General features: G+C 36.1%; 5 protein-coding genes, 1 long non-coding RNA gene and 1 pseudogene across 6 annotated transcripts; 4 read left to right on the top strand and 3 right to left on the bottom strand.

Moving 5' to 3' along the window:
- Window positions 1–83102: 83102 nt before the first annotated feature.
- LOC110706101 lies at window positions 83103–84969 on the top strand. Its single transcript, XR_002508235.1, has 3 exons — window positions 83103–83598; window positions 83682–84538; window positions 84671–84969. It is a non-coding gene; the product is annotated as an uncharacterized LOC110706101 (long non-coding RNA).
- Window positions 84970–87507: 2538 nt separating this feature from the next.
- Window positions 87508–88497, bottom strand: LOC110706160. The gene is made up of 3 exons (XM_021884065.1): window positions 88272–88497; window positions 87776–88192; window positions 87508–87691 (listed from the first exon to the last, which is right to left on the bottom strand). Exons 1-3 carry the CDS (start codon window positions 88284–88286, stop codon window positions 87551–87553), a joined length of 573 nt encoding a protein of 190 aa, XP_021739757.1. The 5' UTR covers window positions 88287–88497; the 3' UTR covers window positions 87508–87550.
- Window positions 88498–90390: 1893 nt separating this feature from the next.
- Window positions 90391–102078, top strand: LOC110706150 (ferredoxin-thioredoxin reductase catalytic chain, chloroplastic-like). The gene is made up of 6 exons (XM_021884057.1): window positions 90391–90595; window positions 92678–92790; window positions 93825–93874; window positions 93967–94038; window positions 101472–101532; window positions 101644–102078. The coding sequence occupies exons 1-6, from the start codon at window positions 90490–90492 to the stop codon at window positions 101686–101688; spliced, it is 447 nt and encodes a 148-aa protein (XP_021739749.1). The 5' UTR covers window positions 90391–90489; the 3' UTR covers window positions 101689–102078.
- A 1011-nt stretch (window positions 102079–103089) lies between these two features.
- Window positions 103090–104498, bottom strand: LOC110706142 (annotated as a pseudogene).
- Window positions 104499–109519: 5021 nt separating this feature from the next.
- Window positions 109520–113138, bottom strand: LOC110706133 (U-box domain-containing protein 40-like). Its single transcript, XM_021884043.1, has 2 exons — window positions 112051–113138; window positions 109520–110690 (listed from the first exon to the last, which is right to left on the bottom strand). Exons 1-2 carry the CDS (start codon window positions 112828–112830, stop codon window positions 109911–109913), a joined length of 1560 nt encoding a protein of 519 aa, XP_021739735.1. The 5' UTR covers window positions 112831–113138; the 3' UTR covers window positions 109520–109910.
- A 1449-nt stretch (window positions 113139–114587) lies between these two features.
- On the top strand, window positions 114588–115406 carry LOC110706452. The gene has a single exon (XM_021884375.1). It carries the CDS (start codon window positions 114588–114590, stop codon window positions 115404–115406), a length of 819 nt encoding a protein of 272 aa, XP_021740067.1.
- Window positions 115407–119200: 3794 nt separating this feature from the next.
- Window positions 119201–120160, top strand: LOC110706445. The gene has a single exon (XM_021884371.1). It carries the CDS (start codon window positions 119201–119203, stop codon window positions 120158–120160), a length of 960 nt encoding a protein of 319 aa, XP_021740063.1.
- Window positions 120161–144179: the final 24019 nt, after the last annotated feature.

Genomic DNA, 144179 nt, shown 5'->3' with positions numbered 1-144179 from the left:
CATACTTCTTGCCTTTCTTTGCTAAGACATCCATCTTGCGGTGGCTTGATCCTCATGTTAGACAATAACCTAGTCACTTCTTCCACGAGTCCATCATAGTTTCCCTCAATAACCTTGACAATAACCTCGCTCTTTTTTACCCTCAAATTGACCACATCTTCTAGAGCCTTGAGAAGTACATCCGAAAGGTAGTTGGAGAATTTCTTCTTCCACTGTTCCGGAATGGAGTTTTCCATGAGTTGAGAGACTCTCTTGCAATCATAACTCCACTCCTCATGAGTCATATTACTCATAATCCCTTTTGAGTAGTAACTCGGGATGGGAGTATCCAAGATATGCTCTAGGTAGCAATTACGGAGGTTTAAACGGAGTTCATCTTCCCATTCCTTGAAGTTTACCAAATTCAAGCTAAATTATAACTTCTCGGGAAGTTCTGGGAACATAAGATTGTTGTCGATAATTGAAGACATGATTCTACATTTGAAAGAATTTTGAAATGAAAAACCATTCATAATATTTAAATAAGATTGAATTCATGCATTTTAAACAAACTTATTTAAAACGTCGTATTCATACATTTAAAGTTGTCCCCATTTTGAGTGAGAATAAGTCGATTCTAAGATCTGAAGAAACAAAAAGTGGTTAAGCATGCTTTGGCTTGTCCTAACACCCAATCTCCTAAGGTAAGCAACACTTTGCTAATGGCTCCAAGCCACTCTTGGTTGAATAAATCGTCGCATCTAATGCTCTCTCAACAATTTATTCACTTTTCCACGACATGTTAGGACTCCATCACTTATATCATTGAGTACAACCAAAACCAACTTGCATACCCGGTATTCCTTACGCTCCTAGGAGAAGTAGTGATGCCTCGCTTTGGCGTAGCCCACCACTACCCTCGTTCGGTTGGTCAATGTTGTTTTGGAATGGCAAGTTTTACTCAATATTTAGGGACCTAGGGTTTCTATGTTGGTTGATTTAAATGAACTTAATTAATCATCACAACATTCGAAATCCTAAACATGCATCTAACATATAATTCATATAAATAAACATATATATTTATCGAAAAACATAACTATAGATGCATTCGGCAACTAGCATGACCCCTTGAGATCTTAAAATCTTCAAAAGGTCTTCATTTGCAACTTCATGGCTTCATGTTCCAAGACTTGACCATAATTAAATGCAACTACTAGTATCTACGATTAGGACTAATCTAAATATTAAGGTACAAAAAATACTCAACGGTACGCAGACCGTATTTAAATTTACAAAAAATACATCACGGATCGCAGTCAGTATTTTCTATCCTAATCGGGCCCCACTAGTTGCCATTTCATAAAACCTATGAGAGAATATACATTCCATTCATCCATTCACTATTTGTGAATGGCCCATGCATTTTAAAACGATAAACAGGTAACAACGCATAAACGTGCGAGAACTAGTAACTAATCTAGGTGGTTAATCCAATTAACACGCCTAATTAAAACTAGTCAAAGTTGTTTAAACTGGTTATGTAAATCAGCGCAATTAAAATTTGAAGCTCCCACTAAATTCCGCATCCAACTTAATTAATCCAATTAATTAAGCCGGTAAAACTCAAAATTTGTCAAAATAAATTTTGCCAATACCGCTCAAAATCGAGGCCTAGCCTCCAAAATTTATTAAAGTAATTAAAACCAAATTAAAATAATTAAAACGACAATTTAAACAAAAAATTACGTAGTCCAAAATGTCTGAGTGTCTAGCACTAAGACATGGAGTGCTCACATTCCGCACAACCATTTGATGCTCAATGAACGTGGAAGTGGGCCCGATGTCACTAAGCGTTACACCGCCCACATATGCAAACTTTCACACATCAATAACGTGGTCGTTGATGGCCATGTTGTACGAACTCATTGCACTACATTGCTTCGCAAGCAACGTCTACGCATATTCCCCTTTTACATGACGCATGCACCAAGCCCAAGCACACCATGCTCGTGCCCCCACATCCACGCCATAGCAGGCCCATGCACCACGCAACACAGCACGCACACACGCACGCATAAGGCAGCGTGCTGCCGCTGTGATGCTGCTGTTGAGCTGCTGCTTGCGGCCGTGCGCACCAGCCATGGCTTAGCTGTACGCACACACATGGAAGCCCCTTGGCAACCACATGCGGGCTGCTATGGAGCCCGGCTAGCCAAGGGTGCTTATGCCTTGATTTGCGTGTCATAGCCTCGGGACTTTGATCCCTAATGTTCCGTGACATTTTAATTAATTCTAAATTAAATTTAGAACTAATTTATTGAGCAAAATGAAAAATTTAAACAAGTCTAACTTAAAATAAAATTTTCAAAAGCATGTAACCAAAATAATTCCCAAGAACCATTCTTTAATTAATCTTGAGTTTTTGACAAAATAAGAGGGAGTTGGAAAAAAAGTGAACATAAGTTCAATAAAGATTCCAACTTTAATACTTGTGAGTCCTTGAAAAATTATATCTTCCTGTGAAGAAAACAATTTTCTATCATAAAGTTTCAAACTTTATGATTCCAATCAACCAAAAAATGATTAAATTAACAAAGTTTTACAAAAAAATTATGGAATTTAGTAACTTAAAGTTTCAATCACTTAACACAATCAAAGATTGAATCTTTAGTACTTAGAAGCCTTAAAGAACAACAATTTCACACTTAATGCAATTAGTTTGCAATTATGTGAAAAATAAAACTAAGCTTTCAAGCACAAATTACTACCAAGTAATCATGCCTAAAGAGGTTTAAAATTGCATATAAAATATGTATTGAACCAATTACATAACCACCATAAATATGCAATTAATTTTCAAGGTTAGAAAGACTTAAAATTTTTCGTAAAAATGAAAAAACCCTCAAAAAAGTGCATTTTTGGTCGTTTTTTTGGCTAAAATCCGTTTCCTAGAAGGATAAACCATTTCCATAACACATTTTACACCAAAAATTCACAATTTTTGGGTCAAAATCTGGTTCCGGGGCTGATGATAGCTTTAATACGAGGTTAAAATAAATAAAACGAGCTACTAATCTAATTAGCACTTTAAAACATAATAAATTAAGCCATAAAAATACCTTGAAAAAATATTATGATTTTAAAAATAAACGAGCGAGGCTCTGATATCGTTGTTGGGGTTTGGTGAGTCCAACTCACCGAAGAAACAAACCCAAAACCAAGACCACACTCGCAAAAAATAAAACCATAAACATAAATAAATTAATCACAAGATTAAGATAAGATAATTACCTTTGGAGTGTGCTTCGCCCAAACAGAACGGGCTCTTACTTCGAAAGCAAGCCTCGAAAATACGACGGCCTCCAACGATAGTCCACCCACAACCCGACCACCGAAAATGGTCCAATGCCTTGGAGTTACCAAAGCCCGACCAAAAACCCGAGTGATTAATGAGTTCAAAGGTTTTCACAATGGTGATTTCTTTTTTAACTCTCACTCAAGTGATTTCTCCAATACCCCAACTTGGGTATTTATAGGGAAAATAAGAGAGTGAAAAGCTCTCCCATCAATGTGGGAGAATTTGATTTTTCCATTTTATTTTAAAGCTAAAATAAAATTAATAATCAAACTATTAATAAATCAACAAGTGGAAAGCTCATGTGAGAGGTTAGGTGAGGACCATTTGGAGGAAGGGGGGACCAAACTTGCTCCCCACTTCCTCTCCAAAAACCGGCCAACACACCCCTTCAAGCTCCTCTCAATACAAACAACATGGCACCCATACTTGGGCACCAAAGCACCCAAGGTGGGCTGCCTTGCCACAGCTGCCAGTAGGCCCAGCAACGCTAGCATGCACCCAATGGCCTAGCCATGCTGCTGCTAGCTGCTGTGGCTGGTGCGCATTGCGTGCTAGCTGTTGTGGCTTGTTACGGCATGGCTGCTAGCCATTGGGCACACAAGGCAGCCTCTTAGCAGCGCTAGGACGCACTAGGCTATGCTTAGTATTGTGATGCTAGCCACCATGCCCCTAGCACTCAGTTTTCTCGGGGCATTCCGATGCTAAGGGTATTTTGGTCTTTGTTGATTTATTATTTTCATGTCTCGTCTTTTATTATTTTCCGACTCGACTTTCGACGTTCGTTTTCGTCGCTCTAAGCTTGAATTCCCGACGTCTAAATATTAATTACTCGATTGACTTATTAATTACTTCATAATTAATTAGTCGCTTCGGTTCGTTAGTTGCTTGGGTGTGACCTGAAGGGTTCAGTCAAGATTAAGCTGTAATATTAATTATGCATTAATATTACTGATCGGAAGCGGCCTCCACCTAGGCATTCCTATCACTTGACCTTATTGAATATATTAGCTTTCTGATAATTCTGAACCCACTAACGGAATAGTACACTTGTTCAAAGGACACCATTGCTTTCACTTCTCTTTCTACAATTTAGAGTTTCTCTCTCTAAATTCTTATTCTATTCTAATTTTCGAATAAAATTCCTCTCTCTAAAAATATAATAAAAATCTATATATAGTAAAACTAACTAAGAGAAGTAAGTAAGATCGTCCCCAAATAAAACTGTACAGGCGCGGCCAACTATAAGGGAGAGTGCGGCCGTGCAAATCTAGGTACGGAATAGAGACCTAGACAGGCGCGCTCGCGCCCAAGAGAGGCGTGCTCGCGCCCAAGAGAGGTGAGCCCGCGCGCCCACGCCATAGTCGTGTGCTCCCGCACCTGGGAACAGGGCAACCTTCTTCCCTATCATGCCAATTCCCCTCGTGCATTCCACTTAATGATCTTAATAAACACTTGACCTTGCAGTTTCTAAAATCCATGTTTGTGGGTTCAACACTAGAAATCATGCCCCCAAGGCTTGAATGCACATCTCAAGGACTTTAGGAACTTGCACTTCTCCATGCTTGAGCTTCAAATAGAGAACATTACACATCCTAATCAATGCCAAAATTGGGAAGAGGCCTCAGGAAACTTGGATAATGACCTTATCCTTAAAAATAAAGGAAAACTAGCAAATAAAAGATAAAATAACAAAATAAACCAAGAAATTCATAAATAAAGATATCCAACTAAGAAAATTAAAACTAAAAGAAATAAAGAGTAAAATTAGGGAAAAGCTAAGTAAAAGAGCTATAGAATAACATGAAATTAACCCTAAAAAGAACCAAATGAGTTTCATAAATGACACTCATCAGAAGGCTGCATTGCTTTGGACAATTATTGATTTTTCAACTTATGGCATGCTTTCAGGATGGACCACGGCTGATAGGTTAGCTTGCCCATATTGTATGGAAAACACTAAGTCTTTCACTCTCAATAATGGTGGAAAACAAAGTTGGTTCGGTTGTTATCGTCAGTTTTTACCCCATGATCATACTTTTCGAAAAAATAAGAGTGCTTTTTATAAAGATAGAGTTGAGGATTCCTCCCCACCACCACGAATGAGTGGTGAGGAAATTTGGAATCGAGTATCTTTTTTTCCAAAAACGGTTGAGTGAATGAGTGGTGATAGCAATGAGCTAGAAGGATATGGAGAGTTCCATCATTGGACAAAACAAAGTATCTTTTGGGAGCTTCCATATTGGAGCAAACTCTTGATACGCCATAATCTTGATGTCATGCATATTGAAAAAAATGTATTTGATAATGTGTTTCACACTATAATGGATGTCAAGGGGAAAACTAAAGACAATGTCAAAGCAAGAAGAAACTTGGGAGAGTATTGTAAACGACGAAAATTGGAGGCGCAAGATGTTGTTAATAGTAAAGGGGAAAAACGAACTTTAAAACCAAACGCTCCTTTTACGTTACCTAAAGAGAAAAGAAAACTTGTTTGTGAATGGGTGAAGAAATTAAAGTTTCTTAATTGATATGCTTCGAATTTAGGTAGATGCGTTAATTTAAAGGAGTGTAAGCTATTCGGTATGAAAATTCATGATTGTCATGTTTTTATGCAACAGTTGTTGCCTATTGTATTTAAAGACTTGTTACCCCTTAATGTGTGGATTGTCATTACTGAATTGAGCCAAATTTTTAGAGATCTTTGCTCAACCACCTTGAAAGTTACAGACATGGTGCGCTTGGAAGAAAATATTTCTGAAAATATTTGCAAATTAGAGAGAATATTTCCACCAGGTTTTTTTAATAGTATCGAGCATCTTCCTATTCATTTACCTTACGAGGAAAAAATTAGTGGGCCGGTGCAATATAGGTGGAAGTACCCTTTTGAGAGGTAATTATATTACATTTAATTCCTCTTTAACTTTTAATAAAACTTTTTTTTATTAGATAGAAAAACATATTTTTTATAGGTTTTTATACCATTTAAAAAGGAAAGTGGGCAATAATGCTCGGGTGGAAGGCTCAAGTTGTAACGCATACTTACTCGAGGAGGTGACAAATTTTTGCTCCCTTTATTTTGGAGAAGATGTTGACACTAAGGTGAAGGATTTAGGATTGGGCACACGTGTTGAAAGTGAATTAAACCCTATGTAATACCTCGTATTTTCATACGTATTTTATTTTAAAATATGTATTTTATAAAGTATTTGAATAATTTTAGTATCTTAATTATGGTATTTTAACTAATATTTTTATAAAAGGAAAGTTTATTTAATTTCTTTATTTATAAATGTTGGGGTTATATTTTAAGAAAGTTTAATTTTAACAAGTTTTATTAGGGAAGGAATTAGGAAAAACTAAAAGAAGGAAGTTTAGGAACAAGGGATTGGTAGAGAAGGAGTATAAATATCCCACTTATGAGGCAAATCAACTTTGCCCAAATTGGAGAAAAACCCAAGATAAACTTCTCTCTCTTCTCCTTATTTTCTTTCTTTTTCTTTTCCCCTTCCCCTTTCTTTTTTTCCGGCTACTTTGTTTTCTGCCCCCTCCACCGCTGTCAGCCACCGACAACGTGTGGTCGCCACTGGCAACAGGTGGCTCACGTGCCTCCTCTTCCCCTTTTTTGAGTGTGTAAAAAAAAAAAAAACAAAACAACTTAACTTTATTGTTCTAATTTAATCTATGTTCAAATCTAATTGTAAATTATAGATTTTGGGATTTGATTTTGATGTTTGATTATAATAATTATGTTGATTAATTTTCAGATTTGATTTTTAATTAAAAAGCCCCAATTTTTGAAACCCTAGGTTCATGATTTATGAGTTATTGAAGGATTATGATGTATATTAGTTTAGATCTTTGTTTCAAGTGTTTTAAGGCTTAATTACAGCAAGTTTTAATTAAAATAAAGTGCTGGAATTTTATGTAGAACACTTAATATTATGTTTCTTGTAGGAATTTTAATTACCCATTAATTGGGACTTAATTATAGTGTTTTAAAAATAATTTCAGCTTTCTTTAATTAAATTATGAGGGGTTTTAAAAGAGTATATATTGCTGGAAATTTGTTTATAGTGGATTTTAATACTCTATTATGATTTTAATGTGTAGGAGACTTCGAAGTAAGCAATTTCTATTAGTTGTGGCGATTTTAAGATCGTACTCAAGGTACGTTCGCGTACTTAGCATATTTTGATGATGTAGAATCATGCTAGGCTTGATTTCAATCAATTACAAGTAGTATCATGCTAAGGTTTATGTATGGAATTGTGAAGTATTGGTGTTGGTGATTGAATTGTGAAGCATGAATTATTTGTGATGGTTTATGGATTTGAAAATTAGATTTTGGCATGATTATATGGACTATACTTTTAATTATGGCATGTTAGAGTGCATGTTTAATTAAACTACATGTTTAATTTGGCTTGGAATATTGTAAAGGAATTTTATTATGGTTCATATAATTTTTATTGATGCTTTAGCATGACGAAGGAGCTATATAAGTGTCTATGTAAATGAGGAATAAATTGTATGTTGGTGCCTTTGTGCACTTAAGGTGTTTTTAACACCGAGGGATAGGATTTTTGGCGCTTTATGCATTTAAGGTGTCTTTGACATTGAGGTAGAATTAAAAGGGGCTCAACATTAAATAATATGTGGTCACTAATTATTCAAGAATTAAATTGGTATGTTTGGTTGATTGAATAATTATTGTTGATTGATTTATTATGCTTTGAGAGTCATCACCAAGTCCAATAACATGTAAATAACGTAAAGTGAAAGAGATTACGCACCAAAAATCTTGGAACGTATATGAGTATGAACAATGGGGGGAATTATGCGGTTTTATATTTAACCATAACTTCTAATGGAGTATAGGACGGTGTACATTTCTTTTTATTTTTTATTATTATACGCAGGAATTTCGCCACCTTTGAGTGGTTTTGTCGCTGGCATGGTTAGCTCCCATGTCAGTTAACCTCAATTTATGTGGGGGAGGTATAGTTGGAAACCTATTCGATGCGTAATCAACGCTAAATGAATTATTTAGTGTCTAGTTAATGTGTCTTGTTGATTGTTGTGTGTGCTTGTAAACAGGTGCAATGAGGTAAGTGTGTGTTGATAGGTGAAAGCCTGTTAGTGTGTTTGATTACGCTTATGTACTCAGCTTTGCTGATTGTGAGTGTTTTTATGTTTGGCCATGTCTTTATCTTGGCCCTATGATGACCCATTTTTAATGGAGAGTAGTAGGGACAAGTAGAGATAAACTTTTTTGGTATTGAAGCATATTCATGATGGGGCATGAGAGAAGAGTGAATCATGCTAGCTTCCATCAGTTTACGATGTGTTTTATGGTTCATATATTAATGACATATTTTATGTGGACTAAGGTATAAAATATGTAAAGGTTTGGTTTTAGAACGGTTTAGAATAAGGGGCTTTAATGGTTCCAAGTTGTAGTTTGATTTTATTTGACTTCATTTGTTTTGGTTTAAACTTTACTTTCATTTGGTTGACTATTGAGTTGACTTGTTTTAACGATTTTTAATTTAAAGTCTTCCGCTGTGTATCTTTGATAATTGCCTTAGCCGTTTTCACGGTGGCGGTAATGTCGTAGATATTCCTAAATTCGTATTTTAAAGAGTAGAATGGGTATTAAAAGGAAAGGAATTTCTAGGGTGTTACACCCTAATACTGAACTACCTGAGATGTTTTCTTCAACTTTTGGATATAGTTCATCAGAAGGTCAACTTTGTTACATTGAAGAAAAAGATTATAAAGTTGCTCACCGATATATTCTGAGTAATTGTTAAATTTTACAGCAATATGATAGGTAACTTTCAATAAAAGTACACTAATTTATTTTTCTTAACACCTCTATATGTTTAGATACTAATATAATTAACAGTTTGTTTGAAGAACAAATGATAAAAGAACATAATTGCCGAAGTTCATATGAAGTTTGGATCAAATATGAAGACATATATACTGATTGGTTATAAACTAGTGTTTTTGGCATGTAAGTCAATGACCCAAATGACATTTTGAACCTTTAATTAATATAGGTATTGGAAAAGGGCATCAACAATGACATTGTTCGCTCGTTAGCATCTGGACTACTAACAAGAGTTCAAAAATTTAATCACTATCACATTAATGGCTATTATTTGCATACTCTTTCTCATGGAAAAGCAAAGTCAATTATGAATTATGGTGTGTGTGTGAAAAGTGTCCAAGGAAGTAATTATTATGGAATTCTTCAAGAAATAATAGAGTTGACTTATGTTGGAGCAAAAAACGTTATAGAACTGTGTTGTTTAAGTGTGAATGGTTTGATGTTGGACATGGTACTAGGATACATGATAAGTATAACCTTGTTGAGGTGAATCACTCAAAAAGATATCCAAAGTATGACCCGTTAGTACTGGTATATCAAGCCGAACAAGTATATTATGCCCCTTGTCCTAGTATTAGCAATGAAAGAAATCAGTGGTGGTTTGTTTTCAACATTAAGGCAAGAGGAGTTATTGATGCGCCCGTTGAGCCTAATGCATTCCAAGTTGTTTCCATTGAAAATCCTCCCTTGTTATATGAGTTCGAAGTTGATGATGAAGAAGCTCAAGAGTTATCCTCTAATAATTATGAGGAAGTGGAAGAGGGAGAGGATGAAGAGGAGGATAAAGAGGATGAGGAAGAATTAGAGGAAGATGATGATGAAGATAATAGTTTGTTTTAGATAACGATATTTTACTTTTTACTTTGATTTATTAAAAAATTATTATTCCTTTATTTAAATACTTGTTATTGTAATTTTAACTATTAAATTTTTTTATATGAATTATATCTTATAGTTTGTTGCTTTTTTAGTTATAAACTTTTGACTGTTATAATCTTGTTATTACCCTGTCTTTCTCTCATTCTATAGTGTGCAGTGAAAATGGTTCTAACCCGAGGTGGCTATAATGGGAGGGGTCCTGTCATTAGGCGTCAACCTTATGTTTCATCACAACTTTCTTCTCAGCAAAAAACATCAAATGATGAAATGAATGATAATGCCATAGAAGCAAATTATCATTCTCATATGGAAGAACTACATGGGGATCATGTGGAGATGGGATATGATGATGATGAAGGCCATAATGAAAATGGAGAGGAAGTAGAGTTTTTCAATGAAACTGGTAACCCGGATGCTACTCAAATTTTACACAAAACAGAAGGACTGTGGTGCGTAATTTTACTAGTCTATATTAATTTATATATTTTGGTACTTAAATATTTATCTGCAATTTCTAAGTGTTAATGAAACAGGTTCCATTCCCGTGAAGTTGTTGATGAAGTTGTAGAAACTTCATATAAGACTTATTTTATGGGACCGTGGAACAACTGGGCCAAGGTTCCCAAAGAAGCAAAGGCAATATGGTGGAAAGCCTTTAAGGTGATTTTCATTATAATAAATGATATTATGTAATACTTTTACAAAATATCTTTTTTTATTAATAAATAAAATAATATTCACTAACAAATGGTGCTTTATTGTTCAATCAAAGGATAAATTCTCTTGGGATCCTTCAATGGCAAAGTTGGTAAAGAAAGGATGGCAGCAAAAATGTTCTAGAAGACTCTCGAGAGTAGTGTGTAAGATGGTCACAATAAAAGGTTATCGTGCAAAATGGTGTCACCCAAGCATTAGGAAGCGACTTGCGACTATTAGAGCAACTGATACCTTCAAAAAGAGGTCTTCTTAATGTTTCTTAAATCGAAAGAGGCATGGGAAAGATATGCCTATCCATTGCCAAGGATCTAAATCAACTGAGCAAATTCAGATTGAAATGGTTTGTCCTCGACTACATCTAAACTGTGATTTTTCTAGCTATTGTTTGTCTTTCACTATTGCTGGCATTTTTATGTTATTATTGTTGTATTATTGGTGCTATTTTGGTGTTATATTAGTGCTACATTGTTGCTATATTGTTGTTGTATTATTAGTGATGTATTGGTGTTGTTTTGCAGCTATGTCACTACTGTTTTGCTGCTGAATTGTTGTTGTTTTGTTGCCACAGTTGTTGTTTTGCTGCTGCGTTTTACTGTTTTGCTACTGCAATGCTGCAGTCAACGCTACTGCAATGTTGTTGGTGCAGAGTTGATTTCAAAAGGGGAAAGGTTTATGTTGTTGTTAATGTTGTTGTTGTTGTAGTGCCGCTATTGATGTTGCTGTAGTGCGGCTATTGCTGTTCCTACAGTGCGGCTATTGTTACTACTGTTGTAGTGCTGCGGATGCTGCTGCTGCTTGTGTTACAGGGTTGCACTGCTACAGCTGCAGTTGTAATGCTGCAGTGCGACTGCATTGTGGCTGCAACACTTTTTTTTTTTAATTATGGTTGTTGCAATGTTGTCTTTACTCATTGTTGTATTGTTGATGAAATGCTGGTATGCTTTTTTATAAGTGTTTTTGGGAAATATTTTTTTTAGGGAAGTGGTTTTTGTAACATATTTGACATTATTTTTTAGGGAACTTCCAGTCTTGGTTCTAGACCTATTAGAGCTAACAATCTCCTTGATCGTTAAGGGGTGTAACCTTCACCCTGTGAACGGTTTACAAGTTCCTAAAACTTGTTGGCGGCTCTTTTGTTCTAGCTTCCTTCCCTTTGGACGACACCATGCTTAAGTGTATGATCACAGTGGGGTTCAAGTTTGGGGTAATGCTTGAAATATTCCCAACAGGGGTCCTAATTGAAAGCATTAAAATTTTCTTTATATCTCTAAAACAATTACTCCTAATTAAAACTAAAATAAATCGCCGAATCAACACTTCTAAAAAACTCGCGCCCGATGGGGCCTGCCTTTTCTCTTATAAGTGCTTCTCTCGCGCCCGGTCGGGCGCGAACTCCTCTTCCCTGCCCGACCGGGCGTGCCTTTGGGCGGGAGCATACGTGATCGGGCCCGGGCACTTGGGCATATTTTGGACATCGATTGGGCTCCGATTCTTCGGCCCAATCCGGGGTCTTGAATACTCGGGCCAAATGCCTCGGAATCTCAAATGCTAAGCCCTTAATCACCCGTTTGATGACTCTAACTGGCCCTGAACTATAAAAACTGGTTGTAGTCACTCCAAATATCCCGGAAAAATGCTCCAAAAGTGCAAATCCTTATAAAAGTCAACCAAAACTACAAAAACACTAGAAAACATCATTTAGTAATAAAAGTGGCTCTTAAGAGCCAAAAACACTATTAATTATGACTAAGGGAGAAGGGTAAAACACTATATAAAATAGACATATCAAACTCCCCCAAGCCAAACCTTTGCTTGTCCCAAAGCAAAGATCTCATCAATGAATAAATAAATACACGCCTCACCCCAAAAAGTAAAAATCAAGTATAAACAATTCAAGGCAAATCTAATAAACATGTTTCAACATCAACCAATCTCATCCATCCAACTACTCTTCCTCCCTAACAATTGTCAAATAGAGCAAACTATAAGAGCATATAAAATTTAAGACTAGTGCTCAGACACTCGACTCTCATTTATGTGGCGAGTAAAAGATGTACTCGATCGCTCTCCATCCTAACCCCTTTATGTGAACAATGCCCTTCCAAACTCACACTCTCGTGTGTTTAAAAAGACAAGCACTCAACCTACTAGTCGACTTGAAATATGTCAAATCATAACTTGCATTGATAAACAACACTTTCACATTCATACAACTCTATACACAAGGTAGGAAGGTCTTAAAAGCTTGTAATGTAAGGCTAGGGTAAAGGGTAGGAAATATTTGGGAATTAGTGAGAGCAAAGCCATGCTTAAGGGAGAAAAACCTAATAAAACCAAGGTCAAAAATAAATGATGACCACTCATCTCCAACATACTCAACTCCAACAAAAGTTCACCAAATACAACTCCAAACATAAACAACAATCCCAACACTTACAAATTTCACTCATAAAAATATAATAATATAGAACTAGAGTGAATAAACAACGTTAACTCTTCAAACTTGATTTTTCTCATTGAAACTCAATTTTTTTTTCTTCTTTCTTTCTTTTGATCAACCTTCACTTAGAACACTTGAACATTAAACTTTTCTTTTTTTCTATTGAACTTCACTTATTTTTTTCCAATTTTTTTTTTTTTTTTGAACTTCCCTTTTTTTTTATTCATAACATCATACATTATTTTTTCAAGAAAATTCAACTTTCAAACTCATCAAAAATAAACTATGATCAAGAACATAATAACTTCTCAAAACCCACCCAAATTATGCAAATAATAAGCACACTACAAACTCCCTCACCTCACTCACTAATAGCTCCCCCAAGCCAAGCTTGGGACTAGTAACCAATGGGGAAAAATAGGCTTGTAATGTAGCTAATAAACAACAAAAAGTCAAGGCAACAACATGAGTAACAAGAAGGAAACAAATGTATCTAAATCATCTGAAGGCTACCTAGAAGAATGAACGCCTTCGTCCTCCTCAATATGCATAATAGTGAGTCATACAAACATTACTCATAGTTGCAAACCAATACTCAAATCTATTGACATACCAGGAACTATCACACAATTCCTAACCAAATCAACTAGTCAAGTACTATATTCACAAGCAGTTGGGCAAAATTGACGCATGTAAGGACATCTAAACAATCAAACTTCAAATTATGATCAATAAATCCACAATTATTATCATCATACACCAAGAACCAAAACAATATTTTCCAAGTATGGGGCACAGGGAAGCATGATTTACAATTCATTGGAACGTATTTTTTGATATTTTTGATTTTTTTCAATTTTTTTGTATTTTTCATATAAGAAAGAAATAAATCTATACTAGAAAGCAATAAATATAATCTAAGAAAACACACCAAAAACAAAAGAAAAAGGAAAAATAAAGATACCAAATCCAAAATCTCCCCCAAGCTAGAATCAAACAATATCCTCATTGGCTCGAAAACTTTCCCAGCTAGCTAATCCTCATCCATGGAGCCGAATCCTCCACCGCTACCACCTGCACCTGAAGAGCTACCACCAAAATAATTAGGCTGAAACCCCCCCCCCCAGCCGGTCCCCCAAAAGGTATGTCCTGGTCGTACCCGTGGAAAGATGAATAGTTAGTATAAATACCACGGGCAGTGGGATCTCTATCGTATCCCTGTGGTGGGGGATGAAACCAATCAGGGTAAATAGCATCGTCGGTAATATTTCCCCGACGAGCATAATCATCATACATAGGATACAGGGCTCTACCCTGGTTCCTCTCAAGGTACCCTAAACGCTGGTCAAGGGAGCCTACTATCTTCCTAAGGTTGCTGTGTGAATACTCTATGAGCCTTATGGCCTGACCTATACTCTGAAGATCCCAAACTGTCTTAGAGTCGCTGTGGGGAGGAGATGATGCTGCATGAGACATGCGAGGTGGTGAAAGTGATTGCGGGTTAAAGTAGGTCGTTGGGACTACTAACCCTAACCAAATTAGAAATTTATAATACCTAAACTTACACTAAACTAGTTAGTTGTAAGTAAAGGGTCGAACCCAAAAGGACTAAGTGTATCAATTTGTGCTAACTAGACTAGTAGGAAAGCTTGTGAGATAGAGAGAGGTTCAACTAAACACAACTAAGAACAAGTAACTAAAACTAGGGAAAGTGGAATCCAATTACATCAATACTTTCAATAACATCATACAATTAGATGAAAATGACCTTGATTAGGAACAATCAACACATTTAACTCACTCTCGCACAATTAAGCATGTTAATTATCCTACTAAACTAATTCACTCTCGTGCAATTAGCCTAGCAAAGGTATGGAAGAAATTAGGGCTCTCAACTAACTCACTCTCGCACAATCGATTGAAAGCACAATTAAGAACATAGAATCAATTATCTAGAAAGATTCTAATCCATAAAAGCATCATCCATACACACTAATCAAGAAACAATTCCATACTAATGACATTCAATCATTCAATTTATTAACATAACCTTCATCCATTTCCCTAGAACAAAATCTAAGCTAACATAATGAAGAAAGACATGGAAAACAAGGTAAAATAAGAATAAAAACAAGATTAAACAAATAAACTAATTAATCTACTCAAATCAATAAAAAAAAAAGCAAAAACTAAGAATTAAGCAAGAAATAAAGATGAGAGAAAGTTAGAAAATGCTCAATGAATAGATGAGAAGAAGTTCCACAAAAAATGCTTCTTCAACCTCTCAAAAACTCCATGGAAATCCAAGTTTTCTCTCTCTACACTACTCCTAAACTAACCCTAAAAGAGAGAAAGTAAAGGCTAAACTAATCTAAAACAATCTAAAATAAAATGTTGATTGATAGTTATTGAAAATAACCCAAAGAGGGTATTTATAATACAAGTTAAAATAATATAAAAGAAATAAAAAAAGAAATAAAACTAAACTAAAACAATAAAAATACTCAACTAAAAACAAAAACAAAAAAAAAACTAAAAATAAAATAAAATAAAAGGAAAAGGAAAAGGAAAAATGAAAAGGAAAAGGCAAAACCCCCAAAACCCCACTATACCGTCCAAACCCACGAAAAATACAAGCAGACTTCCAAAACTCCCCTTTCGAAAATGGCTGCTTCCAAACTTTCATCACCAGCAATCATAATCACCACTGTAAATCAACATCATCATCATCTATCGTGGCCGTCCAATTTTCATTAAAAATCACGTGAAAAGCTCGTGAATGACCCACAATTGCGCGCCCGCACAGAAGACGCGCACAAGTCGCGCAAAGCTACTGCCTCGACTATGATTTTGGATTCCAATTGCGCGCTTTCAAAACAGGGCTGCGCGGCCGCGGTGGTATGGGTTGGGCGAATTTGGAGGTTCGATTGAAGCGGCTTCTCTGATTGGTGGGTGGTGTTTGCGTGGGTTTGGTTGGAGGTGAGGTAGTGAATTGGTTGCTGATTGTTTTTGTTGCGAGTGGAAACAGGGGAGAATTGATGGTGGAGGTTCGCAGGTGGTTGCGGTTTTGTGTGGTGGTTGATTGGAGTTGTTTTGGTGGTGTATTAATGGCGGTTTTGGCGGTGGCTGTGGAGGCTGTTGGGGTCTGCGTGAGGAATCAAGGGAAGGTGATTGGAGGTGGTGGTTGATTGGTGGCTGAAGGAGGTGGTTCTTGATTGGAGTGGAGTGCTGGTGCGGTTGTGGTGGGCTGATAGGTGGTGTTGGTTGCTGGCGGTTTTGGTGTTGTTGGGCTGATTTGAGTTGCGTGGTGGAGCAGGGGCTGCTGTTGTTGCGGTTCGTGGGCTGGTAACGGGGTTGAATTGGGTGTGGATTGGTGGTGGTTGATTGGTGGTGTTTTGGTGGTGGTTGGTGTTGTTGTGGTGGGTTGCTGGGGCTGGTTTGGTATGGTGGCAGCAGCAAGGAGGTGATGAACATTGTGCATTTGCCTCGAACCTCAGACCCCGAACACGATTTGAACTTGAAACCCGGAACACCTACAACCAAAAACACGAGGGTATTACCACGAAATAAAATAAAATAAGATAAATAAAATAAAATAAGATAAGACAAATAAAGTAAAATAAAAAGCTAAAACTAAATAAATAATAAAATAAAATGAAATAAAATAAAATAAAATAAAACAAACTAGAAACTAAAAGAAAATAAATTAAATAAAATGAGAGAAGCGGGAAATTATTAACTAAAACTACAAAAATAAACTAAAAACTAATAAAAACTACTAAAATACTCAAAATAAAGATAAAAGGCGAGAATAAGCGAATAATAAAATTAAAGGATAAATAGGGTTAAATTATTGGAAAATAAGCCGGAAAACGACTCAATAAACACCCTAAAAGTGACATAAAAGTCACTTATCAAACTCCCCCAAGCTAAACTTTTGCTCGTCCTCGAGCAAATTAACATGAAACACGAGAGAAGGAGAATGAATTATTCATGCAAAACTAAGACACTATAGGAGACAAGAATGTACACTAACTCACTTTCGTAGGAATCACGGTCAATTTTAGCAACTAAAGACAAACCCTTTTAACCCCTAGATTGCCCTAAAGGACGAGTGTGCTCTCGTGAGGGTGTCCTAAGAGTTTAACCCACAACTCTAAATAAAAATCAAGGCAAGGCAATAAAAAGAAAATAAAAAGAAACATAAAAAGAGAAAGAAAACACAAATTCATATTTGGACGAGAGATAGGAACAAGCACCAATGAATGCAAATCTTTCTAAGTAGACAAATGTATGTACGTTCCAAGATGTCAATGGTTGAATGAAACATAACATATGCTAAGCATAGAGAACTAATGAGGACTCAATCCACTCTAGCCCCAATTAATCGGGCCACGTTCTCTCCACTAGCTTCAAATCAACCCTTAAGATAGCTTCTCATGATTCCACGAAGGAATCGGAAAAAGATAAAGAAATGAAAAACTTTGAGAAGGTAATCCCGACATCTCAACTATGCAGACTCTCTCCATAGGTTTGAAGTCTATCTCCCTCCACCGTTCTTTGACCTACCCCTAAATGAAGTCTAAGGGTCTTTTATTGGGTTTTAACGTAAGGCTAAGGGTTTAGGCGGGGTAAAAATTTGAAAATTTTGGTGATATTTCCTAAGTGAAGCAAAAGAGTGGCCTACTCTCAAAAACAAACTGAAGAAGTCACAAAATATCAAACAAATATACCAATAATGCCATCTCCCCCAAGCTTATTCAACACTAACACAATATATACCAAAAACGAAGTAACCCTCACCCCCCCCCCCCCCCAAGCTTGAACGAAGCATTGTCCTCAATGCTTAAACTAGGGAAGAAAACGAAGCTAAACTAAAACATTTTTGTGTTTTTGGCTTTCTTTTCTTTTTTTCTTTTTTTTGGAAAATGCTCTTATTTGATGTCCTTGCCTTTTTTTTATTATGGACGGCTTTTTCTTGAAACTTCATTTGATTTTCTTAAATTGAATCTTTTTTCTCAAACTTTTTTGCATTTTCTTTTCAAGCTCAATTTTCAATACCGTACTTAAACCAATTTACAAAATGTCTTGTTCAATTTCAACACTCACAAAACTCAAACCTCACATGCCAATGCTTCACTAACTAAAAGGGTTGGTAAACATAGGCCATTGGGTTTGTAACGCGGTTTAAACAAGAGCGGGAAACATTAGGCTCCAATTGGTTAATAAGTAGGTCGATGCAAAATAGAAAACCAAATTTCTAACAAAACAAAAAGAAAATAAAGAAAAATGAGAAAAGGTGCCCTTTTCCTCCCCTAGAGTGGCTCGGTCACGATCTTGGGAGCTAGAGGTCAAAACAAGGATTAAGACATGCATAGTCAAGGATCCTAAATAGCCGCTCAACAAGGTGATGAAGGCTAGAACAAATGAAGCTCACAAGGGATTATAACCAAACAAATACCAACCAAGGGTTTCAAATCCACTATAGAGAGCAACTCCATCTTACCACATTCCCGTGAACTAAAACTTCATGGACCCCTAAAAGTTCTTAATCGACTACCTTAGCATAATCCTAGAGTCAACCAATGACACTCTCAAACCGTGCACACATTTACCACTTAGGAAGAAAAACATTCAAGGATTCAAGTCCCAAAAAAAAATGTCCAAAATAAGAAAAAAAAAAACACATTTTGCCAAAATTACCTTGAAAGTAAACAAAAATCTTTTTGGACTTTTCAAAATAAAATAAAAGTCATGGAAATGCATATACTCAAGTGCATGGCATAAATGAATCAACATCCCACCAAACATGATAGAATACCCTCCCCCAAGCTTGAATGAGACAATATACTCAAACATAAACCAAATAATCCATGGGAGGGGAAAAGAAAGAAATCAATCCAACAAACCAACATACGTCCAACGAGTTACCAACCATTAGAGAAAGAGCTAAGAAATATAAATACCCGCAAATGACCCAATTTAACCTTTCAAAGCCGATTTCCTCTTGAATTGAATCTCGATTTCCATATGCTAGCAAAAATAGGAGTCAAACTTCCTTGTTTCTTGATCCAAACCAATGCATAAGAGTATATCAAGTCATGTACCTAGTACAAGGCACACAAACATTTCCATGAGAGAAAATCTAATCTAAAAAGAAAAGAAAATGAAAGCAATAAAAACCTCGGGTCACTTCCCGAGCAAGGCTTGTTTAACGTCCAAGCGAGACCGCTCTAGTAAATAATATTGCAACGAACGCAAGAGCTTATCAAATGCACTACTACACATTTCATAGGATAACAAGTAGGCAAATGAAGGAAGGAGGACGTGCAACAAGATTATTGCACGTAAGTGAGGAGGAAGATGCCAAAAGAAAGAAGAAAAATCAAAAGAAAAATCAAGAAAATAAGAAGAGAAAGAAGAAGAAAGATAAGGAAAAGAATAAAAAGGCAAAATCTCCTCAAAATCTTTTTGGGTGGCATAATCACCTATTTCCTCAAAAATAGGAGGATGAAAAGGGAGAGTCTCATCAAACAAGAGAAGGTCCTCAATAGGCTCTTTGACAAAAGAAGGGAGGAACATGAGATAGTAGGAGATGTGGTCAAATTTCCTTGAGAAAGGGACATGAGGAAGGGGAGGAGAAACAATGGTCTCTCAAAGCCTCACATCATCAACGAGGGCATGAAAATCAATCATAGAATCCTCAAAAGAACACTCATGACTCAAATCTCCCTCAAACAAAAACTTTCCAATAGAAATAACCTCATCTTCCTCTCTATCACAACGATGAACAACAACTCCCTCAAGATCCTCAAAGCCTAGAGTCTCTAAACCATGCATGAAAGGATAAAGGTTTCACTCAAACTCATCCCTTTTCCATGAAGCATTGCCAATGAAATCTCTCAAAAGGCTATAGTGATTTGTTACACCGTCAATGAACATACTAGCCATAACCTCAAATGAGTCCAAAGACTCATGGATAGAAGGGTCACAAACATGCAAGGTAGACTCATCAAGATAGGGAAGGGGGTTGGAATCCTCAAAATCGACATTTTCTTCATTCACAACTCTTCCACCATCACTCAAGGGACTCTCAATCTCTCTTGATTTCTCAAACTCACCATCATCATCCTCATGAACTCCATCATTCAAACATGAAGATGGCTCACTCACATCCTCACCAAGGGAAGCTCTCAAAGGGGGTGAATAAGGGGAAGGATGGCATTCAAGCTCAAATGGGGAATGAAAAGGATCAAAATCCTCAAAAATCCTCTCATCACAAGAAAATCTCCCCTCACCGTCACACCCTTGTCCTACATCATCCTCAACAACACTCTCACACTCCAAGTGAGGTGCCTTACGTCCATCTAAATCAAACATAGCACTCATCACTTGGGCAAGCCTCACTTCTCTCAATTTTTGTTCCTCTTGAAGCTCTTGGAGTTGTTGGGTGAGATATTGCATTTGAGAGAGAATTTGGGCATCAATGTTATTGGGTTGAGGTTCATGATCAAAGTCAAATTGCACATCATCAAAATTAGCACAAACCTCATCAAAATGAGCATAAGGGGGAAAGGTGTCAATTTGCATACTTGGATCATCACAAGGCACATAAGAAGTATCAAGAGAATTCATGTAAAAATTAGAAGAATCTTGGCATTGAGAATCAAAATAAGAAACATGAGATTCTCTATCTAAAGAATCCTTAGCAAGCCATGTGAAGAAATCCCACGCATCATGCATAAACAAATGACAAAATCTACCATTATTCATGTCCTCAACCATTCCCCTAGTATACTCATTCATGCCCCAATAAGCTATACCACAAGCATCACTAAGAGAACACCCATGGTAACTAAGGAAACCATCTAGTCTTTCAAAGTAAGCATAGAAGGGTTCACCATCAAATTAAGGAAAAGATAAGCATGCCATTTTTATACAAAGAACCAAGAAAAGCAAACAAAATCAAATAATATACAAGAACCTAGCTAATCTAATCAACACAAACTAATGCACGCCTTAGTCCCTGGCAATAGCGCCAAAATTTGATCGCGGGTTGAAGTAGGTCGTTGGGACTACTAACCCTAACCAAATTAGAAATTTATAATACCTAAACTTACACTAAACTAGTTAGTGACAAGTAAAGGGTTGAACCCAAAAGGACTAAGTGTATCAATTTGTGCTAACTAGATTAGTAGGAAAGCTTGTGAGATAGAGAGGTTCAACTAAACACAACTAAGAACAAATAACTAAAACTAGGGAAAGTGGAATCCAATTACATCAATACTTTCAATAACATCATACAATTAGATGAAAATGACCTTGATTAGGAACAATCAACACATTTAACTCACTCTCGAACAATTAAGCATGTTAATTATCCTACTAAACTAATTCACTCTCGTGCAATTAGCCTAGCAAAGGTATGGAAGAAATTAGGGCTCTCAACTAACTCACTCTCGCACAATCGATTGAAAGCACAATTAAGAACATAGAATCAATTATCTAGAAAGATTCTAATCCATAAAAGCATCATCCATACACACTAATCAAGAAACAATTCCATACTAATGACATTCAATCATTCAATTTATTAACATAACCTTCATCCATTTCCCTAGAACAAAATCTAAGCTAACATAATGAAGAAAGACATGGAAAACAAGGTAAAATAAGAATAAAAACAAGATTAAACATAAAAACTAATTAATCTACTCAAATCAATAAACAAAAAGCAAAAACTAAGAATTAAGCAAGAAATAAAGATGAGAGAAAGTTAGAAAATGCTCATTGAATAGATGAGAAGAAGTTCCACAAAGTTGCTTCTTCAAACTCTCAAAAACTCCATGGAAATCCAAGCTTTCTCTCTCTACACTACTCCTAAACTAACCCTAAGAGAGAGAAAGTAAAGGCTAAACTAATATAAAACAATCTAAAATAAAATGTTGATTGATAGTTATTGAAAATAACCCAAAGAGGGTATTTATAATACAAGTTAAAATAATATAAAAGAAATAAAGAATAAAACAAAACTAAAACAATTAAAACACTAAACTAAAAACAAAAAAAAAACAAAACTAAAAATAAAATAAAATAAAAGGAAAACGAAAAGGAAAATGAAAAGGAAAAATGAAAAGGAAAAGGAAAAGGAAAAACCCCCAAAACCCCACTAAACCGTCCAAACCCACGAAAAATACAATCAGACTTCCAAAACTCCCCTTTCGAAAATGGCTGCTTCCAAACTTTCATCACCAGCAATCATAATCACCACCGTAAATCAACATCATCATCATCTATCGTGGTCGTCCAATTTTCATTAAAAATAACGTGAAAAGCTCGTGATTGACCCACAATTGCGCGCCCGCACAGAAGACGCGCACAAGTCGCGCAAAGCTACTGCCTCGACTATGATTTTGGATTCCAATTGTGCGCTTTCTGACAGGGCTGCGTGGCCGCGGGGGTCTGGGTTGGGCAAATTTGGAGGTTCGATTGAAGCGGCTTCTCTGATTGGTGGGTGGTGGTTGCGTGGGTTTGGTTGGAGGTGAGGTGGTGAATTGGTTGCTGATTGTTTTTGTTGCAAGTGGAAACAGGGGAGAATTGATGGTGGAGGTTCGCAGGTGGTTGCGGTTTTGTGTGGTGGTTGATTGGAGTTGTTTTGGTGGTGTATTAATGGCGGTTTTGGCGGTGGCTGTGGAGGCTGTTGGGGTCTGCGTGAGGAAACAGGGGAAGGTGATTGGAGGTGGTGGTTGATTGGTGGCCGACGGAGGTGGTTCTTGATTGGAGTGGAGTGCTGGTGCGGTTGTGGTGGGCTGATAGGTGGTGTTGGTTGCTGGCGGTTTTGGTGTTGTTAGACTGATTGGAGTTGATAGGTGGTGTTGGTGGGCTGATTGGAGTTGCGTGGTGGAGCAGGGGTTGCTGTTGTTGCGGTTCGTGGCCTGGTAACGGGGTTGAATTGGGTGTGGATTGGTGGTGGTTGATTGGTGGTGGCTGGTGCTGTTGTGGTGGGTTGCTGGGGCTGGTTTGGTATGGTGGCAGCAGCAAGGAGGTGATGAGCATTGTGCATTTGCCTCGAACCTCAGACCCCGAACATGATTTGAACTTGAAACCCGGAACACCTACAACCAAAAACACGAGGGTATTACCACGAAATAAAATAAAATAAGATAAATAAAATAAAATAAGATAAGACAAATAAAGTAAAATAAAAAGCTATAACTAAATAAATAATAAAATAAAATGAAATAAAATAAAATAAAATAAAACAAACTAGAAACTAAAAGAAAATAAATTAAATAAAATGAGAGAAGCGGGAAATTATTAACTAAAACTACAAAAATAAACTAAAAACTACTAAAATACTCAAAATAAAGATAAAAGGCGAGAATAAGCGAATAATAGAAATAAAGGATAAATAGGGTTAAATTATTGGAAAATAAGCCGGAAAACGACTCAATAAACACCCTAAAAGTGACATAAAAGTCACTTATCAGAAAGCACTACCTCGGGCTTAGGCTGGGGTGGTGGAACTAGTGGTGCTTGCCCCCTAGCGTGGGCAACTAATAGGTCATACGTGTAAGACTCTTGCCCAGGGGGAAAAGCGGTCAACTCGGGATTAGGCAGGGGAAAGATAGGTAATGGTTGCTCCGACCCTGTCCTAATGCACCAATGGGGGACTCTCTGGCTATCCAAACGTACCTAACCCAAGTCCTCTAGGTACCTAGCAATCATGTAGGTGTATGGTCCACAATTAGTGAGACCGTGAGGTCCACTCTCAACAAACCCGGTCTTCTTAACTGCTATTCTGGTGATGAGGCCTCCTAGACGAATCGGGGTGGTAACATGGTCACTAGCCGAGGCATGTGTACTGAGGTGAAAGATAATGTATCTAGCAATGTTTAGCTTACCGTACCCAAACATATAGTGTCCAATAACAGCTAATTCATTTGTTTGGGCATTGTGCGGCTCATTCCTACCCAAAAAACAAACACCTGCAAATCTTTGCCAGATTTTAGGTACAGGGTGATGGATGGGTCTGGCACTACCATGTTGGGCGTTAAGCGCCAGTAAACCAATCAAAACATGATAAATATCTTCCATATTATAATTCTCATGCCATTGGTTGGGTAATTCAGAATTTAAATAAAAAATCTTACAAAAATCAACAAAGGTTGAAACAATATTTCTATTATTTAACCTAAACATTAATTTCGGACCATTTTTGCTATTTGCAACAGACAAAGAAGACAGGAATTCATATGTTAATTCAAAATAAGTAGGGTAGTGGCCGTAGTGCATATCAACAAATTTTCTCATCCCTATATCGTTCAAAAAACGTTTCATATAATCAAATAAACCATATGATTCAAGAGTAGGGCGATGTAACCACCGTGAAGGGATTACCTCACGCTCATAGATTCGTTCAAGCCGTTCTCTTTGCTCCGGAGTAGCAATTCTGATGGTTGGCCATTGCAAAAGTTACAATTCCGGATCGTATTGTTGACTTGAGCTAGAACTCCTCCCTAGAAATGTCCTCGACCTCTTTGAGGCCATATTTCAAAAATGGGTAAGATTTTTTTCTTATTAGAATTTGGGGATTTTGTTATGGGAATGTAGAGTATGAAGAGAGGGTTACAAATATGTAAAAATTATTGAATTTGGATAAGAAATGGAGAAGAGATCTTAGAGAGAAGTTAGAGAGTTTAAGAATTTAGAGAGAGAAAAAATGGTGGGAAGAGAAAGAAATGAGAAAAGAAAGAAGGAAGAAGAAGAAAAACCGAGCAGAGGTGTTGTCGTGCCCGGTTGGGCGATTTGATTCTCAAATTTGGGGTCCTCTCGTGCCCAGTCGGGCGCCATTTGCCTGGTCAGGCAAAAATTCGCTCGATTTTCCTTTGACTCTCGCGCCCGGTTGGGCGGGCTTTGCCCGATCGGGCGATCAAATGCTCCGTATTTCGTCGATTCTCGCGCCTGGTCAGGCGCCCTTCGCCCGGTCGGGAGAAATTCTTGAATTTGAACCCATAGTCTCGCGCCCGATCGGGCGGTGCTTTGCCCGGTCGGGCTCGAGACAACTTTAGTACGGGGGTATTTTTTTCTCTTTTCTTTAAATTTTAACCAACTCTTTTCCTTAAAACCTATACAAAAACTCAATAAACTTATTAAACTCCCTCCTCTCTTTCCTCTCACAAGAAAAAGAAATAAAAACTAGTCTTAAAAGCAAGAAAATACGGGTTGCCTCCCGCAAAGTGCTTGTTTATCTAGGTCCCGCACGACCCTCTTACCAAGTATAAAAACTAGCACCCTCGGCCTACTGCTTGGTCGGGTGGTTTCTCACCCGGTCGAGCGGTGTTTAGAACGCGACGCGGCTTCCTGACATACCCTTTGGGACGCCAATTCACCTTATTCGGTGTATCCTCCTTGAATTGAACTGGGGGTTCTTTAATAATACACACTAGAGACCCCTTTTTGACCGATGGTTGCTTCAAATTATCACTAGATTGAGCAATTTCAACTCGATCCGGCGGAATACTTACTGTAAGCTCAATTGCTACAACTTGCTTATTTATTTCCACCTTCTCATCTTCAAAGCCAAGACCGACAGTGTAGAGGGCTCTTTCTATTGCATCAACTTCCTTTTGCCATTTGTCTATTTCATCTATAGAAGATGCAACACAAAATACCGCCTCTAAGGGATCTTTTACAAGAGCTTGGGGCTTGTAAGAACAATTATGAACCACATTAACACTAAAACACTTCACCTCTGTCATGGGGCTTTTAGGGGTATTATTCAGATTGAAAGTAATTTTATCGTCCCCTACTAATAGCGTCAATTTGCCACATTTCACATCTATAATTGCTCCTGCAGTATTAAGGAATGGTCTACCCAAAATAATTGGGGTTTGCATATCCTCGGCCATATCAAGAACAACAAAATCAACAGGTATATATAATTTACCTACTCTAATAGGAACATCCTCTAAAACACCTAAGGGGTATTTAAAAGAACGATCGATCATTTGTAGAGTAATATTAGTAGCTTTTAATTTATCCATATTTAGCTTGGAACACACAGACAATGGCATAACACTAACGCTAGCACCCAAATCACATAATGCATTATCAATCATTAGATTGCCAATATGACAAGGGATAGAAAAACTACCGGATCTTTCAGTTTAGGTGGAGATTTATTTTGAAGTACGGCACTACATTCTGCAGTAAAAGCGACTGTATCTACCTCACTAATAGACCTCTTTCTAGTCAATATTTCTTTCATGAATTTTGCATATGCAAGAATTTGTGTAATTAATTCGGTGAAGGGAACTATTACCTGCAAATCTTTAACCATCTCCTGAAACTTACCAAACTACTTATTTAAATTTGTTTTAAGTGACGATTGGGGAAGGGAAGTTTGATAACTGGCTTTGGAGCATTACTGCTCTTATCTGGAGCTGCTACCTTCCCTAGAGTCGTACCCTGCAATGTATAATCAGAAATATTAGTACTACTCTTTAGCCCTACAGGGTTATTAGCTACATTGTCAGGTTTAATGGAATCGAGATTAGCATTATTCATTAAAACAGGTTCATCATCTCTGGGCATAGGAGGCCCTTCATAGTGTGAACCACTCCTTAGAGTAATTGCAAAAACTTGATCTGTAGTCCTGGTTAGCTGTGCTAGCAGGGCTCCCTGTTGACGGGCTTGTAGAGTAGCAAAAATCTGCGCAATTTGATTATCTACAATTTTATTATGTGCTATGATCGAATCAATTTGGGCATCTCTACTCTCCATGTGCTTCTGCATACTAGCCAGCATCGCTCTAATTTCTGCCAAAGCAGGGTCAGAAGATGAGGAGGGTTGTTGTGTTTAGTTCTTCTGGCCAGCATTGGGGTGGTAATATTTCTACTGTATTTGTTGTGGCGCTTGTGATTGTTGTGGAGGTGGCAGATTTTGAACATTGATGCTTCGGTAGGAAAGATATGGATGATTCCGGAACCTAGGATTCTAGGTGTTGGAGTATGGGTAATTCTGCCTATAAGCTTGAAAGGCATTGACTTGCTCCACGAAACTCCTGCAATCTTGCTCCCAATGACCTACAATTCCAAAATTTTCACAGAAAGCCTCATTAGCATTATTATTATTTGCAGAAACATTAGCTATATTTGCAGTACTAAGATTATCTAATTTTTGGCAAATAGAGGTTAATTGAGCTTGTAAAAAGGATACAGAGCCGACACTATGTTTCCCTTTGTTAGCAAAGCCTCTAGGATTCCCATATTGGGAATTATGTATTGCCATATCTTCAATAACTTGACCTGTATCATCAACATTAAGGTTCATAAACCTCCCATTAGCTGCAGAATCCAATATTATTCTAGATGAATTTCCAATCCCATTGTAAAAGGCTTGGATTAACTGCCATTGTGCCAGATTATGGTCGGGGCATTCTCTTTGTAGATCCTTGAACCTCTCCCAAGCCTCATATAGAGTTTCATCGGCCTCTTGGGAAAAGTACTGAATAGCACTCCTTAGTACAGCTGTTCTCTCTGCAGGATAATATTTATTATAAAAATTTAAAACAAGAGTCTCTCAGTTAGTTATACCAAGTACAGTTCTATTTAATCCATTATACCATAATTTAGCTTTTCCACATAAAGAGAAAGGAAAGAGAATCTCCCAGATTTGGTCATGTGTGACCCCAGCTTGCCTGATGGTATTACAATACTGACAGTAGTCTGCAATATAATGATTTGGGTCTTCACCCTTAGCTCCACTACATTTCTTCCTTTCTATCATCGTGATAAATTGGGGTTTAATCTTGAATTGTACCCCATCAAGAGCCGGAGTGGGAGTAAGGTGTGGAAAATCTGTAAGCTTTGGTTTCGAATAATCACTGAGCTTCTTAGGTACCTCCATCTCTGATTCTGGATCTGAAGATACCTCTGAATTGCTAGAATCAGTTGAAGGGTCTTCGCGATTATTGTTATCACCAGATCCGCCAGGATTTTCCTGTAAAGATTCTTTTGTTTATGGAAAGACCGTTCGATCTCAGGATCGAATGGGATATAACCTGCTCTGGAACACCTGGGCATAAACAAAGATCTAAAAAGCAAATATGAGACTTGCCTCAAAGAACTACCGTTCTCTAAGATAAAAAGAAATAACCTAGACTACAGAAAACAAACAGAAATAAAAATAAAACCGTCTCCCCGGCAACGGCGCCAAAATTTTAACAGGCTAAAGTCGTAATGACCTAATAAAAAATAATACCTAAATCCACTAACTATGTAGATAGGGAAGTAGGGTCGAATCCATAGAGAAACAAGTCTTTCTATTCCTAATTAATTAATATAATCTAGACTATTAAGTAACCAAAAGCGTTGTTGTTAAAAGGAACTAAACTAAGGAGATTAAGAGTAAGGAAAAATCAATAATAAAAGGCCTAGGGTCACAGGTTCACCAATAATTAATATTCCGGGATAAAGCATAACAATCAATAATTAACATTGCACATATAACATGATTAACAGGCTCTCGCAATTTATTAATCAACATAGATGTAACAGGCTCTAGCAATTTACTAGATCAAAGTTCCTATTGAAAATAGCCTTTAATTAAAATTAACATATGGTCGATTCATCAATTCAATATTGCTATACTTTTACAAGAAAATCACATCTGCTTGATTCATAATCTTGTTATAAAGCGTGAAAACAACTCAATAAGAAATTATCATGCAATATCAATAATCAACAATAACAAATTATCCCTTCATATTAATTATGGATTCTCCAAAACCCTAGAATTAAACTACTCACACATAATTAAATGTAAACTTAACAAAGTAATTAAAGAAGACATGGTTAAATTAATAAAGTAAATAACTGTGACTAAAGTAGAAGAAATTGTTACCAAAATAATCAGAATTAAGGAGTTGAATTAAGAACAAAGTTGTAGAGGGAGAGAAACTAATCTAAAGTTAAGTAGAGAGAGAAAGTCTAAGAGAAGAGGGGTCCTAATCGAAAGAATTAAAATCGTCTTTATATCTCAAAAACAATTACTCCTAATTAAAACTAAAATAAATCGCCGAATCAACACATCTAAAAAACTCGCGCCAGATCGGGCGAAGGGCCGCCCGATCGTTCCTGCCTTTTCTCTTATAAGTGTTTCTCTCGCGCCCGGCCGGGCGCGAACTCCTCTTCCCCGCCCAGCCGGGCGCGCCTTCGGGCAAGAGCATACTAAGCCGGGCCCGGGCACTTGGGCATGTTTTGGACTTCGATTGGGCTCCGATTCTTTGGCCCAATCCGGATTTCCTCTTCGGGTCTTGAATACTCGATCCAAATGCCTTAGAATCTCAAATGCTAAGCCCTTAATCACCAGTTCGATGACTCTAACTGGCCCTGGGCTATAAAAATTAGTCGTGCTCCTCCAATGCTCGTAGTCACTCCATAATATCTCGGGAAAATGCTTCAAAAGTGCAAATCCCTATAAAAGTCAACCAAAACTACGAAAACACTAGAAAACACCAATTAGTAATAAAAGTGGCTCTAAAAAGCCAAAAACATAACTAACTATGACCAAGGGACGGGAGTAAAACACTATATAAAATAGACATATCAACTACACAGCAAAATGAAACAACATAAAAGCTTAATGAAACTACGGCTGCTATGAAGACTATTCAAGCTCAAGTTCAAATCCTAACACAAAATGCAATTCTTCTTTGAGTTACACTACTAAAAATGAAGGTTTTTACAACCGTCTCAAACGGTCACAAAAAATAGGGAAAACGGTCGCTAACAGTATTTGCGACCGTCAATGGTCGCAACAACCGGTCATAATTTTCATGGTCGCAAAACTTAAAAATTACGACCTGTTAACAGTCGCAGATTTTTTAGCGACCGTTTTCCTAATTTTCAATGACCGATTGAAAAACGGTCGCAATTTTTATTTATTACGATTGTTTTCTGGACGGTCGCAAAAAAAAATCAGATTGCGACTGTCTTGGCGGTCGCAAAAATTATTAAAAAAAATAAAAATAAAAAAAACTGAATGTACTACCCTGCCAGCCAGCCCATCCCACTGCTATACACCCCACCAGAAACTTTTACCACCACCGGCATCTCACCCTTAACAACCTTAACCCCCCACCACCACCCTAAACTAACCAACAAAATCTGATAACAAAAATCAAAAACAAAACAACAAAAAACAAACAAAACCCACATTGAACAAAGATCAAAAACAAAAACAAAAAGGCACAAAATTATACAATATATCAACCGAATATTAAACCAATTAAAAAAAACATCAATAGAAAATAAAAAGAAACCAGAAAAAAAATTAACAAAAAATCAAATGTAGTAAAAAAAATATAACAAAAAATAACAGATACAAGAAAAAAGAAATTAACAAAAAAAAAAAAAGGATTAGAAAATTAACAAAAAATCAAACCCAGAACAAAATTAACAAAAAATTTAAAAAAATTAAACAGAAAAAAACGACAATCAAATCTAAATTGAACGAATGTCAAACATAAAAAATCATGCTTGAACAAGAAAATTCGAACAAAAACCCAAACAGAATTCGACAAAAAAAAAATCAAATCAAATTTGAACAAGTAACTTATAAACAAGAAAACGTACCTCAAACCCCGATTTGACTTCAAAATTCACCTCGAATTTGGTTTAATAAGGCCAAATTCGACCATGAAAACTCTAGATCTAGAGTTTTCATAGTCGAATTCTACCTTAAAACCATTAACTTGTGATACCACCGCCTACGAATCAAACCAAGCAAGAGAAACGCCTGAGGAAGAAGTCGACTTGCCAATAGAGGAAAGAGAAGGAGAAGAGGTGAAAATTTGGAGCGTGAGAAGAGGAGAGAGAAAGGAAAGAGAAGAGAGGAGAATAAGAGAAGCATGAGAAGAGAGAGAAAGAGAGGAGAAGAGGAGAGGAGATAAGCGACTGTCCAATATTTTAGGGTTAGGATGCACACTTATATACGTTTATTTTTTAAATAAAAATAATAACACATTTGCGACCGTTTTACCAGTCGCAATTAGTTGCAAATTGCGACCGTTTCTGAAACGATCGCAATTAATTTAATTTTAAATTATTTTTCATATGAATTTTATTTAAAAAATTGCTTAATTACTTTTGCGACCGTTTTATAGCAAAAAAGCGGTCGCAAATCTGCGACCGTCTGATAACTGGTCGCAGATTTTTATATTTTGCGACCGTTTTTATGGCAGTCGTAAATAATCGGTCACAATTTGACCGAATTTTAGTAGTGTTAGATGGTCATAATCTAAAGATTACATTATTAATTATTTGTGAAATCATCTCAATAATTTTATAGAATCATCAACAAATTAATGCTTTGATATGTTAGCAATCACTTTTAATTAATTTGTTGAAATCATCTCAATAATTTGATGTCATTACTGGCAACTATTATTTATACTTTGAAGCTAATGTTAGCAATCATTTTTAATAAATTTGTTGTTATTTGGCGTGTAATTCGTCGTCATTGTTAGCAACCAACAATATAAATCAGTTACCAATATTAGCAACAACTCTTTAAAAAAATTGTTCCCAGAGTTGGCAACGCATGCACAAGACATAGCAACTATTATGGCAACCATATATAAATAGATGCGATATACCAACAATTTGTTTTAGAATACGGCAGCCAAAATCACTTGGCAACAAGCCTTTTAGTAACCAGTAATTTTTGTTTCTAATTTGTTGCCAAGTCAAGTTAGCAACGAATTTTAGGTGTGTAGCAACAAATTTTGATTGTTGCTAAAATGTTCTTTTTTTGTAGTGTCACTTTGTAGTACTGTTTGAACGAGCAAGGAATTGTCCTCGATATAAGTTGGCTCATTCTTCTCATACCCAAAGAGAATTCCCATGACATTAATTAATCACTAGCGTGTGGCGCTACAGTCCAGATCTCTGCGCCATTATTGGAACATCGATCTAGGACTGTTTTCAGTATTTTACTCTAAAGGGACAAGCCTAAAAGTTGTACTAAGTCAAGTTCAATCAATTTATTTAGAATTTAATCATTTATTAATTAATTTATTAAATTAGCAAAGTCCTTTAGTCATTAATTAATTTATTTAACTCATTCACAAGTCAAACAGACGGTTAGGAAAAAACACAAATAAAATATGCAAAACAAATAATGCACAAGTAGTCATACAGTCAAACTATGATGCAATGAGTTTGCAACCTAACCATGGTTCTAGTTCTCTAAAGTTCAGGATATGGGTTACTCAAAAAGGGTCCATGGTTATGTCATCAGATGATGTCATTATCGTCAGACGACAAGTACTATCGCCAGGAGACAACGCCATCGTTCGGCGCTGACGCTGTTTTCTCAGCGCTAATTCCTACATGCCTCGGCAGCTTTCTATTCTAAAATTTTTCAGTTTTTTTCGTAGCATTATTTCTACTTTAGTTGTGAGAGATATTTCCGTAGTTTCCTACGTGTAAAAATCCTATGTTTTTTACGCATTACGGATGGTCTTTCCAATACGAACCTTTTTATGCTTATGTGAATAATGTTAATCAAAATTACGCACATGAAATACTTCGAGTCTCATCCACTCATTCTAAATTATTATCAAAATAAATTTTAGGAATTAAAATAGAAATCCTCCCCAGTGGAGTCGCCAAAAAATTGTAGGGAATATTTCAAGAATCCCACATTTGAGCCCCACTGTGATCATACACTTAAGCATGGTGACGTCCAAACGGAAGGAAGCTAGAGTAAAAGAGTCGCCAACAGGTTTTAGGAACTTGTAAACCGTTCAAAGGATGAAGGTTACACCCCTTAACGATCCAGGAGATCGTTAACTCCAATAGGCCTGGAACCATGACTGGAAGTTTGGGGATGAAGGTATAAATCTAACCTAAAAGAGATTGAACCTTCCCTAATAATAGGCCTCTACTTTATTCTTCTCGTATTCATGTGCGCTTTCTGACATACATGCAATCATTAGATTAACCCTAAACCTGTTTAATATATGTTGGTTGAATATTAATGCACAAACAAATCTATTATTGGCGATCACTTGAATAATAATCATATTTGCCTAAACAAGATTATTATTTATCTTATTAAGCATGATTACAAATACAAATTCCCTTTAAACATGCATAAAAGGCATGATCAAGCAATAACAATAATAGTATAATGTCAAGAAACAATATATACTAATAATCATAATAATCATAATCATAATAATAATCATGATCAACATCATATTAAAGCTTAATAATAGCAAGATCCTAGGAATGATACTAACAAGATTAATAACAAACCCTAGCATGTCACTAAACATTAAAGATCAATTAGCCCTAACATGACACTAACATGATATAAGGAAAGGAATAGGAAGAACCATAAACATGATACTAGAAAGCAATAAAAGCATCTTAACATGATAATAGAAATCAACAAAATACTCTAAGCATGATTTCTATATCAAAAGATCAATTAAGGGATTAAATTACTTACTTTGATGCCTCGTACCTCTTTCTAATAACAAAATACACACGTTAGTAACTTCAAGGAAAATATCAAATCAAAACAATTAAATTAAATAATTGAAATAGGGATTTGGGACCAAACCCTCAGAAATATAAAATCTTTCACGTGTAGGGCGAAGGCAATTTCGAACTTGGCTAGGTGTGTCTAGAACTAATATATGAGGAATTTTGAGAGAAGGAAGGTTTAGAAAAAGAATAGAGAGAGAGAAAGCTTCTAGCTTTTAGAGAGAATAGAGAGAGATGATAGTTGTGAATGATTAAAAACGGGGAGATACGACCCCTATTTATAGAAAAAATAGCACGGGATCAAAGAAAGTCATATTCGAAATAAAATACCTCTTGTTTCCAACGATAGGAGTCAGCGCCAGACGACTAGGGCAGCGCTAGGCGACAACTATCAGCGCCAGGCGACAGCCTTGTCGTCTCGCGCTGAAACAAAAGTACAACGCGCTTTGTACGCAGAATCATCTTCTTAAAACGGTTAAGTAGGTAATTTCGCGTTAAGCGGATTTAAAATCATATTTGTGACAAATAACATATTTTATTCAAAATAAAACATCTTTTAAAATATAATTATCAATTCTAATCTTATTAGAATTAAAAAGAACCTTCTAGATATTCCTAGAAAACTAAAATCAATCCTAATTACTTTAGGAATAATAATTAATAGGCTCTCCTCTAGATCATTGGGCCACATATAAAATCATTAGGCCAAATTTAATTTAATTCATAACATCCTCATTATTCTTCGGAATTTGGCTTATAATATATCGTTGGAAAACACTTTTCGAGTCCAATCCAAATACACTATTATTGGACCTTTATCATGGACCAAACCAAATTTGAATGGCTATTTTCATAAAATAGAGTAAGAAAAGAAATATTTTTTAAAACAAAAAGAGATATATTTTAATAAAAACATCCTCATCACTAGACTTTTCACACTTTCACTTCGTTCGATAATCAAATGACGTAAAAGGTATTAATCACTAGGTTTTGGTTTTGGGGGGACACATTTGGGTGTCTACAGGTCCCATGTCATGCAGGGTAACTTTCAATAACTATTCTTTAATTACATTATTTTTAATTATAAAAAATTAAATCTGGTTAAGTTTTAATTTGTAAAATTTTTTACGAAAGCTTATATTAGAAAAAATAGATATTCTAACATGCGTATGTAAATATATTTTATATATTACACCAACAATTTTATATCGTTTACTTCTTGTTAACCACATAATAATCTTAACAATATGCATTAAACCCGTAAATATATTCCTTTTTTGCACACTATTATTCATTCTCTCTTATATATGTTGCATTTTTTTTCCTCAAACTGACTTCAAATATATTTTTTCATATCTTTCTTGGCAAGCTTTTGATATTAAATACCAAAAAAAAAACATAAAAAAAAAAAATCTTTGTTTATTAATGGTGAAGTAGTATGTAACTCTACATGTTTCATAAATTATCTTCAGAAGTTTATGGTGTCAATATATATTTGGAAGGATATATTAAATCTTTTCTATTTTTTTTAATCTTTTATTTATGTTTAAGATTTTTTTTATTGTAAATATTAAAAAAAAAACAAAAACAAAATCAAAACTAAGAGAAACACCAAAAAATAACATGTGTCATTGCTCGTTTGTATTTTAGTATATAGCTATTGATTGATGATTGATATTTTTCTTGGCAAGCTTTTGATATTAAATACCAAAAAAAATTTAAAAAAATCTTTATTTTATTAATGGCAAAGTAGTATGCTACATATATGTCATAAATTATTTTAAAAAGTTCATGGTATCAATATATATTTGGAAGGATATATTAAATCTTTTCAAATTTTTTTTTATGAAAAATCTTTTGTAATCTTTTTTTATGTTTATGTTTAAAAAAATTTTTATAGTAGATATTAAAAATAAATAAATAAACTAGGGACACACCAAAAAATAAGCACTAATTCTTATATGTGGCTGGCCACACCATGTGGTCAGACATCATATAAGCCCAACTCGCTAGCCCAGTCCGTTTCATATAACGGACTCCGTTACACCAAATGGGTCCGTTATTCTAAATTTAAAAAAAGCGCCTTTATTTTTTTCATTTTATTACATCAAAACGTTCTTCTTTCCCAAATTTTTCTCATTTTCTCTGTTTCAGTTTCTCTCTACTCAAACTATTCTTCTTCCATTTTTTCTCTCCTCAAATTCTTCTCCTCTAATTCTCTCTATTCTTCAAATTTCTCTGTTAATTTCTTCATTTTTCACATTCTCGTTTTATTTCGCTTGTTCGCTACTTAAAATGGTGGTGTTGAAGATAAAATGTGGTTCTCAAAATGAAAGATCGACTTCTACTTCTTCGTTGCTGCTTCAGGTAGTAACTAATCCTTAGATTTTGAATTTTTAACGTTTTTAATCACTTTAGACCTACATTATGTTGTTTCTTTGGTTTTTTGAACTTGAATTATGATTATTGTTTGTTGAAACCCTAGATTTTCATTTTATGTTCTTATATTGACGAGCTTTGTTCTCGATTATAAATATTGTTCATGTTGATGTTTTATTTGTCTTATTTTTCTTTTGTTTTTAATTTATTATATTATTTTTCATTTTCATGTGTTATTGCTTTTCATTTTTATTTCTCTACTCTTATTTTGATTAATTTTATTCTCGATATGTTGATGTTTAATTTTGTCTTATTTTGATGATATTTTATGAATTTTGTGTTATTTTGCTTTTCTTATGAATTGATTTCATTTACATGTCTAATTACGCTCATTTTTATGTTTGAATTTAGAGTTCTTATACGATTAGTTAAATCTGAGTTACTTGATTCATTATGTAGGAGTTACTTTATTGATAATGTACGAGTCAATTGTTTTATATTGTAGGATTTACTATACTAGATTCTTTATGTAGGATTTACTTAATTAATTCAGTAGGTGTTACTTGATTCATTATGTAGGTGTTACTTGATTCATTATGTAGGAGTTACTTGCTTTATATTGTAGGAGTTACTTGCTTTATATTGTAGGAAAAACTTATTTTGTATTGTAGGAGTTACTTGTTTTATATTGTTAGGTTTACTTAATAAATTAAGTAGGAGTTACTTGATTTATTATGTAGGAGTTACTTTATTGATAATGTACGAGTCGTTGTTTACTATACTAGATTCATTATGTAGGATTTACTTAATTAATTAAGTAGGTGTTACATGATTCATTATGTAGGTGTTACTTGATTCATTATGTAGGAGTTACTTGCTTTATATTGTAGGAGTTACTTGTTTTGTATTGTAGGAGTTACTTAATAAATTAACTAGGAGTTACTTGATTCATTATGTAGGAGTTACTTGTTTTATATTATAGGAGTTCATTATTTATGCTTTATACTCTACTAGACTAACTGCATAATGTATAGAGTGTTTTTCATAGTAGCTATATGAAGGAAATGTGTCCTCGACTCTCGTGCAATTACTAATATAATATGGATCGTATTATGGAGATAATAAGTTCGTTTAGTTGGGTCGTCTTTACGTCTTGCTCGAGACCAATATTGATCATTGGGTTAAACCAATGCCAACTAAATGGATCCTATGAGGTCACACGTTACAGTGTTAGGTCGAACATGAATACCGAGTCCAAAAGTTGGGCTTAGTGAATGAATGTCCATAAGGAGTAAGATAGAATTAAGTCTTGCCCTAATTAGATAATATGATTATATATAATAAAGGGCTTGGGGAAAAATAGAACTAACGTTCATCTCTCAAAAAGAAACAACGTAATATTTTTCCCTTCCTCTCTCTCTACAACCGGTTAGAAACTCTCCATAGAAGAGGAGATTAATCTCTCCCGTCCAACTAGCATTGGTGGAGGTTTGATCTACACTTGTGGACCAATATTAGAGGAGCAACAATTGGGGCTCTAATCTCCGCGAGAAGGTAGAAGAAAGCTTAGGAATTCACGCATCAAAGGTTAATTCTAAACTATTATGTGATCCTTTACTTGTATATGCATCAGATCCTGTTTAGGTGCATATGAATGAGATTCATGAAATTCCGCTGAGAGTACCTAAAACCCTTCAGTGGTATCAGTTAGCCCCTTGCATATAATTTATTGGCCACAATAATATGGTTATTTTGATGTATTTTATGTTAACTTTAATTTGATTAAGGGGAGGAATTGAATTATGGATCGAATATCCCAATTAAAATATGATTTTGACTGATTGGCTTGATTAAATGAAGATTTAATTGCTCAATTTTTTATTATTAACCCTAGCCAAATTTTTTTAGCCCTAAATGAATTAATTAATTTTCTGATTGCTGTTGTGTTATGAACCCTAATTTCGAAAATTAATGTGTTAATTTCATATTATTCAATTTAATTTCTCATACTTAAAAGGTTTTTAATGTGATTAATTAATTCATGTAAAAGAGTTTTATATGAATTAGAAATCAAATTTTATCAAATGCCCTATATTATTTATAATGGAGATTTTAGATTAATTTTTTGAAATTATGCATAAAGGAGTTTATGTTTAATTAAATTAGATCACCAAATTAATTTTGCAAGAGTTGTGGAATTAATTTAACTCATAAAAAAAATGAAATTAAAAAGTGAGTGGGAGCAGCCACGGCTGGGTGGCAGAATCGCCCGTCGGTGGTCCACCGTGGCTGCTCCGGTGGTCGTCAGGGGCGCAGTGGATGCAGGGCGGCGTTTTCAAGGGAGGGCAGTGGCGGGAGTGGCTGAAACAGGCAACTGTTGCACATTTCCAGCCACTGCACTAGCTGCAAGATGTGCTGGGCTGGTGCCCCAGCCAGCGCTGCTGTGGCTGGGCAACTGCCTGGCTGCGGCGGCGGAGCTGTGGCTGGGCAGCCTGCACAGTCACGGCAGTCCCCTATTTTCAGTTAAAAAAAAATTGATAAAAATAAAGTATTTTTAATTAATTTTAAATTATGAATTTAAATTTAATTAAGGATAATTGTTTAAAAATCTGTTTTTAAGGAGATAAATGAGCAATTCTAATTATGGTTATTTGACTTGGTTTATGTGATTATCCATAATTTGATTTTTTAATCAAATTAAAATTAGATGGTTAACTAATGATTAGGATGGAATTTTAAATTGGTTAAAATAATCCTAGAATATAAATGTGATTTATTTTCTTAGATTATATATTTATTTGATTTCATCTCATTCCTAATTTAAATATATGATATTTTCATTATGGTAAGGAATAATATGGAGATATTATCTAATCGTGTCCTAAAATATGTGATATTTTGAAATATACGTTGTCTTAATTAAGAATATCTGATACTTTAATTTAGGCAAAGTATGCTATGTGATTTATTATGTGGCAATTGTATGTTATATATGATATATTATTATTGCTATAAATGACTAGTATGGCCCAAAGTTTAAATTAGAAAATACGATCTGCGTATCGTTGTGTATTTTTGTAATTTAAATACGATCTGCGTATCGTTAAGTATTTTTGTAATTTATTTTAATTATGAATTAGTTTAATTATTTAAATACTTAATTAATCCAAAGAAGAGCCCAAGATGAGAAGGCCCATGATGAAAATGGATGGAGATCCATGAAGAGTTCAAGGAGGTGCCTAATCAAGCTTAGTTCTTAGGATTAGGGGCCATACTAGCTCATATTTAATTTTATTCATTTTATTATTATTCTTAAAATGTTTATAATGTTATTGAATGTTGTTATCAAATGCGCTAGAGTTCACTAATTTATAACAACATAATAAACTTAAGTCCCACAAATATTGGGGCCCGCTTTTCCAAATATAAAGTACTTATTAAACCCTTGATTAATAGTAATGGGTCATGCCTCCGCAGGGTATTATTATTAATCTTGGGAGGTAAGGTGAAATTGCGAATTTTACACACTTAATTTGGTCACCCTCAACAAAATCATCAAAAGCATTTTGGATTTTGAAGCAAGGGGATAGTTGAACATGTGATGTCATCTATCCAACCAAGAATTACAAGAAGTTGTAATTAGTAAAGGAGTTTACTTACCTTGAAAATGTAACCTTAAGGAAGGGCCTCCGTCCGCTTAATGCTACATAGGGATAGGATCTTGGAATCACATTATTCATAAAGGGACACAAAATGAATATAGTGTAAAGTAGCTAAAATGATTTCAAAGGATGTTTGAATCATAAACTACTTTGATAAACATAGTTGAACTTTGTATTTATTTGCAAATATTATATCTTTATTGATTAATTTTCGTGTTATGTATATCTCCTCGATTGAAAGAAATATTGAGAAACGTTCTCAAAACTAAAGAGTATCCGTAAACCATTATTCATGCTTTGCTAAAAGGGTTTTAAAGGCTAAAGGAGTGTTAAAAACCTATTTAATAATGTCACATGTCTAATGATAGCTTCCAAGAACTCAAAAAGTTTGAATAATTGAATGGCTCCACCATTGACTCATTTTGAAAACGTTTCAAGTGATTGGACTCGATGGAGAGGTACAAGACCTCTAAAGACAACATGAGTGCGACTCACATGAAGAACCCAGTATTTTTCTTTGATCAATATGATTGAACATGGAGAATGACTTGGATTTTCATACTGTCAAATGTTGACTAATTTAAGTGACATCATTCATCACTTATTGCATGCGGTGTTAAATACAAGATTAAACTCCAACATGAATTGTGTTGAATGGTTTTGGCAAAATTATGTAAGATGTTTAAAGTAGTTGAGCATAGTATCATTTTGAGCTTGAAAGAAATGTTCTAAATGGTTCAAATGAGAAAGGGTTAAGAAGGATGGGGACTACAATAAAAGCCAAATGATAAAGAAAAGATAAATAAGTTGTCAATTATTAATTACAAGGCTACTAAATTGTCAAGTGCTATTATGAATAGCAAATGTTTAAATTGAGGACTAGCTCCAAGAGATTGAAAACTACACCATAAAGTACAGTTGCAAGGTAAAGAATGGAAACGTTCCACATCAAGTAGTTATAGAAATTGATTTAGCAAAAATCTACTTATTTGACATGTGATGTCAAGATTAACTCTCTTGTTGAAGAATGAGGTTGAGTTAAAAAGTTGAAACTTGGATAAGGGAAAAGTAAATCTACAATGTGAGAAACAAATGTTGTTTTACATTTATGACTTTACATTTCACTTAACTATATATAATTCAGCATCGACATAAAAAAATCGTTATTATATTCTTGATATAATCAAAACATCATTCCATTGCAGTTACCACTGAATGTCAAAGATTCAAAGCATCGAACAAATGTTATTTTGTGCTTAGTTGAATCAAGGGATGTTTTGAAATGCTAAATAGGTTAAAGAGTTCTATATGTTAGATATAGATGAACCATTTCTATGTATGAATCACTTCTAGAAATGTCAATTTGATCAAAATACAAATAGAATTTCATACGGAAGCTCCGAAGGGATGGACTTCTAACATCATAAGATTATGAATCCATTGATGCATGCAAATCTTATTGCAGTTTGATGATTGAAAAGTTTATCTTTAGGAGAAAAGGTGACGTGAACCCATGGTTGAATACATAACGATGTAATTAAGAAACCTAAGGATCACAGGCTAGAGATGAACATGGATACTTCATTTGAATATAATCACACATGCTTACATGAAGCATGAATCTGAATATTGAAGAAGTTCAATAAGGAGTTCAAAAGAAGAATAAAAGAGACTTGGTAAACATTGCGATATGATCGTAACAGTTTACTTTTGAGTCAAATTGTTAACTTGGCAAGAATTCAAAAGCATTTACGATGTGATCGTAGTAATGAGCATTTGAGCCAAAACTTGGTTATCATCCCAAGGATTGTAAAATTAGTTTACAACCTACTCCACTAAGAGAAAATGTTTTTCAAATGGACGAATTAAACTATATAAGATATAGCATAATTCATGATGAGATGTACCTATCTTCCAAACAATAGTTCTAAGGATACACTTTTAAAATGAGCTTTTTACACTAATTAAAACTGCGTCAAATCATGATGTAGATAAGACATCATATAAGATATGGATAAGAGAAGTTCTTATTTTGTTTTTCTACAAATTTAAGAATAAGAAACTTGTATTAAACTGTTTAATGCAATGTTAAATTCTAAAGCTTAGTATAAGGGTACTACAACCACAAAATATTTTGAGGAAAAATTGTTTGTTGCTCTAAATTGGTGCCTTTTTTAAAAGAGGTGTCATTTCTAAAAGCCAAGTGGGAGTAATTATCAAAAAGGTCGAGAAGAGCAACATACCCTATGCTAAGAGACCCTTTTTCATAAGGCAAGTGGGAGTATAAGTCTCGAAGGTGTTCGAGATAAGGCAAGTGGGAGTATTAGTCTCGAAGGTGTTCGAGAGAACCAACAAATGAGCATGATTCACACCATGTTAAAAACAACAACACGTGGTCTCATTAATGTAATGGGATACGTAACCATGTGTCAAGGGCCACATTCCATGTATACCCTTCTTATGTTGTTCTTCATTGAAAATAAGTTTTCACTTGTTGCGCATAAACTCACAAATTCTAGTAAATCTAAGCCAGAGAAAAAAGTTCAAGGGTTGAGAAATTCTAAAATATTGATTTTTGAATGTAATATTTGACGACTCACAAAATAGCTTAGTACAATGAAAATCTGAAATGGTTTCCATGTCTGAAAAATTGAGTGTGAGTCACTTGGTTGATTTGCATGAATTGTGAGAGAACCATTGAATGCAAAGAGTAGACAAGGAAGGAAAAATGTTTTCCAAGCATTGATTAGTCACTAAAGGATTTAACGAATTCATATTATTGACTATGGTGAAATCTTTCGTTGCTAATATTTCTTACATCTATTCAGACTCTTCTAGTGATTTCAACTCTATGTGATATAGTTGATGGAGTTCAAAACACTTTCCTGAAATTGTTCATGAAAGGGAATGTGTATGCGATACACACATTAACGTTTTGAAGAAACAGGAAGTCCTAGAAATGCATGTAAGTTTCATATGTCCATTAGTGGATTGAAATAAGCATCATGGAGCAAAATCTTCGATTTACTAAGTTAATCAAATTGGTTGATAGTCTTATAAATGAAGAAGATTGTACATACAAGAAGTTTAGTGGGAGCTGTGTAGTCTTCTTGGTTTTGTTTGTAGATGACATACTTCTTACAAGATACGATGTTTCCATACTTGAATAGGTCAAGTAATGGCTAATGAATTGTTATTGTATGAAAGACCTTGAAGGTTTAAATGAGTACATCTTGGGAATCAAGATTTATTGAGATTGGTCTTGAAAGAGGATTGAACTTGATTGAGAAACTTATATAGATGAGGTTCTCTCTACGTTCAAGCATGAAAACTCCAAAGGAGGTTTCACTCCCATGTGGCATAGCACATTGCTTATCAAGACTCAGTGCAAAGCAAAGACTGATGAGATTTAGTGAATGAGTGACATTCCTTGTGCATTAGCAAAGGATTCTTCATAAAGGCTACGCATTATACTCATTAGATGCATGTATGCAATTTTCAATTGAATTCTGATATGTGATATTGGAAATTATAGAATTAAGAGTTTCCTGAAGTACTTGGAGAATAACAAAAGGCAACGTCTAATTATATGGAGATAAACTATCATAAAAGAAAAGGTCGCAAAGTTCATATGGATGAGAATGTCTCAAAATTTGTTAACTAAACTATTTCAGAAGCCTAAATATGAAAGTCATATTAGGTTCAATAGAAATTGACCACATTAGACGGTTTTGATTGTGTATTGGACACAGTTGCAAAACTATCAATTGTGTTCTCCCTATGTTTATCAATGTGAAACAAAGTTTCATACTTATTTAATCATGGTTTAGTATTAAATAAAATGTCCAATATATTTTATGAATTTCAATGGGTTTGTCAAATGCGTGATTTGATGAATGAAACCCCATAAGTGAACTGAATTCATGGAATATTTAAGTTCCTAATCCAAGTCGTTAAACTGGACATAAATGACTTATTGAAAAGGATTAGCATATAAGATTGATTGATAGTGCAGTTTCATGGGCTACGGGAACATAGAGATGTTTAGTCAATTATATGGATTTGTATGGTTGATACAAATCGAACTAACCTACTTAGAAGTTTTGAAAAACTTCGCAATTATGTTAGTGGATTCCTAAGACATGAGTGGAGCACTACTTAGCTCAATGATTAGTGTAACTTTGATGTTATCAAACGCCATGCCGTAAAAGGGGGCTATAAAGGAAACATTGGGGTTATACTAAAAGTTGAGTGGGAGTTTTGGTTGCCACAAGATTGAATAGGTCCTCCTATGTTAGATAGGATGGGTGTGTTGGCCTCTTGAAGAGTATGGATTGGAAATGCATGGCCGTGCTCAAATGGATTACTAGATAATCATTTGTTTAGCAATTCGAACTCGGATTTCAAGAAATAATTTGAACGCTAGTATGGATGACATAGAGATGTAATCATACTATCAAATTGGACACTAAGAGACTTAAGGAATTTGAAGATTGCATGCTTGTCTCAGACAAGTGGGAGATTGAAGGAAATGTATCCTCGACTCTCGTGCAATTACTAATATAATATGGATCGTATTATGGAGATAATAAGTTCGTTTAGTTGGATCGTCTTTACGTCTTGCTAGAGACCAATATTGATCATTGAGTTAAACCAATGCCAACTAAATGGATCCTATGAGGTCACACGCTACAGTGTTAGGTCGAACATGAATACCGAGTCCAAAAGTTGGGCTCAGTGAATGACTGGCCATAAGGAGTAAGATAGGAATAAGTCTTGCCCTAATTAGATAATATGATTATATATAATAAAGGGCTTAGGGAAAAATAGAACTGACGTTCATCTCTCAAAAAGAAACAACGTAATATTTTTCCCTTCCTCTCTCTCTACAACAGGTTAAAAACTCTCCATAGAAGAAGAGATTAATCTCTCCCGTCCAACTAGCATTGGTGGAGGTTCGATCTACACTTGTGGACCAACATTAGAGGAGCAACAATTGGGGCTCTAATCTCCGCAAGAAGGTAGAAGAAAGTTTGGGAATTCACGCATCAAAGGTTAATGCTAAACTATTATGTGATCCTTTACTTGTATATGCATGAGATCCTGTTTAGGTGCGTATGAATGAGATTCATGAAATTCCGCTGAGGGTACCTAAAACCCTTCACTATATTAGTGTGTGAATAAATTGACATTTGATAATTGATTTGTTGTTACTTATTAGATATTTTTCTGCTATTATACTCTAGCATGTCTGGCTAATTTGACCATTTTGGCTATATTCCTTCAATTTTGTATTGAGGATGTTGATGTTAAGTATCTAAGGTAGACGCATTAGACAAGTTCATTAATTACTTTATAGCTCTCAAGGATGGTCGTAGTATATAGTTGTCTAAATTAGATGCTAGTTGGTTGACTTCTTTTTTATGCTCCATAGGGTAGTGCTTATCAAGTTCTTTGGTGCTCATAAAGCTTATAAAGTAATCCAAATACAGCTCTATTTTTTTTAATCAATATAGTAGTTGATGTTCTTATAATTTTACTTGTCAAAATTAATTTACTTTTAGATTCTCAACTTAAATATGTTCCTATTTTTTAACTCCGTATTTATTTCTTTCTTTTTTAGTGTGTGTTGCATTGTATTCCTCCTCTCTTGTAAATTTCTCAGCATTCTTAATCGGCTACTTGTACATAGCATTCTTAGATTCCCTACCCTTTGTCCATTCATGATAGCCTACTTGTAATATACTTTGTATATTTTTGGTCCAATGTAAAGTGTCCTTTTATTGATAATGTACAAGTCGTTGTTTACTATACTAGATTCATTATGTAGGATTTATTTAATTAATTCAGTAGGTGTTACTTTATTAATTATGTATGTGTTACCTGATTCATTACGTAGGAGTTACTTGCTTTATACTGTAGGCAGGCCCGTCCCTGAGGCAGGGCATCAGGTGTCATCGCCCCGGACCCAAGGGAAAGAGGCCCAAGTTATTTGATACTTCAGATTAAAAAAAAAATCCTAATTATCTTATATGGGGTATCCTAATTATGAGTATTAATAACAGCTTTCCATATAACATGAGTATTATTTTTCCCAAATTTCAACTTCCAAGCATAATCAACGCTAATATTATTCTTACCTAATTAATTCCCAATAAATTATTACTCTAATTGTCATAGTCATTTAATTTCCCTTCCAAAATAATCCTTGTTATGGTCTTAATATCTTCTCAATTGCAATTAACTGGTTACCTTCTTCCATTAATTTATTTTTACAATTACCAACTAATTAATTTCCTAAAATAGCTCTAATTCATATGGTCTTCTTCTTTTTATTCTTTGATTTTCAATGGGATTAGGTTCACAGTATTCAATCTTAAGAAAATTTGTAATTGGTATACAATAAATTTTTTTGGGGATGAATATAGTAATTATAATTGCTTTTTTTTATTTTTTTTAATTTTGTCTTGGGTATAATGTAATTATGTAAATCAATAATATTTTGATTTTATATGGATAATGTTTTGCTTGTATGATATGATGATTTGGTTAATATTGTTTTTTTTAACGTGTTGTTGCTTAATTTTAAGTTTATTGTTTTATTGTAAATTGGTATTTTATACTTTGATCATTTAAAAAATAAATAAATAAATATTTTACATTTTTTACTTAACTAGATAATTAGGGCCCAATTTGTCATTTCGCCCCTAGGCCACCAAAAAGCAAGGAACGGCCTTTATTGTAGGAGTTACTTATTGTAGGAGTTACTTGTTTTGTATTGTAGAGTTACTTTATATTGTTGGAGTTACTTAATAAATTAAGTAGGAGTTACTTGAATCATTATGTAGGAGTTACTTTATTGATAATGTACGAGTCATACGTTTTATATTGTAGGATTTACTATACTAGATTCATTATGTAGGATTTACTTAATTAATTAAGTAGGTGTTACTTGATTCATTGTGTATGTGTTACTTGATTCATTATGTAGGAGTTGCTTTATATTGTAGCAGTTACTTGCTTTATATTGTAGGAGTTACTTAATAAATTAAGTAGGAGTTACTTGATTCATTATGTATGAGTTACTTGTTTTACATTATAGGGGTTACTTGATTGCTTCCATAGGATTTATTTGCTTCAGTTTCTTTGTATGTCTATTATATTTATATTTTATTTCCCTTGAAATAGGTAATGGAAATCAGTTACAAAAGGAAGAAGTGGTTCCTAAAAAAGGAATAAGATATGTACTTGATGGTTCAGGGGCTATTGTTTCTGTAGAAGAAGTATCTGAGTCATAAATTGGAGCATCAAATAAAGTTGTTGCATCAAACGCAGAAAATACAGCATCAAATAAAAATGTTCTGGATGAACAGGTTGAAAATAAGGATGAAAATAGTATAAATGATAGGAAAAATTAGATTTAATAATCCCAACTTTCATCAATTTTAGTAGAATAATCCCAACTTTAGATTATCCTAGAATAATCCGAACTTTGAGGGGTCTTTTTTTCTTCAATCCCAAATACCGGTTACCGGTTGAATGGGTTAATTTTATTTTCTTTTTTAACAAAGTGACACGTGTCACGAGTTAATTGGTTAAAATAAATTTAAAAACAAATAAAATTGAAAAAAATAAAAATAAAAACCCCAGCCAAACCTAGATTCCAGCCACCCAAACTTTCCCGGCGGCGGCTGCTTCTACTCCCCCTCCGCCTGCGCCGATTTCTCCCCTCTCCCTACACCGGTTTCCCCCATCCCCCATCCCCTAGTTGCTAGGGTTTTGGGTGGAGGAGGAGTTTTTTGGGGGGTTTTTGGGGAGTGCGAAAGGGGTTTTGTGGTGTTTTTACGGGGGGTTGGAGGGAATTTCGGGGAATGGGGAAAGCAACGGTCCGACGTAGGAAGAGCAGTGGTTCGGCGTGGGAAGATCGACGGTCGATGAGGGAGTGGTGGTGGAGGTTATGGTGGGACGGCAGGGGGAAGGGAGGTAGGCTAGGTGTTTCAGATTTTTTGGTTTTTTTTTGTTTTTATTTTATTTTTTGTTTTTTTATATTTTGTTTTTTTTGGACCAATCAGGGATTGACACGTGTCAAGTGACCTAATATAATAGGTCATTGACTTTTGTTGACTGATTAGGGATTGAAGAAAAAAAAAGACCCCCCAAAGTTCGGATTATTCCACTATAATCCAAAGTTGGGATTATTCTACCAAAATTGATGAAAGTTAGGATTATTATTTCTAATTTTTCCTAAATGATAAAGAATTGGTTGGGAGGCAGGGTGACATGAATGCTGCTACTGATGATGGTGAAGATCCTGTTTCCTCTGTTCTGCCAGAGGGAACATTAATTGAAGTTGAAAAGGTGGAGGAGGATGTGAAGCCATTGAAAAAGAAAAGGAAGTTGATTATTCCAGAAGATGAAGATTTGGAGGATGTTAAACCAGCTATTAGAAGCGGAAGATTGCCTAAATCTTCTAAAGTTGTTGCTGAAGTTGTTAAAGTTTTAAATGTTGATGAGGGGTAAATATTCATATCTCTTGTTCCGTTTGGTTTTATTTGTTAGTTTTATGCTATATTCTTTTAATTTCTTTTTTAATTTATTATAACTTTCTCTTTTGGTAGGGATGAAGTTGTTCTTCGATGTAGACCTTTGGGTATCATTCAGTTGATGAAACGTTTATCTGAGCAACAGTTAAAAGCTATAGAAGATATTGGCTTTGGTAGCTTGAGTTTGATACAATTAAATGAGTTCCCAAAGGAGATGATTAGGTGGTTATGTGGTTGTTTTGCTCCCAGTAGTCGCATGTTTGTTATGCCAACGGGAAAGAAGTTTCAGTTGACTGCAAATGATGTTCATGATGTTTTTCAAATTCCAATTGGTTCTCTACCTGTTCCTATTTCTAATTCTCATGCAGACAGTGAGTTGAAGAACACTTGGAAGGATTTATATGGGGGTGCAAAGCATGAAGTAACGGTTCTTCAATTGGTTGAAGTTATGACAAGTAATGAAGGAATGCAAATGGGGAATGATGAGTTCAAGAAGTGCTTTTTAATGTATTCTATGATAACTTTACTTGCTCCAACGTAAAATGGAAAAGCTGATTTTAAGTTGGTTTTGGCTTTGGAAAATGTTCATCTATTTCGAGAGTACAATTGGTGCCAATATGTTTTGGATGATGACTTGGCCGAAAAATTGTCAAGTTATTCTGCAAATCAAAATTATGTTCCCGGTTGTCTGTTGCTGTTGCAAATATGCTATTTCCATAGACTGTGATTTCGGGGTAATGCTTTACCTTCTACTTTGCCCCTGATTCAGCACTGGAGTGATAAAGATTTTAGGAGTCGATTGGCTGAGGAAGATAGAGTTTATGGTATGGAAGATCTTGATAAAGTTACTTATCCTGTAACGAAGATATCCTGTAATAATTCAAAGGTATTAGCTATTGAAGCTAAGAAGACAGAGGAAAGGATAGAAGAGATGAAATTGTTGGAAAATAAGAAATCTGCTGTTGAAGACAAGTCTGTAAATGATTTTCCTCGGGTTGTCACATTCAATCTGCCTGCTGGAATTGAATCAAATGAAGAAATTCATATGCTATCAAAGAATGTGAGTACTCTTTTTTTATCATTATCATTTATCAATTTTTCTTTTACAAACAAAACACTTTAGTTTATTATCATTTTTTGATTATAGCATATTTTTTATGTTTTCTTCTTCTATGATATATATATATATATATATATATATATATATATATATATATATATATATATGTATATATATATATATATATATGTATGTATATATATATATAGCTGTAATTTGTAGTATAAGGGTTACTTGATGCCATATATAGGGGTTACTTGTTGGCTATATAATGTTTGTTGTTACTTCATTTCATATATAGGGTTTACTTGATTTTATATACTATGGTTACTTGATTATAGGAGTTACTTGATTTTATATATGTGCATTTATACATGGGGATTACTTTATGAAATATTTATGGGTTACTTACTGTTATATTTAGGGGTTACTTGATGACATGTATAGGTGTTACTTGCTGGTATATAGTGATGGTTACTTGGTGGTGTTTTAGGGGCTACTTGATGCCATATATAGGATTACTTGAAGACATGTATATGTGTTAATTGCTATTATACATGGGGATTACTTGGTGAAACAATTATGGGTTACAAACTGATATTTTTGGGAGTTATTAATTGATGACAAGTATAGGTGTTACTTGGTTTTATATATGGGGGTTAATTGATGAAATATTTGTGGGTTACTTACTGTTATATACGGGGGTTACTTGATGACATGTATAGGTGTTACTTGGTTTTATGTATGGGGTTTAATTGATGAGACATTCATGGGTTACTTGTTGGTATGTATTGAGGTTACTTGATGACATGTATCAGTGTTACTTGATTATATATACTGTGATTAATTGATGATGATATATATAGGGGTTAATTGCTGGTATATATGTTAATTAAATTCTTTTACTTTTAATGATTTCAGGATGTTGAAGAGAAGTACATGCTGATCAAAAGAGATTTAAATCTATTTTCACATCAATTTGAACAATATATTCAGTCCGTAAGGTTACAGTCTGAAGTTTTTCAAATTGATTAAAAGCTTCCGGAAAAAGAGAGGTCTCCTGTTTTAAGTCAGTTAGATCCAATCTTTAATGATTCGTTGTTTTGAGATCAAATTGACAAGATTACGAATCATGTTATTTCAATGAAAAAGTTAGAAGATGAATTGCCTTCTTTTTCTCTGTTTTCCTATACTAATTCTGAGCTGGAGACACCGATACCGCCAACACTAGTTCTCAACAAGGACATTTTCACAGAAATTAGTGCTTAACCAGTTCCAGATATTGATATGAGTTTTGGTGCTGATCCCAATGTAGTTGTCAATGATATATTGTAGACACCCATTTGTGTCTCCCCAAAACCAAACCCGGTGATGAGTACCTTTCACGTCGAATCATAATCGAATGAAGTGAAAGTGTGGAAAGTCTAGTGTTGCGGAAAGTTTTAATTTCTTTTCTCTTCTCTATGTTTTTGAACATATATTTTAAGAAAACAGCCAATCTAGTTTGGTTGGTCCTTGACATGGATCCAATGGTAGTGTAGTTGGATGGGGCTTGACAAGAGCTTTCCAATGATATATTATAAGCCCAATTCCGATGAATATTGAGGAAGTTATGGCCGATTTACTAAAATGGGCCTGGTTTGAGCCTTATATGCGGCCCAATGATCTAGGGGAGGGCCTAATATGATTTATTATTCCTAATGCAATTAGGAATGGTTTTAGTCTTCTAGATTCTTCTAGAAGGTTCTTTTCATTCCTAATTCAATTAGCATTGATAAATTGACTTTTGTTGATTTTCAGAGTATTAATTAAAATCAAATAGCATTTTCGAGAAAATTATATGATTTTATCCTCCAGTACGACAAATTTATCTGATTTTCGAAAACGCGTTAAAACCAGGCTTGGCGCCTGACCCCGGGCTTTGGCGCCTGGAATCAGGCCTGGCGCCTGGCGCTAGTGTTGGTGCCTAGCGCCAGTTAGCCAGGGTTTGTGCCAACTTTGTTTTTTGTGCGTCAGACTCTGTTTTGTTTATTTTATCTTTTTGGCTAATTTTCTCTATAAATATCATATTAAAAACTCCATTTTCAAGCACCTACAATCAGTTTTCATTCGCAATCATCAATTCTTTAGCATTCTCTAAATCATTCATCTTTTTATTCTAAACTTTGTATTTAAATACAAAATTCCGCATTCATTAGATCTAGAAACACCTATCCATATTCGAAGTTGCCTTCGCCCTAGACGTGAAAGGTTTTAATTTCTGAGGGTTTGGTCCCAAATCTCTATTTCAATTATTTAATTTAATTGTTTTGTTTACTATTTTCCTTGAAGTTACTAACGTGTGTATTTTGTTATTAGAAAGAGGTACGAGGCATCAAAGTAAGTACTTTAATAGTTTTTTTGATACTATGATGTAGAAATCATGTTTACATTGTTATTATGATATTCCTAGTATCATGTCTAGGGTATTTTTAATATTAAATATGATTGTTGCGATGCTTTCTATTTTCTTCCTAATATTTATAATTGTTAGTATCATATTAGGGTTAAAGCTTTGATTTTTATTGCTTAGTGACATGCTAGGGTTTGTTATTAATCTTGTTAGTAACATGCCTAGGATCTTCCTATTATTATTATGCTTTAATACTAACATGAACATGATTATTTTATAATTGTTATGATCTATGATGATTATGAATATTATTATTATTATTATTTTGATGATGATTATTATTATTCATGATTATTCTAATGATTGATTATTTATTATTATTTATTATGTTGCTTGATATATATTATTTTTTTATTGCTTGATCACCTTTTATGCATGTTTAAAGGAAATTGGTACTTGTAATCACGCTTAATAATATAATTAATAATCTTATTAAGGTTAATTTGATTATAATTCAAGTGATCTCCAATAATAGATTTATTTGTACATTACTATTCAACCGACATAGATTAAACAGGTTTAGGGTTAACCCTATTGATTGCATGTTAGTCAGAAAGCGCACATGAATACGATCATAATAAAGTAGAGGCCTATTATTAGGGCAGGTTCAATCTCTTTTAGGTTGGATTTGTACCTTCATCCCCGAACCCTTATTTGGTTCTAGACCTTATGGAGTTGACGATCTCTTGGATCGTTAAGGGGTGTAACCTTCATCCTATGAATGGTTTACTAGTTCCTAAAAACACTTGTTGGCGACTCTTTTGCTCTATCTTATTCCCTTTTGGACGCCACCGTACTTTAGTGTATGATCACAGTGGGGTTCAAGCTAGGGGTTTAACGCTTAAAACTATTCCCTACAGTTTTTGGCGACTCCACTGGGGAGGATTTCTATTTTAATTCCTAAATTTGTTTCGGCAATGATTTAGAATGAGTGGATGAGACTCGAAAAGTTCTAAGTATTTCATGTGCGTAATTATGACTAATATTATTGTCATATGCATAAAAAAGATCTCATTGGAAAGACCATCCGTAATGAGTTAAAAACATAGGATTTTACACGTAGGAAATTTGAGAAATATCTTTCACAACTAGGACTGAAATAACACCGCACGAAGCTGGAAAATTTTATCGAGCACAGAAAGCAGCTGAGGCATGTGGGAAGTAGCGTCAGGGGCCAGAGCTTGGCGCCAGAATTTTAACCGTAGCGCCAGATGCCAGTATTGGCGCCAGGCGCTACAGTTAAAAGCTGGCACCAGTCTCTGTTTGCTGGCGCCAATTTCCCCCAATACCTAGCCAGAAATATGCGTTCTAATTTCCATCGTTTTTTCGTATTGTTTGCTCGATCCTACTTCCTGATTGAATTTTTTCTCACTTTTCTAAAACCCATATGTGTTCTACATATGGACATAACCCTCTGGGAATTCCTGCTCCATCTACCCGATTGAACGCTCCGTGCAACAAAGGGTACATCCGAGATTGTTGGATTCACCAAACCATGGAAGCGAGTTTTTTCTAAATCTCGCGGTGTCCCATCCACTCGCGCCAACCCTTCACGGTTAAGCTTCCGCGCGGTGCATCCGGACAGTTAACCATGGACCCTCTATTAACTAACCCATATCCCGAACTTTAGAGAACTAGAGCCATGGTTAGGTGGCAAAAGCATTGCATCATATTGTGCCTACTTGACTAATTGTGCATTATTTGTTGTGCATGTATACTCTATGTTTCTCTTAACCGTTTGTTGACTTGTATTGAGACTAAAAAAATTAATGACTTAAAGAACTTTGCCTATTTAATTAATTAATTTGAGTCAATGAACTCTATTTTTTTAATCGGAATTGACCTAGTACGACTTTAAGCATACCCCAATTGACTAATAACACCGAAAACAGTCCCAGACCGAAGCTCCAATATTGGCGCCAAGGTCTGAGCTGTAGCGCCACATTATGGAGTGTAGCGCCTGACGACAACTCTGTCGTCTGTCGCCAAGCTCCACAATGCGACGCCAGTCCTGTTGCTTGGCCGACAGTTCGGATTATTGGTCGAGTCATCACTTAGAGTCTAATTAATCAATTTTCTAATTCATTCGGTTAAATTTTGCTGTCAACAGTATTTATTTGAGTAAATGATCGAGTTTAGTCACTAAGTCCCATGGTCTTACACAAGAGTCTAAGAATGTCACTTATATTCAACGCACACACAAATACACATACTTTGACCATGTTTAAGAGAGTCTTGTGTGCGCGTTTTTCTGTCATTTTTTTAAGGGGGTAAGTCGGATATTAATCCTCCAATAAAAAAAAATAATAATAATACTTTTTCCCTAAAAATATGTACATTATTTTTGCCAAAAAATATGCACCCTTTTCTTTTTTCTTTTTCTTCCTCAAAATAAACCATAAAGTCAAGTTGATTCGAGTCGAGTAATTAAAACGCAAAATGGTTTAATTTACAGTGCGTGTTCAAGAAAGGAAGGAAGGTTAATCAAAGACAACCTTTTCGTACAAGTCCAACTTTTCGACAAACCCATAGCTCGTAAGAAGAAAGCTAAGGTTATAATGGCAACACAAGAAGAAGTCAATGATCTTAAGAACCAACTGGCTACCGTGACTGAGACACTGAAGCTTCTCGCACTCAAGATCGATGATCCCGTGAAGCAACAACAGATGGACCTCATGGAAGAGAGTTAAAGAAAGTTGTCTAGCGACTACAAGTTTCAAGAGCTTACATCACAAGGGGACTCGGTGGACAAAGATCTTCTTCTGCAGAAGTTCAACGCCAACGACATCCCAAAATTCAGAGCAACTAACAACCCTTACTTTCATTTAAGAGCATTCGAAACAATAATGAGTATTAAGGGTATCGATAAGAAAGTTTTCCCCTCTCTGTTCTCACTATCTCTCGAGACTGTTTGCCAACAATGGTTCTTTTCTCTCGAGAAAGAAAAGACCTCTACCTGGGAGTCAATAGCAAACGCTTTCGTTGATAGGTACAAGTGTAACATTCAAGTCGAGACTGACCAAAGGGAACTTGAAATCCTCAAGCAGAAAGAGAAGGAAGGCTTCACCTCCTTCTTTAACAAGTGGAGAGAAACCTCAGCTAAGATGATTGAGGTGCCAAGTGAAAAAGAATCTGTGAGACTTTTCATCAAAAATCTCCAAGAAAAATATTCCAAGCATCTCAAATATCAAAATAATCTCCATACCTTCAAGGTCGTTTATGACATTGGGATCAATATTGAAGATGACTTGGCTAAATTAAAAGCTGCCAACAATAACTCCAATAGTGGCTGGAAAGGAAAGAAGAACGACAATCCTTCTTCTTCCAAAACCGCCCACTCAAACAATGTTAGCACCTTTAATTTAGGAGAAGTACTTGCTATGAACAATCAAGGACAGAAGAAACCATTTAGGAGGAACTTCACTCTTATTGGCATGAGTTATGACACCGCATTTGATCGATTAAATGCAAAGGGTCTTATAACTCCTATAGGAGCATTTGGGGACCCACCAGTTGAGAAGAGGTCGGCTAATTGGAACCCCAATGCACACTGCAAGTATCACCAAGGTAGGGGCCATCTCACTGAAAACTGTTGGAAGCTTAAGGAAGCTATCCAAGACTTGATCGACAACAACAAGCTGTCGTTGCCCCCTGCCAGTAAGAAGCCGAGCATTGACAATGCACCTCTAGCTCATACCCTGGCTATCTCCGATGAGGAAAACAAGGTTGACCCCTCATCTCTCATTAGACCTGTCAAAGAAATTAGCACCATAGAAAAAGAAGAGGAGATCTTTTTCGATCTCTCAAAGTTATGAACGAACTCCATAAGAAATATGATGAGCTTCCACTTCCGAAAGATGAACCTAAAAGAGAATTCACACCAGTGAGAACGACTTATGAGGCAAAGTATTTTCCCTTAAAAGTCACTGAAAGACCCAAGAAGAGCAATAGAACTTACACTTCAATTGGGATCCCATATGCACAAATGTTCGAAATGCTCTCCGAGAGTGGCGAGATCAAACCTCTCGAACCGAGACCATTCGAATCGTTGAAAAGGACATATAGATATTACTGTCAGTATCATAAATCAGGGGGTCACACTATAGAAAACTGTTTCAAATTCAAGGATTTGGTACAGAAAATAATTGATGAAAAGAAACTAGTCCAAGTTCAACAAGAAGAAGATGCAACAATTAATGGATTTTTGGACAGTGATGAAGAATATGTCTATCTAAAGGACCTAGTAGGACTTCCACCTTCTGTGTCATACACCACAAATGACATTTGGGCTGAAGAAGACTCATCGATAGACGTCCTCACAAGATCTGGGAGAATGCAACCTCCCGTTTCAACACAACCTATGCCAACCACACAACAAGTTCCCACACCTATCATTGAAGACAATGATATTGTCAAGCAGTTTAAGAAGACAAAAGTTGAGATGAATGTATGGAAACTTCTGGCAACATCTCGAGAACATAGATTGGCTGTAATGAATGTCTTGGACAAAATTGGGATAGATTCTACCACTACTCCTGAGGGATTAGCCAACTTCCTCACAAGTCACCTTTCTAGTCTAATTAATTTGATCACTTTTTCTGACAAAAATTTACCCCCCGAAGGTGACAAATATTACAAGGCATTAAACCTCACAGTAGTTTGCAAGAGGATGAATGTTCCTATGACTCTTTTAGACAATGGATCAGCCATCGACGTCTGTCCACTTAGAACTGCGAGGATGCTAGGCATAAGGGACGAAGATTTAACTCCGTCTACACCAGGAATAAGGGCCTACGACAACACTCGTCGTCAAGCTCTTGGCAAGATTACCCTAAATGTAATGGCAGGAGCAATAGAACATGCTACTACTTTCCAAGTAGTAGACATCAAAACTTCATTCAACTTATTGTTGGGACGCCCTTGGCTTCATGACTTAAAGGTCGTCCGTTCATCTCTCCACCAACAAGTGAAAGCTATAGTTGGAGGAATTCCAATCACCATCGATGCTTCGCCTATGAGGATCAAATCTATAGAAAATCCAATTATTAATGTGGAGCACGACAAGGATGTTGAAGATATATGGGGCTTTAACGAAGAAGTCTCCTTAATCCAGGAGGATGAAAGGACCCCTCTTTGCCATGACCCCCGTTCAAACATGATTGTCAATGCCATGCTGAAGAAACAAGGACACTTTCCTGGGATGACCCTAGGGAAGAAGAAAGGAATGGAAAAACCGCCAGAGTTACCTAGCCTCCCTAAGTTAGACACTTTCGGACTTGGTTTTGAACCGACTCGGAAAGATCTCAAGCGAGCCCAGGAAAAATCAAAAGCACGTAGAGATGCTCGCATTCAAAAGAAAGCAATCTCAATGGATCAGTACCCTATTATGCTTAACGGTCAGCTTATAAAAGAAGGAGAGAACTATCCATGCCATGAATTTCCCGAGCCATTAGTTGTAAACGGGATACGACAACCGGGATTCGAGATTTTCTTGGATTGCTACTTCACTAATGAAATCCCAACTCCTGTCCACAAGGAGAAAGCATCCCCATGCTTTGACTTTAACGTCATGGGATTACATTTTGGGCGAGAAAAGAATGAGCCAACTTATAAAGAGGATAACTCCTCGCTCATTCAAACAGTCCTACAAAGTGAAAGCTTCGATCCCTCGAAGCTAAATACTCCAGCTGAAGGATCACTACAAGGGTGGCGCAAGACTATCAAGGTGACTACTCCAAGCGGAAGGAAGATATCCATCACGACAGGGCAAGGACCGACGTTTGACGAGTCGTCTGAGTCAGAGTCCGAGTCAGAGTCCTTCCCTTTAGAGTCTTCTAAGTCTATAGTAGTAACACCTCCCCCTCCTACTTCCTCTCCTAGGATAGTTAGTGATCCAGTCCCTGAGGACATATCACTCTTTGATGTAATCATCTCAGAGTATAATAATATTTCTCATTCTCCTTACTTCTCGTGTTCTTCTCTAACCCAAGATGACGAACATTGCTTAACTAACGATGAAAAAGACAAAGAAATTATTAAAGCAATGGAAACACTCGAAAAGAAAACACCGGTAATCGAAGAGCCTAAAACAGTTGATATCTCAAATGATTCAACTCATAAAAGAGAAGTTAAAATCGGATTAACGTTGAATAAACAAGAAAGAACCGATTTAATTAACTTACTTAAATAATCTATCGATGTATTCGCTTGGTCATATGAAGATATGCCAGGCATTAATAGAGAAATAGCTCAACACACTATACCACTAATTCCAGGAATGAAACTTGTAAAACAAAAGTTGCGTCGAATGAAACCCGACGTAGCCCTTAAAATAAAAGAAGAAGTTCAAAAACAGATAACTGCAGGTTTCATCAAGGTATCCAAATACCCCGAATGGGTCGCCAACGTCGTCCCAGTTCCGAAGAAAGACGGAAGGGTAAGGATGTGTGTCGACTATCGAGATCTAAATAAGGCAAGTCCAAAGGGCGACTTCCCTTTGCCACATATCGATATTCTGGTAGATAACACGGCAAATCACGCGCTTCTCTCGTTCATGGATGGATACGCAGGTTACAACCAGATTCTCATGGCAGAAGAGGACATGGAGAAAACAACTTTTATAACGCCATGGGGCACTTACTGCTACACGGTAATGCCATTCGGGTTGAAAAACGCGGGTGCTACTTACCAACGTGCAGCAACTACCTTACTCCATGACATGATGCATAAAGAAGTCGAAGTATATGTCGACGACATGATTGTAAAATCAAAAGACCGTCCAGGACATCAACTAGCCTTAAGGAAATTCTTCGAAAGGTTAAGAAAATATAATATGAGATTGAATCCATCAAAGTGCGCTTTTGGAGTCACCTCAGGCAAGCTCTTGGGTTACGTCATAAGCTCTAGAGGAATAGAGGTAGACCCAACCAAGATCAAAGCAATCATGTCAATGCCACCGCCCAAGACTGAGAAACAGATTCGAGGATTTATTGGCCGGTTGCAATACATAAGTAGGTTCATATCAAAACTGACGACGATATGTGAACCAATCTTCAAAAAACTCAAGAAGAATGTACCAGTAATATGGGATGACGAGTGTCAAAAAGCCTTTGAAAAGATCAAATCCTATCTCACAAATCCTCCCATATTATCACCAGCACTTCCCGGAATACCTCTTAGGTTGTATTTGACAGTTACCAAAGAGACAATGGGAGCCATGCTAGCACAAGAGGTAGAAGGCAAAGAGAACGCAATCTATTACCTAAGCAAGAAGATGCTCGAATACGAAGCACGCTATACACCGCTCGAGAAGTTGTGCCTCGCCTTGGTGTGGGCCACAACTAAGTTAAGACATTACATGCTGGTGCATACCGTCTTCGTAGTCTCCCGATTAGATCCACTCAAGTATCTATTCGAAAAATCTACACTCAATGGACGCATATCAAGATGGATAGTCAATCTAGCTTAGTTTGATGTAAGGTTTATGCCACAAAAAGCTATTAAAGGATCCGTGGTGTCAGACTTTCTAGCAGATTTTCCAATAGAAGACTCGACGCCAATACAAGACAATTAATTTCCAGATGAAGACTTAATGGTCACTGAAGATGATACTTGGACCTTATACTTCGACGGGGCCTCAAACTAAAAGGGATGTGGCGTTGGAGTGCTACTAGTATCACCTAATGAAGAGCATGTTCCAATCTCCATAAAGCTTGATTTCGACGTTACCAACAATGCTGCTGAATATGAAGCATGCGTGGTAGGCCTTGAAACAGCTTTGGCATTGGGAGTGAAAACGTTAAGGATATTCGGAGACTCTTCTTTGATCATCAATCAGATATCTAAAAGGTGGAAAGTAAGGAGCGAAAGCCTAGCCCCTTACCAAACCTATCTGGAAACTCTTATCGATCAATTAGATAAGGTAAAATATACCTAGAGAGGAAAACCAATTTGCCGATGCCTTGGCAAGATTAGCCTCAATGGTTAGGATTCCCACGAAAATCGAGCAAATGCCTCTAACTATAGAAAAAAGGCACAAACCAGCATACATCTAGGCTATAGAAGACGACGAAGTAGTCCAAGGCGAAGAAGAAGAAGAAGAAGAAGAAGAAGAAGAAGAATAAGAACCGTGGTACACGGACATACTCAATTATGTCACCAATGGAGAATACCCTCCTCATGCTGACAAAAGAGCAAAACGAGCATTGAGGCTTTTGGCTTCCCAATATGTACTCATAAACAACGAGCTACATAAAAGGGTACCTAAAGGTCGAGCTCTCCTATGTGTAGGAAAAAAGGATGCACAAAGAGCAATGTGAATAGTCCACGAAGGAATTTGTGGCACTCATATAAATGGCAAAATGTTAGTCCAAAAGATAATGCGAGAAGGATATTATTGGACTACAATGAATAGGGATTGCCATCAATACGTAAAAAATGCCCTAAATGCCAAATTTATGCCAACTTGCAACATGTCCCTCCATCTTTTCTCTACACCTACACATCACCATGGCCATTCTCTACATGGGGAATTGACATCATTGGCAAAATCACTCCCCCAGGAACAGGAGGCCACGAATTTATTCTAGTAGCAATTGATTACTTCACAAAGTGGGTCGAAGCGCAATCATACGCTAAACTCACTACAAAGCATGTAGCACTCTTTATCGAGAGAAATATTATTTTTCGATACGGAGTCCCACGTGAAATGATAAGTGACAATGGAACTCACTTTCAAGCCGAATGTGAAGAATTGCTACAAAAATACGGCATTCAACATCATCATTCTTCCCCTTATAGACCTCAAGAAAATGGAGCAGTCGAGGCAGCTAATAAAAATTTAACGACTATCATCGAGAAAATGACGGAAAATTATAAGGATTGGCCTGACAAACTCCACTTCGCATTGTGGGGTTACCGCACGTCAATCTGTACATCAACAGGAAATACGCCATTTTCCTTGGTATATGGAATGGATGTCGTACAACCTGTCGAACTAGAAATACTATCTCTACGCATTGCGTTAGAGAGTAAACTTGATGAAGTTGAATGGACTAGGGCAAGATATGAAGAATTGATTCTACTCGACGAGAAACGACTAGAAGCTCTACATCACACTCAGTGTTACCAGACTCGTATGGCTAGGCATTTTAATAAGAAGGTCAAGACAAGAAATATCAAAGTAGGAGACTTGGTGTTAAAAGCACTAAGGAAAAATGTTTTAGACCCAAGGGGTAAATATAGACCTAATTGGTCTGTACCCTACATTGTCAAAACAATCCTGTCAGGAGGTACAGCAAAATTAACTGATATGGATGGAAATGAATTCTCAAACATGACAAATCTTGACCAACTTAAGAAATACTACCCATAATTCCTTGAGTAGGATACTCTAGAGAGCTACGTTTGGCCTGATTCCTTAAAAAAAAAAGGATACGTAGGCAACCCTTTACGGGTGTGGCCACTTTATTTTTCGACATCTCTGCGTTCCAGAATTAATTAAAAATTCAACAGAGGATCGGCAAATTATCGGTGTCGCAGAGAAGAGCTTGGCGCCAGCCAACAGCCATCAGCGCCAGTCGATGAAATTGGCGCTAGACTTCAATGACAGGCGCCAATTGGAAAATAAATTTTGGGCAAATTTCGATGTTTTTCTCGGGAAATTTTTGACTTCCGTACTCGAAGAATTTCTGGAAAAATTAATTTTTTTTTGGTTTTCATTGCTTTAATAAAATAAATTTAAAGTAAATAATTTAATTAAAAACTGAAATTTCATTAATAAAATAAAATTACATTATTGATGGAATTTAAATAAAGCTGAAATAAATTAACTTTAAATAAAAAATAATAAATTAAGTCTAATAAATTGAAAGACAAGCAATGCTCCTAATCTTTCTTTTCCTTTCTAGCCCTTTTCCAATTTTTGTCTGCTTCCTCCTCCTCATCCATAACTTTAGCTAGTAGGCACCCTTTAGAGTACCTACATTCAATTTTAGAGTAGATAGTCTCCCCTTCAGCTAACACTCCATGCTTCTTTTCCACCCAAGCCTTTTTATCTGTGGTGTTAGCTTTCCTTTTCCCTTTATCTTTGGTAGCATTTTTCTTCCTAGGCATTGCAGGTGTTTTGAATTCAATTCTTGCACCTAGGCGTTCTTTGGCATGAATCACCATGTCACCCAGACGACTCTTCACATCAGTTTTACCCTGATTTTTATTCGAATCCTTCGAAGGTTTCTTCAGCAACCGCTTCTTCACATCATTGGGCAAGGAAGGAGGAACCTTTTGGGTAATCACTTCCCATAAAGGTCTAGCACCCCAGTAAGCATCAAATCTGTCTACTTCTTGGGAAACAGGGTACTCATAGGGAGGACAAAGATCCCCGGAAGGAATATTCTGAAGCAAGTCGTATTGTCTTTTTACCCTGCAGGGGTAATAATAAGTTACACGAGACAAGCTTGGAAGACGGCAGAAAGGTTTCTTGTTCACACCAACCATTCTTTCTATTTTCCACCATGGGACGACCCACTTGATAGCAAAATCACATGATTAGAAGACTTTTCTCCACCCATGGCGCCCAATCTTAGGGAAACGTTTCTTCCTTCTCACGAAGCAATTAAGAGTATACTTCTCAATATCGTTCGGAGGGCTAATTAATCCTAGCCTTTCCATTAGCCACAACTGTAAAAAAAATTACAATGCAATTAAATTATTATTACAATACAAAAATATTTTTTTTTTATTTCTGTAATTAAAAATATTATTTTTCTACCTGTAATAAAATTGGAGAGCCGCGAAAAGGTGCTTTTAGGTCCCTTTTCAGTTCATCTAGACTAATCATAGTCTCTCCAACTATTAATGGCATTGGATTTCTCCCTGATTTAATTTGTTCTAGTACGGTGGTTATAATTGATTGGCCTTCATTATTTTTACCACTACTAAGAGAAAATTGGTTAAGCATGCAAAATAAGAACGCCCTTCTTCTATATATATGAAAAGATTCAGAAAGAGGCTTATCAAAATAATGGCGTGCAAATTCTTTCAAATTAACTATGTCTCCATCTACTATTTTTGATAAATCCCTTTCTTTCAAATTAAAGAAGCGCTCAAAATCCTTATAATAGTATGCATCTACTCTAGGGATTACTACGAGGTCTATTGCAGGGATGCCTAAAATAGCACCAAATTCCTCTGGCAAAGGGCTAATCTCATCAAACCCTATTCTGAAACAATGAGTATCAACATTCCAAAATTCTAGAGCGGTATGTATGAAATCTAAGTTAAGATCAACCCCTTTGATGCCATAAATTCCCCCCAAGTGAAATAAATCTAATTATTTTCTGTCTCTAGCATTAAGAGATCAACACCATTCATGAGCGTATTGGGTGAAGGTTTTGGTGACTAAAGACATGATTATTATTTTTTCTAAAGCAGAGAATTATTTTATTCGCTGGAATTATGAGAAGAATCGGCTGGGCAGGGGGCTATTTATACACAAATTGCGAGAAGTTTTAATCAGAATGAAATACAGCATCAGCGCCAATTGGCGTCAAAACCCCGTAATTGGCGCTAGCCTCTAGCTCTTGGCGCCACACGCCAAGTGTAGCGCCTGGCGCCATGCGCCATATTGTGGCGCCAGCTGGCGCCAGGTTGCCATATCAGACGCGCATGTTTTATTTGTATTTTTAATATTAAACTCGAGTCGGCTAATGACTTTACGGCTCCGTTTTTTTCCTAAACATCTTTTTTTTTTCCTTTTTCTTAATTAATTAAAATAGCTATTATTTTTAATTATATTATTCTTTTTTGGACTTTATTCAAATTAAATTCCAAACACCCGACATTTATTTGATTTTTTCCCTTTTTATTTTTTCTTTTTTGGGGGAGAGAGTCGGATACCCTCCATCAATAATAAAAATGATAGAATTTTTGCGCAAAATTATTTGTCACGCTTCTCTTGCACACACTATCATACACATAATAATAAACAATATAAACTCATAATAGCATAAATATACAAAATATGTCTATAAATAGTGAGTCTAAGGCAAAGTTCTATGAAAAGTCAAAATAAAATATACACAGGAACAAACTACGGCGCCGGAGGACGTACGCCCATCATATCATAAAATTGCGCCGTACGAGGAGTCACCTCTCCACCAGCTCCAGTCTCCGTAGGAGGAGGAAGACTCAATGTAGGACAACTCCACCCAGGATCAACCTAAGGCTGAGGCTGCGGAGGCTGCTGCGATGACGAGTCTACCTCGTACATCCCACCACCTCTGAAAGCCGAGGTAGCCTCTCCTACCGGTGCATCATGAGCACCCTCAGAAGAGGATCCCAAGCCCTCTGCAACGTCAGCACGAGCAGCCTCAGAGCGACCACCTCTACCCCCTGACGAGGTACGACGACGTCTCGAGCTAGACCTCGCCGGATCTCTCCGATCCTCAGGTCTTGTGCGGGTGTGAGAAGCAATAGGTTGGCCCTGCAAAAAAGAACTAAATCAGAAACAAGGCAAAACTGAAGCGGCAATGCAAAAAAATAAGTAAAGAAAGGCTACCTCTTGGATGACGTCATCCCGACGGCAAGTGGTCGCATTCCTTATCCGGACGAGCTGGCTCCGGAAGGCATCTATGCATCGTGCTATCGTGTAATACACCGTATTTTACACATATTTTATTTAAAGTATGTATTTTATAAAGTATTTAAATAGTTGTAATTATTTTAATTAATATTATTATAAAAGGAAAGTTTATTTAAGTATTTTATTTAAAAGTTGGGGATTTTATTTTAAAGAAAGTTTAATTTTAACAAGTTTTAGGAAACGGATTAGGAAAAACGAAAAGAGGAAAGTTTAGGGTAAAGGGTTGGTAGAGAAGGGGTATAAATATCCCACTTATGAGGCAAATCAAACTTTGCCCAGAGTGGAGAAAACCCAAGGTAAGCTTCTCCCCTTTTCTCCTTACTTTTCTTTCTTTTTTTTCTTCCTCTTTCCCTTCCCCTTTGTCACGGCCGACCACCACCACCACCACACACGTGGCCGGACCACCACCGTGCATCACCGTGCGCCACCAGCACACGGCCAGCAGCAGCAGCGGCACAGGCGGCAGTAGCCCAGCCGTGCCGTGGTGGCTGCTGCTCGGTGTTCCTCGAAAAAAAAATTAATCTTTCTTATTCTAATTTAATCTATGCTTGGATCTAATTATAAATTATGAATTTTGGAATTAAATTTTGATGTTTGAATGTTGTAATCATGTTAATTAATTTTCAGATTTGGTTTTAATTTAAAAAGCCCCAATTTTTGAAACCCTAGGTTCTTGATTTATGAAATTATGAAAGTATATGATGTATGAATGTTTAGATCTTCAATTTAAGTGCTTTGAAACCAAATTATAACAAGTTTTAATTAGAAATAAAGTGCTGAAACTTTATGTAGAACCCTAAATATTATGTTTTTTAAAGAAATTTAAATTACCCATTAAGTGGGACTTAATTAGAGTGTTTAAATATAATTTCAGCCTATTCTAATTATTCTAAGAGGGATTTTAGGATAGTATATATTGCTGGAAATTTGTTTAGAGTGGGTTTTAATGCTCTATTATAATTTTAATGTGTAGGAGACTTCGAAGTGAGCAATTTTTACTAGTCGTGACGATTTTAAGATCGTATTCAAGGTACGTTCACGTACTTAGCATATTTTGATGATGTAGAATCATGCTAGGTTTAATTTCAATCAATTACAAGTAGTATCATGCTAAGGTTTATGTATTAAATTGTGAAGCATGAATTATTTGTGATGGTTTATGGATTGGAAAATTATATTTTGGCATGATTATATGGACTACATATTTATTTATGGCATGATAGAGAGCATGTTTAATTAAACTAAATGTTTAATTATGTTTGGAATATTGAAAAGAAATTTAATTATGGTTCATATAATTTTTATTGATGCTTTAAGCATGAGGAAGGAGCTAGATAAGTGTCTATGTACACGAGGAATAAATTGTATGTCGGTGCCTTAGTGCACTTAAGGTGTGTTTAACACCGAGGGATAGGATTTGTAGCGCATTATGCGTTTAAGGTGTCTTTGACACTGAGGTAGAATTAAAAAGGGTTCAACATTAAATCATATGTGGTCACGAATTATTCAAGAATTAAATTGATAAGTTTGTTTGATTGAATAATTATTGTTGATTGATTTATTATGCTTTGAGAGTCATCACCAAGTCTAATAATATGTAAATAACGTAAAGTGAAAGAGATTACGCACCAAAAACTCTTGGAACGTATATACCTTGAGTATGAACAATGGGGGGGTTATGGGGTTTTATATTTAACCATAACTTCCAATGGAGTACAGGACGCTGTATATTCCTTTTTATTATTTATTATGCGCAGGAATTCCGCCACCTTTGTGTGGTTTGTCGCTGGCACGGTTAGCTCCCGTGCCAATTAACCTCAAATTTTATTTGGGGGAGGTTAAGAGGTGGAAACCCGTTCGATGCGTAATCAAGGCAAAATGAATTAATTATTGTCTAGTCATTGTGTCTTGTTGGTTGTTGGGTGTGCTTGTAAACAGGTACAATGAGGTAAGTGTGTGGGATGATAGGAGAATGCATGCTAGTGTGTTTAGTTACACTTATGTGCTCAGCTTTGCTGATCGTGTGTGTTGTTTGTGTCTGGCCATGTCTTTATCTTGGCCCTACGATGATCCATTTTAATGGAGAGTAGTGGGGGCAAGTAGAGATACTCTTTCAGGTATTGAAGCATGTTCATGACGGGGCATGAGTGAAGAGGGAATCATGCTAGCTTCCATTAGGATATGTTTTGCTTTATGCATTGAATGTTTTATTATATTACTTTGTGGACTAACACTAAAACTTGGGTTGTTTCGGTTTTGAATAAGGGCGTTAAATGGTTCCAAGTTGTGGAGAGTTTTATTTGACTTTGGTTTTATTGTTTTTCAACTTTGTTTTTGTTGGGTTGTTTTTAAATTGTGTTATTTAAATAGTTTTGGTTTTTAAGTCTTCCGCTGTGTATCTTTGATATTTGCCTTAACCGTTTTCACGGTGGCGGTAATGTCTTAGATATTCCTATTTAAAGTTTTATACAGGGCGAAACAGGTATTTTAAAATAAAGGAATTTCTAGGGTGTTACAAAGTGGTATCAGAGCCAGGTTGAGATTTTAAATTACCACTAACACGAAAACGTTTTTATTATGATTTAAACTTGGCCAAGTGCTAATTTAATTTTGCAATGTCAATTTCATTCCGATTTTATTTTATTTTAATTTATTTTATCAAGAAGGACGAAATTTTTTTTTACTTTTTATTTCATTTTATTTTAGTTTGGTCCAAAATTTTTTTTAGGGGGACACTCGATTTTTTTTTAGTGTCCAAAATTTTTTATTTTTTTAAAAACAAAAAAAAAATTTAAGCAGGGTAAAATATTTTTTTTAGTTTGTTAATTTTTGCTGGGAGCAAGGATTAAGGTAAGAATTATGTGTTAAAAGGTTTTATTAAAATATTGGTGAGCTTGGGTAGGAAAGAAAAGGGCATATAGACTAGAATTTAATTTCTTCCCTGTGTGCATAAATTTTATTTTAGAATATTCAAGCATGTTGTATGACTAAATGTTGTGATGAAAGCATGCAATATATGGATTATTTTATGTGATTCTTCAGATTGTATGATTGAACACCGAACTTTGTATTATCTATTTAATTTTTAATTATTCCTTTAGGAGAGGGAAATCTTTTCTAAACCTTTTCTCTACAGGATGCCAATTTTTCCTAGCAAGTTTACCCAAATGGGATATCTCGTAAAGAAAAATAATGAACACCCCTATGACTTTGTAGAAAAGATCAGATACTTTTGTTCCTACATGAGCAATGTCCTACGGGAGAAAGTTTATGACACCCCTGATCGTATTTCGTCAATGATTGTAAATTGTCTTCTAGAGGAGTCCCCTTACCTTGCTGTCAAACAAAGATTCTCTGATTTTTATCTTCCAGGAGACATCCCAAATTACCACAAATACAGAGACTATTATGGCCAGTGGTATCCAGACTATATTTTCTTAACCAAATATCTCGTAAGGGTGGAGAAAGTTTATTGTCAGCGCTTAAACCTTCCCTACCCTGACTACTACTTTGATAATCCAGCCGAGAACAATCCTCCTCCAAATCAACAACCAGAAAATTCCGCTTCTTCTTCTTCTTCGTCAGGGGGAAATCTAGCAGAGAATGAAGAACAACAAGAGGGTGATAGTTCACTTATGGACATTTCTGATCCAAATCCACCTCCAACTCCAATAATTATAGATATCTCATCGGATGAGGAAGAAGAAGGGGAGTTTATTCCATTACAACCTGAACGTGAATCACCTGAACCAATGGAGGAGTCAAACGATTCTAACTTTGATCCTTCAAGTTACAAGCAATCCACCGACAAAAGGGACAACGTTCGAAAGGATTAAATCTTATGACTTTCCTCGCAAAGAGTTCATATTCTTTATTTTAAAAAAATTTTATTTGTTACTTCAGTCTTAGCAAATAAGTGGTATGACCACATCCGTTTTTGGAACACACTTTTTATTTTAATATCTTCAGTCTATTTTAATTAATGAACCTTATTTATTTCTTGATAAATTTTTATTTATAAATTCTTTTGTTTTACAAATATTCCATTTCACACCACTATTTGAACACGCAAATACTTGAATTCCGTTCGTTAATATTGATTTGTTTTAATCCCGATCAGGTTCTAAACTCCTCCGATTTTGATGCAAAAGTAGTGTTTTTCGAGTGGAAACAACGTTTTAAGAAAGACTTATTACCTTTGGTAGTGAGTACTACCCTCTCGTGGCCAAATTCAGCCTCTAAATACGATTTTTAAGCACTTTTTGAATTCATGCAATTATCGAAATGCTAATCACCATTCCAATCAACTTATCTCCAACAAACAACTATAAACCAAACGTCAAAGGGAATTATTTTTATATTTATTGTGATGTATTATTAATTGATGGTTGGTTAGCAATCATTATTGATTGATAAAGCTACATTAAGGGAAATTTTAGCAATCGCTATCCCAAATTGTTAGCTTCACATTTTGCTGTAAATGTTCGAATGAGTTGTTAAAATATATAAGGGTGTTCGTCTTGAGAGCTAAACCTAGCTAATTCTAATAGTTATCTTTGTCCTATATTCAGGAGAAACCAAATGGCAGGGGGACGAAGTTCAGGTAGTGGTGGAAATGATTTGAATGATGTAGTAAGACAATTGGCAGCGGTTGCCCAACAATTGGCAAGGAACTCAACTGGTAATGGGTATGCTCAAGGGGAGCTATTTAAAAAGGTGGCGCAAAGCAAGCCACCAACCTATCAGGGCGAGCCTGATCCTGTGGTGTTGGAAAACTAGTTAAGGGAATTTGAGAAACTGTTTGGAGCTGTGGGATGTCCTGAAAACTCCAAAGTAGGATGTGCTACCTACTATCTGAGGGGTGAAGATGACCTTTGGTGGCAACAAAACGAAGCTACCATTAGAGCGTTACCTAGGTTCAACTGGACCAAATTCCAAGAAAAAGTGAGAGACAAGTTCTATCCTAGCTTTTTGCAGGAGCAGAAGGTTGAGGAATTTTCAAACCTTAGGATGGATAAGATGACAGTTACGGAATATTACACCAAGTTTATTGAGTTGTCCCGTTTTGCTGAAGGATCCGTCTCCACGGAGAAAGCGAAAGCTAGGAAGTTTAAGAGTGGGTTAACTACTGATCGACAGTTGAAGCTGTGCGGACAGGTATTTGAGACCCTAGATGAAGTATATGGAAGGGCCGCACACCTTTATGCTCTGGAGGAAAAGAAGAAGAAAGAGTTAGCTGAAATAGAAGGAAGAGAGAAAAGGAAGGAAGTAGGACAAGCTTCAGGACACCAACAGGGAAACCAGAATGGGTTTAAGAAGTAGAAGTACCACCATAACAATAATTTCCCCAATAATAATTTCTAGAACAATAATCGCCAAGGGGGACGCAGAAACAATGGAGGTACTAGAAACAATCACCAGGGGAATAATAAGAATGGAAGGTCTTACTAATGCAAGAGATGTAGGAACAATCACCCTGGGAAGGATTGTGAAGGCAATTTGGTTTCTTGTCGCGCTTGCAACAAACTGGGGCATGGGGAGTACGAGTGTTACTCCAAGAATGCTAATGGAAATAAGCAGAACAACTATAACTTAGGAGGAAACCAGAAGAATTTCCAGGGGAACAACAACAATTTTTCTGGGAATAAGGGAGTGCAACAGAATGGGGTGAGAAACAGTAACACCAACAATGGTAACATCCAACAAAAGGGAGGAACTGCAGGAAAACTGAATGTTTTGAGTAGGCACGAAGCAGAGGCCACGAAGGATGTTATCACTGGTACTTTTTCTATTAACTCTATTCCTGTTAAAGTATTGTTTGATTCTGGTGCAACTTTTTCTTTTGTTTCTAAGGGTATTGTTTCAAAACTTAGGGACTGCTTAACAATAATAGAGGCAGTAGATTTACCTATAACCATCCCGACAGGTGGGGTAGTGAATTGTAACAAAACTTTTAGAAACGTGCCTTTAGAAATATAGGGAAAGATATTTCCGTCTGATCTTATTGAGTTTGGGCTGAGCGACTTTGACCTTATCTTGGGGATGGACTGGCTAAGTATAATGCTGAGATTAGTTGTAGATCACAGAAAGTGAAGATGATCACAAGTGGAAATGAATCAGTGACTTACTGGATGGATGGTAAGACAAAGTGTCCAAGGGTAATATCAGTGTCAAAATTAGCAAAGTACATGAAGAAGGGACATCCCGTATATTTCTGCAGCGTTAGGGATATGAACCACGAGCAGGTGGAAAATCTAGAAAACATAGAAGTGGTCAACGAATTTCTGGATGTGTTTCCGGAAGAGATCCCTGGGATGCCACCTAAAAGGGCGATCGATTTTACCATAGATTTGGTACCCGGAACTGCCCCAATATCCAAGGCACCATATAGAATGGCACTTGCAGAAATGAGTGAACTCAAGGATCAGTTACAAGATTTGTTGGACAAAGGGTACATTAGACCAAGTGCTTCCCCTTAGGGAGCACCAGTTCTATTTGTGAAGAAAAAGGATGGAAGCATGAGGCTGTGCATTGATTACAGGGAATTAAATAAGGTGACCATAAATAATAAATATCCCTTACCAAGGATAGATGATCTGTTTGACCAACTAAAGGGTCCCACAGTGTTTTCGAAAGTTGACTTGAGGTCTGGATATCACCAATTGAAAATTGCCGATGAGGACATTCCTAAGACGGCATTTAGGACAAGATATGGACACTATGAATTTACAATTATGCTTTTCGGATTGACGAATGCTCCAGCAATCTTTATGGATTTGATGAACAGAGTGTTTCATCAATTTATGGATAAATTTGTAGTGGTGTTCATTGATGACATTTTGGTATACTCAAATAACAAAGCAGAGCATGCAGAACATCTAAGGACAATTCTGCAAACATTGAGAGAAAACCATCTTTATGCAAAGTTCTCTAAGTGTGAGTTTTGGTTGGAGAAGGTAGCATTCTTAGGACACTTTGTGTCCAAGGACGGGGTAGAGGTAGACCTAGCCAAAATAGAAGCTGTTAAGAGCTGGCCGACACCCAAAACAGTATCTGATGTGAGAAGTTTCTTAGGGTTAGCAGGGTATTATAGGCGTTTTGTTAAGGATTTTTCCAAGATTGCTAAACCTATGACTACTCTAATGAAGAAGGACAAGAAGTTCGAATGGGATGAAAAGTGTGAAGACGCGTTCCAACTCTTAAAACACAAATTAGTTACAGCACCAGTGCTTACACTTCCAGATGATAGTGGGCTGTATGATGTATATAGTGATGCATCAAAGAATGGCTTGGGGTGTGTGCTTATGCAAAATGGAAAGGTGATTGCATACGCATCAAGGCAGCTAAAAACACACGAGGTAAACTATCAAACTCATGACTTGGAATTAGCCGCCATCAATTTTGCACTGAAAATTTGGCGCCATTATTTGTATGGAGTGAAATGTAGAATTTACACAGACCACAAGAGCTTAAAGTACATTTTCACCCAAAAGGATTTAAACTCTCGTCAAAGGAGGTGGCTAGAGTATACGACGGATTACGATCTAAACATACAATACCACGAAGGGAAGGCAAATGTGGTTGCGAATGCTCTAAGTCGTAAAACTAGTCATGGATTAAACTCGTTAGTAGTAGCTAATGAGTTATGCAGAGAAATGGCGAAATTGAATTTAGAAGTCGTGGAATGGGGAATACCAGCAGGTATTCTTGCGAACCTAAGTATCCAACCAACAATATTCGACGTGATTCGACTGAACCAAGAAGGGGATGTAAAGTTGGATAGGATTCGTGAGAAAATTAAGCAAGGAAAAGCTATAGACTTCAAAATTCACGAAGATGGGAGCTTGAGGTATAAAGACCGACGGTGTGTACCACAGAAATGTGAGGAAGTGAAGAAAAAGTTGATGGAAGAAGGACACAACACACCTTACTCAGTACACCCGGGAGGAGACAAGTTATACAAGGATTTGAAGAAGATGTTTTGGTGGCCTAGAATGAAAAAGGAGGTTGCTGAATTTGCGGAAAAGTGTTTAACATGTCAGAAGGTGAAAATAGAGCACAAGAGGCCTCAAGGGACTGTACAATCATTAGAAATCCCAGGATGGAAGTTTGATTGCATTTCAATGGATTTCGTGACTGGCTTACCTAAGTCAAGGAGTGGAAATGACACCATTTGGGTAGGGGTGGACAGACTTACGAAATCAGCAGTGTTTATACCTATGAAAGAAACTTGGAAGATGGAGCAACTTGCGAAGGCTTACACCAAGCATGTAGTAAGGTTACATGGAGTTCCAAAAGATATTGTTTCTGACAGGGATTCCAGGTTTCTCTCAAAATTCTGGAAAAGTGTTCAGGAAAATTTTGGTACCATACTTAAGATGAGTACAGCGTTCCACCCTGCTACAGATGGGCAAACCGAAAGAACCATTCAAACTTTGGAGGACATGTTGAGAGCTTGTGTAATAGACTTCCAGGGAAGTTGGGAAGACAATTTGGATTTAATTGAGTTTTCCTATAATAATAGTTACCACGCAAGAATAGGAATGGCACCATTCGAGGCTTTATATGGGAGAAAATGTAGAAGTCCGATTTGTTGGAACGACATTAGTGAAATTATGATTCTTGGGCCTCAATTGGTTGAGGACACAGTCAAGCAAGTAAGAGAAATCCAATCTAAAATCCAAGCAGCTCAAGATCGCCAAAAGAGTTATGCAGACTTAAAACGAAGAGAAGAAGAATTTGAAATTGGCGATAAGGTGTTACTAAAGGTTTCACCGATGAAAGGAGTAATGAGATTTGGGAAGAAAGGAAAGCTCAGTCCAAAATACATCGGTCCATATGAAATACTACAAAGAATAGGCAAAGTAGCTTATAAGTTAGCCTTACCTATGGAGCTTAGTAAAATACATGACGTATTTCATGTGTCCCAATTGAGAAGGTACATCCTCGATAAATCCCATGTGCTACAACCAGAAAACATCGAGTTAGACCAAAGTTTAACCTATGAAGAGAGACCTGTCAAGATTCTTGACAGTCTAGTGCGTAGTACACGCAACAAGAACGTTAAGATTGTAAAGGTACTTTGGTCTAACCAAGAATATGAGGAAGCCACTTGGAAGCAGAGAATGAAATGAAAAAGAAATACCCAGAGTTGTTTCAGGTATGTAGAGTTACGGGGGCGTAACTCGTTTTTTTTAAGGGGGGTAGAATGCGGTAGAATTTCGTGCTTTTCCCCTATATTTCAGTTATTTTCGTGCTCTTTACACTAATTTAAACAAGTATTTCGAGTATTTATGCTCTCAAAGAGACATAAAACAGTAAAGGTGTGACAAAAAGTATAGCAATATTATACATAATAAGGAAACAGGTTTGATTTCCGTTCCCCAAGTTTCGGGACGAAACTTTTTTTTAAGGAGGGTAGACTGTAATACCCCGTATTTTATACGTATTTTATTTAAAGTATGTATTTTACAAAGTATTTAAATAGTTGTAATTATTTTAATTAAAGTATTTTAATTAATATTATTATAAAGGAAAGTTTATTTAAGTATTTTATTTAAAAGTTGGGGATTTTATTTTAAAGAAAGTTTAATTTTAACAAGTTTTAAGAAAGGGAGGAAAAACGAAAAGAGGAAAGTTTAGGGTAAAGGGTTGGTAGAGAAGGGGTATAAATATCCCACTTATGAGGCAAATCAAACTTTGCCCAGAGTGGAGAAAACCCAAGGTAAGCTTCTCCCCTTTTCTCCTTACTTTTCTTTCTTTTTTTTCTTCCTCTTTCCCTTCCCCTTTGTCACGGACGACCACCACCACCACCACACACGAGGCCAACCCACCACCGCGCATCACCGCGCGCCACCAGTACACGGCCAGCAGCAGCGGCGGCACAGGCGGCAGCAGCCCAGCCATGCCGTGGTGGCTGCTTCTCGGTGTTCCTCGAAAAAAAAAAATTAATTTTTCTTTATTCTAATCTAATCTATGCTTGGATCTAATTATAAATTAAGAATTTTGGGATTAAATTTTGATGTTTGAATGTTGTAATCATGTTAATTAATTTTCAGCTTTGGTTTTAATTTAAAAAGCCCCAATTTTTGAAACCCTAGGTTCTTGATTTATGAAATTATGAAAGTATATGATGTATGAATGTTTAGATCTTCAATTTAAGTGCTTTGAAACCAAATTACAGCAAGTTTTAATTAGAAATAAAGTGCTGGAATTTTATATAGAACCCTAAATATTATGTTTTTGAAGGAAATTTAAATTACCCATTAAGTGGGACTTAATTAGAGTGTTTAAATATAATTTCAGCCTATTCTAATTATTCTAAGAGGGATTTTAGGATAGTATATATTGCTGGAAATTTGTTTAGAGTGGGTATTAATGCTCTATTATAATTTTAATGTGTAGGAGACTTCGAAGTGAGCAATTTTTACTAGTTGTGACGATTTTAAGATCGTATTCAAGGTACGTTCACGTACTTAGCATATTTTGATGATGTAGAATCATGCTAGATTTAATTTCAATCAATTACAAGTAGTATCATGCTAAGGTTTATGTATTAAATTGTGAATTTTTGGTGTTGGTGATTGAATTGTGAAGCATGAATTATTTGTGATGGTTTATGGATTGGAAAATTATATTTTGGCATGATTTTATGGACTACATATTTATTTATGGCATGATAGAGAGCATGTTTAATTAAACTAACTGTTTAATTATGTTTGGAATATTGAAAAGAAATTTAATTATGGTTCATATAATTTTTATTGATGCTTTAAGCATGAGGGAGGAGTTAGATTAGTGTCTATGTACACGAGGAATAAATTGTATGTCGGTGCCTTAGTGCACTTAAGGTGTGGTTAACATCGAGGGATAGGATTTGTGTCGCATTATGCGTTTAAGGTGTCTTTGACACTGAGGTAGAATTAAAAAGGGTTCAACATTAAATCATATGTGGTCACTAATTATTCAAGAATTAAATTGATAAGTTTGTTTGATGGAATAATTATTGTTGATTGATTTATTATGCTTTGAGAGTCATCACCAAGTCTAATAATATGTAAATAACGTAAAGTGAAAGAGATTACGCACCAAAACTCTTGGAACGTATATACCTTGAGTATGAACAATGGGGGGTTATGGGGTTTTATATTTAACCATAACTTCCAATGGAGTACAGGACGCTGTATATTCCTTTTTATTATTTATTATGCGCAGGAATTCCGCCACCTTTGTGTGGTTTGTCGCTGGCACGGTTAGCTCCCGTGCCAATTAACCTCAAATTTTATTTGGGGGAGGTTAAGAGGTGGAAACCCGTTCGATGCGTAATCAAGGCAAAATGAATTAATTATTGTCTAGTCATTGTGTCTTGTTGGTTGTTGGGTGTGCTTGTAAACAGGTACAATGAGGTAAGTGTGTGTGATGATAGGAGAATGCATGCTAGTGTGTTTAGTTACGCTTATGTGCTCAACTTTGCTGATCGTGTGTGTTGTTTGTGCCTGGCCATGTCTTTATCTTGGCCCTACGATGATCCATTTTAATGGAGAGTAGTGGGGGCAAGTAGAGATACTCTTTCAGGTATTGAAGCATGTTCATGACGGGGCATGAGTGAAGAGGGAATCATGCTAGCTTCCATTAGGATATGTTTTGCTTTATGCATTGAATGTTTTATTATATTACTTTGTGGACTAACACTAAAACTTGGGTTGTTTCGTTTTGAATAAGGGCCTTAAATGGTTCCAAGTTGTGGTGAGTTTTATTTGACTTTGGTTTTGATTTTTTTCAACTTTGTTTTTGTTGGGTTGTTTTTAAATCGTGTTATTTAAATAGTTTTGGTTTTAATCTTTGATATTTGCTTTAACCGTTTTCACGGTGGCGGTAATGTCTTAGATATTCCTATTTAAAGTTTTATACAGGGCGAAACAGGTATTTTAAAATAAAGGAATTTCTAGGGTGTTACACATCGCCGAAACCACCTCGCGTGAAAACTGTAAAAAAAAAATAAGTCAGTAAACATGTATGATATATGGACAAAAATTGTGAATAACTAGGCTTACTCGAGTCTGGTGGCGAGGAATCGACCGCTCTACGAAGCGCTAGCCCTCGGGAGCCAGAGGAATCATCTCCTCAATCGGTCCATACATCCCCTGGTAGTGATTGGACATACAGGGTGGCACGAACTCAGCAGCACCGTCCTGATAAAACAAGAAAAGGTCAGTAAAACATTACTTGGGAGCTACTTCATGGAAAGAAAAAGCTGAAAAATCTTACCCTCACATCCTCAGCCGGTATGGGGGCTGGAGCTAACAAAAGTAGTAGCTCCTCAGCATAGCACCGCCCGAGGATCACATAGGACCGCCAAGGGGTACCAGCTCCCTCAGACATGCTCGACAACCGTGCATCATCGAACATATGACTTGGTGGAGGAGTAGGAACGACAAAGACATCAGAGGAATGCTGTCTAGCAACCCTCTCTCCTAAGTACGCGATCGCTCCGTAAGTCCCCAAGAAATAGCGACGCTCAGCAGAATACTGTGCGACTAACTCAGGGACTGTCCAACCGCCCCACGGCCGGTACACCACCTCAGGCCCCTACAAAGAACATCAATCAGGCAAGAATATACCTAAAGCACCACGAAAAAGCAAATAAATAAAAGTCGTACCGCGATGATCCAGTTCCAGACATGTGTATTAGACACGTTGGCCGCCACAAGAGGCACTCACAGGAAATCCACGCGGCGATAGTCTCGCCGGCGCAGCAGAAGGGAAGTACTCGTAGAACCAGATCTACAAGGAGTTAAAATTGTGAGTAAATGCTAGCTAAAATGTAGAGCTAAACTTTATAGGGAATAACTTTTACCTCTACGACCTTCCAAAAGGCAGACAAAGCGATGTTCGTCCCAAAGGACCGGTGTCGACACGAGTCCCTCGGTACACGAACAAGTCAGCATAGGCCAAGCTGGCCCAGTCATAAGTCCCGATCTGGTGAAGATCACGGACATCAGGAAGATAGTTGAGCAACGCCCTACTACCCTTGTCAGGGGAGAATGTCCCTGACAACAACACCAGCGCAAAGATACGCACCCGCTGCTCTCGGGTGGTCGCATCGTCATCAAGAGCCGCTGCCAGCGTCGAGCGGCGAATTCCCCTAACGCTAAACTGAGTCGTCTCGACCTCAGCTCGGGCCCGAATAGCGATCGACCCCAATAGCTCCTCGACCTCCGAAGAAAAGACGTCGATCCCACTGTCGAACGGCAGTGGCATGGAAGTGAACTCAGGTCCTGTAATGAGACTGAAGTCCGTAGGGGTGACCATCATCTCGCCCCAGGGGAAATGGAAAGTGTTGGTGGTGTCCCAGAAGAACTCCACCAAAGCGCGCACTACATGATGACCCCCGCTGGAGGCAACCATAGCCTCGGAGGTCTCGAACAAAGTAGCTAGTCCGCAAGACTCCCATAGGAGTCTCGTCTCAAGATCCCTGGCGATGTACATCTTGTACAAATCACCCAAACCATCACAGCTGGAACCATGATACCGCGTCCTGCCGACAGAGATACCCCGTCTCACCCTATCAGAAATGTGGTGGACGGGGGCAAAGATCAGGGTCCGCTCATCCCACTCCGGAAGTCGGCCAAGAGAAGTGGAAGGCGTGACGTCATCCTCTATGGGCTCATGCTCCCGTCGAGTGTTTCGGGACCGTGAACTCGAGCCTCGCTGTCTAGCCATGCTAAATTGTGCAAAATCATCATAAATTAAGGTTCTATATTATCTAAGGTTCGCTTAGCCGCATGATACTATGTTTGCAAAAAACAGAGTACGTAGTACTAAAACAGAGCACAAATTCAAATTGAGCATATACGGCATTTTTCAAGCAATCAAACAATTTCTTGCAATACTACACTAATTATTGTGACAAATTGAACAAGAATTGCTAGCAAAAACATTAAGAACAAGCCACATTGTTCTTCACGACCTTAGGAGGTCCAACAATGGAAAATTGCTCATTTCTTTACCAAACTGAGTCAAACAAGTCTCAAATTACTCCCAAGGCAATATAAAAACATAATCCAGAAATTTCATGGCATAAAACTTGGCAAACAAAGCAAATTGAGCATTATAAGTTTCGTATTTTCATGAAATTCGTGAATAAACATGCCAAAAATTCATAAAAACCGATGTGAGTTTGAAGAAAACTTACATTGATCGGGAAAATAGATGAATAGAGCTTTTATTTGCAACAAATTTGAGCGAATTCGGTTGAGAAACGAGCAAGAACCGAGCAATTGAAGCTTTCGGGTTTTTTCGAGCAGTTTCGCGACGAGCAAAGCAGCGAAATGAAGAGGAAAGGGGTATTTAAGGAAATCCCTGTGCTGGCGCCAATCCCTATGCATTGGCGTCAAAAATTAGGCTTGGCGCCTGGCGCCAATATCAGCGCCTGGCGCTAAGGCTAAATGAGTGGCGCTGATGGCTTTTCAGTGGCGCCAGAGCACCCAGCCACCTGATGGGGTTGTTCTACCTTTCTGCAATATATTTTTGGGTTCCTTGGTACGCCAGTTAGCCCCTCTAAGCAATTTGACATGATTTAGTAATCGTCTTGATTATCTAAAGTGATCGACTTGATGAAAGATCGTCTCACTTAGCTTGAAGCGCCTAAGCATTGGCTCACTAACAAAAAGCATCGACATATAGATTCAAAAGCAAAAGGCACCAACGTACAGGTTCAAAGCAACGGAAGCGCCAACGTAAGGCATAGCGGGAGCAAAGTTAAGGCAAACTTTTAAAGATCGACAGGCGTGGGTCTTCGGTAATTTCCTTTGGAAAATTATCGCATCAAATGAGGATGACTTCAAGAGAGGATATCTTCGACGACATTCCCTAGCTTGCGGAGAGTTGTCACAAACAACTGGAGGTAATTTCGGGCGAAGTTGTCTTCGATCATATTCCCTTAGGCATGGAAGATGGTCATAATGCGGATGGAGATTGTTTCAAGAGAAATAATCTTGATAGTATTCCCTTGGACGTGGAATATTATCAATGCGGATGAAGATTGTTTCAAGAGAAGCAATCTTTGATAGAAATCCCTTGGACGTGGAATATTATCAATGCGGATGAGGATTTGTTTCAAGAGAAGCAATCTTCTAATTTGGAAGCAGTTACGGGCAAAGCAGTTTTCATGCGGGATGACATTCTCTAGCTTGCAGAAGGTCATCAAAACAATCGGTTACTTTCAGAGACGTGTGCTCGACGGTGCAAGATACGCGTTTCTTAACTCTTTTATCTGTTTAACTAACGCTAGTTTGCAGGTATCGGCGTTACAAGAGTGATTTAGGATCGCAGAACGTTCTGAATCATTCTCCGTCCCTATCGGTACTTTGACTTTTGTTTCCGAAACTTGCGTTTCTCCAAACTCAGTCAAAGTGGGGGCTTCTGTAGACACCCATTTGTGTCTCCCCAAAACCAAACCCGGTGATAAGTACCTTTCACGTCGAATCATAATCGAATGAAGTGAAAGTGTGGAAAGTCTAGTGTTGCGGAAAGTTTTATTTCTTTTCTCTTCTCTCTGTTTTTGAAAACTTATTTTAAGAAAAAAGCCAATCCAGTTTGATTGGACCATGATATAGGTCCAATAATAGTGTAGTTGGATGGGGCTTGACAAAAGCTTTCCAACGATATATTATAAGCCCAATTCCGATGAATATTGAGGAAATTATGGCCACTTTACTAAACTAGGCCCGGTTTGAGCCTTATATACGGCCCAATGATCTAGAGGAGGGCCTAATATGATTTATCATTCCTAATGCAATTAGGAATGGTTTTAGTCTTCTAGATTCTTCTAGAAGGTTCTTTTCATTCCTAATTCAATTAGCATTGATAAATTGGCTTTTTGACTTTTCAGAGTTTTAATTAAAATCAAATAGCATTTTCGAAGAAATTATATGATTTTATCCTCCAGTACGGCAAATTTATCTGATTTTCGAAAACGCGTTAAAACCAGGCTTGGCGCCTGACCCCAGGCTTTGGCGCCTGGAACCAGGCCTGGCGTCTGGCGCTAGCCATTGGCGCCTGGCGCCAGTGTTGGTGCCTAGCGCTAGTTACCAGGGTTTGCGCCAACTTTGTTTTTTGTGCGTCAGACTCTGTTTTGTTTATTTTATCTTTTTGGCTGATTTTCTCTATAAATATCGTATTAAAAACTCCGTTTACAGGCACCTACAATCAGTTTTCATTCGCAATCATCAATTCTTTAGCATTCTCTAAATCATTCATCTTTTTCTTCTAAACTTTGTTTTTAAATACAAAATTCCGCATTCATTAGATCTAGAAACACCTAGCCATATTCGAAGTTGCCTTCGCCCTAGACGTGAAAGGTTTTAATTTCTGTGGGTTTGGTCCCAAATCTCTATTTCAATTATTTAATTTAATTGTTTTGTTTACTATTTTCCTTGAAGTTTCTAACGTGTGTATTTTGTTATTAGAAAGAGGTACGAGGCATCAAAGTAAGTACTTTAATAGTTTTTTTTGATATTATGATGTAGAAATCATGTTTACATTGTTATTATGATATTCCTAGTATCATGTCTAGGGTATTTTTAATATTAAATATGATTGTTGCGATGCTTCTTATTTTCTTCCTAATATTTATGATTGTTAGTATCATGTTAGGGTTAAAGCTTTGATTTTTATTGCTTAGTGACATGCTAGGGTTTGTTATTAATCTTGTTAGTAACATGCCTAGGATCTTGCTATTATTATTATGCTTTAATATTAACATGAACATGATTATTTTATAATTGTTATGATCTATGATGATTATGAATATTATTATTATTATTATTATTTTGATGATGATTATTATTATTCATGATTATTCTAATGATGGATTATTTATTATTATTTATTATGTTGTTTGATATATATTATTTTTATTGTTTGATCACCTTTTATGCATGTTTAAAGGGAATTGGTACTTGTAATCACGCTTAATAAGATAATTAATAATCTTATTAGGGTTAATTTGATTATAATTCAAGTGATCGCCAATAATAGATTTATTTGTGCATTAATATTCAGCCGACATAGATTAAACAGGTTTAGGGTTAACCCTATTGATTGCATGTTAGTCAGAAAGCGCACATGAATACGATCAGAATAAAGTAGAGGCCTATTATTAGGGCAGGTTCAATCTCTTTTAGGTTGGATTTGTACCTTCATCCCCGAACCCTTATTTGGTTCTAGACCTTATGGAGTTGATGATCTCTTGGATCGTTAAGGGGTGTAACCTTCATCCTATGAATGGTTTACAAGTTCCTAAAAAAACTTGTTAGCGACTCTTTTGCTCTATCTTCTTCCCTTTTGGACGCCACCGTACTTTAGTGTATGATCACAGTGGGGTTCAAGTTAGGGGTTTAACGCTTGAAACTATTCCCTACATATATTGAGACCTTTTGAGCCTTCTACTGAAAGTTGTTCTGAGAAGCAACCTGAGACTGTTGTTGCTTCTGTACCTTCTGTTCATGCTCCTGTTGCTGATGTTTCTAAGAAGCCTCCTTCCTGTTGCTGATGTTTCTAAGAAGCCTCCTTCTGAGAAACAAGTAGGGATGGTTTCTTCTGAGAAGCAAACATGGAAACGGCAAAGAAAGGAACAAAACAAATGCTTCTGTGTTTTTCAAAGTTGAAAGTTCTACATTCTGATTGTTTAAGTGATGGTGAGGGTCTTCTAAAGATAATGAATGTAGTACTAGTTCTGAAGATAATTTAATATGTGATATTGATTGTGGTGCTGTTGGAGGTTATTCTTTACAGTTAATATCAAGTTTTCTGAGAGTTTATAATCCAAAAGCAAAGAGAATGAAGAGTTTAAGGCTTCAGGTTGCTGATTATTGTTTTGGTGACAACTATGAAGCTGTTAGTATGATGTAAGTTTTAGGGATTTCTCTATAATTGAATATATATATTTTTATTAAATTTTTTTTATTAATTGAATATTTTAAATTTTATGAAACAGGGAAGTTTTGGTGTATTTTTCTGAATTTTATAATTTGTCGCGTGAAGAATTAATGACATTGATAGAGGAGGAACTTATTTCAAGTCGGGTTATGGACTGTTTTTTTGTGTTGCTGAATTATCTTGAGTGCCAAAAAGCAGCAACTGTTACCAAGTTATATTTTGGTGGTGAACATATGGTAATTTCAATGTTATGCTTTGTTGTTTTTTATTATATTACTTAATGTTTTATATATCATTTTAACTTATTTCTATTTGTTCAGTTACCTCTTTTGCATTGTATATTCAATGGAGAAGGATGCTCCTTTGAAAAAGAAATTTTTGGGGCATGGGATCAATGGCTTGATTCTATTAAAACTATTGCATTGTTTGATGCAAAGATGGTATGTCATTTAATTTTATGTTAGCAAGTTACTTGATAGCATATTTGCATTACATGATATTATGTATAAGGGTTACTTGATGTTGTTTATTGTGCTTGCTTATATGGGGTTACTTGATATTATGTATATAGGGATTACTTGATAGCATTACTTCTTGTTATATATTAGGGTTACTTCTTATGATTTATATAGGTTTTTTCTTGTGATAAATATGATTTAGTTGGTATGTAAAGAGGTTACTTCTGTTATTTATTGGGGTTACTTGATGGTATATAGGGGTTACTTGATGGTATTTATTGGGGGTTACTTCTTGTTATTTATTGGGGTTACTTGTTGGTATACACAGGGGTTACTTGTTGGTATATACAGGGGTTACTTCCTGTAGTTTATTGTTTTTAATTGATTTTATATATAGGGGTTCATTTATAATTACTTGTTGCATATCATTAGTAATTAATTTCATGTTTCTTTTATGCAGATTTTTATTCCCATCTACTATTTCGATCATTATTATGTTGTTGTGATAAACTTCATCAACAACTCTATTGATTATCTCAACAACAGAAGGTATTTCTTGGGTGTTGGAAGGAATATTACTAGGACTTTTGATGAACATCATACGTGCTATTATACTCTTGTTTTGTATTTGGTAAGTTTATTAATTAAGCATTTTAGTTTGGTTTATTTATACTTTTGTTGATTAACTGACCTTTTTTGTTGTTTATTTTAAAGACACTACTTTTCAAAGTATCTGGTTTTACAGAATTATGATCAAGGGGAACTTGTCAACAACTTCCCTATTGGAATGATCCCAATTGATTCACAAAAGTGTCCAAAGAATAATGATTGTGGGGTGTTCTGTTTATATCATTGTTCTGTATACGAAGGCGAAGAATTTCAGTGTAAAAATTTGACAAAGGTATTGCATGGTTATTTTGATATAATTATTACAATTTTGTGTTTTTCTTATTTGGGATATATTGTTTATATTGTTCTTTTTGTTGGCATTACAACCTGTTGATCGTCTTCGTTACCGAGCTCAAATCTGTGCATCATTGGTCATGTGTAATTTGAATCAACTACGGCTAGATGTTCTGGAGAAGGTTAAAGTTTTTGTAGCCAACCATGATGCAATTTATGGTGAAGTTATAAATAATGAAGAGATTGATACAGAAGAACTTCTTGCCTTGGCTGAAGCTGAAAAGGCAGAAAAAGCCAAAGAGAAATTGGCCAAAAACGAAGCAAGACGGAAATCAAATGAAAAGTAGTGTTACTTGTATATTACAATAGGTGGTACTTTTTACTGGGGTATTTGTTTTCACAGTAGGGGTTACTTGTGTTACTTTTATATGTAAGAAGATTACCTGCATGTGTAATAGAGGTTACTTGAATAGTATACTGGGTGATAGCCATTTTCTATTGGGGTTACTTGAATAGTATAGTATGTGTTACTTGTATTGTTACTAAGTGGTTATTTTCCAGAAAAATAGAGTTGACTTTTATATATAATAAGAATTACTTGTATAGTATACTTGTTATTACTTGCATTCAATAGATGATTACTTATAAAAACAGATGATTGTTCCCTGGTAATTCATTATTCTTGTTTCTGTTATCTATACCGAGATTCATTAATGAATCACCTATTTCTTCTATCTCCATACTGTCTTGTGAATCTGGAAAAATTTCTAACATAGGTTGAAAATTTTCTGATTCTTCAGGTGGAAAAATTTCTGATGATTCAGCCATGGAAGCTTCGAGTTTGAAGATCTGGAAGAAAATGTTAGAATTTTCTGTAAATTTGTTTTGTAAATTTTTAGATGTTAATGCGGCTGCTGTTTGTTTAGGGATTTGTGTAAATGTGGGCTTTTTTAACAAGTCGGCATTAGTTTTACTTTTGTCAAATGTATCCCGTTATTTCTGGGAAGTGAATCCCGTTATTTTTGGTATGGCAGCTGACCACATGGTGAGGCCAGCCATGCCTGTCAAAAAATAAGATAAGGTGTGTTTTTACTTTTTAGTATATAATTATTAATTATTGATTGATTGATTTTTCATCATTTTTTCAAGAGGGGAAAATAAAAGGGACTTGTTATTCATCGCCCGCAAATCTCTACATAAAGCCCACATTTTATAATTTTTTGACAAATTTGCCCTTTTTATAATTTTAACGGAAGATAAATTTTTCGCACTAAAAAAAATGTGGAGCAGCACCGGATCGCCGAGGATCACCGGAGAATCGCCGTCGTCATCGGAAAACGAGGTTCGTAACGCATCGTAAGGACGAAATGGTGGCTAGCGCCTAGCCAAAAGGCCATGCCGTGGTTGTGGCGCCTAGCCAGGACGCCGCCACCGTGGTCACGACGTCTGGTGGAGAAGCCTCGACCATAGTAGTGGCGCGTGGCCAGGACGCCGCAGCCACGGCCAAGGCGCCTGGCCACCACGCCGCCACCATGGCAGCGGCGTCCTGACCAGGCGCCCCGGCCGTGGCTCCGGCGTCCTGGCCAGGCGCCAGTAGGGGAATATTTTTTTTTTTTTTTTTTTTTTTTTTTTATTTTATTTTTTAATTTAATCCCCTTTTTTTTTTTTGTTTGTTTTTGTTAATTTAATCTTAATGTAATTATATTTATACGTTATATGTTATTGTTACAGGATTATGGTGGAGACGGAAATGATTACAGTGGGATTTTTGTACATGATGGCCTGTTCGAAGATGCTCAACAAGCGATTGATTGGGCAAAACAGGTTGCAATTAGATCAGGCTTTTGTTTAGTAGTAGCAACTCATAAATCTCAACGGGATGGTAGAATGGATCGCATTTTGAGATGCGACCGTTATCGCAAAAGAGAAGAACGAGATTTCAGTAAAGCGATTCGGTTTGACTCAAAGCGGAAAGGTTGTGGGTGTCAGTTCCGAGTTAAGGTTCGACAACATCAAAGGCGTGACGGTTGGGAAGTGAAGGGTTACGGCAAATGGGGATATCACAACCATGAGCTGATAGCATACAAAGTGGGGCATCGGCAGTTAAGCGGCCTAAGTCCAGCTGCGAAACTAGTTGTAAAAGAAATGAGTGATGCTCAAGTGAAGCCCGCTAAAATATTAGCGTCTGTGTTAGAGAAATTCCCCGAAGACCAGCCAAACCGAAGACACATCTACAACGTGAGACAGAAATTGAGGTTTGAACGGTCAGAGGGAAGGAACCCTATTCAGCAGCTTCTGCACCAGGCACAAGCACGTGGTTACCTTTACTGGTTTGAATCTGACGAAGACACATCGGAGGTAACTCATTTGTTCCTTGTCCATCCTGATTGTGCTGATATGATTTCGTCTTGGCCATCTGTGATTTTGATCGATTCAACGTACAAGACAAACAAGTACAAGTTCCCACTGGTTGAGATGGTTGGGATGGCTCCAACGAACCAGAACTTTCTGATTGGTTATGCAGTCATGAAGGATGAGACGGCTGCGAGTTACCGTTGGGTGTTGGAAAAGTTGAGAAACTACATCGGCCCAAATGTACAGCCATCGGCCATCGTAAGTGATTGTGAGGGAGGTCTTTTTGCCCCTATAGCGGAGCTGTTTCCGGAGTCGAGCCATTTACTGTGCACATGGCACATCAACAACTGCGTGAAAGTCAAAGCCTACAACCTTTTCAACAAGAACTTAGATTCAGCAGAGAGATTGGTAAATGGTAAGTGGCGGAAGATCCTGCAAGCTACCACGGAGGCAGAGTACGATCGAGCCTTGGAAAACTTAAAGGATGCGTACAAGTGGTGCCCGCCAATCGTAGACTATGTGATGCATCAGTGGGTACCTCAGAGGGAAAAGTTTGTCAAATATTGGACGAACCAAGTTCTTCATTTTGGGAACACTACGACATGCAGAGTCGAGAGCGCTCATAGAGCTTTGAAGGACTGGATTGATTCTTCCACGGCTGCTCTGGATACACTGTTCGAGAGAATAAACAAGGCTATTGATACTCAGAGGAACGGCATCAAGAACTATCTCGAGGACTCCAGACGACGACATGGCATGTTGTATGGCCATTTCATATTTAAGATTCTCCACGGTCGTGTGTCACACCACTGTTTGGGGTTGATTCTGAGCGAGTATACCAGGATGAGGGAGTTGGGCGATGAAGTGGCTATTCGGTGCGGATGTGCTATATCAATGACTCATGGATTACCTTGTGCATGCACCATTCACCGTGTAATTACGCAAGACAGGGCGTCGTTACATGTCGATCAGGTTCATCCATTCACCCGATTTTCCGGTCCCAAATATCATACCGAAGTGGTATGAAATTCGTAGAGCAAGCGTGGAGGGTTGGGATGCTTTGTACCATGCTCGCGTGCAACAGTGGAACAATTTAATTGCCATGTAGTTTTTGTTGATGTACACCTACCTTTTACTATGAGGCCTTGTATTGTCAATACTATGTCATTTCTATGTGTTCATTTTTAAAAGATAATGTTTCATTTTAAAAACTAACAACAATAATTTCAAATATTACAAACTAAAATGATAATATTGAATTTTAAAAACTAAGAACAATAATTTCAAATATTACAAACTAAAAAGATAATGTCTAATTTCAAATATCAGTAATCCCTCTGTGACGCCCACTGCCACTGCTCAAGGGTCCGTTCCAGATCGTCAATAACAGCTCTGCCTGATGCACTCGTCATGCAGTCCCTTTCCTCAAAAAGTCGGTGTCCCAACTGCATAATCTTGCCCATCCACTACACAAAACAAAAAACATGAAACGACGTATTATACATATATATATTAAAATAAGAGAACAACAAATAAAAGATGAGACGTACCGCATAAGAGGCAGTGGCAGGTGGCACATCGTCATCATCTGCGTCGTCGATGTCTTTGATCAACCTCGGGTGCGAGTGCCGGATGTACCATTCCATGTAGTGCTGGTCACACATGGCAGTCACCCCACTTGGCGGCCGCTGCAGCTCCGCCGTCCATAGGCGGGCAACCATCGGAAACTGCTCCCACATGGATATCATGTTTGACGGCCATTGGACGACGTACTCCTTCGACGACGCAGATCGTACCGCCTTACTGGGCCATGCCGGTGGAGGTGGGATAACTTGGACAAATCCAAGCTGGCGAAGACAGCGCTGCGGCATGTACGCCTCTACGATCTCGCGATACTGAATCAGTCCAGTGTAGAGGGTCCTAGGTACCCTATTACTAGGGTTCTGGCCGAAAGGCATCCAGTTCACCTGCACATTATTTAAAATCAGTAACAGTCATAAAATAAAGCATCAGATTGTAAAAGTAGAAATAATTTAATCACTGTACCTCTAAGGGGGACATCCTGTCAAGCGATAACCGTATGGAGCGCAGGCGGTCAACGGACTTCTTCTCGACACGCGGACTCCACGCACAGGCACGTGGCTGGCCATCACCAATGGGAACCGGGTCGCGGTGTGGTCGAAACGCAGGAAAATACTCGTATATCCAGGTCTGTAACAACGTCAGACATCCAGTGATACCTGCTGCATCAGCCCGGCTCGAGAATCCTAACTGGCGATACAGATACGCCAGCGTAGCCGACCCCCAAGAAAACTGGCCTACTCTGTCGGGCTCACACGCGTCAACTATGTCGCGTGGCCTGAGCTTGTTCCCGCTCTTATCCGGAAACAAGGTACACCCGAGAAGAAGAAAAACATATGCAGCCAGCTGTGTGTCCTGCGTCCTACGTGCCGTAGGGTGCAAACATCGCTGCAAGACGGCTGCGATCTTAACGCCGCCGTGATCCCACACACCAAGTGCCGATGTGTACAGCGCAGCCCTATCCACCGCCAACAGCTCCGCTAGTAAATCTGCCTGATCCGCATCAGTGACGACAGATGCTCGGTTTCCCTCCACGGGAATCCCAAGGATGGCCTCGACGTCATGCAACATGATCGTCATCTCACCGAACGGAAGGTGGAACGAGTTCGTATCCGGCTGCCATCGCTCAACGAAAGCCGTGATCAGCGTCCAGTCAATCCTATCGTGCATGGTGGCAGGAAGGTGACTCACTCTAGTGGCCCTCAATCGCCCGACCATCTCGCTCTCCTCCGGCCAAGCATCAGCCCAGCTACACAAAAACCTACAAGTCTTTTCCCGGGTTTGGCATTTCAAAATGCCTGTATCCAAAGCCCTCTCCTGGTCCTCCCAAATACGGGTAGCGATGTGTCCTAAAAAGCTAGGAATCACACTCCCGTCTATAGGTCCCCCGGCCACCTCACCCCTCACCATCCAAGAATCATTAACGGCCCTCGACCGTTTTCTGCTACCCGCAGACACAGTGGACGCAGATGATGTGCCATATCTACTAACAAACCTACCATCTCGACCCTTACGCACATCTACCCTATGCGTCTCATACGTATCATCAAGTCTCTGACTGAATGGACCGTAATCATCATATGGTCCACTCTGATCGTCGACATCCTCATCTGCATCATCCTCGTCCTCGACCTCCTCCTCCTCGACCTCCTCCTCCTCCTCCTCATCATCATCATCATCATCTTGATCGTCCGCAGAACAGTGCACCCGTTCTCTGCGGGCCGAGGCCGAAATACCACGGGATCTAACGTGTCTGGGCCCCGAGCTCTCCATTGAGTAGATCGTACTCCTCACGACGTCAATACTCTTCCCCGCACCAGGTCTAAATTGCGATGCCTAACTCCAAGTAAATAACGAAACATAATAACGAAAACAAATTAAAAAAAGTCGAAAATAAACACAAAAGCAAATAAACAAGTCACGGAAATAAAATTATAAACATAAAAAATATAAAATTAAAACAAATAAAAAAACAAAATTTAAAAAAAAAAGATAAAAAAAAAAGGGAACATACAATTTAAAAAAAAGAAAAACAAATTTTTAAAAAAAAAAAAAAAAAAAATCGAAAATAAAATTTAAAATAAAATTTAAAATTAAAAAAAAACAAAAAAAAAATTTAAAAAAAAAAAAAAAGAACGAGGCGCCTAGGCAAGGCGCCTGTACGGTGGTGTCGGCGCCTAGCCCAGACGCCACTACCACGGCCATGGCGCCTAGCCTCTGCGCCGCCGCCGTGGTAGTGGCGTCTGGGCTAGGCGCCGCCACCACCGTACGGGCGCCTTGCCTAGGCGCCTCCGCCGTGGTGGTGGCGTCTCGCCTTGGCGCCCCACCGTCGCCGGAGGTTTTTTTTTAAAAAAAAGTTTACAAAAATTAAAAAATTTACCTTCTGGCCGGCAAACCGCCTTCCGCCCACCGCCGGTGCCGCCACTTCCTTGCCGGGCCGCCTCGACATAGCTCTGGAAATAATTTAGAGAGAGAAAGTGGAAGTAGAGAGTAGAGAGAGAAATTGTGTGTTTTTTAGTATGAGGGCAAAAGTGTCATTTCACTCTTATTTTATGGGCTTTATGTAGGAATTTGCGGGCGATGTTTAACAGTTCACAAATAAAAACCCATTCGTGAGTTCATTAAAAATCCGGCAAGTCAAATTAGAAAAACTAAACAATTGTCGTCAATTTCGAAAATCACCATGAAAGCTCTTCAAGCTTCAACTTCTTACAGCTTTTTCAGTATTCCTTCTACCCAAATCCTCCGAACACGAATAACTCGTCCACAATGTGTCATTCTTTCAAAAGGTAATGCTCGTACTTCGTATTCATCATCAATCTTCTTCCTGATTCAATTGAATTTTGCTTTTTTTTTTTTTTAAATGTTAAATTGTCAATTAAAAGTATTTGCTTTGACTTAAAATTGCCGCAAATTCATGATTTAGGTATGAATTTCGGATTGTATTGATTTAAAATTTAATCATATAAAGCTATAGCTTGATGTTCTGCTGCATTTTTTTTACCAAGTCACAATCATTTATTTTTGTTGTTGATTGTTGTATGATTTCTAGTGTAAAACTGATAAATCATGATTAAATATGTTGAGAGCATATTTTGATTAATTGAAATTGGGTCTAATTTTGTAGTAGGGTGCTAATCTTTTTCAAAATATCTTCATCCATATATTTTCATACATAATTTTGAGAAAGAGGCTGTTTAGAAGTTAAGATTGAAATGGTGGTTTACTTAGTTGGAAGGCTACAATTATAATGTCTAATGTTCACATTGTCTAGGATGGGCAGTGTATATAATTGCTACAAAAGGGACTTGAAATTTCATTGACCTAATTTATTATAGTCTTGTGATTTTATATCCTCATTATCTTTGTCGAGTATAGCTTTACGGAGTTTGCGTCTTGTAAATGTAGAATTGCAGTTGCCTATTCCCTTGTTGTTTAATTTAGCTTGCAGACTCAACAAACAAGTCATTTTGATATTTGGTTGGGTAAATCTTGAATAAACTTTGTCAATCAAGTTGGAATTACTTGCATGAATCAAATCTTGAGTGACAAGATTATTTGGACATCTGTGTAACTTAAACGGAGACCACCTTAAGTGGATTATTCACACATTTATCTTTCGCTTAGAATTTTGTTTTGTACCATTTAAGCCAAAAAAATTATTTTAACTGTCTGCCTATTAAGAAACTTCAACTAACTCTTACATGGTGTTTTTTTTATAAAAAAAAAAAATCTAACCCTGGGATAGGAATAGGAAGAAAAATAACTACATTTTCGTATTCAATTTTCGACAAGGGCCAATGTGCAAAATCACTAATGAATAATTTAAAAACATAAATGGAAATGGACGACACTTGTAGAACAGAAAAATGAAGAATCTCAATTCACACTCTCATTTTCTTGAAGGAGCTCTCCAAAAGAATTGCTTGATGTATCTCTCACTCTCTCATTCTCTAAAAAGAGTTTGTGAAAAGAAACTCTATTAACTCTTCCTCTCCCTAAACATTGATTGACTGGTAAAAACACATTAGATCATTTGGACATTTATGTAAAACTAACTTCGGTGGTGGTTAATAATGGAAGTTGAGGACATTTAGAAATAAATTTTCCCATATATAGATTAACATTGTAAAATTATGAACTTCTATTATTGTGGTGGATAACAAGTTGATCTTGTTCTTCATCCCGGGACTAGTTAGCAAGAGAATACTTTCCTACACTACTCACACACATCATTTGTCACTTGTTTTATGTAAAGTTAAAATTTCTTAGAGTGGTTGTCTTTTAAACTTGTAGTACACATTAGTTTTGAGATATATAGGAACATTAAGAGTAATGTGCTTGTATTTTAAGCATCTTGTATTGGAATATAGATCTATTTCCTTGTTATTTTACTTATATATTCTTCTCTTATCTCCTTTTAGTTGAATAATAAGAAGTATAATGTAACAATCATGTTATATAAACTGTTATAAAATGACCAGCTAGGCTTTCAAAACAATTTTTAGATATGCTAGCAGACTCTAAGTCAACACAGTCATATTGGTTTATTGAACTTGTTGAATTGTTTTTTTCTTAAATTACAAGGTACTCATACTTTTCGTTACAACTGATCAAGACTAATATGTAGCTGATGATAGGCTGATATACCTTTTATAACCAATATATAATTCATATGAGATTAATTACTATCCTTTATGCAAAACCTCTCTATGATTGTGGCTACAGTTGCAATTCATAACCCTGCTATCTAGATTCCACAAGGTTATGTTTAGAGATTTCTTGTACTATTGATTAATTTCTTGATACTATTTTTTCTTTCATAAGTATGCATCATCTGATTGATTCTACCACATCCACTTTTTCTCCAGTGGAACCTTCAGACAAGTCTGTTGAAATAATGCGGAAATTCTCTGAGCAATATGCTCGGAAGTCAGGAACATATTTTTGCGTTGATAAAGGTGTCACATCTGTTGTTATCAAGGTATATTTATTTTTATTATTATTTTTTGTTTCTTTCTGGCTATGTGATTGCCTTATTGTGACACATCCATTCGGATATGTTGATATTTAGTGATGAATCCTCCAATCCCTTTTTTTCTCTTAAGATTATTCTCTTTAGGATGTCCTTACATGCATGAAAAAAATGTTATTATATTGCAGAAGATTCAGAGTAGTACAATCTAATTGGGAAATTTGAAGTAAAACAAAAAAAAAAAAAAATGGTCCAACAGATCTTTAAGAAAAAGTTCTTGTATTTTAAAGAAGAATAGTAGGTACTCCCTTCGTGTTTTTTTAAGTGTTACACTTACCAAATCCGGTCTTATTTTAATAAGTGTTACACTTCCTTTTTTGGCAAAAAGATACATTAAAATATTATATCGCTCTCCTCTCATGGTCCCCACCCAAACCCACTACTACTTTTTTTTAATTTTTATTTTTTATTATATCTCTCCTCTCACATTCATTACTTTTCAATAAACTATTAATTCCACTATCTTTCTTTTACAATTTTTTAGTACTCCAACTACCCCACTTACCTCTTATTTTATTTAAATCAATTAAACTGCCTAAACTATGTGCCTGTCAAACTGTAACACTTAAAAAAACATGGAGGGAGTAGGAAGAATTATCATTATTAAATACTTTAATTTGCTCAAACAGTATGTCTGATGAGATATATCTTACACAATAAGCTATCCTAAGGTGGGTTGTTTTAACTTCATTTCTGAAAGTATTGTAAACATAGCTGAAGTTGAACTAAACTTAGTTTGTTTCACAGAACTTAATTGAATTTTGCTGGGATTTTCTTGAAACTCAAGCTATCTAATTTTTTAAATAAACTAAAGTTATCTAAACTTAACTTGATGTTATTATAGTTTAAAATTCTCTGAACTTAATTGAAGATATAAGAAAATTTGTTGTTTGATAGAATGCACTCTTGACAACTATGGGCTATAGTGCTTTAGATTTCCATGCCAGCCCATTATGTAAAGGTTTTAGTTTTGAATATGACAGGGATTAGCAGAGCACAAGGATGCACTAGGTGCTCCACTTTGCCCTTGCAGGTAAGCAATATTTTGATCTATTTGGAACGCAACGCCTTTTATTGTAGATGTTTTGATGATTTAACATTGAATAGTATTCTAACATTCTTCAGATATTATGATGACAAGACAGCTGAAGCTAGTCAGGGTTTTTGGAACTGTCCGTGTGTGCCCATGAGGGAAAGGTATGGGTCGCTTCCCAGTTCCCACCATAATCTGTAAATTATCAATATATATGCAATGTAACTTGAGAGCTGTTCATTACATTTTATACAAGCCAATTGTTTTGGAACTTGTGAAATCTTAATGCAATTACCTTCTTACTAAACTTTTATTGGATGAAAGATCTTGGGTGATGTCTTTTGTGGTTGGTCTCTGCTGGAATATGGGAAATTACATTGTCTTCATCTTGTATTTATATTGCTTTTAGTATCTATCAATGATGTTTTGAGCTGATGTCGCCATGTGAGGACATTAACTGATGTTATTAGTTCTCTAGCAGAGGCTTTTGACTTTTGAAGCAGTTAAATGATCCAAAACTCTTCCTATTGCCTTTATGTTTTTGAGATTTTTGCAAAGTGGTAGCTATTGAGGTAGTGAGTCAGCAATTGAGATGCATGATAACATCTATTCCCTTCATCTTCTGGTAAATGACTTGGTCTTTATGAAATTGTTGAATCTACGGCTGTCTATTAAGGACCTGTCTCTATCTGCCAATGAAACTTTTCCCTCAATCTGTCTAGTCTCTAGTGTTCTTTCTCTTTCTCATTTAGCTTTTAGTTTTCAACTCTCTAATTTTTGCTGTAATTTCTTGGAGATAGTTAAGGATTCAAACTTATTCAGATTGCTTATTAAATTTCATGAGTTCTGTATATCAGTACCAGTTCGTATTTTCTTTCTGCTTCTTGAGTCTAGTGACTGAGATGCACAATTACTGTCTGTTACCTTTATCCTTCGGTATTTGGCAAAGTTTTAATGAACTTGTTTAATTTAGGACGTTGTCAGGTATTTGGTTTAATCCCTCCCTCCAAAAAATACTGTCTTGTTATCCTGAAAGTGTGATGCTACCTCTGCTATACATTTCTGAGATCACCTTGTACTCACCTTGAACGGGAGCAACAAATGCTCTATACTTTTATCACTTCCACTCTTATTCATATTCTTGGTCTTCTTATTGAGTTAACTTCACTCAATGTATTCTCCGCTAATCGCTCATGATCAAATTATTCAGTCACACTTCCACTCGTTTTCAATCTAACTTTCAAGAAAATTCTATAGAATGAATCTTTTTCTCAAGAACCCAGAAAAATTCTCATCAATTTGATATGACTGTTGCTATTGCTGTGTGGCAAGGGAAACTGTTCAATCATTGAAGGTTCGTGCAAAATTTGGTAGAAATCGTGCCTAAAAGGCTAAAACACTTTTGCAAGTCAAATTACTTAGCTTAGTTCTCCTTCATTACTAAGGCTTTTGAGGAGATTCTTTTTTCAATTTCGATAACTTTTTGTCTAGTTTTTGCCTGCAAAATTTTAGACTTTATCAACTTGTGGAACTGATTGATCTTAATTTTATGGGTTCTTGACTAAACGATTCGTTTTTTAAGTTTTTCTTGAACTTTTTTGAAATTGAAATTGAAAACGAGTGAATTTGTAGTGATTGGTGGACTGTTTTTGTGACTTTACATTTGGGATGTGGAGCTTATTATTTTTAACGAAGGATAACAAACAACTAATTGTTTCTTCAGACGATTGCTTATGCCTTCTCGTGAATAGTTAATCAATTCACAAAAATCAAATGTTTAATATTGCAAAATTGAATTTTATTAATGAAATCAACCCAATTTAAAGGCATACATTCCATGCCTATTAGGATTTTCAAACAATCCTAATTAATCTAGAAATCTTAATTAATATCTTAAACAAGATAAATATTAGATTTTTTAAAATTAATTCCTAAACCCACGTATAACCTAAATATGAAAACAATTCGTGCACATTTATTTAAGGAAATAAAAACCTAATTCTATTATCCATGCGTAACTTTTGGATTGATGGCTGAACAGAATTTATAGAAAGCAATTAAATCTTCAATCTTGAGGCTCCTAGTTCCTATCAATTCCGAAAACTCACTTTGTGTCACCCAAAACCCACCCATAAATTTAGGGGGAGTCTAGGTGAGGAAAGAGAGAAGGGTTGGAGTGGAGGAGAGAAAAGGGGTGGTGCTTGTTGGAGAAGAAATTGAGGCGGTGATGGTAGACTTGCAACTTGGGAATAGGGGTGGAGAACAATAGAGTGGTCATTGATTAAATAATTTAGACGTAGGTTAATAATTAGAGCCATTAAGGTTAAATAATGAACCACAAAAGCATGGGTTAGCTCATTTGAGGATAATTAGTGCACTACTTAGACTTAATCAATTCTAGGGGTTCACTAAAAAAAAAAACCACCAAATAGGAATTCCGAATATTGAAGACCTCCTTGCCAAAATAACTCCTTTGTTACTTGTCTCAGTTGCAATTTTGGGAATTATTATTAAATTTATCTCTAGACAAAATCCTTGTTTAAGAGGTTCTTTAATGAGTTCCTCACATATTTATCATCCATTTTTATTATGTCATGGAGCTATGCATGTCTAGGTAAATTGCAACTATATTTCACAAGAAACTTATTTTATTAAATGGTATCTCTTGATAGAATCCTTGCATTAGAGGTTCTTTATTGAATTCTTCACATATATATCATCCATTTTTATTATGTCATGGAGCTATGCATGTCTATAGGTAAGTTGCAACTTATTTCATAGGATACTTATTTAGTTAATATCGTAAGATAGGAATTAAGAGAAGGTTGCTTATTTTCCAATGAAGATCCTCTACTCTTTTAATGCTCCATCATGCATCATCTATTTTGTTTCCACTTCACCTTCATGGCTTCATCTGGATCTTCTTAGACTTTTCATGTCTCTTCTGTAGTATAGGCACTTAACACTTCATTTTACACTGAAAATGTTACGAAATATTATTGGAAAATATGTAAATAATAATCTGAACTTTACTCCATTTTCTTTAAATAATCTCAAACTTTGGATTATTCTGGAATAATCCCAACTTTTGGGGGTGTTTTCTTTCTTCCATCCCAAACTGGTCAACAAAAGTCAATGACCTATAGTATTAGGTTACTTGACACATGTCAAGTCCTATTTAGTCCAAAAAAAAAAAAAAAAAAAAAAAAAACAAATAAAAACCAGAAAAACATCAGCCCTCCTCCCCTTCTCCCACCGGTCCACCTTAACCCCATCCTCACTGCCAGCCCGCCTGTCCATCCCTCGTAGGCCCGACGCCCATCCCCCACCCCTAGCGTCTCCAATTACCCTCTCCCCAAAACCACCACGCAACCACTAAGCAAACCCCTCCCCGACTCCCAAAAACCCCAAACCGCCGCCCCCAAATGAATGGCATTCAAACTTCTCAATTTCCATTTCTCACCACCATTAACAAACCCATTTCTGCTCCATTCAAACTCTTGCTTCAACCTGTTGCTCGCAAGAACCCTTTTCCATCTTTTCTCAATTTGTATTAAATTAAATTCTCTGTTTTTTATATTAATTATGACTTTATCTATGCGGGTTTTCATTTTTTATGAGTTTTGTAGCTTCTTTGTTTTCAGATTATTTTTCGTGAATTTGTGTGTCAATATGTTGCATTTTCTGTGATTTTGATGTCTGCTTGTTATACTTGTAGATTATTTAGTATTTGTTAATTTGCTGCAAAAGTAAGCAAAAATTAAAAAGCATTGTCTTCAATGGTGGGGGAAAGTTGGAAAAGGAGGGAAGGAGGGCAGTGAGGAGTGGGTCGCATCACCATCGTGGGGGGCAGGGAAACCGGCATAGAGGGAGTGTGATTAGCGATCCAGCCACAGCTGGGTGGGGACAGTCGGCCGACGTCAAAGTTTGGGTGGCTGATTGGTAGACGTGGGTTTGGTTGGGTGTTTTTTTTTAACACATGAAATTGTAATGTGTTATTTTAAAGAAATAAAAAAATAAAAAAAATAAAAAATTCAACAGGTAACCGATAATTGGGATTGAAGAAAGAAAACAACCCCCAAAGTTGGGATTATTAAAAGAAAATGGAGCAAAATTGGGATTGTTATTTACAATTTTTCCATTATTTTATTATTTTGATATGCAGCCAAGTCTCAAACTTGACACTTGGCTTCACCTAGGTTGCTCGGAAACGGATACGGGGACAAAAACGGGTACGGATATGGGGACGGAATACGGAAAAATGAAATTTTCAAAAAACGGGTACGGCATGGATACAGCAAAAATAATTTAGCAAAATATATATACATGAAAAGTTTCAAAAAAAAAAAAAAATTAGAAAAAAAATTCATACAAAACAAATTAAAACAAAAACCACTTTAATGTAATGTTTTAATCACATGATAGTTAGATAATTTTAACCTTTTTTTTCACATATAATTATTACCATTTTAAACAAAAAAAAAAAAAAGAAAAGAAAAAAAATAACAAAGCACAAATTAAACGACAAACCTACTGACTTATTGGGGGCCCTATAATAAGATAACCAATAAAACGAAAAACATAATAACATTAAAAAAATGAGAAGTAAAACTGTAGTCAGTAGAAATAGAAGTAGAAGTGTTTCAAAAAAAGAAGTAGAAGGAATCGCAGGTGTCGAAGTGGATCACAGGTGGTTGCCGGCGAGAAATCGTGGCTTTGTGGGTCACAGCAGGTGGTCATCGGCAAGTAATCCAAGGAATTTTGGCTTATCAATTTCTAGGGTTTTGAAAAATCAACCGGATTGTAAGAAAAATTGGGGTTTTTTTTAACAAATGGGTTGGGCTTGTATTGGGGACGTCAAAATGGAAGAGGATCCGTCCCCGAAACGTTTCCGGAGCTCCTCCCAGCCGTCCCCAAAATAGCTTCCCGTACCACCTTTCGAGGGTACGCCATGGGGACGTATCTGGCCGTACCCGTCCCCGATACGTCCCCGGTACGGGAAACAGCTACCCTACGGCGTACTCGTGCATCCTTGGGCTTCACATGTTTGCGACTATGTGTGTCCAAAATTAGTTAAGAGTTTAAGTGATATAATAAAATATATAAGTGTTTTTATTGGGAAATTGTACATTTGTACAATATACCCTCTAATTGTAAATTTGTAACAAGCATATGTGGCAGATTAAATCTTTAAAATTCATAATATCGACTTGTGCTTGGTTATTTCTTGGTTGAATGCTATGAGCTTTGATCGTTAGTTGAACAACTAATTCCTTATGCCTAACAATCTTAAAAATGAAAGGGAAATCCCCCCCCCCCCCCTTCCCCCACCAAATTGCCAATATGGCAGTCAACATCAACACCATTTTTTCTCATACTACACTGTTGAAGGTGTACAAGAATTATCAGGTTGTGAGGAAGAGCCATTACTATGTACATGACACCTTCTAGACGTGTTTGGCTGTTTGTTTATTATGAAGTGGTGCTTACTAACATGACTCAATAAATTTCATTGATTTGCCTCTGGACCATAAACGGGTGTTACTGTAAGCATTGCCAAGTTATCTCCAAGAACTTATTTCCAGTTTGAATACTGGCGCGATATAAAATACTTATAATTTAATGAGGTAGGGAACATGATTAACACAATTACACCTAACAGGCAAGTAGTGAACCACTAATACTATAATTTTCTCGAACCTTAAAAACACTATGTAGTATACAACAAGGTAGTCTTTCAATCAGGAATTTCACATTTAACTAGGTTTGCAAGCAGAGGCTCATTATAGTCATAAACTAAGTTAAACCAAGTTTAAAAACAATACATGTTAGGAGGTTTTTGGATGCATAAGGAACAGCTATTACAATAGTTACAGTCTCAGCTTCATTGTCTTTACCCAATTCTGAAGTTTTTTCTATCATTTGTAAAAGGTCTAATGCTTTTGATTTCTGGTGCAACATTATCTAGGTAGAGCCCTATATTTCTTTCCAGTCAAAATAGGATAGGCAGACTGTGATTGATCTTAACTGTATCCTCTTAGAAAGAATTAGAACTAAAAACTTGCCAGATCACAAGTTCATTGAAGTATACCAAACTCTTGGAGAGATTAGCTGCAAAACGTGATGCTAAGAACTTTTAATTGCAAACTTACTATGCAATGTTCCTGATGTACTTGTGAAGACAGATCGAGTTAAATATTTTTCATGATTAGATCACTGTAATGTACTTAATGTGAGAATGATCAACCTTAAAAAATGTGAGACTAATGTAGTCTATGTGAGTTAGGCAGTAGAGATTGGTGTAATGCAGATGCAGACATGTGAGTGGTTGGTGGAGCAATGTATGAAAAAGCTCAAGGTGCGAGCAAGAGGGGTTCTGCGTGCCTAGGTGCGCCTCTATGAAGTGAGGCGCACCATATGAACAATTAAAAAATTTTGGCCGAAGTTTGCTTCAGATGCACCTCATGTGCACCTCGCGCCTCAGGTGCACTCCGTGCGCCTAACTTGCACCTAACCACAAACGCCTCTCCCAGACCAAGTTAAGCTCTTAACCCCTATCGCCTTGCTTAGGCGCGCTTTTTCTAACACTAGTAGGAGATCGAGTAGCAGTGAAAGAGGTAGAGGCAAGGGATAGTGAGAAGAGTGATTTGAGTTTTTCCAGGCTAGTGTAATTTTACTATTCCAGGATTTGAAGCGGTAGGCAATTAAATTTGGGACATTGGGTCCACTTTTTTGTCAATACCTGTGCAATTAGCTAGTTTGATCCTGGTGAGAATATAGGAACTTTGCCAATTCTTAAGTGATTCAGCGCTGTATTAGAATCAGAGTTGCTTTCCTCTATGCCCAGTGTACTGTGTATTATGCTCTCAATACTGACAATGATGCAATGTGATATACCCTTAAAGTGGTAATCCCTTCATTGCAGATTTATAGCCCATATACATGGAATTCTGAAAAGAAAACAAAAGAAATCCAAAACTTATGTTTTTGCCTGTAATTTTTATGTGCTCAGAGATTGTTGGTTACTTGAAAGTTTGTTTGGACTAAAAGATCCTAGTTTTGACCCTGGTTAGAAGCTGGCTTGATGTTAAATGCTTACTGTTGAAATGATCATGCATTGCAAAGAATACGTACTTAAGATTGTGGTATCATTATGTGGTTATTGATTAAGGGAGTTGGATTCAGGAGACTTCCAACTATTTGTCACTGGATATTGTGTCACTGAACTACTGAAGAGAAATACTATCAAACATTTTCACTTTGATGTGCTCATTGTCTGTGCACAATATAATGTAACTTTGTTACTGCAGAGTAGTATTGCACTATAATTGCTATCAGAGCTGGCATCATGGTCATGGTGGTTTTTGAGTTAATACCTTAATATACCCTTAAAGTTCTAATGTTGGCTGCAGAATATCAAGTCAATCAACTGTTCTTTTTAGATGCAAACACAACTGTTCGAGGGTATTTTTGTTAAATCATGCCATGTCATTAATTAAATAAGTTTAGGAGAATGCTAATTAATTTGGAGGTATTATATTTTTTTCAAGTTCAATATTTTGTCCATATATTGATGAAACATATATTGAATTGACAGGAAGGAGTGCCACTGCATGCTTTTCTTGACGCAAGAGAATGATTTTGCAGGCAAGGATCAGGTAATTTCTACTTGATATTACTGAGACATTATCATTATTGCATTTGATTTCTTCCCTATATTTCCCAGGATATTTAACCATCACTGCAATTTAACCACAAATTTCTCGCAGACTATTGGCTTGGATGAGATACGGGAAGTAACTGCAAACATCTAACGTAATGACCTATTCGTTACTGAATTGTTTGGGAACTTGCAATCAGCCTGTACATTTTGTATTTTTACAAGGAAGCTGGGTAAGTGTGTACTGTCTGCTCACCCATCAATGAACTTTATTTGTGTTTTGGATAGATGAGTATAGTTGATATATTGCTGTGACAATAAGCAATCGTTGCCTTTTTCTTATATTTTATTTGTAATTAGGCCGATTTGCTTATATGTAAGCAAAATTTTTTTCTTTTCAATGTTATATACAGAGCATCATGTTTGTAGAAGCGCAGGGTATCCTATTCCTGCACCCGTGTTAGTCGTGTGTATTGATCAAACTTTTAAAAGAGAATTTTTCGAGAAAAGGAGAGGGATCTCTATCCCTTCTTGATTAATATCATATCTTTGCATTTGTGTGGGAACCTACTATTTTCTCCCCGTTCATGCCCCCCCCCCCCCCTTTACCCCCCCTACAGTTTTGTATCCAGAAATACAGTAAAAATAAGGAATTCACATCCTTTGACATTTACCAGGTAGTGCTTTTCTTTCCTCTGAATATGCTAGATTGCTAGCTTCTATCCTTGTGACTTATTTTTCCTAGAAGAATTAGAACAATCGGCATAAACTTGAATCTGCTACTAATATTGGGTTGTTGATGTACATGTAGCGCAACAACTTTAAAGAAGTTGAATCCATCTTTGACCCTAACTTATGTGTACTGCATATATATTCATATTGATAAAATTTGATAATTACCACCATCTATAGTAGACAAAATTGGAATTACCAGGTTTTTTATTTTTTATTTTTTATTTTTTTATATGTATAAATTACCACCTAATTTATTCTCAAACTTTTTAAACTTCCACCTGTTTGACGAATGACGTCATCATGGGGCCTAATTTCGCATTTTCCCTCTCTCTTGACTATTTCGAATTGAATTGAATAGTGCAATCAAGGTTTGGGGGTAATTAATTTGAGGGTTTTGCTAAAATTGAAAAATTAGGGTTTATGAAATGAAAATTAAAAATTAAACAAGTAATTGGGACGAAAATAAAATCAAATCATGCAATTTGGGCCAGGAAAACAAGGTAATTTGAGGGAGGAGAGAGGGAAAGAGAGGAAAAAAGAGGGAAAACGCGAAATTAGACCCCATGATAACGCCATTCGTCAAACAGGTGGGAGTTTAAAAAGTTTTGGAAAAAATTAGGTAGTAATTTTTGAAAAAAAAAAACTTAGAGGTTGTAATTTTAATTTTGCCTACTATACATTGTGGTAATTATCAAATTTTCCTAAAAATAACAAGTTGTTTACTTGTGGTATTACAAATTAGGGCATGCAAATTCACATGGAAGAATAGGCATTACTTCCCTGTAAGTAATCTAATAGAGTACCAAATAGAACAAACAAATTTGTTAAATGTCACAAGCAATTCCATTCAATCACTTAAAAATTACATCAACAAGCTTCAACTGAGCGCGAACTGCTTGTAGCAGAAACCTGCCCACGATTATTCTTAGCACAATCTTTTCCGTCTCTTGCAGCAAAAGCAGCCAAAAACTTGTTTCCTAAGCCACCATTATCTGAAACTGCCGAATTCCCTCTCCTGCAAGCATGATCTGCAGGGAGCCTATGTTTGAGGCAGACCTTAATGTTGCAGCATTTACAAACTGTGGCATTAGAGAACGTCAAATTCTCCTTGCAACGTCTAACTGGACATCGCGGTTTCTTCTGCTTTGAAGGGTCACATTCTTTTGACTTTTAGTGTTTTTCCTTCATAGCTGCTTCCTCTTCACAAGATAGACCCGTGGTTTCCATTGATTTAGAGCATATTTCACACACAATCACCTTCCTGCTTTTGTCGTCCGATTTCGGGCAATCATGTGACATGTATGTTCTGTGTTCTACGCAGAAAACCTGTAATAATATAATGGCTTATAACTTAGAATTACTCAAACTTTTTTTTATAAAAAATAACCTTTATGTTTACTTCCTTAGTTATATATTAGATATTAGTTGCAATTTAAGGGAATTATTTATGAAACATAAAAAATTCTAAAATTTACAAATAATGGATATACAAATAATATGTAAGACAAAAACTATAAACATCCAACAAATATCTAATAATGTACTTTACTATAATCCGCAATAGATAAGTAATATACTACCTCCATTTAATATATATATATATATATTTTTTTTGAAGACCCGTTAAGGACCTCCGTTTTATATTATTGACAATAATAAGATATTTTTCTCTCTTATTTATGTCAAATCGTTGCAAATAATATGAAAAGGAGCTTGTAAATAGATTTTCAAACATACCCTGGATATTTAAAAGTTGTACCTTTTGGCAACGATTGCAGCCGAAGGGGAGAAAATGAAGCTGATAACAATCCGAGTATTGACAATGTCGTCCTAAATCTGGAAATGCTTCTGTTCCTCCTCCCATCTCAATCCTCTTGTTTGTTTCTTACAGAATAAGAAAATTATGTTGAAAATCGAAAGATAAAACGTATGAAATTGGTGCGTTTATTGGGAAGGAAGGCTTGAATTTATTACTTCTATATAAGTTGCTTGTAGCTTGGAGAATAAGATAGATGCCCAAAAGAAGAATCGTGAATTTAGACTCTATACGACTTATGACGTCAGGGAACACGTTTTTCTTTTTTCTTTTTTTTTTTAAAAAAAGCGGTTTTCTGGTGGATTTCGGCGGTTTCAAGGTAGTAGTTGTGGTGGTTATGGTGATTTCGGGAGTGGCTTTTGGTCGAAAGGGGTGTTTTTCGGTATTGGGTGGTTTTGACTGGCCATTTTAGGGGGTTAAGGGTGGCTTCCGGCCGATTTTTGGTGGTGCTAAGGTAAGGATGAGGGGTTCACGGTGGGTATGGGGTGGCTGATGATAGGTGGTGGTTTTTTTTGTTTTAGTTTTTAATTTTTTATTTTTTAACCAATTATAAAATGACATGTGTCATCTTAACTTATTAAACCGGTTACCAACAAGTTAGGGACCAATAGAAGAAGATCCTCTATAAAGGTGGGATTATTAAATAATAATCTAAAGGTGGATTATTAAAAGTAAACCGGTGAAAAGTAGGATTATTAGAATCAATTTTTCTTTCATATTTTTATTGTATAAAATATTTTTCTACATCTTTTAACTTTTCAATTTCATTTAAAAATATGAGGATTATTTTTGGTAGATTTTGAGTTAACATTATAATTCATTTTAATATTTTTTTAAACCCGTGCATGACACTATACTTAATCTATGTAAATTTGCATCTTTTGTAGTTAATAATCCCATCATTATTGCATGAGAAAGATTTTTTAGAGGATTATTTGAAAAAGGGTAGACTTTAAAATGATTTTACAGGAATTTTTAAAGGGTAGCTTGTAGAAATTTGAAACTCAAAGCTGTCATAAATACAAATATACCATTGATTATACCTTGCTAGCCTACTAGGAACCACTAATTCTAAATATTGTTATATATACTCAAGTGCACGGTATACTCATGGGTGTTTTGTTCTCATTTAAAGATTATTTTTCATTTAATCATCAAGTGAAAAGCAAAAAACAAACATTGATTAGTTGGGTGCATAATGCACCCAAATGTATATAAAAACTTCACTAGTTCAATGAATAAGATCCAAGTTATCAACATTGTTTCCTTTCTACTAGTATTTTATTTTATTTCACACCTTTTTCACTTTGATTGTTTGATAAAGGAAAAATTGCTCCTATTAATCTGAACTTTGCCTCGTCTTCCCAAATTAATCCATACTTTAGATTATTCCCCATCACTCCCAACTTTATGGGGTATTAATTTTTATTGCACCTAACCGGTCATCTAACCTGATGTAGGAGGTTACCTAGACACGTGTCAGCGTATGATTTGCTTAAAAAATTAAAATTAAAATAAATAAAGTTAAAAAATAAAATTAAATAATAAAAAAACACCTTCTCTCTCCCCCCTTCTCCCTCTACTTCCCCTTCCCTCTCTGCTTCCTCCCCCTTCCCTCCCCTCACGATCACCGACGTCGACAACACTACCTCCCCTTCCCCCACCTCCGTATCGCCGCCTCCCTGCCCACCTCCCCGCTTCCCCTTCCCTCTCTGCTTCCTCCCCCTTCCCTCCCCTCACGACCACCAGCAATCAGACGTCGACAGCACTACCTCCCCTTCCCCCACCTCCGTATCGCCGCCTCCCTGCCCACCTCCCCGCTTCCCCTTCCCTGACACTTCACACACTCCACCAATGTAACACCTTAATAATACTCTCTTTTTCAAACCACTTACTTTAAATAAAAATAGAGGAGAACTATTGGCATGTTACCACCACGTGTTAAAACATTAAGGCTTTATCAAAGTATTGCAACGGAAAAACTAACTTAAAACTTAAATTAATATAATTTAGAAAACCAATAAGTCAAAGCTTACAAATTGGAACCATAAATGCCCTTATTAAAACCAAACCAATATTCAAAATCCCAAAACATAATTAAAATATTAAACATAAATAAGTTCAACACAAAGAACGAATACTCTCAATCACACCAATCCCTTAACAATGCGTAAGTCATATCCCCGAACTTCACATCATCAAGCTAACCTGTGCAATACTGCTCCCCAGTAATACAAGTGTAATAATTAGATCATCACAGTGTCATTGAAAGGTGAAGGCCATGACAAAAAGTAACACACTCAAAAGCACGCAATCAGCAAAGCTGAGTATATACAAGCTACAATGTACAAAACCTAGCATGCTCAATTAATTAAAGTAAATAAACTTGCAACACGAATTTATTAATCAAGACTCCACATTTAGACAATTCAATTGACTCAACATATACTTACTAACCAACTCCAAACACTTGACTCTTTACATTTAATTTGATTAATTTAATTTGGAGTAAGCAATAGACGAGGTTGTCCAACCTACCAAATCATTTTGGTCCCAAATAACCATTTAAAATAAAAGTTTAGCGCAATGCAAGAATGGGCGCGACTCCATTCTCACAAAGTTAGTCTAGGATCCCATCTAACTTTCATTATAAAATAAAATTGTAAATACCAAAAGAAAAGAGGACATGTTGATCAAACAAGCCTCGGAAATCCACGGGCTACCACCGTGTAGCCCAACCCATAATTGTCAATAATCTAGAAGTGCACACTTTCCAGAGTTTTATTGCTCATCCATGTTTTACTTTACGTGATTACAATTTAATTAATAGCCGACTCATTCAAGTAGACGATACATAACAATCATACATTAATTAAATTTTAATCTTATTTAGGACAATGGTGATCACATCACAAATTGACCTTTAATTCCATTAAACTTCCAAATTATCCAAAATTATTGAACATAGTCAACCCACCTAGCCATTTCGGCTTAATCTACTTTTACTCAACATACTAACAAGTCATACTTGAGTAATAAATAAAATAATAATAACCTTGTGGAATAATTAATAAATTCATTCCACTAAACCATTTAATTCCAATCCTTCAATAATCAAAATATGGTTAATAAATTAAACCAATTCAATAAAAACATGCTTGTATCAACATTCCATACAAACAATTAATCCAATATAATTCAATATACTTGCATCCATAATTCCATACAAACAAATCAATTCACCAAAACATATGTCATAAACATAAGCATATGAATTAATTAAATGTATAACCAAACAATTTTCATCCAAGTGTTCTCTAAACATGAAACTAAGTTCTTTCCTTTCGGTATCTAAACATGATACTACTTACAAAGAAGTAGACATGTACATACCTCGTATAAACAATCCTTTGTGCCACTTTTAATCACTCAAAAGTCTCCTAGGGAACAATCACTTCCTAGAAATTGAATAGGAACAAATTAATACACAAACTAATTTCCAGCAATATAACTTTAATTAAGACTCCTTAAAACTTCCTTTAAAACATGTTTCTATGCTAAGTTAATCATTAGAAATTGAATAGGAACAAAAGCCTCAAATCAATTGATTATTAGAACCCTAAAATTCCAATTTAACTAAATTAAAACCCTAGGTTTATGATTTATAAAATCTGAAAATTATAACAACAATTATAATAAGAAATTATTAATTTAAAACATCAAACACATGAATTTGATACTAAATAAACTAATTTCAAACAATAAAATCAAACCCAAAATAATTTAATAAAAACAAGAGAATAAAACAAAATAAATGGAGAAAGAAGGTGAGGGAGGCAGCCACAGTGGTCGGTCGGCTGCTGGTGGTTCGCCGGCACCAGGGGTGGCACCGAAGTCTGATGGACGGCGGTGGTTGGGCAGCATGGTGAGTGAAAACTCATGTAGGAAGAGGAAAAAGAAAGAAAGAAAAATAAAAGAAAGAAAAAGGAAAAATGAAAAGAAAAATAAAAGGAAAAATAAATAAAATAAATAAAGAGAAAAGAAAATAAGACTAACCTTTTATGTGGGGAAAATTTTAGGGATGTTTGAGGTATTTATAGGAGAGTAGTAGGGTAAGTAAGAATATTGGGCTTCATAAAAATAATGGGTCAAAAGAATGAAAGGGACTAGGCTTTATTTGTATTGACATAAGCTAATGATGGTTCATAAAAACCATAATGTAATAAAATAATTTTCCACCCAAAATAATTTGAAACTTTTTTTTAAAATAAAATCCGGAAAATATAAAAAAATATTATAAATAAAATAAATTATTATTTATAAAATATTTAAAAATACGGGGGATTACAACCAACCTCCCAGCTTCCCCTTCCCTGCAACTCCTTTAACAGCCCGCTGCCACCACGACCACCAGCAACAACCCGCTTCAACCACGACGAGCACCGATATCGGTGCTTCCCCGATTACCTCCCCTTTCCTCTTCGATCACCATGCAAACCAGCCAAAATCCCCCAAATCCTAACCCCTAACCTTAACATTCGAAACACTACAAAAACAACGACGAAATCAGCCACCAACGGCCGAAATTGGCCGATAAAGGGTTGAAATCAACCATTCAGCTCCAACATTGACCGATTTCAACCATTTGTGGCCAATTTTAGTGGTCGATTTTGGGGAGGGGGGTTGTTTTTTGTTGGGGAAACAAACGTGTAGTGGGTGTGGTGGCTGGCTGTTTCCGGCCATTTGTGGTGGTTAATTTTGGGGGGGGGGGGGGCTGTGATGGGTTTCTGGTAGTGGTGGGCTAGGAAGGGAGTGCGTGTGCTCGTTGGCTGCGTTGGGCTGCGTGTGGGGAGGGTGTGCGTTGGTGGTGGTGGTGTGGTGGTGGAGGTGTTGGGGGTTAGTTTTAGGAAATTTAATTTTTTTTGTTTACATTTTTCTTCTTTTTTTTTATTTTCTTTTTTTTCCATCCAGTTACATATTGACACGTGTGCAACAAAACTTAATTCACAAATGGTAACCTGATAAACCAACTTCAGGTAAATTGGGTGCCATAGAAATTAATACCCCCTAAAATTGGGAGTGATGGAAAATAATCTAAAGTAGGGATTAATTTGGACGGACAAGGCAAATTTTGGGTCTACAATAATTTATTATAGAGCGGGTCCATACAAGACCAATTGAAATTCCGATTATTGGGAGCAATTTTTCAAACAAAATAATGAAACACTTTTATTGGGATAAATCAGCACTTAATCATGTTATCATTAAACGGCACTCGTGAGGATGGTGCCAGCATTAAAATTAAAAAAAATAATAAAATACTACGTAGATAAACAAACTACATAATGTAACAATTTTAATCAATTTACCAAACAAAAAGATAAAGGGCCTAAAAAAGTAAAAAGTGTTGCCAACCACGTGAAAACAACAGGAGGAAAAAAAGCAGACTGAAATAATAGTTGTAAGCAACTTGTTTTTGCTCACATCTCACAGCAAATACCTGTTTCCCTGCTAATTGAGCTGTATTACAAACTAAAAAGTTGACAGCCAATTCAAAGTAGAAATTTCTGGAGTTCAGAAACCTTAAGATAGCTAAGGAAAGAATCAAAAACAGGGTCATTAACGACCATTTAATTTAATTTAATTTAATTTACATAAAACACGCCTCGTGATTCATGAAACCAATATCTGAACTCCATTTCTGTACTGATTTTAATTTAACCATTATTTACACCTTAGAATTTAATAATGTCAAGATAGCCAAAACACCCTGCAGGATTTAAAAGCACCCCCAAAATATAAACACAACCAGAACAAGAAAGCAGTCAAAACTCGGTAGAATTCCTGCATGATTGGCCTCCTGGTCGAGTAATGGCTCGACTTTGGAACCCTGTCTCCAGCACTTTCTCCCAGTCGACTTCTTCTTCCTCTTCCTCCTTTGCTTTTAACAGCTCGATAATCCGTCTTGCCTTTTCCTTTGCCCGTTCACGATTACTCTTTTCAATAACGTCCTTAAGCACGTCCATTGCCCCAGCCACCTTAGCCAATCCTCGGAATCTCAAACCCCCTCCATGACCCAATGCATATAGTGCAGCAACACAGCTCTCCTGAGTTGACTCTGAGTCAAATTCACCCTTCCTTAGCAACTCTATCAAGAACTCAACTGCACCAGCATCTAGCATAGCAGCCCTTCCCTCGTTACAAGCCCCCAAGTTGCATAATATTATTAAGGCACGCCCTGGCATTTGACCCAACTTTACCATGCCAAGTAGTAGTTGAACTGACCCAAATTTGACCAGTTTTAATCGGTTGCTCTGGACCAATGAGAGATGGTACAAAGCCAAAGCCGCATCATGCCTCGCTCGTTCACTCTCTGATCTCATCAACATATGAACCAATGGTTGTAATGCACCAAGAACTCCTATTGCAGTTTTATTTCCATCATCAAGGGCTAAGCTAAAGAGTGCACCAGAAGCATGTTCTTGGGCCTCGGGGCATCTCCCCCTTAACACATCAATCAGAGGGGGAACAAATCCAGCTCTTACAATCTTTACTTTGTTAACTTTTTCTAGGGACAAATTGACCAATATTGCTACCGAGTTCACCTAAAAAATTTGGTGAAGTGAGAAATTATACGAAGTAGCAAAGTTTATAGCATTATTTATACAAAATTTCTATTACAAACAATCAAACTTGCAATAATCAACAGCATACTCACTATATTACAAGATTAGATAAACTAGTTAAAAAATATAATCATTTCTCGTAGAAAGTCTGAAAAAATGGGCACAACACAAACTGTCCTGCATGCACACATTCGATGTGGGCAAGGGCAGAAGTTTTTTTCTATTTTACCTAACTGCTTACAAAACCCCAAATTTGTAGCTTTCACTCAAGGCCAAAGGAAATGCCATCTTATACTAAAAGGCAAAATGCTCAGACATCAGGTCTGGTTCTAAACTTCTAATCATAAAAATTGTCATAACTTAATGATTTTACTATCTACTTGGCTACATCCCAATCAATAATGCTTTGTAAAAGGATTATTTCTATATATTGTCACTCATGCTGAAGTACAACACCCAGGCAATCTCAATAACAATAACCACCCAAAGAATTTATACAATTATATAACAAACTGCCAGTAACCAGTCTTGAATTCTTCCACTTCATTACTAGGACATATGACAAACAAAACTCAAGTACTCTTCTTTTAGTATAAATTTAACATATATTGTAAATTTGTAACAAATTTGCTCCCATAAAACGAAACTGGATCATGATTTACCCATACATAAATCAATTGATGGAAAGAATAATAGAATGAATACACCATTACCATGTTCATTGACAACTCCTTTAGAGCAATTATGAAATGACTGGGTTGCAAAAACAACTATTCAAGATCAACGTAGAAATCCTAATTATTATGAGTCAAGAGCAGAATTGTCCAATTAATCCTGTATCAAGCGCAAATCAAGTGGCATTTTCGTTATAGAACTAGATTTTTTTTATTTTTTTTTTCCTTTTAACTCAGAAAAAGTGATCATATTATTCAAAAATATACATTTGTGCTATACTTGATATACAATTATAGTTTTTACGTCAATGCCCACAAAATCATTGTTTTTATGTTAGCTGCCCACATAGTCATAGTTTTTATGTATAAAAGCAACATAATCTTCATATATATAGATGTTAATCTCGAAAATTAACTAAAGAATATGTCACCTTGAATAGTAGACATAAATGATTATAAAAGATTTTGACTACAAAAATATTGAAAAATCTCAACATTGACCAACATACATTTTCAACTCACTAAATAACACAATACTGAAAATTCAATGAAAAATCATAATTTCAAGTAATCTGTCCAGGTTTAGTTGTCGCATTACTAATTTAAATCAATATATCAACATGACAATCAATTCGAGACCGTACATATATATATACTTCACTTACCTGAATGTCAGTATACTTTGAAGTGATCAACGAGCGAAGAGCAGACAGAAGCCGCGGAGTACACAGACTAACACGAGATTCCACACTACTTCTAGTAGTCTTCCTCAACGCAACCAAACCTTCCTCTTGTTCATATACGTGCTGACTCCTAAGCTTTGATACGTATCCCTCATCAACGCACGAACCAGACTCTGTTAAATCAAACTCAGAGCTCGATGAGCAAGAAGAGTAGCAACTGGGCCGAGTCGCGAGCACGAACGGCGTCCTTCTAAAAGACCCCGAAAGCGATTCACCCGAGTCGAACCGAGTTTGCCTCCGAGTTAATTCACTCTCAGAGTGTTCTAGAAGATTAGAACCCGGGTTCTCATCAACTCTCCGTAACAACTCACCCGAAATCTCCCCATTTTGCTTTGTTTCCGCCATTAACGATTCTAGAAGTTTCAGAGCATCGGCGAGTTCGAGGGGTTTTGGTGGAAAGGAGAGAGAAAGCTTAGCCCAGTTGAAAATGGAGGTTTTGAGAGCTAAATTGGGGATAACCATGGAGAAATCGGGGATAGAACCGTCATTTAGAGTGGGTGTAAACCCTAGATTTTTGCAGGCGGTAACACAAGCTCGCTCAAATGTTTGACCCGTTGAGACGATAACCGGGTCAGCCATGAGTGACCCAGAAATCGGGCAGATGAACTCATTTGGGGGTCTTTCTGGTCGGATTTCGTGTTTGGTTGGTGTTGATGTTGATCTGTAGATTGAGATTTTCCATCGATGCTTTCCACTACCCATTTTTGTGAGAATTTGTTTGGTTTTTTTCTGGAATTTATTAGATTATAAGTGAAGGTATTTTTGAAGTTGGATTTGGAAGTTGAACAGATGATAAAAAGAAAAAGATGAATTGTTTGCGAAATTGCGGGAGAATATATTCGAAAGGCGGAAAAGTTTGAAGGGAGGAGAGAGGTTGAGGAAGAAGAACAGGGGAGTGGTGAGTAGTAGCAGTGACTACTGACTTGTGAGAAGTAACGTTGAGAATGAATAAAGCAAGCAAGAGAACATTAATTGTTGTTTGCGTAATTCGAGATTACGAGTAACCAACAGTTATTTCATTGTGTTATGCGGATACGTTAGGCCTATTTGGATGTACTCCCTCCTTGTTTTTTTTGAAGTGTTACAGCTTGATCAACATATAATTTTAGGCAATTTAATTAACTTAAATAAAATAAGAGGTAAGGGCTTGTTCATATTTACTAAATTGAGCTGAACTAAACTGAACTGATTGGAGCTGAACTAAACTAAATTGAACTGATTAGAGCTAAACTAAACTGAACTGAATTAAGCTGAAATGAATATTTTATGAGAGAGAAATATTAAGAGTTGTACTAAACTAAACTGATTGGAGCTGAACTGAACTGATTAGAGCTGAACTGAAATAAACTGAATTGAAATTAAGTTAATGTGAACAGGCCTTAAGTGGGGTAGTTGGAGTATTAAAAAATTGTAAAAGAAAGATAGTAGGGTTAATAGTTTATTGAAAAGTAATGAATGTGACAGAAGATATATATATATATATATATATATATATATATATATATATATATATATATATATATATATATATATATATATATATATATATATATATATATATATATATATATATATACTACCTCCGTTAATTGTTTTGTGCAACTTTGAGATAGTTTACGGTTGCCAATGCAAAAAATGGAGGGCATTGATTAAGGTGTAGTTAGATGGAATTAATTAAATTTGGAGGAGAGAGAAAAAATGGTCCCCCCATGTGCTTTAGTGGGAAAATCTGATTCCCTTGGTAGGAAATCATATTCCCTCTCTTTTTTTGTCAAAATTTCAAACATTTTGAAAATTTGGGAGGGTTTTAAATTCCCTCCACCTTTTAAAAAAAACTAAGCATTCAATTCTTTAAATAGATAAAAAATCAGAGCATTTAAGAGGCTTATGAAAGGAAGCCCCCATTGTCATCCAAGCTTTGATATTTCAAAGCATTAAATACAGTCAGCCATCATCAAAGTTTAAACATTACAACCAAATGTTTATCCCAAAAGTTAGACCCTAATTTCAGAAATTAGCCCCCATTAACCCAAAAAATTACAGCAAAGGGCACATTAGTACTGCACAGAGGAATCCACCATAACCAAGAGTGTTGTTGCTCGTTCTCTATGTACACAAAAGTGTAGGGCAGCTTTATCTTGCCAAAAAACTTCATCTGCCACCCCTACAACATCTTCAACAACCTGAAAAAGGAAGGGACCCCAAAAAAAATGGCAGATTTCGATGAATCTCAGCAGTTTGATATCGATGAATTGCTGACAGAGGAACTCATGGCAGAAATTTATTTTGAAGAGGAAGAACAAATTCAAGATGAAGACATAGAGTACTATGATTCTGACAATGAAAACATGCAACATGAAGAACAGTCTACATAAGGGACTCAAGACAGAAATGAGCAACATAAAGAACAGTCTACAGAAGGGACTCAAGACACAAATTTTCAAGGTCACCAAGAGACCATGCATCAAGATCAAGATCAACAACAAGGACAGAATCATGCAGCAACTACAACCAACATAAAACAACTCACCATGTATCAAAGAAGAGAGATTGTTGATGCAATGTTGGTGAAGATGCAAGATGGAACTTTGCCAAGAGGATACAAAATGCAACTTTCCACACAATTCAGAGTGCATAAATCAACAATCACAAGAATATTCACAGACATAAAACAACAGATGGAAGAAGGGAATATGATTGATGTCAGGACAAAAAAGTATGGCAAAACTGGTCCAAAGCCAAGGGAATTCACAGATGAATTCTTGCAATTAGTTCCTCTGTATTTAAGGCGGTCAGAGAGGTCATATGCAGCAGCACTCAACATTTCACATGTGACTTTGCACTACTTGAAGAAAAAGGGGAGTTTGAGAACACACACAACAAGTTGCAAACCAGCACTCACATCAGATCACAAGATAGCTAGAATGAAGTGGGTTTTAAGTCATATAAACCCTGTGGAAGGAAATCAGGATCCCAGTTTTGAAGACATGAGTTATTCCATTCACATAGATGAGAAATGGTTCTACTTGAACCCTGACAAAAGAAGGTTTTACCTCCTACCAAGTGAAGAGGACCCATACATGGCACAACAGTCAAGAAGATTCAAGTTAAAGGCAATGTTCATGGCCATTATTGGTAAGCCATTGTATGACATAAATGGTGAACTACTACATGATGGAAAGTATGGGATATTCCCATTCACAGTCCAAGACAGAGCAAAGAAATCAAGCAAGAACAGGGCAGCAGGTACAATGGTCATAAGGGCCCTCAGAATGTAAACAGGGAGGTCATAAGGGACATGTTACTCAACAAAGTAATACCAGCAATCAAGGAAAAATGGCCTGAAAGTCTGCCCAAGAATGTTGTCATACAATGGGACAATGCAAGGCCACATCAAATACCAAGAGATGAGGAGTTTGTTGCAGCAACAACATCCAATGGGTTTAATATTCATTTTTTGTTCCAACCAGCTCAATCCCCTGATCTAAATGTGTTGGATTTAGGTCATTTCAGGTCTATCCAGTCCTTACAATATCAATCTTTCACTAAAAATGTTGATGAACTAGTTGAGAAGGTTATTGAGTCATACAACACATTCAAGCCAGAAGTCAATAAGTACATATGGGTCACTCTACAGAGATGCATGATCAAAATACTCAAGGCAGAAGGAGGGAATAGATACAAAATTCCACACATGAACAAAAAAAAAACTTGAAAATCTAGGTATTCTGCCCAACCAAGTGTTTGTTGACAAAGAGATAGTGCAATAGGCTGTAGAGTACTTGAACACAGTGTTCAGACCAGCACCAGAAGAGACTCATGCAACAGCACAGGAAATGGAGGTGGATGCAGATTAGACAAGGGGACTCATCAAATCAAATCAGGACAACAACATATACTGCCACACATAACTATCAGAAGTATATATGTTTTTTTTTTTTTTTTTTTTTTTTTTTTTTTTTTGTTTTGCAATCTAAATGAAGGTGGTTAGGTGTATTTTGTGTGTTAGAGTGTCATATACCACTAAGGCAGTGATGTGAAAGTCCAAGTACTCATGTAATAGGCTTTTTGTAGCCACATTTTGAATGGCATGAAAATGGTTATAATGTGAAGTCAAAAATACCATCAGAAGTTCATAAGTTTGATGAATACAACAACTCAAACAAGGTTACCTCAACATCACTCACAAAATTGTGAATGATGGAGCTACATAGTTGTTCAAATTGAAATTCAATGGAGTCCCTTCATCATTTGGATTACACAATAACAACATACTCATAATAAGAAAGGGACTCTACACTGAGCACTACAAAGGCAACAATGAGGGACTAAAAAACAGGGTGTTCTCTTCCACAATAGGTCATTGAGAACATTATATGCAACAAACAAGCCAAAATAGCCTCATCATTCATCAACCATATTCCTTTATAGGCCAACACTACTTCTAACATGGTGTTCACAAAAAAATAAAACCATACATAAGAGGCAGCATTATGTCCATAACCCATTAGACACCAACAATCAATAATCAACCAGAAACCAAAACAACAATAAATCCAACAGTTACACATCACATTAGCCAACAATACTCCAACAATAATTATTCAGTCACCCATCAACACCCACAACCATATTCAGCCAAAAATAACCCATCAGACACCAACAGTCAATACTCCAACAAGAATTATTCAGCCAAAAATAACCATATTCAACAAATAATCCACAGTCTATCAACAAACAACAGACAACAACATTTAACACCATAAATCAATCAATAAATTGGGACTTCAACAACCACAATATAACCAACACACAATCAAACAGATCCATCAATAAATAGGGACTCAAATAAATTAAAGAAATAATTAGGGTTAGGAATCGTTACGAGAGCAGTCACTCAGAGGGTTGAACCCTAGGGTTCATCCGCCTCACGAAGCATTGCACAACAAGGACAGAGGAAGAGGCAGCCTCAGGTTTCTTGGATGGTGGATCCTCATCACCCTCCTCATCAGAAGACAAAACGATGTACTCATTGTTAGGGAGCCCACACATCCTATGCAAAGCCACACGCGCCGCCTTCCTCGAAGAACGCACCTTTGGTGGTGGCCGTTCCCTCTTAGATCTGGGCTTAGTCGCGCCCACAGCACTCCCCTCTGCACTCTCAGCCCCCAGATCTAGAGGAGCCTCAGAGAAATCAAGAGATTTCCGACGGGACTCACCCATACCTTCCTCCCTCTTCTTCCTTTCTTCCTTATCAATGCTTTTAAGGACTTGACCCAGAGCCCTGTAGGTATACAAGGTACAGTAGGGACCCGTTTCACTTGACTCATAGAACTCACGAGGGAAGGAAGATCCAGTCTCGAAGCAATGGATGAGATGGAGGATCAGATTCTCCTCTCCTTTGTCATTGGTTGCCATGTGCGCATCCTTCAAAGGATCAAGGTTGGGCATATTTGAGGAGGGAGTAGTATTTCAAAAAGATCGAAGGAGAGAGGAAGTGGGAAATCGAAGAAAAGAGGAGAGAGGAAGTGCATATCTGGAGAGAGGAAAAGTGGGAAATCGAAGAACATAGGAGAGAGAAAACCCCAGATGATGAACTAGGGTTCATATGGAGAATTCTCCAGAACAAATAGAGAAGTTCAACAATCATCATTAATTGAAGGTGGTTGGGAATGTGAGTAAATGAGAGAGTTGGGGGGAATTGGGGGTAATAAATGGAGGGAGTCATTAGAATTAGGTGATCTGATTAAATTAAGTGAATATGATTAGATTAGAGTAAGGGAAAAGATTAAAAAAAATGAGTTATGTAAGGGTAAAAAGGTAATTCCATAACTTTTTCCTTACTAAAAATAGGAATAAATCTGAAAGTTGCACATAATAGAAAACATCCCGAAATGGCAAAAGTTGCACATAACATTTAACGGAGGTAGTATATAGGTTTGGGTGAGGACCATGAAATGAGAGAGAGATAATATTTTAATGTAGTTTTTTCCAAAAATAAGGAGTGTAAATACTTATTAAAACACGATCGGATTTGGTAAGGGTAACACTTAAAAAAAACATGGAGGGAAAACTAAATACAATTGAACTGAATTGAACTAATAACTGAAATGAATATAGATAAAATGAATTATTTATAAGAAAAGGAAATTATGAACTGAACTAAACTGAATTAAGATAAACTAAACTAAAATTAAACTGAATAGAGCAAACCCTTACTCCCTCCGGAATTTTATTACTACGTATTTTAAGATTAAGAAATTTTAACAATAATCGTCCACAATTGTTGTCGTTGTAAAAATTATCACGACCTACGACAATTGGGTGTTTGTTGATCTCTTGACAAGTCTGGCTATTTGTTTGTATTGATTTCTTGGTTATTTGATTGTTGACTCTTTACTAAATTTGTTTGGTCAAATAAATTTGGATAAAATTAGAGGGAGTAATTTATATTTCGAACTTAAAATTTATTGAGGCTTTGTGTGTAACTTAGAAAGGCAGTTAGAGCCTTTTTCCACGTCACTCAATTTTGTTACATTATGCCAGCTAGGACAAAGTTTGTTACAGCTCTCAGAAAGTTTGTTAGAGATTTCTTCTAGATTATTCTGCTTGTAATAGATGTTATATATATCTCCTAAGCTGTAATATTTCATTATTCACTATAATAAAAAAAACTCTGATTCTATTTAGCCTTTTCTCTGTTTCATAACATGGTATCAGAGCTGAAAATTCGATCATCTTTAATTTTTTTCGACCAATTTCTTCTTGATTTTCCAGTTTTTTCTGCTGATTCGTTCTAGCTGCATTTCTTTGATTAATTCGTGGATTTTTCTGTTTTTTCTTCCTGATTTGCTGAATTCTCTATGAATTCTTCAAATTTCTCCGATCAAAATTCTTGTTGATTTTCTGGAACTTTGTTGTAATGGCTGCTGAAACTGTTCATAATTTTGCTTTCTTACCTCTGAATCAAAATCCTGCAAGCATATACTATATACATCCATCAGATGCTAATGTTGCTCAATTAGTGTCGTTCAAATTCAATGGAGAAGGTTTTACTAGCTAAAAGAGAGCAATGCTGCTAACACTTTCCGCAAAGAATAAGATCGGCTTTGTCAATGGAGATTATGATAAGCTTGCTGATAACTTGTCTGCTGAGGGTAAAGCTTGGGAGAGGTGCAATGATCTAGTATGTTCCTGGATCTTATTCAATGTTAATGAGTGCATTGCTAGTAGTGTCATGTTTCTGAGGTCAGCTAAGGCAATTTGGCTAGATCTTGAAGAGAGGTTTAGCTATACTTCATTAGCTCAGATCTATGCATTTGAACAGAAATTGACTAATATTTCTCAAAGAACTCAATCTGTTTCTAAATTATTTACTTCTATTAAGTCTGTGTGGGATGCAATTGATGAAGCGCATCCTTTACCTTATTGCACTTGCAATAACTATACCTGCAATTTGAGGAAGAAAATTTTTGAACGACACCAGCAGAAAATGGAGATTCAATTTATGATGAAACTGTTTGATAAGTTTGCAACTGTGAGAGGTAATATGTTGATGATGCCTGCTTTACCTGAAGTCATAAAGGCTTATAGGATGTTTTCTCAGGAGAAGAAGCACAAAGAGATCTCTCATATGAGTAGCAATTCTGAATCTATGGCTTTTTTTGCTGATAAAAAGAGGTTTTCTAGTTTTGGAGGAAATACCCCAGGATATTTTGGTGGAGGTGCAGCTAGCATGAACAAGGGTTATAGGATTCAATCTTATAAATCTCTGCTCTACCAGTATCAGCAGAATACTTTATCTCAGCCTAAGTCATTTGGTGGTACTCAGAAATTTGTCAAGCCTGGTTTGAAGTTTTATTGCACTCATTGTGAGATACCAAGAAATAGTATTGACAGGTGCTTGAAGTTGTATGGTTTTCCTCCTAGCTTCAAAGGTTTCAAGGAAAAAGGAGTGGCTTTAGTTAGTTACAATGAACAGGAATATGATGTTGTTGAAAATAACAATGCTGATGATGTCTCTGTGGAATAGTACAATCAGTTCATGGCTTATATGAAATCTCAAAAAGCAGAAGAAGCCAAATAACTCCAAATGTAGACACCTACTTTTTGCCTCTTGTCCCGAAAGGAAGTGCGATGATGTTACAAAAATCAAATTTTCATGTTAGATCAAAGTTGAAGTGTTTATGGACTTTGAAATGAATTATGAAGTAAGTTAAAACTCATATTTGAGACCAAGTAATCTTAGAGCCTTGTCCAATTACTAATTAGGCCTAAAAAGTGCTCATACATGTTTAAACATGATTAATAACTGACCCAAATGCGGCAAATGCAATGACTCGATCCAATGGATTTTACATTTCTGAAAACCGAGCCAACAGATAAAACAAGCATCATATTTCCGTTCCTGGATTATACAGATGGATAACCCTTTCAAAGATCTTTCCAACGGTGTATTATAAGCCCAATTCCGAGTTAAAACGAAGAAGTTATGATCAATACACTAAAACGGGCCCTAAAACCGACACCTTTGCACTCCAACGGTCATATATTTTGATACATTACATATTTTAACCTAATTCCAACGGAATTGGAAATTAGACATTCATAGCTTTCCAGTGATATCTCACACGCCTAAATCTGACTTTTCAATCAAAAGTTATGGAAGTTTTAAAAATGTGTTTTCGTATAAGGCAAACTGCATCCCAGCGCAACTCAGTAAGTTGCGTATGCCTAGCGCTCACGACTCATTAAGATGTGCGCGGCACACAGCGCGACTCAGAGGGTTGCACGCACCACCTGACGGCGCGGCTCTAAAAACCTAAACCTAGATCCCTACGCCTATAAATAGGGTTCTTCGTTCAGCATTACGAGGACCGAAAAATCAGAATTAAAACCTTAGCATTCTCAAAACCCTAATCTGTCACTTCTCTTACTATCATACTACTTTTCTTCTCTCTTACAAAATACTTTCCAACCCTAATTGAATCCATTGAGGTCCTTGGAGGATGAAGGAGAAAGAAAGTCCATAAACGTAAACGAAGATTTAACATAAAATAAGAACGGTTAGTTTCCCGACACATAGATAAATCACTTTTCTTTTATTGTTTAAATAACTTTAATTGATTAATTAGTGTTATTTGATCACTTTAAGCAAACTTTTAATTAATTAATTCACATAGTATTCTTTCGTTAATCAAGACTAGAATTTGATAATTAATTGTTGTTTTATCACTTAAAACAATGCGAATATTGTTTATTTGTTCTTTTCACGAATATTGATTAAACAAAGAATAACGAATTTTGCAATGTAATTCCTACGTGATTAATTCTTGTAAATAAAATCAACTAACTTAGTTTTTAGGCATCACGTTGTATATATTGTTTGGTAATGAGATTGTGAAAAAGGAAGAGCTTGTATAGGCTGTACTAGGGATAAGATAGCGATTCCCCTCTAAAGAGAACGTTATCTTAGTACCCTCGCTCTCGAACTCATTTTTGGTTTATGTAGACCAATTTGGGCATGGTAAACTTACGATTCGTGCTAATTATCCCTTGAACTCTACTTGGGAGAAAGACATGAACGAGGTTTTTGAGTTTTCCCAAAACTCATTGGCGACTCCTACTTGTTTTTTACAAAAAAGCGTGATGAGAGTATCATTTCTAATTCAAGGTCTCCCAACACAGTCAGGAATTAAAATCCTAATACACCCTAACAAGTGTAAAGTCCTAGGCTTTTAAAGGGCCATGGGCATCTAAGGAGAAGGATCCCCTACGATGGGAACACCCTCCTTACCGGGGACTTATAGGTTACAAGATTAGTTCTTAGTTATGATCCAGGGTTTCCAACATTAGGTTGCCTATGGGTTGTAACGAGAACTAACTTGGATAATCTCTAGTTAGAGAGCATGACTCGGACGCATAATATCTTCCTTTTTCACAAAAGTAAAAATCAAACAAGCAACATTGCATCATGCATAATCATAGCACACTTTAACCATTGGAGATTAGCTCGTTGAACAGGGGTAGCCAACACTAGGCTTCTATCCCAAAATCAATAACAATCATCCCACCCATATCGCCAACAAAATGTTGAGAGGGCTATGTTATGGGTCAACACGTAGAGTGATTGATTCGTGCATCGTCCCTCAAGATTATGGTACCTTTGGACACCCAAGCCTTGACCCTTAGAATGACATGGTTCCTTTTATGTGCTTATGTGACTACATGAATATGTGCTTCGTGCCTAATCTATCTAATTCCAACTTGTTACCTAGAGATATAATAATAATAAATAAAAAAAAATTCGCAAAAATTATGGTTTGACAAAAAAAAAACAAAATAACTAAAAAGTTGTCGAACCTACTAGGTGGCACGCGCAACTGTCAAAGTTACGCGCGCCCTCTAAGCGAAAGTTCAGAAGTTGCGCGCGGCACCTCCGCGCAACTCTGTGTCTTGCGCGCACCCACTGTTCAACGTTGACTTTGACTCGTTACGAGCAATATTATACGGAGCAAACGATATTACTGCTTCAAGGTTAATCGTTAAGTAGGTGATAAAAATATCTCTTTGGTCAACAATGTTGTCTAACTTAGCTACCTTTACTTTGATTGTCGTTTTTTTTTTTTTTTAAAAAAAAAAAACCGTAAAAATGTATTTTATCAAAAAATAAAATATCGAATTTTTTTTATCGAACTTTTTGCGTTTTCAAAAAAATCAAATAAATATTTTTTAATTCTTCTTTTTGCGTTTTTGCAAAAAAAAAAAAAAAAAAAAAAAAAAAAAAAAAAAAAAAAACGCATGTGGTAGATGCTACTCCTAAAGATGCACTTTCCACTTTAGTGCAAGATGGAAAATTACGCTGATACTATTTTTTATTATAATGATTCGTTTACATACTTTATAATCGAACTAATGACATTACTTATTATGAGGTTCGTCATTAGAAGTTCGCATCCCTTAATAGGACGTCATCAATATGTTTATTCTTAAACGTGCCTACTTTCATGTTTATCATGTTTTAGTTGTAATTGATCAACATTGATTTAAGAGTATAATTTATTTACCTCTTCTATGGTTTAAAAAGAAAATCCCGAGAACCTTACTTGGGATGTTTGCCTCAAAAAAAAAAAAAAAAAGAGAGAGAGAGAGAGAAATAGTTCAAAATAAAAAAAAGAAAAATCATTCTTACAAAAATGATACAAAAAAAATATATTATTCTAAAAAAAAAGGAGATAATGAATGATAAAACCGAGAAAATGATTTAATAATTTCTTGGATTTTACATTCGGAGGCCATCATTTTGTTTAAGCAAATAGTTATATTATTTACCTTTTAAGATGAGCAATATGAGAATCATAGTTGAAAAAAAAATGATATAGATCTCTATTGCAATCTAAATGATTAAAAAGTACCATAGTATATTTGATCATTTAAAGGAGTATGTTCGGTTGATTAATATCCCTAAAAATTTGATGAGCATTTTAAATTCAACTTTCTTGTCTTTCTCTTCTACCTTTTTCGAAAACAATTCATTTAAAGTAAAATCCTTAGATGATTATCTTGTTGAAGTCAACACAAATCATGACATTCCATTAATGATTGTTCGTGAATTTTTTGACATTCTTCATCAACAAACTTTCTTAAAGTGAATTCATATTAGAAGGATTTAAAAAAAAACAAAGAAATAAAACAATCATTTTGACTTTGATTCATTGTTTGAATGCTTGGCAGAAAAGGCTTAAGTGAACGCGCTCAATTTCTCGTGATACACATTACTAGATCATCTTCCACATTCACATACTAGTCCAATCATGGGTGACAAAGCAACATTAGAGAAACTTAGAGAGGAACTCTAAAACCTAAAGGCCCTACGAGAAGAAGAAGCCCAAATGAAGGCTCATAAATAAGCAAAAAAAGGCTAAAATAAATGCTGAAAAAGTAAAAGAAAAATAAAACACTCTACAAGAAAAAGCAAGAGACCAAAGAGTAGAGGCATTGGAGAAACTTGTCCTTCGCTAACTCAGGGAATAAGTACTTCAATTATGAGCTTGCACCACAACCTAGTGGCAAGACTCTCCCAGAAAAGTTATTGACTATGGATTTGCCAACCTTTAAGGTTACAGACAATCTTAGGACTCACTTAATAAGCTTTATTAGAATTATGGCATTGAAAGGGGTTGAGTCAAGCCTATATGCATGTACTTTTCCTCTTTCATTGGACCCAACTGCTAGATCATGGATTTATAACCTCGATGCAAAACAAACTTCCATTTGAAGTGACGTTGTTAAAGCGTTTTTAACCCAATATGGAGATAACATCGAGCTCACAACTACCTTGCGCAATCTCGAATTGCTTAGAATTGCTTAAGCAAGGGGAAGAAGAAGGCTTCATTGACTTCTTTTCCAAGTTGCCCGATCAAAGGTTGCTCTTATTTCACAAAGACCTCCGAATCATGAACTTGTCCCAAAGTTCATAGACAATATGTCTCAACCATACAAGTACCATTTACAATACCTTGGTTTAGACACATTTCAAAAATTCTATACCGTGGGAACATTAATTGAAAGGGACTTGATAAATGAAAACATGAATCATGTAGATAGACTTGATTTTTAGAGAGGATTTCACCTACATCGGAAAAGGACAAAGCTCGAAGACGCAATCTCAAGAAGTTGTCAACAATTCAAGATGTAGCACCCTAGGTCTTGTTTTGTTTTTTTGTTTTTATTTTTTTATTTTTTTTAATGATAGACTAAGAGATTCATGCTGTCGAATCTACTTATTTTGTACTCTCATTAATTAATGAATAAAAAACATATTTTCAAGTACGTCTATCTTGTTCTCTTTTCAATCTCTTTATTGTTATTGACTCGAATTAAATAAAACGTATACATACAAACAGGCAATATCAAAAGATATACATACTTAAAACTTTAAGAATCTTGATGAGCTTTGGCTCACGAGATGTATTGAATGAAAAGAGGCCTATCTTTTGCCCACAAAGAAAGGATATGATATTTCACCAACATAGGAGGCAACTTGTAACTCCACAAAGAGAATCCCATGTTCTTAACCTAAGAGAAAATCCATCTTTTTGGCAGCCCTTTTGAGCCTCGTCAATTGAGCCTTAGTTATTCAACCTACATTATTCCATCCCTTGGGATGAGAATGGTGTAAAGAGATACGAATAAGAGATTGGGGGAACAAAACATAAGAGGGGGACACAAAGTTATTCTAAACCCAAAAAACCCAATGCGAAAGAAAGAAAACAATTGTTCTAAACCCAAAACAAAACTTATAAAAAAAAAAAAAACAAAAAAAAGAGAGAGAGTGCAAGGAAAAGACACCTAATGTAGGAGTTATCACACAAAGTATAAAGGTTTTAATTTGAGAAGCACCAAAAATAAGAGATTTTGGGAGTATACTTGAGCCTGTCCATTCTTCATAACCCTAGGCCTAACCACGTTACAACCTTGGAAAGGCCCTCCTTGAGTTGAATCTAACCATGTACTAAAATCATCATACCATGCAAAATGGCTAACCTTAGGCCTTTGCACATATGGACCTACTATTGAGTAGTCATGCCCAAAATAAAATGCATGAAATGTTGAGTTATGATTACAAAATCATATTGTAGACAACCATTTGTGTCTCCCCAAAACCAAACCCAGTGATGAGTAACTTTCACGTCGAATCATAATCGAATGAAGTGAAGTGTGGTAAGTCTAGTGTTGCGGATAGTTTTTAATTCTTTTCTTTCTCTTTTTTTTTGAAAACCTATTTTAAGAAAACAGCCAATCCAGTTTGGTTTGGTCCGTAGCAAGGGTCCAATAATAGCATAGTTGGGTCAAGTTTGAAAAGAGCTTTCCAATGATATATTATAAGCCCAATTCCGATGAATAATGAGGAAGTTATGGCCAAATTTCTAAACTGGGCCCGATATGATTTTTATGTGCGGCCCAATGATCTAGAGGAAGGCCTAATATTGATTTATCATTCCTAATGCAATTAGAATTGATTTTAGTCTTTAGATTCTTCTAGAAGGTTCTTTTCTTTCCTAATTTAATTAGCATTGATAAATTGACTTTGGTTGACTTTTTGGAGTTTTAATCAGAATAAAAGAAGTTTTTTAAGGAAAATACGATTTTGCCCATCTGTACGGCTAAATTTTATCAAAATTAAGAAAATGCGTGAAACTGTTTCTAGCGCCTGACGACAGCATTTAGCGCCTGGCGCTAATGTCCAGCGTCTGGAGCTAATCTGTTTTATTCTCTTCGAAACTCTGATTTGTTTTTCTATCCGTCCGACTGATGTTCTTTATAAATAGCCTCCTAAAACCTCCGTTTTCAATCATCAATTCTCATCAATAATCAAAAACTCCCTAATTCTCTTCTCTCTCTAAGCTAAAGCTTATTCTCTCTCTCTCTCTCTCTTTTCTAAACTAGTTTTTGCATTTAAAATTCCGCATTCACAAGATCTAGACACACCTAGCCAAGTTCGAAGTTGCCTTTTCCCTAGACGTGAAAGGTTTTAATTTCTGAGGGTTTGGTCCCAAATCTGTATTTCAATTATTTAACTTAATTATTTGATTTATTATTTTCCTTGAAGTTACTAACGCGTGTATTTTGTCATTAAAAAGAGGTACGAGGCATCCAAGTAAGTGATTTAATTGTGTAGATTGATATTATGATATAGAAATCATGTCTAGGTTGTTATTTTGATTCCTAGTATCATGTTAGGATGTTTTCCTTAATTTGATGTTTTGAATGACAACAATGATTCCTAGTGTCATGTTTAGGGAAAAGGTTATAATATAAAATGTGCTTAATATGATTTCTATGATGCCTTTTATTGTCTTTCCTAATATCATGTTAGTATCATGTTAGGGTTAAAGCTTTGATCTTTGTTGTTTAGTGACATGCTAGGGTTTGTTATTAATCTTGTTAGTATCATGCCTAGGATCTTGCTATTATTATGCTTTAACATGATTATTTTGACTATAATTATTATGATTATTATTATTATGACTATGATTATTTTAATTATTATTATGATTATTGTTGCTTGATATTATTTATTTGTTATTGCTTGATCACACCTTTTATGTATGTTTAAAGGGAATTGGTACTTGTAATCACGCTTAATAAGATAATTAATAATCTTGTTTAGGGTTAATTTGATTATAATTCAAGTGATCGCCAATAATAGATTTGTTTGTGCATTAAATTCAACCAACATAGATAAACATGTTTAGGGTTAATCCTAATGATTGCATGTTAGTCAGAAAGCGCACATGAATACGATCAGAATAAAGTAGAGGCCTATTATTAGGGTAGGTTCAATCTCTTTAAGGTTGGATTTGTACCTTCATCCCCGAACTACCAGTCATGGTTCCAGACCTATTGGAGTTGACAATCTCCTGGATCGTTAAGGGGTGTAACCTTCACCTCGTGAACGGTTTACAAGATCCTAAAACTTGTTGGCAACTCTTTTGCTCTATCTTCTTTCCTTTTGGACGCCACCGTCCTTTAGTGTATGATCACAGTGGGGTTTAAGCTAGGGATAATGCTTAAAATATTCCCTACCGTTTTTTGGCAACTCCACTGGGGAGGATTTCTATTTTAATTCCTAAAATTTATTTCGGCAATGATTTAGAATGAGTGGATGACACTCAAAAAGTTCTAAGTATTTCATGTTCGTAATTTTGATTAACATTATTGTCATATGCATAAAAAAGATCTCATTGGAAAGACCATTCGTAATGAGTTAAAAACATAGGATTTTTACACGTAGGAAATTTGAAGAATATCTTTCATAACTAGGACCAAAATAATGTTGCGCGAAATTGGAAAATTTTATCGAGCACAGAAAGCTGCTGAGGCATGTAGGAACTAGCGTCGGAAAACAGAGTCTAGCGCCGAAGATTTGACTATAGCGCCAGGCAACACTACTGTAGCCAGGCGCCAGAGCCAAATTGCGGCGCTGGCCTTTGTTCGCTGGCGCCAAGTTATGTACTCCAATACCGAGCAAGAAATATGCGTTCTAATTTTGACCAATTTTTAGCACTGTTTTCTCGATCCTACTTCCTGATTGAGTTTTTCTCACTTTTCTGAAACCAATATGTGTTCTACATATGGACGTAACCCTCTGGGAATTCATGCTCCATCTACCTGATTGAACGCTCTATGCAACAAAGGGTACATCCGAGAATGTTTAATTCACCAAACCATGGAAGCGAGTTTTTCTTAACTCGCAGTGTCCTATCCACTCGCGCCAACCCTTCACGGTTAGGCTTCCGTGCGCTGCATCTGGACAATTAATCATGGACTGACTAACCTATATCCCGAACTTTAGAGAACTAGAGCCATGGTTAGGTTGCAAACTCATTGCATCATATTGTGCCTACTTGACTAATTGTGCATTATTTGTTATGCATACTCTATGTGTTTTTCCTAATCGTTTGTTTGACTTTTGTTAAGACTAAATAAACTGATTAATGAATAAAAGAACTTTTCTTAATTAATTAATTTTAAGTAATTAAAGTCTAATAGTTTAATCAGAGTTGACTTAGTACGACTTTAGGCATACCCTATAGAGTAATAATACCGAAAGCAGTTCCAGATCAACGTTCTAGCAATGGCGCTGAGATTTGGACTGCAGTGCCACTCTATGGAGTGTAGCTCCTGGCGACAGTTCTGTCGTATGGCGCTATATTTAGAAAAGAGAGGCACCAGTCCTGTTGTTTGGGCGACAGTTCGGTATATTGCTCGAGTCATCACTTTGTGTCTGATTAAATAGTCTTCCAATCAAATCGATTAATTTTTATTAATAATAATACCTCGTTAAGTCCTTAATTGAGTTTAGTCACAAATTCTAGCCACATGGTCATGACACGAGTCTTAACATGTCACCTACACTCACTAGTCTTAGCACACACTTTGAGTAGATGTCACCATGACCATGTCTTTGGTTCATGCATGAGTCGGTTTTTTCTGTCATTAGAGTTGGGGGTACATTCTATTCCTAATTTTTTCACATCTCTTCTCCTACATCACCTTTCCATTTTCTACATGATCCCTTCATATCACGATCTTCATTCTTCCTACCTTCTTCCATCCATTGCATGTTGAATTGAGTTTGAGTCAAATAATTAACAATTAATTTCCCTAATTTCCCTTTCCACAGTACTTGGTCAAGGAGAGAAGGGCGATTAATCAAGGATAACGCCTTTGTTCAAGTCTTATTCGTCAAAAGAGGAAAGCAAGAAGATAATGGCAACTCAAGAAGAAGTCAACGAGCTTAGGAATCAATTGACTACCGTGAATGAGGCATTGAAGGCTTTAACACTCAAAATCAATGACCCTAGAAACAACAAATTGACCTTATGCAAGAAAGCTTGAGCAAGCTATCTAGTAACTATAAATTTCAAGGCATTAGTTCACAAGGAGTCTCGCTGGACAAGGAACTTCTTCCGCATAAGTTCAATGCCACTGACATCTCAAAATTGAAGGCAACAGATAATCCTTATCTTCACTTCAGAGCTTTTGAAACTATAATGAGCATTAAGGGGATCGATAGGAAAGTCTTTCATTCCTTGTTTTCTTTATCTCTTGAAACCGTTTGTCAACAATGGTTCTTTTCCCTTGACAAAGAGAAAACTCTACCTGGGAGTCGATAACAAACGCTTTCATAGATAGATATAAGTGCAACATTCAAGACGAAACAGACCATAAACAACTTGATATGTTAAAACAAAAAGAAAACAAAGGGTTCACTTCTTTCTTCAACAAATGGAGGGAAACTTCTGCTAATATGATCAAGGTTCCAACCGAAAAAGAATCTGTGAGGATGTTTATCAAGAATCTCTAAGGGAAGTATTCAATGCACTTAAAATATCAACACAACTTGAATACTTTCAAGGGTGTGCATAATATAGGCATTAACATTGAAAATGACCTTCTGAAAGATAATAGTGCGAGAGGAAAGAAGAACGACCATCCTTCGTCTTCCTCTCCCATTAATGAAGTACATGCTACGAACGCCTCTAAATCACGAATCCAAAGGTCAAAAAGAGTGTTCTCAAAGATCGTGTTCAAGACCTCATTGATTCAAATATCCTTCTTGTTCCTCCGCGCAACAAGAAGGCCAAGATTAGTAACGATAACAACAGTGGCTGTAAGGGAAAGAAGAACGACTATCCTTCTTCTTCCAAAAACACCTACTCTAGTAACAGTGTTGGTACTTTTGACCTTAATGAAACCTTAGCCATGGATAATCAAAGATTCAGAAAGAAAATAAGAAAGGATTTCACCCCTATTAGAATTAGCTACGATGATGCTTTAAATCGACTCCATGCAAAGGGACTATTTACCCCTATTGGACCCATTTAAGATCCCCCCCTTGAGAAGAGATTGCCTAGTTGGAACCCAAATGTACGCTGCAAGTACCATCAAGGTAGGGGTCATGATACTGAGAGATGTTGGAAGCTAAAGGAGGCTATCCAACATTTGATAGGCAATAACGGGTTTCCAATACCTCCAGTCAGCAAGAAGACCAAGTGATGATAAGCCAAGGGACAAGAGGCAAGCTTCAACGACAAGATTTCATGATCTTTATTTTTATTTTTTATTTACCCTTTCCCCAATAAGTCTAGCACATACACCTTTCTTTTCCCTTAGATTATCTTTGTAGATTTCTTTCTTTTTCCCCTTTTAATAAAATGAGCATTTATTTCCTTGCATAGGATCATTGCATTAAAAAAAAAATTGTCAAACTAAGCACAAGGTATACTGATGATATGAGGCACCCCTTGTAGCACATCATGTTACCTTTCACCCTTCAAATATACAATCCTTTATTCATAAACCACTTTGAGCCTTGTCTAACGATAGACCTTTCAATTTTCAACCCATATCTTCCTAACCTTGGGATAGGAGGTGTGAAACTTATGCAATTTTTCAATTTCATAAAAAGCTTGAGTGACTTCAAAAGATTAAAATAGCAAAGAATATGCAAAGTAATAATAATAATAATAAAAGTGTACAAAAGGGCAAGTGTTCCAATGTCTTTGATATGAAAATATCTTTGATATGAACACGTCTCAGATTGCGTCTCTTATCGAGTGCTCGGTACCGTGCCTGAGAAACATGAATACCAAGTGAGTGATAGACCGCTTGATCGGGATTGCCCACACTTATAAAAAAGGTTTAAAATAATAAAAATAATGTAAAAGCAGAAAAAGAAAAGAGAGCTAAAAAAGAGTTAAAAACCTCAAGCATAAAAATATAGAGATTTAAATGCAAGGTTGCACACCTTGGGGGGCTTATCTAGGGTGCTGATCCTTTATCCCCTTCTTCTTCAAACCTTCAGCCTAACCATGTTAAATTACAACCCTTAAAAAAACCTTTTTGAGATATACACACACTTGTGCAAGGTTCGGCTAGAGCTACGTTCGGCCTGATTCCTAACGAATACATAGGCAACCTCACATTGAGGTGCGGCCGTAATAAACATGCATTCATATTCACATTCACATTCACACATCATGATCATATCATGGGATCCCTTATGCTCATTCCTATTTACTTAGAGCTAGACTTGGGGGCTTGATCCTTACATCATTAGCTTACCTAGCCTAAGAGTCACCATTATTTGACTCTTCTCAAAATAATATTTTTCCACACACTTAGCCCTTGCGGCCTAACTTTAGTGTCACTTTCACACACATCACATATACATGACCAAATATACTTCCCTTAGGAACCTTTTGTCATGAAATCTTAACACAACGCTAAGCATGCCTTTTCATATCAACATCACTCGTCAATCAATCATCATTACATCACAAAGTATGAAGTACTTAGCCTCCTCGCCTAAGTTACCTAAATACTTTCATTAACGAGTCAACTAGGATAGTCTAAGATGTTACAATCCTTGTACTATGAGAGACAACATTAACGGATTAAACTCATTCAACATGCACCTTTAAAAACTTCGCTTCTTTCTTTTTTCGCGTCTTTATTTTTCGGGATAATCGAAAGTCGGTACCCTCCAAAAAAAATGACGGAATTATTTTTGCTTTTTTGCATTTGCGAGTCGCACGATCACAATATAATCCACACACGAGTCATGAGTCACACATGTCATTTCACTTCGAGTTGAGTCAACCTCAAGTCAATCACAGCGAGTCAAGTTTTTTTTTTTTTTTTTTGAAAGTAAAATACATTGGGGAGCTTAGGTACGTCTTCTCACAAGACCGCAGCGAGTCAAGTTTATACCTTGAGTCGTGTCAAGTCAATGAGTCAAGCGACATTAAACCTTAGATCAACCCTAAAATAATTAAAGAGATTAGAAAAGTCCTATAGTCAAAGATATATAAAGGTGCATCCCAGCGGCAACAAGAGAAGAATAGGGAAGACCCTACTCCAGCGCCAGATGACAACATCTAGCGTCTGGCGACAGAGCCAAATTGCGGCGCCAGAACGCTCAACAACTCAGAATGGTTATTTCGACCTCTTACAGCAATTTTCGGTTCCTTGGTGTGCCAGTTAGCCCCTATAAGCAAATTGGCATGATTAAGTAGTTGGCTTGATTACAATCGCAATAAGTGATCGACTTGACGAAAGATCGTCTCACTTAGCTTAAAGCGCCTAAACATTGGCTCATCGCAAGACACCGACATACTGGTTCATAAACAGCAGAGGCACTGACATAATGGTTCACAAGTAGCAAAAGCGCCGACGTACTGGCATAGCGGAAGCAAAGTTCAAGCGAGATTTAAAGATCGACAAGCGTTGGTCTTTGGAAGTTTTGTTCAGAATATTATCGCAACAAACATTCAATCATTCAGAATCGCGTGGACATTGTCGCGTGGACATTTCTTTAAGAAGCTCTTTGTTCAGAGACGCGTGGACACATCATTCAAAACCTCTTTGTTCAGAGACGCGTGGACATATTAAAAAGAAGCTCTTTTGTTTAGAGACGCGTGAACATATCCAAAAAAGCTCCATTGTTCAGAGGCGAGTGAACAACAAAACAACAAGATGGCGTTCCATAGATTGTGGAAGGTTATCACAACAAAAGCAAATGTAGCAACAAATCGGTTACTTTTAGAGAGGTGTGCTCGACGGTGCAAGATAAGTGTTTCTTAACTCTCTTATCTGTTTGACTAACGCTAGTTTGCAGGTATCGGTGTTACAAGAATGATTTAGGATCGCAGAACGTTCTGAATCATTCTCCGTCCCTATCGATACTTTGACTTTTGTTTTCGAAACTTGCGTTTCTCCAAACTTAGTCAAAGTGGGGCTTCTGTCGACACCCATTTGTGTCTCCCCAAAACCAAACCCAGTGATGAGTACCTTTCACGTCGAGTCATAATCGAATGAAGTGAAAGTATGGAAAGTCTAGTGTTGTGGATAGTTTTTAATTCTTTTATTTCTCTCTGTTTTTGAAAACCTATTTTAATAAAATATCCAATCCAGTTTGGTTTGGTCCGTAGCAAGGGTCCAATAATAGCGTAGTTGGGTCAGGTTTGAAAAGAGCTTTCCAACGATATATTATAAGCCCAATTCCGATGAATAATGTGGAAGTTATGGCCAAATTACTAAATTGGGCCCGATTTGATTTTTATATGCGGCCCAATGATCTAGAGGAGGGCCGAATATTGATTTATCATTAGAGGTGGTTATTGGACAGGGTAGCCCAATGATAATAGGGTCAGGGCCAAGCTTATAGGGTTTTTAATGGACAGGGCTATTAATGGACAGGGCCTTTATTGGGTAGGGTCAATATAGGGCCAACATGTTTTTCCAATTTAGTTGATAAAGAAAATACATAATGTAAAAATAATTATATAGATTAATTTGTATTCATATGTATTTAATAATGTCTTTGTCCAATATTTATTTTAATTAATATTTTGTAGGCCCGCCCATTATCGACCCGCGACCCGCATTGTCCCGACCCTATATTGACCCTATAAAATGTGACCCTCTTTGACCCTGACCCGCAACCGACCCGCACCGACTCTAACCCGACCCGCCCAATAACCAGGTCTATTTATCATTACTAATGCAATTAGAATATATTTTAGTCTTCTAGAAGGTTATTTTCTTTCCTAATTTAATTAGCATTGATAAATTGACTTTGGTTGACTTTTTGGAGTTTTAATCAGAATAAAAGAAGTGTTTTTAAGGAAAACACGATTTTGCCCATATGTACGGCTAAATTTTATCAAAATTAAGAAAACGCGTGAAACTGTTTCTAGCGCTTGACGACAACATTTAGCGTCTGGCGTTAATGTCCAACGTCTAGTGCTAATCTGTTTTATTCTCTTCGAAACTCTGATTTGTTTTTCTATCCGTCTGGTTGATTTTCTCTATAAATAGCCTCCTAAAACCTCCGTTTTCAATCATCAATTCTCATCAATAATAAAAAACTCTCTAATTCTCTTCTCTCTCTAAGTTAAAGCTTATTCTCTCTCTCTCTCTCTCTTTTATAAACTAGTTTTTGCATACAAAATTCCGTATTCACAAGATCTAGACACACCTAGCCAAGTTCGAAGTTGCCTTTGCCCTAGACGTGAAAGGTTTTAATTTCTGAGGGTTTGGTCCCTAATCTCTATTTCAATTATTTAATTTAATTGTTTATTTATTATTTTCCTCGAAGTTGCTAACGTGTGTATTTTGTCATTTGAAAGAGGTACGAGGCATCTAAGTAAGTGCTTTAATTGATTAGATTGATATTATGATATAGAAATCATGTCTAGGTTGTTATTTTGATTCCAAGTATCATGTTAGGATGTTTTTCTTAATTTGATGTTTGGAATGACAACAATGATTCCTAGTATCATGTTTAGGGAAAAGGTTATAATATCAAAATGCTTACTATGATTTCTATGATGCCTTTTATTGTCTTTCCTAATATCATGTTAGTATCATGTTAGGGTTAAAGCTTTGATCTTTGTTATTTAGTGACATGTTAGGGTTTGTTATTAATCTTGTTAGTATCATGTCTAGGATCTTGCTAGCACATGATTATTTTTATTATAATTATTATGATTATGATTATTATTATGATTATTTTAATTATGAGTTTTTCTAAGCTATACCCCTAAGGTAGTTGAGTTTCTAAGGTGTACCCATGCTTTTTCAAGTTTCTAAGCCGTGCCCTTCAACTTCTTATCAATACTAAAATGTACCCTTATTAGTTATTTAAAAGTTAATTGAGAGTATGATTTGGTAGCTTTAGTTTTCGTTATTAGGGTTTTTGTGGTTAAGATTTCTTTCTCGTATCATTTCCTTACCTTTTATCATCTTTTTATTAAATTTATAGTTAACTTTAGGTGACGTGGAAGTCCCAAGGAGGGTACTATTCATCAATGGTAGTGAGTTGAGGGGCACCACTTAGAAATTTGAAAAATCATGGGTACACCTTGGAAACTCGACTACCTTAGGGGCATAGCTTAGAAAAACCCTTTAATTATTATTATGATTATTGTTGCTTGATATTATTTATTTGTTATTGCTTGATCACACCTTTTATGTATGTTTAAAGGGAATTGGTACTTGTAATCACGCTTGATAAGATAATTAATAATCTTGTTTAGGGATAATTTCATTATAATTCAAGTGATCGCCAATAATAGATTTGTTTGTGCTTTAAATTCAACCAACATAGATAAACAGGTTTAGGGTTAATCCTAATGATTGCATGTTAGTCAGAAAGCGCTCATGAATACGATTAGAATAATGTAGAGGCCTATTATTAGGGCAGGTTCAATCTCTTTTAGGTTGGATTTGTACCTTCATCCCCGAACTACCAGTCATGGTTCCAGACCTATTGGAGTTGACAATCTCCTAGATCGTTAAGGGGTGTAACCTTCACCTCGTGAACGGTTTACAAGTTCCCAAAACTTGTTGGTGACTCTTTTGCTCTATCTTCTTTCCCTTTGGACGCCACCATACTTTAGTGTATGATCACAGTGGGGTTCAAGCTAGGGATAATGCTTGAAATATTCCCTACACATATAAAAAAATTAAAATGATTTGGATGATTTGATAGTGTAGGCGTCGTTTGAAGTGCGTCTACGTTAAAAGCATTTGTGAATATGCTTGGCACTCATAGGAAGTAGGAATTGACATACGATTAGGGACAAGGAAAGTAAGGAGCCGCCAACAAGTTTTTAAGGAACTTGTATACCGTTCACGGATCATAAAAGGCAAGCACGATTAAGGGACAACGAATGGCAACAACGATTGACCCGTGAAGGTTACCCCCATTCATAATCCATGAGATTATTAAATCCATATGGTTAGGAACCACAAAACGAGTATCGGGGATGATGGTACGAAGTGAGTTATGGAGTCACATTCGTCCGTATTGGCCTCTACTCGATTCTTGTAGTGATAAGTGATTCCTGCGATCTCAAAGGCATACAAACAGAATATTCAATTTGCTCCAAACTATTATTAAGCTAAATTGGTTGAATATTAATGCAACACATAATTCTAAAATATTAGTGATCACTTGAATTAATAACAAGATTAAAATGGAACCTAAACCGGTTTTCCAAATTATCTTATTAGTGTGATTTTCAATTACATATTCTCTTTAAACATGCAATATGGTGATCATAACAATAATAGAACAAACATTAATATTGGAAGCAATTTAACAATAATAGCGTTAGTAAAATCAAATATAAATTAACCTAATCATGGTACTAGCAATATTAAAAATAAAATAAGTAATTATTAATTACTCACATTTTGCGCGCTCCTTTAAATTTCTTTCATGCCTTGGTTTAAGTATAAAACTTTGGGTATTGTATGGACTCTTTGGAGTGCTTAAGGAAAGTATTATGGAAGAATAAGGAGGCTAGTATTTAGGCTAAAGCGGGAGAAGAGAATGACTTTATGATCAAGCATGTTGATGATTGAAAAAGAGGAGTTATGACCTCTATTTATAAGGAAAAAGAAGGGTCAAAGAATTAAGAAAAGATAAGAATTCGAATATGAATAAAACTCTTGCGACAGACAACGGTTTTGCGGTTTTTGTTTTTTATCATAGCTTTTGATCTAGAAATTGGAATAATATAAAGAATATGTTGTTGGAAATATGTTGAAGTCTAATTTCTAAACCAATTAAAATCAGATTAAAATATTTTATAGAACAAAATATATGGCCAAAATAGTGAGACGGTGTCATTTTTGGAAAAGTTTGGTATTTCATTCATATCTTTTCCGTTATACCTCGGAATTGATATTATAATATATCATTGGAAAGGTAATTTCAAGGTCTATATAACCATTTAAGATTGGGATAAAAAATATGAGGCATGAAAATCATATCTGACTATCTTTGAACGTCTTTTAATTCGAATAGATTTAGGACTTTCAAAAAGAGGAGTTTTATTCAATTTTAAAGTCTTGGAATCGTAACTTTTAAAAAAGGATAATTAAGATAATTTAGAAAATTATAGAAGCTTTCAATTAATCCTAATTGGTTTAGGAATGGGATTAAATAATTTGGACCCTCCACATGATCATTGGGTCGTAGGTAAGGTTGGCTTAGTTTCGGTTTGGACTCAGTTTAATATTTTGGCCATATCTTATTCGTTGTAACTTGGATTTGGGCTTATAATTTATCGTTGGAAAGATCTTTTCAAGACCCATCCAAATATTTAATCATTGGACCCATATTATGAACTAAAATAAACTGGACTTAACAGTTTTACAAAAACGACACGAGATGAATGATTTTAAAGGACATGAAATGAATTATTTTGGGTTTAAAGGCACTAATAGAGGAAAATAAGTTATGGTTTGGGGAAATGGGCTAGGAATTGGGTTGTTTATGAAATGCATTAAGATTGAATATGGATTGAAGCACTCTAAAGGTTAAATACTCAACCCAACCAATAATGGCAAAGAAAGTGTGTTCATCATTAGGTTTGGTTTTGGGGAGACATTTTTAGGTGTCTATAGAAGCCCCCACTTTGACTGAGTTTGTAGAAACGTCAGTTTCAAAAACAATAGTGAAAGTAATCAATGGGGATGAAGAATGATTTAAGACGTTCTGTGATCATAAATCATTCTGTATACTCCGATACCTGCAGAAAAATGTTAGTTCTACAAATAAAAGAGTAAAGGGATAGAATGCTTATCTAACACCAATGTATCGGTGACAAATGAGTTTCGTAGCTTCATATGCTTGAAAGAATCCACCATATGACGTTTTGTTTAGATACTTACCATGCCTGAGGAAAGTCGACAGATGAGTTTGGTAACTTTCTATGCTTGAAGAAATCTACCGGATGATACTTTCCATGCTTGAGGAAAGTTGACATATGAATTAAGCAGTTTTCTATGGTTGAAGAAATCCACCGGACAATACTTTCCATGCTTGTGGAAAGTCGACAAATGATTTTGGCAGCTTTCTATGCTTGAAGGAATCCACCGGTTGAGATACTTTCCATGGGGCTGTAATTGAGTCCTGCAAAATAAAATTTTCCAAGGCACTCGTATAGACTATGATTGACTGATGAATCACATTTATAGGATTTATAGGCATGTTTATGCTAAGTTTATAGTAGCTTTTTAGGTCTTTTGTTGCTTTTTAGGTCATAAATACATAAGTTGTTTATTTTGTACTCTATTACGCTCCGTTTGTGTTTTTCTTAATGTTCCAGGTGATTCGATAGTCATTTGGATGCTTTTAAAGTGTTTGGAATTGATTCGGATGATATTTGGATGGAAGTCAATGAATTGAGTTTATTAATTGGAGATCCCATGTTTGTGGATGTTGCTTTTGATTAATATATGCATGAGACATGAATATAGTATTCACAAGGGTCGTTATGCACTTTACGGAAATGCATTTGAGTTAGAAACAAGGAAAAACGATGGTTTGCAAAGTGTCAAAACAAACCTTTGGTCTCTCTTTTGATCATAACTCGATTTTTACAGATCGGATTGAATTGATTCAAATTGCGTTGGACACTATAATTGAAGGGCTTTCTATTGTAGGTTTCACGTCCCTATATGGTTCTTAGAACGCGAGATACAACCCTTTGAAGTCAACTTTGCGAAGCTGCCAACCCATCGCCTAGCCATCGGGCGCTGGCCATGCTGTGCGATGGATTGTGAGCTGTTGCTTGGGGCGCAAGCTTTCCATCGCCCGATGGTCGAGTGTGCGGCTAACCAAGGAGTTCCAACCAGAGGCCACACATCGCACGATGGGTTTGGCGTGTGGGAATCTATGAAGAAACCTACATCGACTATAACTCTTTCAATGGACCAATCGTTACATGACTTATGTAATTACGATTTTTTCTGATTTTATTTTATTTATTTATATTTATACTAGTTTTAGGATAATATAAATACTCCAAGGGATTTTATTATTTCCTTATGCCTTTTTATGCCTTTTATATCTTTTATAATTTTATGTTCTTTTTAGTTTTCTCTCAAACCCTAGTTTCTCATGGCATCTCCATCCACCCCTTTGTGAGTTGTACCTCTCCCTTATTTATGTTTTAGTTCCTCTTTGTTCACATTGAGGACAATGTGATGTTTAGCTTGGTGGAGGATGATTATAATCATCACTTTGTGCATTTTAGTTGTGTTTAGTTTATTTTTTATTGCTTTTTAGGTGTTGTATGGTTTGTACCATTCATTAGGAGTGGGAGTTTACATACAACGAAAAACAATGTATTGCTTTCTTAGTTTTTTTTAGTTGTTTTGATAGTGCATACTTGTGTTTATTTTTCATATTTTTGACTTCAAACCGTGTACGGATTTGGTTTGACTCTCTTGAGCTTCTTTTGATCTTAGTTATAATTCTAGAATTCACTCGGTCTGTGCTATACATTGCTAACAGCTTGACATTGTGTGAATCAATTGAATGGTTTGTGGAAGATTGGTTGTCCCATATCAAAGCCAATTCTCTTCTTAGGTCACCTTACTTTGTGTTTGTGTGATTGATGCAATTTGTTATTTTAATGACTTTGGCTTTATATTTATTAGTAATTTGATTATGATTCACGCATGTTGCATATGATAAAGGTCATGTTCTTTAGGTAGCCTTCAGATGATATTTAGATACATTTGTTCCCTTTTTGCTCATCCATGTTGTTTCCTTGCCCATTCATTGATATATAGCTACATTACAAGCCTCTTTAGCCCCATTGGTTACTATTCCCAAGTGTAGCTAGCTTGGGGAGCTTATTGATGTGGTGTCGTTGTTTGAGTGTTAAGCTTTAATTTATGCAAAACATGGTGGAATAAAGATTGAAAAAAAAGAGTTGTATTTATAGTTAAGAAGTGTTACTTGAAGATGTGAAGAAAAAAATGGAAAAGCTTGTTTATGTGTACTTCATTGAAAAAGCCGAAGAATTGAAAGAAAAAGGCAACGAAAAAGGAAAAAGAAAGAGAAAAATTATTCATCACGATGTATAATTAATTTCAATCTTGGTTCGATATAATGTTTATGAGAAATTTGGTGATGTCAATCGGAGTTAGTCATTATTTGATCGCGTTTATGTTTTTGCTCCCCAAGTTGGCTTTTTACTCACATTTTCCTAAAATATTATCCTACCTCTTTACCTTAGCCCCATTACAAGGTTAAAAAGTCCTTTTGATCGGCATGTCTGTTTTCTGATTGAGTGAACATTATCTCTTGCTATCGTCAAGTTACCCTTTGTTGCATCAAATATTTATATTCTACAAGGTGTGCGACAAAGACTAGCTTGATTGGGAAATCGTTTGTTGCCAAGTTTGGTTTCAATTGTGGATCGTGATGTTAAGTGGTTCTATTTGTATCCGAGCTAGATTTTGGTCTTAATAACTTTGGTTTTATTGTTTGCTCGAGAGTCAAGTCGATCTTATTCTGGTTCCCTGGAAGTCTTATTTGTCTGGTTTCTCCGTCTTGAGTTTAGTGTTGCTTCGGGACAAGCAACGGTTTAGCTTGGGGGAATTTGATGAATCACATTTATATAAAATTTATAGGCATGTTTATGCTAAGTTTATAGTAGCTTTTTAGGTCTTTTGTTGCTTTTTAGGTCGTAAATAAATAAGTTGTTTATTTTGTACTCTATTACACTCCGTTTGTATTTTTCTTAATGTTTCCGGTGATTCGATAGTCATTTCGACGCTTTCGAAGTGTTTGGAGTTAATTCGGATGATATTTCGATGGAAGTCGATGAATTGAGTTTATTAATTGGAGATCCCATGTTTGTGGATGTTTCTTTTGATTAATATATGCATGAGACATGAATATAGTATTCACAAGGGTCGTTATGCACTTAACGGAAATGCATTTAAGTTAGAAACGAGGAAAAATGTTGGTTTGCAAAGTGTCAAAACAGACCTTTGGTCACTCTTTTGATCATAACTTGATTTTTACAGATCGGGTTGAATTGATTCAAATTGCGTTGGACACTAGACTTGAAGGGATTTCCATTTTCGGTTGCACGTCCCTATACAGTTCTTAGAATGCAAGATACAACCCTTTGAAGTCGACTCTCCAAAGCTGCCAACACATCTCCTAGCCATCGGGCGCTAGTCGTGCTGTGCGATGGATCGTGAGCTGCTGCTTGGGGCGCTGGCTGTTCATCGCCCGATGGTCGAGTTTGCTGCTAGCCAAGGAGTTCCGACCAGCGGCCACCCATCGCCCGATGGGTTAGGCGTGTGGGCATCAATGAAGAAACCTACATCAGCTATAACTCTTTCAATCAACCAATCGTTTTATGACTTATGTAATTGCTATTTTTTATGATTTTATTTTATTTATTTATATTTATACTAGTTTTAGGATAATATAAATAATCCAAGGAATTTTATTTTTCCCTTATGCCTTTTATATCTTTTATAATTTTACGTTCTTTTTAGTTTTCTCTCAAACCCGAGTTTCTCATGGCATCTCCGTGGATTCTTCCATGGATGATTCTTGGGCTTATTATTTCAATTCATTGAGGTATTTTATTTCTATTTCTTGTTTTTAATTATGTTTTATTCTTTAGGTCTAGTTTTAATTATTTCTTCCATGTTTGAGTAGTTTATTTCTAGGGTTTGGGAAGCCATGTTTATATAATGAATCGTGAATGGTATTTTTAATATTTTGATTATTGATTTCTCTAATTGATAGTCTTTTATTGTTAATCTTGCAACCTGGTCAATTGTTTGATTAATTACTGTTAATAAGAGTTTGAATTGAAAGATCTTACATTTAGGGCTTACCTACAATTAGCAATTCTGATTATGTTAGCAACCGAACTACATATGTTGAATTGATAGCGTTAAGACCCGACCGCAGGCTTAGCAATTGCTCTAGATAATTGATTGATTGAATTGTTATTGATATTTGATAAATTTAGAACTATAAACATGGTGAACCATAACCCTAGGTCTAGTTATTAATTATTTTATCCATTTTTAATTTAGACTATATTTTTATCCCAATTTCGTGACGTAGTTTAGTTTCTCCATACCTTGAAAGCTAGATTAAATAGCCATCTCTTTGTGGATTCGACGCTACTTACCCTACTACATTGTTAGTTGGTTTGTTAGGAATTTATATTTGACAGGTGTACGACAACCTGTCATTGACTTGACCAAATGACTTGACCAAACTTGACTTGACATAACATGACATGTGTATAACTTGTGGTTGTGTGTGTATATGGTGTGTGTATGTGCAAAGACAAGCAACAGAAAATGCAAAAGCAAAAATTTTCCATCATTTTTATCATGAGACAAGTGGAAGGTACTGACTTTCTCCTGAAAAAGAAAGACGTGAAAAATGAAGTTTTGTTTTCGAACTTCCCTCAATAAAATTTTTTTAAAAAGTTTTTGAACTTCCCCAAAAGAAAAAGATGAAAAAGGGAAGAAGTTTTGAACACCCTCCTTGAGCCAGACGAAATTAATTTTATGGATTAAATTGCTTGTCTTGAAAATAATGTATGCATGATGCATGTTCTTAGGTCAAGAGGCTAAGGGCCATTACATCATGTGACACGGTAGATGAATGAACTTAATTCATGGAGCTAAGCATCATATATGGTGTAAAGAAACGATCTTTAATGTCACTTAGGTCTGGAAGCTAAGAGCGTATATAGATGAAGTGATTATTGCATAATGAACGTTTTTTAGGTCAAGGAGCTAAGCACGATATGCTCTGTATTATTACAAATCAAGCTGATATGCTTTGTATAATTACAAATCATTGATATATAAATGTTGCTCAACATATTATGTGATGCGTGAAACAATGAACATTGCTCAGGTTAGGAAGCTAAGCAAGTATACAATGTTTCTTTTAACGAATGTTGTCTTGAAAGATGATGAAGCATGTACAATAGGGAAACAAGATATCATGATAAAGGGTGCCTAAGGGAAAGATGATATGGCTATGTATGTGTGAAAGAAGTGTGTGAAAGTGATACTAAGGGGAGGCTGCAAAGGCTATGGTGATGGAAAGAGATGTGAGAAGAGTCAAAATGGTGACCCTTTAGGCTAGATAGGATAAATGATGTGGGTTCAAGCCCCCAAGTATAGCTCTAGATGGATAGGGTTTTAGGAATAAGCATTGGATATTCTTCGACTCGATCATGCATATGAATGTGGTCGCACCTCAATGTGAGGTTTCCTACGTATCCGTTAGGAATCAGGCTGAACGTAGCTCTAACCAAAATTTGCACAAGTGTATGTACACCTCAAAGAGGTCTTTCAAGGGTTGTAATATGATTAAGTTGATGGTTTAAAGAAGAAAAGGGTACGAGGCTCAAGACCCGAGAGAATCCCCAAGATGTGTAATAGTGAATTTGAAAATTTTGAATTTTGCAAGTTTATTTTCATTTTTTTTGCTTTTCTTTTGAATCAATGTGGGCAATCTCAGATCATGCGGTCCATCACTCACTTAGCATTCATATTTCTCAGGCACGGTACCAAGCACTCAATGAGAGACGCAATTTGAGACTTGTTCATATCAAAGACATTAGAACACTTGCCCTTACACATTGTTTTATTGTTGATTTGCTACTTTTTTTTAC

The sequence above is a fragment of the Chenopodium quinoa genome, unplaced genomic scaffold (genome assembly GCF_001683475.1).
Source record: "Chenopodium quinoa cultivar QQ74 unplaced genomic scaffold, ASM168347v1, whole genome shotgun sequence".
NCBI lineage: Eukaryota > Viridiplantae > Streptophyta > Magnoliopsida > Caryophyllales > Amaranthaceae > Chenopodium > Chenopodium quinoa.
The sequence above is the reverse complement of the archived record's forward strand: the minus strand, read 5'-3'. Positions and strand labels throughout refer to the sequence as shown.

Excerpts from the sequence above, each read along its gene's own strand:
- LOC110706160 (XM_021884065.1), bottom strand. Across the intron at positions 87,692-87,775 it reads CTGCCACTGCCTCTTATGCG|TGGATGGGCAAGATTATGCA; the intron begins GTACGTCTCATC and ends TGTTTTGTGTAG.
- LOC110706150 (XM_021884057.1), top strand. The coding sequence starts at position 90,490 with ATGAAAGCTCTTCAAGCTTCAACTTCTTACAGCTTTTTCAGTATTCCT. Across the intron at positions 94,039-101,471 it reads TGTGTGCCCATGAGGGAAAG|GAAGGAGTGCCACTGCATGC; the intron begins GTATGGGTCGCT and ends TTGAATTGACAG. Across the intron at positions 101,533-101,643 it reads ATTTTGCAGGCAAGGATCAG|ACTATTGGCTTGGATGAGAT; the intron begins GTAATTTCTACT and ends AATTTCTCGCAG.
- LOC110706133 (XM_021884043.1), bottom strand. The coding sequence starts at position 112,830 with ATGGGTAGTGGAAAGCATCGATGGAAAATCTCAATCTACAGATCAACA. Across the intron at positions 110,691-112,050 it reads CAAAGTATACTGACATTCAG|GTGAACTCGGTAGCAATATT; the intron begins GTAAGTGAAGTA and ends CAAATTTTTTAG.
- LOC110706452 (XM_021884375.1), top strand. The coding sequence starts at position 114,588 with ATGCATCAAGATCAAGATCAACAACAAGGACAGAATCATGCAGCAACT.
- LOC110706445 (XM_021884371.1), top strand. The coding sequence starts at position 119,201 with ATGCTGCTAACACTTTCCGCAAAGAATAAGATCGGCTTTGTCAATGGA.